We start from the raw sequence: 140,963 nt of genomic DNA on the forward strand, positions 1-140,963 counted from the left end.
GTGTGAAGTTCTTCAGATCTGATCTCTATCCAAGGAAGCAGTGATTGCTTTGACTGTGCTGTGTTTGAACAAAAATGGCCCAGGGATTTATGACTTTAAGTGCCCAAGCCACAGAATCCTTATCCCATTATAAACCAAAACTCTATCTTCATGGAAATTAAAGAAAAAACAAACCAAAACATCAGAGAAACAGGCTGTAGAATTCTGTTAGGACTAAAATGATGAAGCAACTTTCAATGACCCATTGAAAATCCATTGCAACAAGGGCTGAGTTGTTACAGGTAAAGAAATGGTGCTGAGAGAGGCAGTGTTACTGCTGCTGGGGTACTGCTGCTGCTGCTGCTGCCTGGAAACCTGCTTGCTGAAGGGACTGTGTGGTGAGCCAGTGTGCAAGGCACTGCACAGCTGAATGCTGCCCCACAGGGAAGCCAGGGGCTTGACTGGGACTGCACATGGCCACCTCTTATGGGAGCACATCTGGAGCCTGGCTGCTGGCTGCAGAGCCACCTCTTGGAGAGGAAGAGGAGGGGTACAGGGGCAGGGTCAGAGCTGATCAGAGAAGTCCAGCAGCTATTCAAGTTCAAGTTGGAAAAATATATCTATTCCTATCTCTGACACTGTTTGAACTTGACTGAACACTCAGCTGTATCAGACTATGCTGTCCTGCAGGTAGCTGGGAACATGCTCTTCCCTTCCTTCGCACTGTCATAACAAACAGCAAAAAGAGCTGGGTAAGCAGTGAAGCTGTGCCATTCTCTGAGTATGAAAAAGCAAAAGCTATAACTATTTCATTAATTATTTTGGCCAATGAGTTGGAAACAACAGCAGGGAATTCACAATCACTCGCCTGTCATTCTGTCTGTACACAATACTGTTTGCAAGGATCATGGTCACCATCTCATTTACTTTGTGCAATGCCGTAACACTGAGGCTGGCCATGTTTTGGTTTGGTCATTCCTTATTGCACTGCCTTGGCAAGCAGCAGGAGGAGTTTGAGGGGAAGGCACTGCAGCTCTAAACAGTCGTTTCTACAAAAGCCATGAGCTTCTGTGGACTTAATAGCTAAGTGGAGCAAGATGGAGAGTAAGATCTTCCTGACCAATCCCTCTGTGCAGCTCTACTTCATTATTATAAAGGACTCAGGTTGGAAAGTACTTACAGCATGCATAATTGTTTTAAACATTGTGATTCTCCTACATGTGTTCATTACAACACAATCTGCGGTCACAGATCTGTAGTGTTGCAGTCTCTTCCTGGCCATGCATGAAACCAACTTCAATAACAGTTGGGTGACTACTGAAAACAGCAGCCACTCCCCAAGGCCAAGGGTTTTGGACTAACCTTGAGCAGGCTGCCTTTCCTCAGCTCCTGCTTGCCCTGCACCCCATGGAAAGGCACATCAGGATTTAAGAAAAGCGTGAAGGAAAGTCACAAATTTCAGAACTGTTCATTGTCACACCTGGTGAACAGCCTCATCCTGAGGGTATGCACACATGAACACATGCAAGTCTGCTTAACAAGGTGCAAGCATGCTACGTACCTGGGCAGGAATCCCAGGGTCTAGGAGCAGCTGTGCCCAAGCCAGGAGCCTTGAGGGTGACCAAGACAAGAGGCTGGGTGTGGAGATGCTCCAGCACAGCTCCATGCTGCCAGGCAAGAGTCAGCTGCCAGGCAGAGCAAGCCACATCTGTCCCTGCTTGTCTGTGTAGGCACACACTGAATAACCGTGGCTGCTTCCCAGAGCAAGTTTCTAGGCTTCATTATATTTTTATTTGTCTTGCAAGGGACAGAGCAAGCACTCTGATAAATGAAGAGAAAGGGCTGCTTGCTTTACAGGAGATTTATGTGACAGTCTCTCTCTCTCTCAGCCCAAGAAATGCTGTGTGCTGTTCCTCACAGTTGTCATCCCTAGACAGCTGTAGACAAGGTGCACTGCACTTGGGGAGCCAGCAGATAAGCATGCTGTCACTGCCCTGCTCCAACCAGCAGCATTCACCAGCTGAGTCTGGGTGCTACTGAAAGACACACTGTGCTGGTTTTTTGCCAGTGTTGCTCCAGTGACCTGAGCTAGCCTTCATAACCCTTCAGGAGACCCTTGTATGTGTTCAGGAGACCCTTTGCATCACTGTCAATGCCTGTGAGCATGGATGCTGCACAATCCCTGTGTGTGTCAGACCCTCACCCATTGTGGATGCTGAAAAAGCTGCAAGTGTTGGTAGGTTCATGATGCTGGATGGGGACACCACTGCTAAGGGGGCAGGGGGCACAGATGGCCCCGGGCCAGGGGCTGTGCACATGAAGGCAGCAGCGGGTCCAGGACGTGCTGCCTAGCGTGCAGAGGCTGTGGTGGGCAACAAGCAGGGACCATATGGAAGGTGCTGCCAAACGAGGCCGTTGAAGCAAAGGCTGCAAATGAGTTTAGCAGACAGACATTTTGAGGAGGGGGAGGCAGAGGGAGTGAAGGAGAGCAGGAGAAAGGGAGAGCTCAACACCACAACCAAGAGGGGCCTGCCAGGGCCACACAGGCCTGGTGGACAGTGCTCCATTTTCCCTCACTGCACACCTTTTCCCAGTGCCTTAACTTTAAGATCCCTCAAAGGAAAGAGGGGACCAAGGTGTTGTGGCCCCTTCTTTGTTTTTAATTACTTCCCATTTTAATCTTGATTTGCATGCCGATCTCTCAGAACTGGGCCAGAGACTCTACAAAGCCCTCGTCAGCAACTCCCCCAATAATAAACAGGAAAAGGCTTAAGGGGCAAATCACTTGCATGTTAATGAGACTGTTTGCTGGAGTCAAGAGAGAAAACAGCAAACAAACAAATGGACTGAATTCCAGCGGCAGCTGTTTGCTCCTTAATCTCGGCTTGTCAGAGCTGCCCTTTGATGGGACACAATCTACACAAACGATTGTGCTAAATCTTCTAATCTACGTCCTCATTATTACATCCCTTCTTACGCATGTAAATCAGGGACAAACTCATTTTAATATTTAGATAGATTATGGAAGGGAAGGGGAGGGGATTGGAGGGGAAAGGAGCTGTTGGTGGTGTCTGCTCCTGCCGGTTAGGAGGGGTGTTAATAAGGAGCACAGGGAGGGGAACTGTCTGCACAGAGCCCAGGGCAGCAGCAGGAGGAGGAGCACCTGTTGTCAAGGCAAAATGGGGAGTATAAAGGGGCAAGGACACCGACACTGGGATTCTGCAGAAGACATGGGCATGGGGCAACATTGGCAAGGGTATGTGACAGGGCATTGAGGAGGACCCGACCCTGGCATTCCCCAAGCCCTCTACCCATGCACTCAGCCCCTGGCTTTGTCGAGGTGGGATGCTGGAGGAAGGTTTGGTGTTGTACGTGGGGGCTTAGTGGTGGCACAGTGAGAGGTGACAGGGCCCCAGGCTGTGGGGGCACACCAGGGCTGTGGCATTATCCCTGGGCACCTTGCAGTGCAGGGCCTCCCTACAGCACAGCACTGTTGTCTCCCACCCCTCCTCAACCTGCCCTCACTGTTAGTGAGCTGAGGATCAGATCAACCACTAGGCTGGAGAAGCAGACTAACACCTCACTGCAGAATTCAAGGATACAGCCTCACTGCCTCCACATAAATGTCATTAGAGCTGTGGTTATGATATTTAATAATGCTCAAAATAATTGCTGTGACCACAAGTACAACTGTGGGAAAAGGAGCTCTCCTGCATTTCCCTGCATCTGGTGTCTCCTAATCCAATTGTCAACCTACAACCTACCCCTTAACCTTGTTCTTCAACTGCAGCAAACTCATGATACACCAGCCTTATTTCTCTGAGCCCATATCCTCCTCTGCTCCAGGAGGGGCTGTCATATCATAAAATAGGGAAAAAAAATTAAAACAACCTGGTTAGTTTACAAATTTGCCATTGACCTCGCACCTGTGAAGGAAGGGTGCAGAAGATAAGCAATAACTTGGTGTACAAAAGGTGAGTACAGAAGAACAGCAGAGTCAAGCTGGAATATAATCAAAAAGGCCAAGCATAAAATAAGTTTGTAAGTAGCAGGATAATCAAAGGGAACAAGAAATCATTCTGTAAATTCATTAGTAGCAAGAGGAAGACTAAGCAAAATATTGGATCTCTGCTCAACAGGGAGTGAAAATTATTGACAGAGGATAATATTAGAGAAACTAATAACAGTGATAAAGAAGTAAAATCTTGGCATAGAATAAGAAAAGTGTATGGGAGAGGTAATGCTATTGAGTTAGGTGCATTCAGATTTATTTGGCATAACGAGCTTCATTGAAGGTGCTTAGAAATTTGGCTACAGCAGTTTCAGAGTCAGTAGTGGCTGTCTTCCAGAACCTGCTGAGATGTAGTGGAGTACAGGAAAATCAGAGGCATTGCTCTTACAGAAGTGAAGGAAAGGGTGATGGGTAATTATAGACCAATCAGCTTAATTCCCTTTCCCATTAAAATTCTGGAATAAATTACCTAGTTTTCTCTGAATATCAAAGGCTAAAATGAGACAATTGTTTTCAGTGTGAATTTGTCAAGGATCAATCCCTTTCAGTCAATCTAATTTCTTGCTGTAGCAAGGCAACAGGTCTTGTAGATAAAGAAGGAACAGAAGAGGTTGAGTATCTTTACTTCCATTAGCTGCTTAGGCTCCATTTCAAAAGCTATCCTTGTGAGTAAACTAGGGAAATATAAATTAGCAGAAACTAACATTAGATAGATGAAAAATTAGTTGAAAAACTAATTGTATGTGCTCAGTGAATAGTCCTCAGTGGTTTACTATCAAAAGAAAGGATGTATTGAGCACAGCTTCATGAAGATCTGTTCTGAGTCTGGTTCTGCTCACTGGATGAATTAACAACATGGATGACAAAAGGGGAGTGGGCACATCAGGAAGACACAGACCTGGAAGGCACTTTAAGTACACTGAAGGACAGACTTAGCATTCAAAATCATCTTGGCAGTTTTGGAAAGTAGTTGAAAAAACGTAGATGCAAATCAGTAAGAAACCATGCAAAGAATCTCAGTGATGCAGAAAGAATGAAATGCATAAACAGGGGTTGGAAAACAACTTGTTATGCAGCAATTCTTCCAAAAAAGCAGTAGGGGTTAGAAGGGATTACAAGCACTGTCAAAAATACTATGGTGTTGCAAATAAATCAAACCTCCTACCGTAAAGAATAGATAAGACTACAACTGTCAAGACCTCTGGAAATTACCTATCCTTGTACTCAGCATTGGTGAGACCTTAGTTGGTGTGTTGAGCCCAGTTTTGGAATCGCCCTTCTAAGTGGACTCATTGGAGAGTGCCTAATGGAGGGCAGTAAGAATGATCACAGATCTGACATGTGTCCTGCAAAGAAAAAACTGAAAGAAGTGGTGCTGTGTGACTTGAAGAGGGAAGACAGAGAAAGGGTAAAAGAAAATCCCCAGGCATGAAAGCTGTATAGGAGGAAGGGAAAAAGCTGCCCTCTGTGCCCATGGCACAGGAAATTGTAGCAGAAAAGGTCTGTATTAGACACTAGGAGCAAAATTAAGAAAAATGAGCTGGGGGAGCAAAGCAGACTGCAAGGGAAACACTGGAAGAGATTACTTAGATGCTTGTCCCTCTGTCAGGAAGGAGATGGGTATAACTGCTCATGGCACAGGGCAGAAGGGACAAAGAGACAGCTTCTCTGGGTTCCCACTAGTCCTAGCTTTCTAGCAATCCATCTCCTGATTTGACATCCACCATCTAACCTTCAGCAGTGTTTGAGATGCAAGTACACAGAGAGCAATGAGGCATAAGGAAGTGACACAGGTTCACTGAACACACCACTGCTCTCCTTACCCATGCCCCACTGTATTCCTACTAACCAGGAACGACAACAGGATGGAGACCTGAAAACTGATGGAAACCCCAGAGCTGACTGGACTCTGGAGATGGACTAAGTACTGGCCTTTACCATCTGGGGTGTGGCTAAAGGGAAGGGCAGGGGTGTGCCACCCAGATCACGGCCGTGTGAGCCCATTGCTGTGAGAGTTAAAAGAGTGGTGTGAGCATCTGCTCCCCTGTCACCACCAGGTAACCAACATGACTGCTGGTCCCACTCCTCCCTGCAAGGAAAACTAAATCAAGTGATGCCTTGAAGACTTAAAATAAACTGTCTACATACCTTAATAGAAATATCTATTTCTGCAACATTTCCTTTGGGAAATCTAGCAAGGTTGTAAATGTATGAGGTTGGCATGAGTATCCACCACAAGTAATGGAATTTCAAGTAAAGGTTGGAAAATTTTCCTTTACCCTTTCTCTCTATTCCCAGCTATTTTCACTCTGTATGACTGTCGTTCATCACCTACTTTCCTGGGACCCCTGGATTCTTAATAATAGAATAGAAATAAAGGACCATTTAGGTTGGAAAAGACCTTTAATATCATTGAGTTCAACCATTTACCCAGCACTGAACCATGCCCCTAAAACCCACATCTATGTGTCTTATAAATACTTCCAGGGATATACTCAACCACTTCCCTGGGCAGCCTGTTCCAGTGCTTGGCAACCCTTTTTTTCAAGAAATTTTTTCTAATATTCAATCTAAACCTCCCCTGGCACAACTTGGGACCATTTCCCCTTCTCCTATTCCTTGTTACTTGGTAGAAGAGACTGAACATCACCTGGCTACAACCTCCTTTCAGGTAGTTGTAGAGAAATAAGTTCTCTCCCAAACAACCCCAGTTCCTCACAGGACTTGTGCTCCAGACCCCTCACCAGCTCGGTTGCCCTTCTCTGGACACACTCCAGCACCTCAATGTCCTTCTTGTAGTGAGGAGCCCAGAACTGAATATAAGATCCAAGGTGTGACCTCGCCAGTCCCAAGAACAGGGGACAGTCACTGCCCTGGTCCTGCTGGACACACTGACACAAGCCAGGATGCTTGTACCACACACTTGTATCACACTTGATGCTCCACACACCCTTGTCTATCTGAGGAGCACAAACCTTTTCATTTGAGATGAGACACAGATCATGAGAGGATAATGGTCCCTTGGCCAGATGGGCCTTGGACTTATATCCACTATATCTGGGATTAAAGGTGGACACATTCTCAGGATCCATCTTTGAGTCAATACAAGCAGCTCACTGTTGTGTTCTAGACGTCGTGCTGATTCTCAGGTTGCATTGTCTGCCAAGCCAGGATATTAGCTCTGGTCTTCAAAGGTCTCCCAGAGTCAATTATGCCTCAGTCTGCATTTTCATCACAGCCCACATGCTCATTTGGGAAAACACAGTGGCCTAAGTCCATGATGAAGTGAGGGAAACTGGAGATGAAATGGAGATAAACGTCAATGAGGTTTGGCTACTGAATAATTTTGGCAAGGAAATACACTACCCCAGACTGGATATGTTTAGGACATAAAGCAGTGCTCCCTTTCTTATGAAGCTTTTTCACCATAACAGAAAAGAGGGGTTAATATTATAAAATATTATTAAAAGAAATAAGCAAATGCAATAGTCCCTTCTTAACAGACTATATAACCAATTACCAAACTAGTTTAATAGTCCTTAGGAAAACTGGTTTGAAACCCTAAGACGTGTAGCAGCCCCCAGTATGCTTAAGGGAAGGCAGCATCAGAAAAGACACAGAGCATGCAGAAGATTGCAGGAAAACATGTCAAAGAGGTTGGGATGGGACAATGGTACATTATGTAGGAGTTTCCTGCCTTCACTGGGATTTATATGTGCCAAGCAGGCAGGATGTAAGGAGTTGGCAGCATTGCACAGCTCCTGTGTCTTGCAGTGGTGGCTACTACCAGTAAGAGGGCAAATGTGTGAGAGTGAAGATATCTAATCTATTGAATGTTCCCCATGACAGGGCTCCCATAGTCCTGCCAGTTACTCTGGAGAAATGGCTACCGTTCAACATCCATTCCCCCTCAATGCTCACCTTTATCCTGTGCATAGGTGAACGGTGATCTGCCTTTCACTTAGTGACTAGTACTCCTTTTCCTGGTGCTAGCCCAAATCTTAGTCTTTCTCATCAGATTCTGTACCTTTCCAGTAGCTGAGGGATTCCTATTCCTCTCTTCAGTTATCACTTAAGTCAGACACATCTCTGCATGCCTCACAGACCAAAACCACAAGTTCCCAGGCATTATCTTTCCTCTTTTCTATGCTCTGTTCCATTTATTAGTATTTCCTTAAAAAACAAAATTTCAAAACTGCATAGAAAATTTGAGTTTTAATATTGGAGAAATATAACATTAATAGGCTGCTCCACAATGTCATGTTTCTGAATGTGGAGTTGTTTCAATCCTTTTTAGAGCTTCGTCATATTCCAAAGTACATTGCAATCATACCAAACTATTATGTCCAGCTGTTCTCATTGGCCTGCTGTCTGTCTCTGAGGCACATTTTTTGGCTCTGGGATTTTTCCCTTTAAGCAGGTTGCTGAATTGACTCCCACCTATGTTGTCCATGCTGCAGCACTCTGGTTTTCTTCTGCTCATGGGCATAAATTCTCCCAACTCAGTATCCTGCAAATGGCATTAATACACCCCTCGGTCACCTTTCTTTGTTGGTTATGAAGACTTGAAGAAGGGCTGATTTAAACCCTCCTTGCTGAAAACTTTTGTCCCAACTTTATGGCTGTAGTCAATCATATGGCTACATTCTTGTTATCACTGATAACTCCTATCTGAAAAACTCACAATAATTCTTCCACTGGCAATTTCACATTTTGCTAATTAGAGCCTCAAGAATCAACCTGAAAAGGGAATTTTTAGTCAACAAAAAAACCCCTGCAGAGCTGAACAAAGCCCAGTGCATTTCTGACACTGGGCAAGAAGGTCACTTGAACCACTTTAATTTCATTTGCATTGTATTCTTAGCAATTCAACCTGAATTTATTTTGACATACAAATCTTGTGAGTAGTCTTCCCACACACTGAATGCATCTTTGGTGTTCCCTTCCTCCAACAGTTCCATAATACTAAGACAATTCAGTATGCACAGCAAAATTCCTCCAGTTATGACAGAGTGATGGAAATTAGATTTTTGTTATAGCAATTGAGTTTAGCATTCTTTGCCCCTTCGGAAGAGAAATTTATCTATCATGCTTCTTTCTTCAGCACCTAGGTCTGTGGCATCCAAATGTTGAAGTGATATAACCACAGCCCAGAACAAGAACTTCATTTTGATCTTCCCTTGTTGAGGCAGAGGAATATGCAGTTGTGCTGTTCCACTACTGCAAAAGCAGAGTAATATCTCTCCTCCCTTATAGTGGGATCCATCTTGCTTAACTTTAGATGCCCACACCTGGGCCACTTCTCTAGTTAGTCTATCTCAATAAAGTCAGTGGAGATGCAACTCCCCTAATCCAGTTTATCTTACCTGTATCAAGGTAAGATAAACCATGTCCTAGGCTCTCCTGAGCCTAATGGTCAAAGTCCTCTGGCTACAATGGGAGTATGCCCAACGTAGACTCCCTACTCTGCAGGTATTCCTGCTGGATCTATCTCACTACGACATTGTGTTCTCTCTCTGGACAGTATTTGACTCCATTTCTGCATTTGCTCATTCTGACAGTGCCCATATAGATGACAATGAGCCAGAATCTTGGGGCTGTTCTTTCACATTGCTGCTGCCACAATGCTTTAGTCCAGTTCCTCTGTGGTACTTGGTTACTGCCTTTGATCGTGGAACCTCTCTTTGAACAGTCTATCTACAAAAGTTTTTCCTGATTCCAAAATTCAGAGTTTGGGACAAGCAATGAAAGATTAGACCATGTCTATCAAAGAGCAGGGAGGCATTTTCGAGGAGTAAGGAATAGGCTTCAGGGTTCCAGTCAGGCCTGTGTTCTGAGTTGGAGTAGCTCCTTCACTGCTGCCTCCAGTCAGTGCAGTGCAGCTCTGGGCTATCACACAGTAAATCATTAAGAGATCTGGGTTAGAAACAACCTCTCCCTGGAAGGCAAAGGGCACTTCCAGGTGCTGATTTGGCCACTCTTTTCAGCCCTCAGAGAAATGATGTTCAATACAGGTTGGTCCCTCAGGTAAAGTGAGACAGGTCAGGCTTGGTGGCCTCTTATATGTGTGTTAATATCCAACACACAATACCCAAATATTCCTAGCATCCCCTGTCACACCTGAGTCCTCCCAGGGAGCAAGGGCAGCTTTTGGAGAGTCCTCATTAGGTCACCGGCCTTGGGAGCCGAAATCTCCCCTCCCCCTCCTTGGTACACAACTGTTCCTCATTTACATAAATTATCTCTATTCAATTATCTGTCCAGATGTCCGAATTGTGCCACCAATGATCTGTGAATGAATTAAAAATGGAATATAATTTAATAATAACTGATTAGAAGGAGATTAGTTGTTATATAAAAAGCAAAAACCAAGAGATAGCTAGTTGCCCTTAATCCGAGCCAATCCACAGTAATTATAGAAATACAGTCTCGCTTGCTCTCCTTCCCATTTCTCTTCTTCTCCCCCCACATTTTCTCTCTTTCTGCTTTTCCCTTTTCCCTCTGTCCTTTCTTTCCTCTCTCTCTCCCCCCTATTTCTTTTTTGTTTCTTGGTCTCCATCCCTCCTGTGCCTTCTCTCCACTTTCTCCTCCTGATTATAACTACCTACGTCAACAGAGTCAAAGCCCCTCCGGCTGCTGAAACACCCGTGTGGCTGGGGATGTCCTAGCAGATCCAACCAGCAATAGCTTTCAGCTGCATTAACATGCTGTCTTTCTAGCCATGTTAATGATGGTGTCTATATACTCTCACTTTTCTGTTAAACATTTCTGGAATCACTGCTTTTTCCCTAGGTTCATAAGGCCGGCTCTTTAAAGATTTCCCTCTTCTTATCTTTTTGAGTCATGCAGAGCAATTTCTACACTGTCCTGGATATTTTAAAATCATAAGTAGCACAGAGGCTCTGCTCCTCCTCCTGCACCAGGAAGAACCAGCAGCAAGTCCCCGAGCCCCTGTGGTGTCTCTTCTGAAAAAAAGCACCCAGACTTTTGCAGAAAACTTGGCACAGGTTTTTTTTCAGTGATATTTTCTCCTGTCCCAATCATACGGCCAGAGCCAGGCTGAGATAGCACCACACTTAGTAATAGAGGCAGAAAAATATTGGAGAGAAAAATAGAGCACCTTGTTGTCTGAATGCTCCATGGGGATCCCCACCCTGTCTAACAGAGCTCCCTCCCTCCCAGCTGCCACCCACCTGTGTCACCTGGGACTTCTGGTGCAAACCTCCACCACTCACTGTGATTTGCAATGGCATGAAGCTGAATAACTAAAAACTATTATTAGTTTATTTTTATTCCTCTTGTAAATTAGAACAAGAAAAAAAATAATTTGCTGACCTTAGTGGACAATTTATTTCAGGCAATTCCATAACATGACTTGGAAACTATCAGCCAGTAATAGCCTAAGTCAAATTTCCCCACTAGTTCAACATGGGGTTTGTCAGACATGGGCAGTGATGATTAGGGATATTGCTTACAGACACACTCTTACAAGAAAAATGAAGCTGAAAACAGATATAGTCACTGTCACAGACTCACCTCCCTGTACTAAGATACCAGATATTTAAAATTTCCAATGTCTTGGCTTGCTATGTGAATGCAGTCTTTCTGAATTAAAAGCTCTGCTCTCCCTTCATACATCACCCTTAAGAGCAGTGCTCACAGCAGCACTTTTTGCCTCTTCTAAGCACTAAGCCATCTGCAGCTGGTTGTCTCTACCAAGGTGGAGCAGAAATCAGAGAGACTGAAGGTCTGAGGCCCAGAGAGCAAACCTACATGATGTAATACTACATGTAAAACCTACATGATGTAATACTACACAGATCATTTTGATGAGCTCACTAATGACACTGTGATGGTAGTTGGTAGTTATTTTACCCCTTAATGCACCTTCTATTTCTTTAAAAGAGAAGGATATTTGTAGACATAAAGGATGTAGTTAAAGCTACATGTAGTTAAAGCTTCACCTAGAAGCAGCAAATGTTTCCCAAAATAAATTTTGAGAATGTTAGCATCAAAAAACACCAACCATTTCAAAAGCAATAGAAATTAATTACTACAAAATGTGTGAAGTTTTGAATACCCAGTCATTCAACCCCTTTCATTAGCAAAAATCAAAATGTGAAGATTTACTTTATCATTCCATTAATATGCAGTGTGGGTAAATTGTCTTGTTTTTTCAAGAAACACCACCCTGACCTTCAAAAATATTTATGAAGGTTTATTCTGGTAAGCTAGTTTGTGTAAGTGCTGGAAGCACACAGTATTTTTTTCCCTGTTTAGTTGGTAACGCCAGAATGGATGTCCAGTTCCAAAGGAAGATGATTAAGGTAATATCTTATTTACAGGTCACTGCAACTAAAATTCTTCATTAACTGTAATTTCTGTTACAATGCTGCCTTACATATCACTATATTTGTGCTTTTCATGAAGACATCTAAGAATCAAGAGAATACAAGAAAATTTCAACTTTTATTAAAAAGCATTGCTGGTGCAAAAGGTTTGACAACACCAATTGGAGCCATTTTATTGCAGAAAAAACTAAAAGAAGTTTAATGCATTATTTAAAGCCTTCTACAATTTTGAACCTAATATATTTATTTTTTATGGACTTAATTCAAAAACATTGGACTCTTGGGCTTTTGCAGTAAGCATTTTTATATTTTGATAATTAAAATGTTATCGCTCTGTGGCTAGAAGATGTGTTCAGCAGACTTTGAAGGATATTATTTACATATGATTTGGCTTTGATAGTCTTATTTTTTTGAGTAACATTTTACTCACAAGTAGTTCAATTGGCTTCTATGAGTACTATTCAATATGATAATGTGAGGAGAGGTAGAAAATTTGTTCCCTAGGTTAATGCAAGACAAGCCATAGTTACTGAAGGTAGATTAATGATTTCCGGTTTGAAAAAGTGTTTTGTTCTATTTTATACATCCATCACTAAAGCCCACATGAAAACATTTTTGCATTTTGGTATTTCTGTTGCAGAAATTCAAAGTTAAAGGGATTACTGAAATGTTTCTTTATTGTTAATTTTCCCAGGTTTAGATTTATGTTAGAGCATGTGTTAACTGTAATCATGATCAAACCCTTAACACACTTTACTTTTTATTCTCCCTCTTTTTGCATTGTTTCTATCAGGGTTTTGGCATTGGTTTTCTAGGGTTCATAGTCCTCTAGAGCAGCCTTAGTTTGTTGTTTTTTTCTTGATGATTGTTATGGGGATCTTCAGGAAAAGCATGTGCATTTACAACAAATCTAAGAACAAATTGCAACGTTTTGTTTCATTTTTTAGTCCAGGTTTTGTTAGAAGTCTGAAAACAAGGGCAGTGCCATGGCATGAGCGGAGGGACCAGGAGCACTGCAGTCCAGTCCTCCCATAACTTCACCAGATGACAGTGGGTTTAGCACACCAAAGCCAAGTGACTCCTGCAGACCACCCCATGTGCAGGACCTTCTCCAGGTGATGCTCCTGCACGTCACCCATGCGGGGCAGTGGCACCACCCTGTGCCACCGGCTTTGCCCAGCCTCATCCCTGGGCAGCAAGCACTGCTTTCTTTCCAGGGCCTGTAAACACCTTAGTTCAGTTCTGAGTGCTTCCTTATCTCTTTAACCTCTTCCCATCTAACAAACATGCATGGCTCATCTCCCTGGGCTCCACCTCTGCCACACAAACCAAAGCCCTGACAGCTGGCTGAGAGCCAGCTCTGCCCGTACTGTGCCACACAAAAGCAGCAGCAATGGCAGAGGCTTCTCTCATCCCAGACTATCAAAATGCTCTCTAAAGTCATCCAAGTTAACTGTAAGATGTCTGTGGAGTGAGACTGTGACATTTCCAGGAATCCACGCTGATCTGAAGGTGGGCTGCTCAGCTCCATACAAGGATGAAGGCAGAGATGTGTTACTAAGCAGAGGCTATTTTGCAACAGAACAGGACAAGTCTTCCAACAAAATGGGATGCACATTGGAAGATATGCAAGGATGCAAGATTAGAAAGAGGCCCAGGAGTGTTCATAAACAATGGACCTATCCCAAGCAACCCAAAGTTGGGATACACATGAGGTATCCCAGCTGCTAACACAGTCTCCAAGGAAACAAAGGGCACCCTGGGCTCATTGTGCCTCCTCTGTCCTTTGGTTCACCAAGGGGGAAGCCAGTGGTTGAGATCAAAGCAGTGTAAGTGACACCTGCTGGCAGATGCCTGGGCAGCCAGAGCACAGCAGGGGTGGCATGGGCTCACTGCGGGTCACACTGAGCCTCCACACAGCCCCAGCTTCATTGAGTCAGAATACCCTGAGCTGGAAGGGACCCACAGGGATCACCACAGTCCAGCTCCTGGCTTGGGAATGTCCCCTGTTTAGATCCAACCAGGGTTGCCCAGATAGGGGAACCTTTTGACTACATCCCTTCACCCTGATTCCCCATTACTGCATTCAGCGGTGGCTCCATGGATTTGTTTTAGATATTGGATGGCTCTAAGTGCCCTGCAGGTTATTAATTCATTAGGGCACACTGGGAGGCACTAAAAACTGTTGTTGCTGAAGCCTTGGCACCTCCACTGTAGACATTTGGGGTGATTTGTTTGGCTTAGCTCTTCTCTGGAGCAAGGACCTATTAGCAGCTGGAAGGTGTTGGAAGTGGGGGCTCAAACCACATCTTCCAATGCTGTTTCATCTGCAAGGACACCAGGCTGAACCTCCTGCCACCCCTGTGCAACACAGAGCAGCAACTGAGGCAACCGGGGCCTTTGCATCCAGAGAGCAACCTGGATCCAAAAACCACCCTGAATGTGGACAGACTCATTAGCCACCAGGTCTGACCTGAGCCAAAACTGCAAGGTTTGTCTGTGCTGGAGCATGTATTTTAGAAGGTCTAAGTGGGAAAGGCCATTCCTCAGGTAAACAGTTTTAATGCTGGAATATTAGACATGGCTGTAAATCAGGTTCTCTCATACTGTGGGAAATTCTAGCATTTTAAAGTATTTCTCTCCATGGAGAATTAATGTAATTTTAAAATGCTGTTTTTGCAACTGATTCTTTTTTTAACTAGTCTTACAGGTCATCAGGAACAGCTGACAGCAAACAATATATACTGCAATATACAGACACTGTGATTGACAATGGAGCTAGTGATTCCTAGTTTATATTTTAAAATCATTAAGGTCATCTGCAATTTCATGGCACATGAAATATTTCACACTTTTGGCAGCATGAAGATTCTCTGCTGTGTTATAACAAAAGGATTTTCCATTAATTTAGCATTTACTCCGTACTATGTAGCAAATGTACTTAACAGTTTGAAAATTAAAATGAAAATAGATTTAAATGATTTTTCATGCTATAATGTGATAGTAGTAGAATAATAGAAAATGAAAATGCATAAATTAACATCAGAAAATACATTTCAGAAAAATTTTGTAAAACAAACGGTTTCAAAATATATTGCTCTAGGGATTTCTGTAAACAACTAGATATTTTTCTGTCAAAAGCCCAAACACTTCCATCCAAAGAAGTTTTTTTTTCAACAAGAAGCTGTTTTTAAAATATCTTGTCTACTCTACTAATTATCCTCACTGTGAAAAATTCAGGACTTATATTAATACTTATATTTAATTAAATTAATTATGAATTAGTTAGCTTGACCTTCTAGTGCTAAATCCTGTTATGCCTTTGTTAATAAATTAAAGAACCCTCCATCCTCTGAAAGTGTCTCTCCTAACTCATAGGTTGTTTATGAAGTTCTTTTCTGAATAATTTCCAGTTCTTTGGTGTTTTTTATTGAAAATGTAGACACCAGAAGTGGACACAGTATGAGTCTGTTATGGTCTTGAGATGCCAAGACCACCCCCATTTTGCTAGGTAACATTTTCTTGCTGATAGATCCCAAAATGACATAGCTCTGATAGAGCAGATTACACCAAAAATCCATGCTTAGTTTTTGTTATCTGTCACATCTCTTCCATCCTCCTCAGAGCCACTGCTTCCCATGACAGCAGCCTGTGACCTTCATTTTCTGTTCTGAGATATATAGTCTTGCATTTGGCTATATTAAAATCACATATTGTTCAAATGAGCAGAGCCTGCCAAGCGATCCAGATTGCTCAGTATAACTGACCTACTCCCATCATTATTTATCACTCCACCAATTTTTATGTCAAGTTGAAATCATTACCTGCATTGATTTCGTATTTTCTTCTGAGTCACCACAAAGATATTGCATGGTATGGACCAAGAACTGATCTCTAGACAACACATCTTTGAAATTTCTCTGGCAGTGGATGATTCCTCAGTGAATTTGTCAGAAGCACTAATTAGTCAGGCTTTTAATTCATTTAACACGTGTAATTCCGATTCCACCTCAAGCTAATTTTTTACCAAGAAAGTGACGGGGTGCCAAGTGAAGTGCTGGCCCGGCACCCAAACGCACGGTGACAGCGGCTGCCCCGCACCGCTCTATTTCTCCCTCCCCGCAAACCAAGCCGCACTCCAAATGACGCTCCCCACTGAGCGCCCATGCTCCGCGATTATCGGGGTGGTGGATTCGGGCACTCCGCGCCCCGCCGTGCCAAGCGGCCCGCGGCGCTGGAGCTGCGGCTGCGGGGCTGCCCCGGGGAGAGGCGGGAGCGGCGGGAGCCCGGCTGCGGGGCTGCCCCGGGAAAAGGCGGGAGCGGCGGGAGCGCGGCTGCGGGGCTGCCCCGGGGAGAGGCGGGAGCGGCGGGAGCGGCGGGAGCGGCGGGAGCCCGGCTGCGGGGGCTGCCCCGGGGAGAGGCGGGAGCGGCGGGAGCCCGGCTGCGGGGCTGCCCCGGGGAGAGGCGGGAGCGGCGGGAGCCCGGCTGCGGGGGCTGCCCCAGGGGTCCCCGCGCCCGGGAGCCTCCGTGGCGGCGGAGCTGCCGCCGGTAATTAGCGGCATTAGCGGAAGGAAAGTTGCCTGCTCTGATCTCCCGTCCCGAGGCCACAAGGTCCCCGGGAGTCTCCATCCCTCGCCAGCCCTTCCCTTTCCTTTCCTCACTGCTCTATTGCAGGCCAGGGCGGCCACCCCCTTCTCCCCTTCCCTCCCCGGCAGCCGGGGGAGGCTCCCGCTTGTATTTACCAGCAAATGATTAATTGTTGCTCGGCGCTGGCCGCTAATGCTGCTAATCCGGGCGGCTGCGTGTTCGGCCGCTCGCCCGGTGCCAGGCCCCGCGGGCCGGGCTGCGCCCCCGCCTGTAATTACTGCCCAGACAAATCTCTGCAAACAGAGGAGCGGGGAAATCTCTGCCCATATTGCAAGGGGCTCCGGCCCCCACCCGCGGAATAATTTTGAGACTCAAATCCCAGCAAAGACCTGCTACAAATTGCTGCAAATTAAGCTGATTTTGCCCCGAATGAGGGATTTTCTGCTGCAGATCAGCCCTTCCCGGAGCTGATGAGGTGGGGATTAGAGAAGGGACTGAAATCAAAGGGACAGGATGGTCCGGGAGGGGGGAGCCCGAGAGGGTAGCCCAGCAGTGAAAGTCCTGGAGCATTAACACTTATTGATTTCTACTTTGCTGACATTTTATTCTATTACCAAGTTCACGATTAGCCTAAACTAGGATCTGTGACAGCCAGGGCAGGGTGCAGAGCCCCGAGGGGTGAGGGGCGCTCATTTCTTGGCTTTGCACCCCAGCAGCCCCGCAAGCCTCTGCTCTGAGCAAATGCCACCTTCCGGGGGCTGCCCGGCTCCTGGCACTGGAGGGGTTGTGATGGGAACTGAGTTTGCGACCCTGGGCAGGCTGCACTCTCTTTTTGCTCACCAAGAGGATGCTGCTGATTTTGAGGAGAGGGAGCTTTCTCCAAATTCTATATCCTTATCAACCCCCAAATCTTTCCTATTATGTGTGATGGGAATAGTCAGCTCACCCCCTTTTCAACATCCGTCTGTCCATCTCTCCATCCCTTCTTCTCTCCCTCTCCCTTCCCTCTGGATCCTCATTTCCATCTGTTTAAACAGCAACAGCAATGTCTGTTGCAGGTATTTCAAATTGCACCATTAAAGATTTTATGTTGTGGATGTTAAAATTAAAAAGATATATGTGCAAATAGTCACTATGAATTTAATCAACTTGATTTAATACTAATAGGAAACAGCAAATGGAATTTATGACTCAAAAAGAAGTGATTTTTTTAAATAAATACAAGTACTTTGTGAAAAACAGAAAAAAAATCCCAATCTGAAGAGTTTATTAGAGTCTAATCCCCCAACAACAACCGAAACCGGGGCTGCCCACCCAATAATCCTGGCTGCCATTAAAATATTAAAGATAAATCTAATCGTCTCTTTATCCAAAATAAGCGACTTTTATGTGGAGAGAAAATGTCTAACCCTTTGGGAAGAGAATTACTCCTAATGCATCAAATGGAATTCAGGATGGCAAAACTAGGTTTAAAAGCAAATGAGATGGTAATAGAGATAAAGGCCAGTATAACAAATTAAAAATACTCATTTACACGAATTAAAATCACTCCTGAAAGGGTTCTGAGTAAGGAGGCCACTGGATGGTCTTGGCCCTTCTTGGCATGCATGGCTTTATGCAGCCTCTCAGGACACAAGGGAAGGCAGGATGTGGTGCTGAGTATCTGTGGGGAAGAAGAGCTGTTCCTGACCCCACCTCTCTGAGGCAGTTTTTACCCATATCCTACAGTGGCCCCAAGCCCATGCATAGTGGATGGGTTATCTGTCTGTGGGAACACTGTTGAGGATGAGAGTCCCCAGGAAGCTCACCCAGCTGGGGCAAAATCACCTCTGGGACCTGGAAAATGAGCTTGCTGCATGCCAGGAGGAGCTGCACCTGAGTGCTGTTTGAGCACAGCGCCCTGTGCAGAGGTCTGGGAGCTGTGAACTCCCTCTCCCTTCCTGCTACCTCATAAGCTTAAAAGGAGTGGGCCAAGGCAGAGAGGAAACCTGTGGGCACTGCTGCCTTCCCAAGCCCTGTGCCTGGACAGAGCCAGCACGCCAGCCACAGTGCCCCTTCCCTTCCCACAGCTTCACACCTGGCACATGGGAAACAGCTTCCAGGCACAACCTGCCTGTTCTGGACCTGCAGGAGGGTCAGAGCCCCATGGCAAGGGCATGGATGTGGGCAAGGGCAGCAGCACAGCTGCTGATGGGTGCTGGGGTGGGGGCTGATGCAGCATCCTGCCTCCACACACATGCCCATTAGCACTGATGTGATGAAGAACGTTGTAGCTGGTTCCAGTACCTTGTTAAATCACTTTGAGATTGTCTGTGTGCCGCACTTTTGGAAACCCAAACCAATGTGTGGGTGCACTGAAGGAAAAATCCCACTGGAATGCTTTTTCCAAAACACAGCCCAGGGCACGCTCACAGGCAAGGTGCCATTTGCAATGGGTTGTAGGCAAGCATGTTTTCAAAACTGGGAAGATGCTGAGTTCCCTCACAGCCAACTTCATGAAAGACATCTGGTAAATCAATAAAACACACCTTTACCTGCTCAGACTTCTCCTTCCATGCATGAAATGCAAACATGGTGCCAAAGAGAGAAAGTAAAACAAATGGAGATGTCCTCACTAGCAATCTGTGGCATGAGTAAGAGCAGTTCTTTACAGCATCAGAGCTTCAGGCTGCTTAGATTCCCTAGCTTCATTTTAGGTTCACTTTGCAGTTTTGAGATTATTGATGCAATTTTATAGGCAAAATATTTTTTCTTTAGTTAATGATTAGGATCTGGAAAGCAAGATTGCTTCCTTTAGGGGAAAAGCCACTTGTCTTCCAAAATACGCAAACCAGTCATGTGAGACGTGTGTAACCTGTCCTTAAACCTACCCTGTGAAGTTTCCCCAAGATAAGCATTCTATCCTAATGCCTGCCCTAAAGAGGATCAGCATCCTGTCCTGACACTTTCCTGACTGTTAAGGAGTTTCTCCTACTGCCTTGCCACAGACAAAGCCATCTGCTGTAATGCCTCTGGTCTATCTGCTATGCCCAGTAGATATAGTGGACAATTTTGGAAGACCACCACTGCTACATTTTTTAAAATGTATTTGAAGACTTGTTGGCATCTCACTTCAGTCATCTTCTCTGTAGACCAAAGAAATGTATGCTTTCTAGAGAGCTCATTATTTTTCTGCTGTCCCTCACCAATTAGCCCAGATACGTCCTGAAGCTCAGGATGCAGAACAGGCAGAGCAGAGTGCAACTGTGCCATGGAGTGGCTAGAAAGCTGTTTTAGGTACTTTATGTTGTATATGGTACCCAGGACAGGTACTCACCCATGGACAGAAGCTGAATCTAGTAATATTTTCCTATATATTTATTTTCCTTAAAGATTCCATACCTTGTAATAAAACTAGATCTCCCTGGGATTTCCCCCCTAACACAAACACATAATTTTCTTTAAACAAGGCAGTGGGTTTTTTTTTTATCTGATGATGGAAAGGACATGAAATTGATCCTCAAATTTCCACTTTCTCACAAACTAAGAAAAGGGAACACCTAATATAGTTAAACGGAAATACATCAGACAAACCCCTTTGATACAATGTATAATTTACTTGAAGTACTCATGTGCCAAAGAATTATTTAGAAGTGAGCAGGACATCCTCAGCCAAAAACGATATTATAATTAATTATTATAATTAAATGGTAATGAGGTGGCCAGCATTCATGGTGAATCAAGCAAATTTTTATATACATTTATGACAGCTTCATTTAGGATGTCCAGGTCAAACATCATTACTTTCCTACACCACACTTTAGCTGACTTTAAAATGATATCTGCTGAACAGACTTTAGTCCACATGGTAAAGCCTATGTCTTCCTGCTCTGTTCCTTTCTAATAAATCAACACCGGAACTCTTGAAACTGGTTGAACAAAAATATGTTCAGTTGCTCCAGAAGAATTAAAAGCATGTCTACATATGGGTCTAGCTTGCTATCAAAATCATTTATAGTAAGCTTCTTCAAAAAGGAGAAATAAACATTTATCCATTGAATAATATTCTCTTCTGTTTCAGGAGTTGGAAGAGTGGCAATAAACCTCTGGAGCTGCCCCATCCAGCACTGCTCAGAGAGAGGAAGTGAACCAGCTGTGATGGGGCACTGACATGCAGCACCCACTCCAGACTGGCCCAAAGGGTTACATTTTTCTCCTCTGATTTCCAGGCAACCGGAAGTTACTGATATATAATCAGCTAACAGCTTTGATATCCAGCCATTACCTGCTCAGCAGCCCCATGCAGAAAAGGTTTGTTTAACCTCTTGTCATAAGCAGAGCAGAGCCACCCAACATCTCAAGCTGTACCAGAGGAGAGGTGTCCTGAGTTACTCTGACCTTGCCACAGGAAACTGCAGGACAGAGGAACTGCCTGTGGTGCAGCATGGCTGAGTCCTAGCAGCTGGATGTTCCACGTGGCATGAGTGGAGGTGCTCAGCCAGAGAGAAAATATGAGAAATATGGATGCATCTGTGTCAGGAGAGAAAGAGAGGTATAATGGAAAAAAAGGGAAATGTCAGAAGTGCTAAGTAAAGTGAAATCCTAGCTCTGCTAAATGTCAGTGACCAAGGTCTTGCTTCTTCAGTAGGATGGAGATTTTACCCAGGGGTTAAGAGGTGCAGCTCAAAACTACCAGGATGATTCAGAGCAGGCAGAAACAGAGGTCTGCTCAGGGCTGCAGTAACTCAGCCAGCAGCTGCCAGCTGGGAGCATTTGGCCATGGGCATGACAGGTGCCATAATCTCCTGTCATCATGTACTTTGTATCTTTGATTATTTAGACATCGATAGACTGACATGTAAAGAAAAATGTATGTTCAATAGGACACTTGACATCAGAAGCTTCTTATATGGGAAGGCTTTTATATAGAGAGAACATCCCAATCAGACACTATGAGCTCCATGGAATTCGAGATTTTAGGGCCTGAAGGGAACATTACAACCTTCTAGCCTGAACTTTGAGATAAAATAGGCTACAAAACCAAATAATTTCTGCATCAGGCCAATATCTTCTGGATGAGTTATAGATCATCTCTTACAAACTTCCAGCCTTGGTCTGAAGACTTTATATGATAGACAGAATTTAAAACATCTGTAGGCAGATAGCTCTGGTCAGTCTTCATGTCTCAGCAGTTTTGATTAATACAGTAAGTGTCTCTTCTTGTAATATTAGCATTATCATGTCTTATATCCATCTACAGTGCAACATATGGTGGAAGGATAATGTAAAAATGTCCAGTGACTGTGACTTCAGTGTATCACCAGTGCTCCCCCAAGTTTAAGAACATAGCTAAAATAAAAACATACTAAGAGAGACTTTTATTCATAGTATTTTTATATATGTAAGTTTTGAAAGGAGACAGGCAGGAGCTGCATGCACTTGCACTGCAGAGGAGACCAAGATAACTGATGCAGTGCTGGAAGAACCCAAAAGCCATTGTAGAGGAGATGGAAGAGCCTAAGAAGCTCTGTTCTGACCTATCTGTTTGAATCATCAGAGAATCACAGAATGTTTTGGGTCGAAAAGGGCCTTAAAGGTCATGTAGTTCTAACCCCCCTGCCATAAGCACCCACTAGATCAGGTTGCTTCAAGCCCCTCCAGCCTGGCCTTGGACACTTCCAAGGATGGGGCATCCACAACTTTTCTGAGCAACCTGTTCAGTGCCTCATTACTCCCTGAGTAAAGAATTTCTTCCTAACATCTAATCTAAATGTCTCCTCATTCCATTTAAAACCATGCCCCCTTGTCCTCTCCCTGTGTACCCATGTAAAAAATTGCCCTCCATCTTTTTTAAGGCACTTTTATCCACTGAGGTCTGTCTAGACGAGGACAGCTTTGAACCCAGCGCTGACAGAGGCAGCAAAGAGCATGCTTCTGTAATAGAAATGGAGAAGTGACACTACTTTAGAGACTAAGGGGTTAACAACAAACAATGCTTCTACTGGGATTCAAGTTTTCCAGAACACAGGAGAAGGCTGAAGTAAAGCTAAGACTGAAGAAAGAACCAAGTCAGCCCAATACATGTACCTGGATGAAGGATAGATTTGCAAACAAATGGGAGAAGTGGAAAAGTTCAACCCCAAGGATAAGACAGATGAACTATGGAAAAGGAAAAAGGATGAGCTGGATCAGAAAAATGTGAGAGAATTCAAGGTTTCTAATGTTTCTCTCCCCAGGAAACCATCTGAGTCATGTAGCTGAGGAAAGCTTACGTAAAGCCAGATTTTTTTCTGGTGAAGACAGGGTAAAAGTACTGTCAGAAATTAGTTAGAGAGGTATTGAGTAATACAAGTAAGTACTGATATATAAGAAACTTCAGTATATATCAGCAAGGCCCCTATGTCTGTACTTTTATATCCTGACAGTGGTCAGAGCATTAACTTGGTATGAACTATTTTTAATCACCCATCAAGGAGGCTAAAAATGATAAAGGTGACACACGCTGTAGAATGGACTTCAGGCTGATAAACTCTGATGGGCTTGACAAATTGGCCTCTGTGTTTAGCTTGAGCTAGAACACCCAAATAACCCACACCCCTCTACCTGTCCTTGGGCAGGGATGCAGTGCTGGGTCTGAAGGAAAAAGAGAGAAATTGTGGTGCACAGAGAGCTGTCAGAACACGGGCTCAAGTTGAGAAGCAGACCCTGTGCATATCCACACCCTCTGTGAGCTCTGGGCAGTTCTTCAGGCAGAACAACACTGTGCACCTCCTCACACTGATGCTGGTACTACAAAAAGGTATTACAACATTTCAGAGTGCTTTATAACTGGAGAGTTTAGTTCTACAGCAGACTGCAGCTTGGAGCCACATAACCCACACAATGTCATTCTGCCTCAGAGATGTTTGGGGAGGAACTGTTTCTGGAGAAATTTGGATCAGCTTACAGAGAACTTGAGAATAAGAGAAATCATAATAAAGTTCTGAATAATTTATTGGCAAGATGATAGCTTGAATTTTACCCTAACAGACCCAGTCATGCTGAGGCACAGCTTGTGTAACACCACATGAATGCTAGGGAAGGAAATGGCATACCATACCTGGGGAGCCCCAATGGGGTGGGACAGAGGTCAAACCAAGAACTGGCTAATGCAGACAAGACACAACCAAAGTTTGAGGTGGTAGGATTGTCTCATATGTCCCTGACAAGGTGTACATTGCAACCTCCCCACCCCTCTAGGAGAGAAGCTGGCTGCTCCAGGTCAGCTCACTGATACAGGCAGCTGCTAGGAAAGCCCTGCTAGGGGCTGCTAGGAAAGCCCTGGAGGGACCCTCAGCAGGGGCTCCTCCCTCCTCTGCTTGGCAGCTGCTTTTAAACTGAAGGTCTCATTCCTGGCTCCTGCCTGAGCTACAGGCCTGGACCAGGCCATGTACCTACTGATCCAGACCCTCACTCAGGGACTGGACTTCATGGCCAGAACTTGGAGCTGCCTCATCCCCATCAACTTGTCTGGTGATCTGCACTGAAGGCTGAGTCTGGCTACAGCCCACAGCTGCTCTGCTTGCCTTGCTCAGGTACAGTGAAATGGGGCCAGGGCTGGGGGAAACCTGCTCCAATGACTCTTAACGCATTTGGCTCCCAGCTTCCTGTCCTTTAGAAAGCAGCTGGCCGCCCCAGTGCTCTGGCAGTCTTCATTCACTTCTTCTGAACCATTTCCATCTTTGTGGAGATATGAATTTCTTTAAAATAATGGCTGGGAATATGACTACCTTGCTGCTCTAACATGAGACAGTCTCAGCAATCCTGCCATCACAGTGGGGGTGCCCTTGGTTTGCTCAGGGAAGGCATGATTTTCAGCATCTGCAGCAGCCCCAATTCTTTGGCTGGCCAAGACTCTAAACCAGGATTTCCAAAGTATGCAGGACATGGCCTTTGGGCAGTCCAAAACACTTGTGGCCATCCTGGACAGATAACACAAATTTCAGGGAGAGTCCCTGCCCTTGTTTCAGATGCACCTGGCCCTGGACAGCCTTTTCCAGAGACCAGGAGGGCAGGTTTCCCCTGGGGACAGGTTCCCCTTCATGGGAAGGATGGAGCCATTTATCTTGATGAACTGCCCCAGAGGTCTGCAAAACGGAGAAGGGGAGCAATAGGGAGCTGCTTCTCCTCGAAGCTGAGGCAGAAGATGGATTTTCCATGCTGATCTGGAGCTACAGTCCCAGCCCCACTGTGGTATCCCGCTGATTACCTGGCCCCATGAGCCGGCTGCAGGAGCCCTACTGGCTGCTATCACAGGACATATGCTGGGGCAGCTCCCCTTGCCTGGGGACGAGCAGAACAGGGGAAGTCTTGTGGTTTCTCTTAGTTTAGTGTCTTTGGTTGGGGTAATGCTGGCAGACATGAGGTGTGTGGTGTCTTGCCCACAGATGAAAAAAGGCAAGTTAACAAGAAACTGTGTGGTTCAGAAACCCTGCTCATGGGCATGGGTGTCTAGAGAGTCCAAGCAACTGTTTCACTTCCTCTGATGGCATGATACCGAATACTTCTCCAACGTGCAAAGCTTCCAGCTCAGTCTGTCCAAGAACATTGCTTCAACTGAACATTGCTCAGTTTTAATTCTTAGCTCACCTGCGTGGGCCCTAATTTCTCTTCTGACCTCTTATTTATCTCAGAATATGGGATGAGCAAGAAAGCCAGAGGTTTCCCTACACGTAAGCCTTGCGCATCTCTCCTCCAGGGCCGGTGCCCCACGCCGTGCGTGTTTATGAAAGCAGGGATGCCTCCATCCCTCCCTCCCTCTCTTCCTAACCCCACCTCCCCAGCACGGCTGGAGGCGAAGCGGGGCCGGGGCCTGCGGGGCCGGGCCGGCCTCTCTGCGCAGGGGCGGGCGGCAGCCCCAGTCCGCTGCCGGGCACCGGCCCCAGCCCGCCGAGTAGCGGCCCCGCCGCCGCCGGTGCCGGCTTTTTGGCATCCCTAATCGCGGCTGGCCCCTGTGATTGGCTGCGCGGCTCTGACCCCGCTCGGGCTCCCGGCTGGGCGGATAAAAGGGGCCTGAGCCGGGGGCTCCCAGGCATTCCCGGAGCGGGCACCAGGGACCGCTGGCCGCAGCATGACGGGCAAAGCGGGCGCGGCGCTGGCCCCCAGCCTGCCCGGCAAGCCCAAGCCCGACGGCGCGGCCGCCGCCCCCGCCGCCCCGCCACTGCCTCCGCCGCCCCCCGCGGCTGGGGTCAAGTCCAACTCCGGGCCCACCCCTCCCCGCTGCACCGGCTTCGGCATCCAGGAGATCCTGGGCTTGAACAAGGAGCCGCCGTCGCACCCTCGGGCCGCCCTGGACTCTCTGCCCGCCGGGCACCTGCTGGCGGCCCGCTCCGTACTCAGTCCCGCCGGGGTGGGCGGTGTGGGCATGGGGCTGCTGGGCGCCAGCGGCATCCCCGGCTTTTACACCCAGCCCACCTTCCTAGAGGTGCTCTCCGACCCCCAGAGCGTCCACCTGCAGCCCCTGGCCCGGGCCCCCGGGCAGCTGGACAGCAGCCAGACGGCCAGCTCAGGTAGGCACGTCCCCGGCCCCCGGGGACCCGCTGCCCCCCGCCAGCACCGCCGCCCGCACCCAGCCGCCGCCCGCACCCCGTGTCCCGGCGGGAGGCCACTTGCTCGGCGGTGGAAGGGAGATTTCGTTTCGATCCCGAGAATGAGGAGAAGGGCGGGCGGGACCATATTTTCCCCCGTCCGGGGCTGCGGCCGCGGTCTGATGGCGCGGCCCCGGTCGCCCGGCCTAGGGATGCGCAGAGCCCCGTCGGAGCGGCCCCCGCGACCCCGTGTTGCCGGATAATTGGGGGTCTTTCGGCATCCTTTTCCTAGACGGCAGCAGCCTCCCACAACTCTGCCTACAGGCCCCGTTCCGCGGCCGCTTCGGGTCCCCCCAGAGCGGCAGGCAGCAGCGCCGGACCCTGGCTCCGGGGGCAATTCCCGGCCTCCCTCCGGCAGCGGCGCCCGTCCCGAGCCGTGCCCGTCGCCCCCGCTCGCAGCACGGCCCGCCGAGCAGCACGGCGCCGGGCCCGGGCAGGTGGAGCGGCGCCGCAGGGCAGGAGTGGGACCGGAGCGCGCATCGAAATACGGGTCCCCGATCGGTCCCCCGGTTGCTCCTTCGGGGCAAAGGCGGCGGCGCCCTGCCCTCAACACCCCCGGGCCGTGGCATCCCTGGGGAGCCGGGGGTGGCGGATAGGCAGCAGCTCTTCCCGGGGCTTGTTTTTGCTGGTTGGTAGCTCCATAAACCTCAGTTTCTCCCTCCCCGCTCCGGTGTTTCCGGGGCGCAGTCCGGGATCCCCGAGCTGGAGCAGGCGGTCGCGGTTGCCCGGCCGCGGAGCGGGGGCTGCAGCTTTCCCGTTCTCCTACGGTTTGGTTGAGCTCGCCGGGCTCTGCGTGTCAGCAGCGAGGCAACAGCAGCCTCAGCAAACGACTCTGGTGGAAAGAGGCGAGAGCTAGAGCCCGGTCCCGGCCCGGAGCCTTCCCTGGCTGGGGCGTACCGCCCCGAGCTGCTCGCACCGGATCGGGAGCGGCGCCGGTGCCGCGCTGGAGGGAGCAGCCGGCGTCGGGCCCCGTCCGCGGCGCGATCGCAACGAAATCTTCGGCCAGAGCCGGCGGAGGGAGCGGAGCCGGCGGGCCTGGCCCGGAGGACTCTGGCGGGGAGCGAACCCCAGCCCACAGCCGCTGCCTGTCTTTCCGCAGATTCCGAGGATGTCTCCTCCAGCGACCGAAAAATGTCCAAATCCTCCCTAAATCAGAGCAAGAAACGAAAGAAGAGGCGGCACAGGTAAGACAGCGGCGGCCCGCTCCCGTCGCCTCGGTCCCCAGGGAACCGGCCAGCGGCGAGCCCTGCCGCCCCGGCCCGCTCCGGCCTGGAGCAAAACATTCTTCCCGGCCGCCGGAGCGCCCCGGCACTCCTGCGGCTTCTTCAGTGGGTCCTTCCCTTTATTCTTTCTCCCCGTCCAAAATAAATCGGATGCGGGGATGTGCCTACAGGGGGATTCGACCACAGGTGTAATTTTATTTAATTTTTTCTGGCTGCGGATCCAGATATCCCGGGTCGCAATCCTGTTCAGCCCATGAGCTGCGGTGGAATGCGGATCATCAGTGTTTGGAAGGGAAAATCATCAACCTGTCAGAAATAATAAAAGCCGTTTTCAGCTCCACATGCAGCAATCTTAATACTGGCTGTCAGCAAGATAGAATTCCTATCAATAATTTAAATATTTTATTACGCAAAAATAAATATTTTGCCAATAGATTAAATAGTAGGGAATCAGAGACAGCCTGCAAAGAAGCTGAAGAAGGCTGGAAAACTGTTTAAGGAAACGAAGATCCACTTTGGGATTTGGTTTCCTATAAGCACGGTCAGGGTAATAGACTTTGCCTGACTTCTCCCACAGTTAAAATGGAGTTGGTTTGTTTGCGCTTTATAAATAGAAACGAAAAATCCCGTGCTGGGTTCTGGCATTGCTGTGGCCAGAGAGCCAGGACAAAGGAAGGCCAAACACCATCCACTGAGGGTGATTTAGGAATAATTAAATCAATCCTGCCACGATGCAGGAAAGGTGGATTAAAAGACGCTCCAGTGAAAGCTTAGCAGGATGCGGGGTGGAAGGAGACCGACTGTCCCAGGAGACACCCTGCTATGTGTGCAACAGGAGGCTCGGTCTGGAGGGCTGCTTTCCAAAGCCGGACCCCTCCCCAAGCAAATGTTCCCAGTTTGGGTGCTCTGGAGTAAGTACGAGTTCATTTTCTTTGCACCCCAGACGGGGCTGGGCGATAACACAGCTGGGATTGGTATACAGGTCCTGGTCTGCATGAGAGATAGGAAACGAAATTCAGATTTGTTTTGTTTTCAGTTCTAGACAGAAACAGACCTGCAACATTTGTCTGTAGTTGAATATTTCGTTGTAAACAATTAAGACCTCTAATTGTACCGAGGAAGAGCTGGAAGATGACTGGCCAATAGCCTGCAAATAGCTGCAGGATAGAAACCCCAAAAGGGCCAGTGGGCTGTGAATTGCAAAAGGGACGGGGACTACCCGGGCATGAGCTAAAAAGGGAAAACTTCAGCTGAATGTCAGCAAAACCCTCCCGCCGGTGAGGCTGGACAGGCTTCGGCGCTCTTGTGTGAGGAAGACGGAGGGGAATGCTTGAAATTTAAATTGGATCAAAATTGGAATAATTTTTCCTGAGGTCGCAGAGAGAGAAAATACATGATTCAGTGTGCTTCTGCTGTCCCTAGAGTTCACAGATTTGTCAGAGTTGAAGAAAAACTGTTTGAAAAGAGAATGGATTTAAAAGTGAATTTAAAGAAGGGTCTGATCGCAGGCAGGTCCCTTGCATTTGCATCCTGCTTTTGTTAGCATTATTATCGATCTGGTGGAATCCTTTTCATTTTGTATAGGGGAGGATATTTCTGATATTTTCTGTTTATGCTCTCTGGAACTGAAAGGCTTTTCTGAAATTTGGATGTATTTTAGAAAATTACTCTATTTCCTCTTTCTTTCTGGGAGATACATGTTTTTTAGATTGAAGGTAAATTTACACATTTACTTTGCACAAGGGCTGCAATTCGTTGTTGGGTTTAGGATTGTTTTATTTTGGTTTGGTTTTTTCGTTGAGGTTTTTTTGTTTGACTTGGTTTTTTGGTTGAGTTTTTTGTTTTGTTTTTGTTTTGTTTTTTGGTTGGTTGGGGTTTTTTTGTTTGTTTGTTGTTTGGGGTTTTTTTTTTGTTTTTTTTTTTTTTTTTGCCATTGCAGTATTTTTAGCTTTTATCTAAAATTGTGCTTTCTCTACTGGAGGAGTTGAAGGGTGGGAGTTTTAACCCTCAGGGAGTGGAAGTGGTCCGAGACTTCTCATCCATCTGCTAGGGAGGGGCTTTCATCTGTCTCGGCTTTCCAGCTGCTGATTTTTCAATTTGGTTGTCCCAAAGTGAGAACTGGCTGTGTGGAGGCAGGTTGGGCTGCTGCCTGCCCAGGGCAGTCCAGGAGGATTTCTAAAGGATAATGGGGTAATGCAAACTAGCAGGGAGCAGCTAAGGAAGCTAAGGAGATTTTGGAGTGGAAGCAGCCAGGGGAGAGGCAGAGGAAGGGACCTGGTCCTGGCTCTCATGGGGAAGAACTGGTGAAAAGTGGTGGGTTAGGGTGGAGAAAACATTTGGAGAATTCGTCCAAAGACTGAGACTCAAGGTGAAGGATTATTTGCTCTTGGAGATTGAAGAGGCTAAGGACCAGCAGCTGGGAAAGGGCTCAGCACCTCTCCAGACGGGGTGCTGAGGAGGGGATGTGATGATCCTCACGAGAGGCGGCAGAGTCTCCGATCAGCTGCCATCTCTGCGGGCGCTGGCTGCTGGGGAGGCACTGTCTCCAGAGGCAAGTCCCTGAAAGGGAAGGTGATTTGTAACTGTTAAAAATGCTGTCTTCTGGCATTTTCTGGTTCTCCTTTCACCCTGGCACTTGACCTTTTGTGCACAGAAACACAGGAGGTGGGGAAAAGCTATGTATTAGCCGGTCACCCAGGTTTCACTCTTTTCAGTGTCCATTTCTCTGACTCTTCATCATCTTTGCTGCTTCTCGTGTTTTGATCAAAGAGTTTTACTCCCCTCAGGACAATCTTCACATCCTATCAACTGGAGGAGCTGGAAAAGGCCTTCAATGAGGCCCACTATCCTGACGTGTATGCTAGAGAGATGTTGGCCATGAAAACAGAGTTGCCAGAAGACAGGATACAGGTAATCATATCTCTTGGACCCCCTTATTGTGCTGCTCTCAGCCATGCTCATCCCTCCATGAAGAAGAGGTAGTGGCATGGGCAGGCTGACATTTTTCTGAATAAACTTCCCCAGGCTGTTCAGTCTCCTGCTTTTGATGGCAGGCAGATCAGATATTCTTGGCAGATTTGTATTTGGTGTTTGTATGTCAACATGTGCTGTGCCTGGTGTGTGGTGCTAGTGATCTGGGGGTGTAACAGAGGGGATCTTAAATCAGAGAAGGACAACAGGCATGCAAAAAAAGATGACAGTATTTCAAGGTCTTGCTAAAAGCAAGAGAGAGCCTCCCAGAGACCATGTCTCCATGTCTGGGTAGGCATTGCTGAAGGGAAAGAGCTCATCTCTGCTCCTCTGGCCACAGAAGGATGCACAGGGATGGCGTGGGCAGCTAGTACAGCTGTGGGTAGGATGCAGTGTGGGAATGATGGGTGAGTCCCAGCGAGATGTTTGCACCACATCTGCACTTTGACTGGATTTGCCTCCTCAAGTGATGTTTCCCTGAAAGTTTCTGGGGATAATTCTTTGTTATTTTTGTATTAATCTGTTAAATTTTATTAAGGTAACAGCTTTTAACATTGAGGTTTTAGCTGCATGTCAGTCCTGTCATGGTACTGTGAGGAGGTAGAACAAGGGGGTGTGGAATATCACTGCTGTGTGGGGAGCAGGAAGGAGCAGCCTGAGGTGCAGGGCTGGGCCAGGACCAGCCTTTGGCATGCATTACAGCCAGAAAGCTGGAGAAGACTTAACAGCTGCTGTTTCCAGTGTGGGAGGCACACTGGACAGAGTTAACTGATGTTCACAAGGGTGGGCAGCAGCCCCTTTTGCCTCACTTTACCCCATGGCTTGCTCCCACCAGGTTTCTACACAAGGCACAGGATTGTAATGGTCAAGCCTTGAGCAGGTGGAGTTCTGGTCTGGCTGGAAGTTAACCTGCCCTGGTTCTCCACACAGTGGCAGTGGCTGGCTGCTGTGACTGGTGCACTGTAGTTTCTACAAGAGACTTTGTCCTACGTGCCATGTCGTGTTGGGAGGGTCCTGGTTTCCCTGGTTCCTCCTTCTGTTCCTCCCTCATGCATGCCCAGCACCCACCAAGCTGTGTCTTGAGCTTCTGCTCTTCCTTTGCTGAAGAGATGGCCCAGGAGGCTGCTCCCTTGTGGGTTTGGAATGTAGCTCAGAGGGCACTTAGCAGGATAGCACTGATGCTGGGAGCTGCTGAGGTATGACCCTGTGCAGGGACAGGAAGATCTCCAAAACAAAAGTGTAGCCTTTCTCCCCTCTGTTCTGAGCCCCCCTCACTACCCTTATTCTTGTGCTCAATCAAAAATGACATTTTAATAAAAGCAGCTCATGCTTCTTATCCCATTGACCTGGCAGGACTCCTGCTGATCTAACAGCTTGTAGATAACTTGTGTGCTAACAGGATTTCCACCAGTCTTCAGAAATAATGCCCCACCATCTCAAATCCTACCTGATGCATTAGGATTTTGCTCTGAGAAACAAGCCCTGATGCTTTGCCTTTAGAAAGAGTGAAATGGATGGATGGTCACTTCTCCACTTGTGATCCTGTAGGACATCAGGCCAAGAGAGGAGAGATTGTTGGGAATTTATTGTTGCCCACAGCCACAGTTTGGTGCTGGGCTGGAAAGAAGATCCTTTGATTTCCCATAAAAGACCTTTCCAAGGAAGAGGTTCCTCTAGTGGCACAGTGTATGTTGAATTCCAGAGGCCCCATTTCTCTGGCCAGAGCTGAGAGCATTCACTCTGTGTGAGGTGGAGTGAGATCTTGTGGCAGACAGTGTAGAGCTGACACAGCTTGTACAGCTTCAGCACCTGGAACGCCCTGAGTATCTTAACTGATCTGGAAATTAAATAGCAGGAAAAGTATCTTAGCTGTCCCTGACTGGTCTGCCCTGTCATTCTGCAGCTGGCTAATGAGCAACTGCTTAGTCTTCCTGTATTGCAGCTTTTTAACCTAGGAGGGCTCCTTACTGTGACCCCTCTGCTCTTGAGATCAGGTTAGACTTGGGCAGCAGAAGCACCCCAATGTATGGCTGTTCTGAACATCAGGTGTAACTAATGGCATGTGTATTCCAGAAAAAAGTGATTGTGAATAACAGTGATTGTAAATAACAGTTTTTCTGGCCATGAAAGAGGAAATAATGAGAAACAACAGAATTTCTGTGGCATCTGTTGAGCACCTTGCCAGGGTGAGCATCAGTCTCACAGAGGAGTCCTGAGCACCACTGTTCTTCCCAATAGGTCAGCAATCCACTGTCCCTTACCACACATTCTATGAAATCTTCTTGTCAAGATTTTTTTTCTGTGACAAGCCATGGCAAGGTGATTCCCAACTTTGATCATACTTCTTGATACTTTACCTCATATTTCTTTTCAACTTTGGGCCTTTTTGTTACAAGCCTAATTATTTCCCCTTGGTTATAAAGTTCATGCTCTTTAAATAAATGTAAGATATTTCTTCTCCTGGTCACTTTTGGTTTTCATCATTGCTGAAGTAAGTTGCAAAGATCTTTCCTTAAATCATCCTTCATAAATCACATGCTCATCTCTTAATCATGTGGTTGTTCTTACGTGAAGCCATCCTGTCTGTCAGCCTTCCTGGAGATAAGAGACCCCATGCCTACAACTGCACGCTGGGTGTGTTCACAGCAGTTCAGCTGGACTTGTGGTCCTTTGCAGTCTTGGATTAGCACTGATCTGCTTGCTTCCCTATTTATTTCTACTATCTAATGCAGTTGCTTCAAACTTCTTTTAAACAGATTTTATTTTATGCTCAGGATTTTTCCTTCAGTGTTCTGGGTTTCATTTTTTGTTAACTTTGGCTGACAAGCATAAAAACATCCCTACCAGCTCTGACAGTGGTGAGAGGTGGGTGCCACACAGGGCAGCTATCTGGTGATACTGAGCACTTTGTCAGTCTCCTGGGATTTTGAATGCATGTAAATTTCTTAATATCCCATGGCAAGAAGTTCTGCAGCAGAACTGCCTGAGTGCAGTAGATCTTGCTTTGAATCTCTTAGCATCATTTAATGCTCCTTGGAAGAGACAGCTTACCATGAATCTTTACTCCCATCTTCATAATATTTATAATTTCACATCATCACATTTTTTTCCTTGCATGAGTTTCCAGCTGCCTGAGGGAGCTGTATAGTTTTGCATTTTCATTGCAGCTTGTGGTTCCTCTCATCTTTCAGCAATCTCCTTCCTGTAGGTCATTAATGAAAGTGTTTTCTAATATTGTTGTGAGCATCATATGTTGTGGACTTGTACAGCATTTCATGTGGTTTCCCACTGGATCCTCACCTAAGACTGATGTCTACCCCTTATTTTCATTCATGGAATTATTTCTCAGGAGGTATTAGTCAAAGAGAAAGTAAATCAATCACCTATGAAATTTGATGTGAAAGTGAAATTCAAAGAGGGCAATTGAAAGAATGATATATAGGAACTGTTTGCAGATAAAGCCTTCAGCAGAACACTACAAATAGCCATCAGAGGCCAAGAAAGTGACTGGTTTAAGAGAACATTGAATACAGGAAAAAAATATTCAAACCCTCCATTTAAAGAGGATACGAAAGTGTATTTTTTTTCCAAGGCAGACACCCACTGTATGTGTCCTACTCCCACACTGAGCTGGCTGCTCCTGGAAGGAAAATTAGCATCCTCCCATTGGGCAGCATGGGAAAATAATTTTTTATAATAGTGAGACACTATGCACAAGTCACATCAGATGTCACTGTGGCCATTTTGCAAGATACTTGAAAAAGACCACATTCATCGATGTATTTGAAAGAATATTCATAGGAGTTGAAGTGCCAGTATTGGAATAAACCCTGTTTATTCCAGGCTGTTCTGTAAAATCCAAGAGAGGTAAGTAGATTCCTGTGAGGAAGTATATCCTTATTAAACATGATTAAGTATTAAAAATGTCCTGAGGCTGACAAATACTTAAATTGCCGTTTCTCATAACAAATCTCTTAAATGTAACATGTAGATTTTACATAAGTTAACCCTATTGAATTTAATTATACATAACAGTTCCAAACTTTAAACTGAGTAGTTACAATATGAAAGTTCAGTAACAGTTTGATTTGGGGATTATTGAAATGATTGTGTATGTTTGTCCTTACAGTATGTCTCCTGCTGATCAAACAAATTGATTAATCAGTATTTAAAAAAAATAAGATCCTGACTGCTATTGTAGGGACATTAGAGTCACCTTTTAAGGGAAGTAATCAATTAAAAAAGGTAATAAAACTGCTAAAAATTGTCAGTTCTTGTTGTTAAAAGGTGCATGGTAATTATTGGATGACAATTTTTGGGACAAATGAAATTGCTCACGCAAGCAAAAGGAATCCCAAGAAGAGGCTGGTGCTGTGTGAGGAGTGGGGATTGTCTGTGCATCCAGCAAGCTTTGTCAGGAGGCTAAGAGGCCAATTTTGGCTAAAAACAAAACAAGGTCAATTAAATCTCTAATTGAAAAAGTATTGGTTTAGCTACCAGATTAACACATTTCAGTATCACTGTGAAGCCCTTTAGGAGCTGAACAGGGATGGAGGAATCGGGAGGAGTAATCATTTAGAGGGAAGCAAGTACCAAGAGTGTTTTGCAAGGACAGAGGCTTATCTTCCTTCAGTTTTGCAAATAGGTTCCCTGTTTAGAGATAATTTGACAAGGCCTGAGGAGCCTGTACTGCACTGAGTGTGAGCTCAGGAGTGAAGCCACGGAGCCCCCTCAAGGAACATGACAGCATGAAGGAAAAATTAGTTTTATGCAGCTTTAGCAGCCCTGGCTTCTCCCTCTCCTGCCAGATTTTCTTGCTTGTTGCAGAGTGCTGAGGTGTAGCCTGAATCCCAGGGTGTAAGTATGGAATGCTGTGATTGCTCCATGCAGCAGGTGACCTTTCCTGAATGTGTGCCTGGAATGGCTGCCAAAGCATTACTGAGTGCTGCAGAAAGTGGTGATTGTGGCTTTTCTAAGCTTATCACTATCACTCTAAGAAGTGAGGACCTGTCTACTTTTGTTAAAATTTTGGGTGACTGTCACACATGGAACAGAGCAAGGCCAGCATGAGGCACTGCCAGTGGGCTCCAACTGGTACCTCTATACAGCATTTTCATGGGGACCGTGTAGCTGGAAGGAAATTGCTACACTGGGTAGGGTTTTTGGAGGTAGATTACCAAGGTGAAGGACAAGCCAAAATTGTTGCCATTGTGTGAGCCAACTATTTCAAAAATATACATTTTAAGAGCTCTGCAAGCAGTTAATAATGAAATAGAGTTGAGCAGCTAGTGCTGGTTACCTTTGCCAATAATTCGTGAGCACTGGGGCAAGCCATGGCTCTGTGATACCAGATAAGTGTCATAAACTTCCCCTATGCTTCTAGAAATGTAGAAAGTGCACAAGTGAGAGTAATAAAACTAATCAAACTTAGTGGCTTACTGAGGATATTATTATGAGTTTTCATCATGGCATATGGTGCATCTTTGCCTCCATGTCTTTAATTGGTATGTTAGGAGTTCATCCACTTTTCTGCCTCTTCAATAACATGCTTGTTTAGTTGATCTAAATTCATATTCATTTCCATTTTTCAATTAAGAGTTGTTTAATTTGGCCCTTTCTCTAATGGATTGTTTTCATTACCCTTTATCTATGGCCTGTTTTCAGCCCATGTGCTAGAACTTCGTTTACAAGTTAATTACCAGAGCTGCAAACAGAGGGGCTGGGTGATGGGCAAGAGCAGGGGCCCAGGCAAGTTTTCCAAAGGGATTCTTGTCTGAAAAGTCTTACACCACATGCTTTTGGACAGAGAAAGAAAATGTGGTAAGAGAAAAGAAGGAAAATCGAGGGCTGGGAGTGACACTTTAGCTTAATGAAGTGGGGGCTCTCCTGCTTGTTGCTAGACCATGCAGATTGCCTGCTTATCTTGTGGGATTTTACCCTGCTACAGCTGGGGCTGCTAGGTGCAGTTTTAAAAGGTCTTTTTGGTGGAGAGATGAAGGTATAAAGTGATGAATATTTTCTTTACCCAGGTACTGCTTTATCCCTCTGTGTCAGTCCCTGAGTTGCTTTAGTCACTGATCAATTTTCTAAATGAAAGAAAAAAACAAATAAAACCAAACTTGCCTCTTCTTGCCTTCTGCTCTGTTCTTACAAGATGTTTATGGCTGTCCCAGGAGAAGGGACTGGGAATTTGATGCGCTTTTGCACAGAACTGGGAGGAAAACAGGGGCCTTTACTCTGCTTGTTCTCTCCCTAGTTTGGAGACACTATCAGCAAGGATCTGACCCCTGCAAGCATTGGGTCAAACGAGTTCCCTGTGAGAGGAAAGATGGGCAGGAAAAATGGGCATCCTGAAGCCCATTTCTCTGGAGTACCTTGGTAAAGGCTTTCCCCATCATGTCCAAGAGAATCAGGAATGGCTCTGCAGGCACGATGCCAGGCTGGGGCAACTCTTCCTTGCATTCATCTCCCCATTTTCTTGGTCTAAACAACAGTAGTTTAAGGCTAACACTTCTCTGAGTTAGCTTAGGTTTGCAGTTCCTCGATCACTTTAGCTCTTCTGGAAGTACCATCCCAAATCCCTGTGCTGGGAACACTTGTATTCACTTCTTCACTTAATTATGAACTTTCTCTTATCTCTTCTGATACCACTGCAGTTTTTCACATCTGATTTTTAAAATAATTGGTCATCCCAGCAATTTCAGTAGTTAATTCCTCTCTGGCCTTATGACACACACCTGGCAGAGGTAACAGCTGATGGTTGTGTTCATGTTTTCCTTTAATGACCCTTTATTACAAAGTTTTCCTCCTTTCCTGGCTTTGAATAGAGATTTTTCTAACAGTTCAATAACACAGGCACTTTAGACACTCAGTTAATTTACTCTTCCCTTTATTTCTTAATGGATCTATTTCTCTCTGTAGTGTTTTTGTTTTACCCTGATAGATCTCAACAAGTTCTTCTGATTCTTCTCTGGAAGCACAAACCTGCTCTCCTTTTCATTGCCCTTCTCTGTGGGTGTTCTGTGAGCCAGGTTTTGCCCAGGCACTGTAGAGCAGTCCAGTCCTCAGCAGACATACCAAGAACCTCAATCTCCACGTGCATGAGGCTGCAGGTCCTTCTGTGGAGCAGAAAAGAGGAACTGAGCGCTGAAACAAACTGTTTCTACAGTATCTTACAACAAAGATGCCTTCCAGAGGGTGCTTTATTGGAGGCTGTGAAAAAGCATTAGGTGCTCCTCTGTCTACCCTGAGTGTTACTATCCTGGGAGCAGCAGTGAGAGGTGTTCAGTTTAGGACCTGCCCAGTGTGAGAAGCACACTTGCTCCCTGCTTTCTCTCTCAACAGGTAGCTGGTAGGGTCCCAAATGTCTGAGCAAAGGCAGAGCTGAAGCTATGGCTCCCACACAATTATTAGAGCTTTCAGCTGCAGCTTTCTCCTCAAAATTGTAGCAGGGGAATGCAAGCCAAGCACTGGTTGCCTTTCTGTGAGTTATATAAATGCTCATGCCATGCATGTTGCACACTCATGAGCATAGGGGTTATGTTCCTTCCCTGGGCTAGAAGTAACCTGGTGACTGACTCGTGCCTGGCTGCTGTAGCTGACCTGCTACAGCGTAGATGAGCAGCAGCACCTTGCCAGGCCAGGGTAGCTCCTACCTGTGCTGCTCAGGCAGCCCAGCACAGACAGGCTGCCCACCCAGCCTGGTCACCTGCAGCTTTGGGATCCACGTGGCAGCACACTTTCTCACTGTGCTACCCTTTCCTTTCTGAAGACACTGCTTGGCTCATCCAGAGGGAGAGCTGAACTGTGAGTGTTGTTGAGAAAAAAATTCTTGGAAGGATCTAGCCATCCCATCCATGTGAACATGCATGATGAATACCTGTCATAGCCAGATGTGCCAGTGATGTCCATTCCAAGACAACTTGCTTTATGTCCATCACATCTTTCTGATATCTCTGGGTCCCTTCACTCCCAGCCTTCCAACTCAGAGTGCCCCATCACTGTCACTACAACAACTGGCATTTGTTCTTTCACTGGATCAACTTCTTCAGCTTATATGATGACCATGACTGAGATCAAGGCTCAGTGTCTAAGTGACAGCTAAGGGAGATACCTGGGACTGTGCTGTCCTGGTGTGAGCAGCATTCCTGGCCAGCCTGCATGTCCCAGCTCTGCAGGTCACACCATCAGCGGTACTGTTCCCAAGCTGGTGGTGTCGACTACAGGTGTCAGCGGCACAGCAGCAGCCGATGCCTGGAGCATCTGTTCTCTGCAGCTGGAAGATGTCATGTGAAAACCCCTGGAGTTGTGAATTACCCAAAGAAGGTTAAGGATACACAGAGCTGAGGAACCAGTAGAGCCAGGAGCAGACACATCGTAGGAGTAGAGTGCTGAAGGCCCACCCAAGCTGGTGCATGGAAACTGATTACATCTTAGAGCATTTTATAAAATGTCATGTTTGTATAGATATCTTCCAGCTAATGCTTCAAGGGTGCTTGGGGACTTTGCAGACTGTCCCCATGCATGTAAGGCTTGAGCCCTGTCTCAGGGAGCAGTGGGCACCAGCAGTACTGCAGACACCGTCTCTTGCTGGTGCACAGCCTCTGGTGCTGATGTGTTTTTCTGGAGAAGGTCAGAGAGCACCTTTGCCCTTTGCTCAGTGTCTGGGCAGGGCACCAGGGAGCTGATGCTGGCATGCGGGGGGCAGTCCCAGAGCACAGGCAGTGCTCCACAGCCTCAGGGGAATGCTGGCATCCCATGGTCTGATTTGAGGGCCCATTGAAAGGCATTGTGAAGGGGATGTGACATTTCTCCTCTGGCTGTCCTAACTCACCTTCTCTAGCATGAAAGTGATAATGTGGTGTGTCCCTGCATGATTACAGAGTCCATTACTTACGGGTGTTTATGAAGATCTATGCTAAGGTTTCCTCTGTGCTAGGGGACCTGAAGAGCAGTGTTAGTGGAGGAAAAGAAGGCAAAATGAAATAATTCAGGCAGGATAGCTGCTTGGTTAATGGAGTCAGGTACTGGGATCACTTAAAGGATGGATGTGCACTATCACTGTTTGTGACAATGACAGATGTCTCCCTGGGTTTCTGTGAATTAGGATGATGACTGCACTCTTGTCAGCTTTCTTGTGACTATCATGCTTCTATGACCCTGATGTTCTTCTTGTTTTTCACTCAGCATGTTAGGAAAAGAGGACTTTGGGTGTTGATCTGCCAGGTCCCAGCACATGGGAGTCTATTCTGTAGTGCCAGCTAATCTACTGGTCAGTTGGAATCACAGTGTGGCCATGGTGAAGTCAGTGTCTCAGAGATGCATTTGCTGTGCAGATGTTGTGCACACACAGACTGAGTGTGTGCTGAACCACTGATCTCACTGTGCTGACCCTGCACGTCGTGTGCACACTCGTTTTCCTTTGGAGAAGATGGGATCCCTGCAGCAAATGAAGCTCTTTGCTTTTGAAAGGTTACAGGAAGTGAAAAAATGTTGCCCATGAGGCCAGGTGAAAACCCCAGATTTACCAAAGGAACACAGTTTAAGACATGTTTCCTAGTGAAGAGGGATTTTATAGCTTTGGTTGCATAAGTCAGATAAATTGCAACAACAGTTAGTCTTGGCCCATGTAGTGCTTTTAAGAGCAGGATTCAGAGACAGGACTAGCCTGCAGGGCCGGTGGCATGGTAATGCCATGCACATTTTTGCTGGGTGCCCATTAAGCCCGTACTCAATGAGTGCCCTGTTACTCTTTTAGCTTAGAGGGGACCCAAGCATGGTGCACCATCATGTCTTCACTCAAGAGGGATGAGCACTGTCTCACAGCTCATCTTGTATCTCTGGTTGGACCTGTTAGCCATGTGGGTTGGACACAACTCCAGCTTTTATCAGAAGGGCTCTTGCTATGCTATGTATAGGAATGGCCCTTTCTAAAGTGAGTTCAGCAAGCTCTTTCCCAGTGTTTAGCAAGAGGAGGGATGATGAGTCCTTTGATCAGCCATGCAGCCCATGTGCAACCTTTACTGCTCTCATTTAACTTCATAACCACTTTACACCTGCCATAGAAAGTGATGTCACCATAAACAGTACCAATAACTTTGATGTTACATTTGAAAAGACAGCAATAAACTGTTTCCAGGCTTGCACAGGTGCTGCAGTCTCCACCAGCAGTCAGGAGGCTTTTCTGCAGTGATTGCTAAAACAGAGGGATTTGAGGAAGCCCCAGGGCACAGTCAGACCTCATGCTCTCCTGGCAGTCTGTTATACAGCCCCAGTATGGGTGGGGACGTGCTCCAAGCAAGATATTAGGCCATTCTTTGCAGTGTTCACATCTTCAGCTTGAACCCAGCCAGGGCTACAGGTCCTGTCTGATATGAGGATGAGAACATCACTGTTTTATCAGAGGAGGTTTTCATTTTGACCACTGTCATTGTTAAGTCTTGGGTTGGACAGGGAGGAGGTAGAAAGGGAGCGGTGTGTTTGTCAGGAGACACTGGGTACTGAGACAGCAGCAGCCCGGGCGTGGCGGGCAGCCGGAGGTGCTGGCTCGGCCCCCCGGAGCGCTTCGGGCGGGAAGTGCCGGACAGAGAGCCCACAGCGGCCTCCCGAGTGCTGGGGAGCCGCGCTCAGCGTCACTCGCGGGCCTTGGCGCTCTGCCCCTTGCTTCGGGGGCTCTTTTGCCCGCAGCTGGGCGCAGCTGCTCCTGCAGCCCCGCAGAGGCAGGCGAGGCAGTGTCTGTGTGTCCGTGTCGGTGTGTCCGCAGGTGCGGACGGGCACCTGCCCCTGGCCATCTAGCGGACACTCAGCTCGTGCCGCTCTGGGCTTGTGCTCCACAAACCTCGCTCCTTGATACCCCCTGTAGGAATGCTACGTCAGAGGCAGGACGAGAGATTGGTTGAAGCAAAATTTCACAATTCTCAAGCCTGGAATTTTCCTTTAATAGATGAGGAATGCTTGGGCAGGAATGCTTTCTATATTAAAAAATATATATTTTTTTATATTATTAACAAAAAAAAAAACCAATATAAATTCTCCTGGCTTTTTACTCTAGCTTGGAAAATAGCTGCCAAGAAAATGAATGTTACCAGTGGAAAATTTTAGGTTGAAAAAACCAGAAACAATACACAGGAATACCACAGATGTTTTAAAATATCCCTTCACTAATTCAGATTTCTGAATTATGGCTAACCTCAGGGAGATTTCTCTCTTCAGCAGACAATGTTTCAGACACTGATTTGGTAAACAAACTAATATGATGAATGTGGATAACAAGGATGTGTCAAGTCTTATGTCCCCTTGCAAAATGAGAGATTTCTCTTCCTACAATTTGCTCTTCTGCATCATCAATAATCTGGAGAAGTATCAGTTGTCATTTGTGATTCAGAGGAGGAAACTGTTGAGATTATCCTTGCCAGTCTTGACTCCAAAATTCCCACTCCAAAACCCTTGCAACACTATAGTCAAGTACAGAGTGCCTGAACTTCTATTGCTTTGGGCAGTGGGCACTGGAGGTGAGTGTTAGGTGATGATTAAAGTTAGAAACATTCCCACTTTTCACAATACTGCAAGACAAACCTGTGCACTTTTCTCCATTGTTAATTTTTGGAGAACGGGCTTCCTGGAGCAGTTTACCAGATTTCACAAAGGGTGTTTGTGTGAAAATAGAGGTGTTGAAACTTTTTGGGGTGTAACACATTGGTCCAAAAGACACCTCTGCACATCATACTGTGACAGCTTTGCACAAACATACTTCAATCTAAAATTAATCAGAAGGTTTCAGCACTGCCCATGAGGTGTGGAAGCAGGAGCACAGTCCTTTCACCATACCCTGGGCTGTGCAGCAGAGACCCAGATGAAAACAAGTGAGAAGGAAAGTGCAGGGTACAGAGCAATGCCAGTAAAGCATTTTGCAAAGCTGAGCCAATGCTCAGGGTGGAAGGGGAAAGAGGAAATGTGGACAAACCTAGACATTGTTTGAAGCAGACCAAATCTTACAGAGTCAGAGGAAGCTGTAGAGTAGATATCTCCGAGCAAGGACAATAAGCAGCCAAAGAATACCAAAACCACAAGAGATGTGTAAGGTGAATAAAGTGTAAGGGGGAAACCCTCTCCTGGAAAAGTGAGGTGCCAGTACTAAATAACTGCATATTTGGATGTTGTGCCCGATGTGCCAACACAGCTGAAAATAGCTCTGAGTTACTAAATCACTATGTAATTCAGCTCAGAATCAAGGCATGTGAAAATTTTGGTAACACATCGATAAATTTGAAGAAATCACTGAGATCTTCTGTAAATGAAAGCCCCACTGATGGAGCCATCTGAATGAGGACAAAATCATGGAAACAGGACACAGGGGACAATCCTGCTGATTTGAAATGGCATGAGGGCTGCCAGTGCCATGCTGGAGCTCATCACTCAATGTTCCTCAGAATGAGCTTGTGACAGAGATGATTGACTGGGATCTGATCCCAGCAATACACAGTATTGAGTACCATTGGTTTCACTTCATTTCATGATGAAGCCTCAGATGAAGATATGGTTCCTAGTATTAAAGCTAGATGGTCAGTCTTCCTGATTTCTGTTCTGCTAAACATTCTGGGATTTCAAACTTTCATTTTTCCTAATCAAAACCAAGAAGAAATTCCCATCAAATGACCAAAAATTGATTTTGGAAATCTCAGAATGATCTTACTGAGATGTTGATGCAATTTTGATTTTCTCATTTGGCTTTAAAGCATAGATTTTGCATGTCTTAGGCAGCTGAGATTAAAATATGGCATTCAGAAGAAAGCTATAGATAATTTTGATTACACTTCCACTGGCTGGACACAGTTTTTCCTGTGTGATTGAATCAGCATTTTTTGATTGAAGATTTTCTACCAGCTCTAGTCAAAATTGGGCTGCCAGCTGGCAAAGCTTCTGCTGCCTCCAGCATTTGCGTAACACTGCCATGGAAAAGGGGATGCTCCAAGGTAGCAGGTTTAACACTGCCATGGAAAAGGGGATGCTCCAGGGTAGCAGGTTTTGTGGCAGTGGGCAGTGCTGGGCCAGGCTGAGACCCAGCCAGGGAAAAGGAAGAGGAGCATGTGGCAGGCAGGAATATGATAGGGGCATCAGGGTAGGAGGGAAGAGAAAGGGCAAGTGGTAAAAGCATCAGTAAAGAGGCCCCTGCAGCTCTGCACCCTGTGCTCTGGGAATGGGAGGATTGCATGATCTGGAGTGAGACCCTCTGCCGGCATCCTGCTGACTGCACAGCCAAGCAAACCCATGTTTCACACAGGCATGGAGGAGAGGGTGAAGAGAGGAAGCTCTGCATTCCTGAGGGTCTTTGCTTAGGCCCTGGAGGATTTGCAACCCTCCCCAGTCCAGGGGTTACAGACTGGCAGTATGAAAGTGTAAATCACACCGTTTATCATGCAGAGGAGATGACGTGGTGAAGCAGCCTCCTTCCTCAGCCTGGTAAAATCCTCTCTGACATGCACAGAGTGTCTTCTGCTGGGAGAAGCTGGGATCACAGCCACTGGGACCACCACCCCACCCATTCCACAGAGCTGTCTGGGGGAGCAGGCTGGCTGGGCTCCTGGGAATGGCCAAGGGTGGCTGTCATCAGTGCTAGCAAGCCACCCATCTGCCCACCCTGCAGTTCTGTCCCTACCATAAGGTTTCAGTGCTGGGCAGTTCTCCTCTGCACAGGTAGGAGAGATGATATTGCCTTGCCACCTGAGACCAGGACATCACTCAGTGGCATCAGTCTTATGGTCCCCATGTCAGAGCTGGGGGACTGGCACAGACCCCCAGTGCTCCCCACTGCAGCTTGAGCTCCCCCACAGCTACGAGTAGTGGCGACAAGAGAGGGTTAAGCTGTCAGCTCTGTAATGTTAAACAGGTGTCAAAGGCACCTCCATATATCTGCAGATTGAAATCAAATTCTTTGCAGTATAAAAAGATAAATTACCCAGGCGATTCCCGCCTCATCCCACTCATCAGGCCAGCGCCAGACGGCAAGCAATTTTTTTTTTTAATGTGCTAACGACCTAATCAAGCAATCAAGTCGGAGAAGATTGCGGAGTGACCCCGAGCATCCATCTGCCAGCGAGACCCCGACATTCATTTCCATTCTGCCGTGTGCTTTCCGGGAAAGGGAGGGAAAAAAATAGAAAAGAAAAAAAATCCTAAACAAATTAACACCCAATTTTCTGTGAGTCTAATTAGTTAAATGAGGAGGTGTTTGGGGTGTCCACCGGGAGGGAGGGACTGCCTCTCGGAGAGGGACCTGGTAACTCCGTGGCATTAATTAGCGCAGGTCAATGGCGTGGTTCCCTGGGGACCAGCTGCTTTAATTTCCCGTGATATTTCAGTGCCTGAGGCCCATCGATTCAAACTGAAATTAACTTATTTTTCAATCAGGCCTGGGCTGCCCCTGGGGCTGACTCTTCCTTTGCCTCCTTCTGAATAGACCTCAAGCAATTTTTCATCTAAAGCTGATGCCTCTGCTCGGGGGGAGAAGGGAGGGGAGCCGGGGAGGGAGGAGGGTGAGGGAGACAAGAGGAATGGAAATCGGAGAGAGAGCACTAATAGATTTCTGCGAGTATCACCCCCTCCCTGCCATTGCTGCGTGCCTCTCTGCTCACTGCCCCCCAGGTCACAGCTCAGAGATTATTCTGCCAATTTTCTGAGAAGATGAGGGGTTTTTCAAACTGGGATTTCAGGGCAAAGCGCACAGAGCAGCTTCCCCCTTCTTTCGAGCATCCGCCCCCATCCCAGCCCTCCCTGCAGGCACCGCTGCCTGTGGCCCTGTACCGCTGCTCAGACACACAGCAAATAATAAAAGAAAATCCCAGGCACGAGAGCCAAAAGCCACTAGAAAAAAGACGTTGCAATGGCAAATTAATTACATCCTGTGGAGAGGGATGGGACCTGCTTTCACGCTTGGCCCTCTCCACTCCTTCAAGGGAGGGAGGGAGAGATACCCAATGTCTGTTGCATGGGGGAAGAGGTTGTATTGCCTTTGGGATAAACATCCACCCATCTGCTTTCATCATGCTGCAGAAATACATGCATGTTCCCATGTGAGAAGGGGCCTGGCATGCCTTCTCCATGCACAAAACCCGTGTCCCTCCTTGCTTGCTCCAGGTTTGGTTCCAGAACCGCCGGGCCAAATGGCGGAAGAGGGAGAAGTGCTGGGGCAGGAGCAGTGTGATGGCTGAGTACGGGCTCTACGGTGCCATGGTGCGTCACTCCATCCCGCTGCCTGAGTCCATCCTCAAGTCTGCCAAGGATGGCATCATGGAGTCCTGTGCCCCTTGGCTCCTGGGTAAGAGAGCAACCAACTTCATGGGGGATGGCAAATGGGTAGAGACAGGGGGATGCAGGGATGAAATCAGAGTCATGTTGAAAATAGGTGAGGGGCAGCAGGGCAAGGTTCCCCCATCCTGCCACCCTCAATGCCTCTGTCTGCCAACGACCCTTGTCAATAGGGTTCCATCAAATTCCTGCTGGATCTTGGATCATGACCTGCAGAATCTGCCTGGACACAAATTTGCCCACATGCTCAGGCTGGTGCTAACCTTCCTGTCCCATGGCTCAAGCATATTTCATGCCCAGCTCTGAGCAGGGGCTCTAATCCTTGCCCAAGGCAGGAGGTCATCCCAGTCTCACTCCTCCAGCCCTGTGATGTTGGATAGGGTGTTAGGACTCCCAAATGCTCTGTCTTTGCCCAAGTTTCACTTGGTTTTCTGTGCAGGCGTGGAGATAGCAGCTACCCTGTCACACTCCTGCTCTTTGCTTCCCTCTTTCTGACCTTCCAGGCTGGTTCTGCCCCAAAACTAGTATCTGGCATCTTGACAATGGGCTGTCCTGTCCTTATGTCTGTGTGAAACAGAGAGAGGCAGAAGGGTGTTTGTGGTTTGACACAGAAATAAAAATATCCCTCCTAATGAGGGATCTCCTTCACCAGCCTCGGTGAAGCTCAGGCAGCTATGCTGCTGTCTGAGACCCTCATCTCCATGCAGGAACAAGTTAGCTTCAGGTTCACAGAGAGAAATGAAGGGGAGAGTAATTATAGACCTTTGGGACCAGCCACAGTCCACAGGTGCTGGGCTGCCCTTGTGCGGGGGCCAGAGCGAGTGGCTCGCCATGACTGCTGTGTGAAGCAAGGGTTTCTGCTTTTCCTTAATTCTGGCCTCTCTTTATCTTTGCTGTTTTCAGTTCAAGATGGCTTTCCCATGCCCAGGCGCTTTTCTAAACCCGAATACCAACAATTCTTTTTAGGGATGCACAAAAAGTCTCTGGAGGCAGCGGCTGAGGCGGGGAGGAAGACAGAGGTGGAGCGCCAGGCCCTGCCCAAGCTTGACAAAGGTGACAAGGAAGAAAGGGGTCCTGATCCCAAAACCACCATTTCCCAGGAGGAACTGAGAGAAAACAGCATTGCTGCCCTCAGGGCCAAAGCTCAGGAGCACAGCACCAAAGTCCTGGGGACCATTGCCGGGGACAGCCCAGCCCCAGGCAGGAAGCCGGAGACAGGGGAGGAGGCGGCCATGGCAGAGGATGAGAGACAGACGGAGAAACTGAACTCATCGCAGAAGGAGGAGAAGCTGATCTAGGGGGAACAGAGGTGGCAGAAGCCAGCCCCGACAGACACTATGTCCTCTGGGGGCCATGTTCCTCTTTGGACTGCCAGGTGTCCCTGGCCACCCCTGCCAGGGAGAGGGGTCCTGGTCTCTGTGTTTGGGGCTGCCTGGCAGGGGTGCCCACTGCCTGCTCCCCTTGAGCATACCTCTGCCCCTCGCTCCTCCACCCCACCAGGCCTTCCTCACCCCCCACCCCTTCCTTCTGGGGAACTGGGAAGTGTCACATCATTGCTGCCACCAATGACACTAAGGCTCTGGTCCCTTCAGCCTCACACCTGGCTCTGGGGCTTTCTCCTTCTGCTGCAGCCCCAAACCCCATTGGCCGTCCTGAAGCAAGCCTATTCCCTGCTGCCATGCCTCTCCTTGGTGCACATCTCTGCCCAGTGCTGCCCAGGCCCCTTCCCCTTGTGCCCTGTCCCACGTGCCCCAGGCAGACACGTCACCTTCTGCTGGCCATTGCCTCTGCCTGTGGCCCAGGCTGCAGCAGAACAAGCCCATGGCAGAGCTTGCATGAAACGATGACCATCCATCTAGGGCGGTTTGCATCTTCCACCCATCTCTCCCTGCTCAGCACTAAGGTCTGCGGGGAAGGGACTGCAGCTTAAGAGCAGTTATGTTTTGCCTCTCTTTGGCAGGGAGAGGCAGGTTTAGCCCACAGGCACGACACCCTGGTCCTACCTGGCACCCTGAGCTGACCCCAGCCCATTTCACTGGCTCCTGCAGGGCTGGGTCTGACTCTGCACCAAACACCAAAACCCTACACCCCTGCAGAGGGGATGAATGGTGAATTTATTTATTGAATACATTATTCTAGGTGAGACAACAACATCCACCTAATGTATTTATTGAATTAAATTTGTCCAGTACACCCTCTGAGCGTTAAAGGGAATGACAGCCATGCACATCCACCGATACACCCTGTAACGTGTACACGCGTTCCATAGGAGCACATGCAGACCCACACATCCAAACTCACTCCATGGTACCATCACCTTCCCACCCCAGTAAAGCACTGTTCCCCCTCCGAAAGCCCTAGGACAGTGACTTCCAGGTGACCGTTTTTGTCCTGCTTTCAGCTGTGAGCACCCTTTCCCCAGAGCTACTGTTTCTCTTCCATCAGAGGTTAAGCCCAGACATCCAACCTGTTTGTCTTTGTCCCCCGATTGTTTGACGTGTTAGATGATAGCCCATGGAGTGTAAATAATGTATATACAGTGAGAAAATAATTCAGTATTGAGGTGTTTGAGATATGGAGCTGTAACAACTTCTAGTCATCCAGCATCTGTGATTTATGTGCCATTTTCTGTAAAGATATGAAGAAGAATAAAGCTAAACAGGAATACTGTGTATGAGTCCAGTCACCAATGTTCAAGGAGGGCAAGTTCAGCCAAAGCTCAGAGGGAGTTGGATGTCATGCTGTAGCCAGACAGAGGTAAGAGATCCAAAGCAGTCCAGAGGTCTGCACTTTCCTCCCCACTGGGGCATGGAAGAAATGGGGCTTGGGTCTCTCTCTGCAGTGAAATACAAAACTGAAAAGGGTGTGCTTGTACTTGGAGCAGAAGTCACAGCATACAACTGGTAAAAGAACAAGTCCCTTCAGTGTCCAGAGCAGCCGTGGTGCTTGGGGTCACCCCATATCACATTGCCCTGGTGTTCAGAGAGTCAGACAGACCTCCAGACAGGCTCAGCCTCTGCCAAAAACAGGCTGCAGGGCCCCGCTGGCCTGAGGACCTGGGGCAGCAGCCAGACACCACAAGTGCAGGGGAGCTGGTTGAGAGGGAAGGGCACCCACGGGATTTACAGCTAGGTGAGCTCCAATTCAAGAGCAATGGAAGCCTATTCTGGGTTACCAGGCACAGTGGGTTTAGTGGTGGCCAAACACCAATGCATCCTCTAGAATTATTAACTCATTTCCTGCTGTGAGAGGGATTAGGAGGAGGACAAAACAGGCTCAAAACTTTAAAGGGCATAAATAAAACTTTATTAATAGAATTAAAAGAAAAATATAAAAAGAAAATCAGAATAAACCTTCAGAACACTTTTCCTCCCCCCACACCCTCTTTTCTTTCCCACTGAAAATGTAAAGAGACAAAACCTGGGACTTTCAGTCAGTTTGTCACCTCTAAAACAATCTTTCTTCAGTTCTCTTAGGGAGAGGAGTCTCTCTTGCCACACTATGGAGACTTCTCCACAAGAAACGGTTCTCTCATGGTTTTTAATTTCCACATATAGCAGCCACCTGGAAATGTGAAGTCCCTCCCATCTCTTGCAGCCTTCCCACAGCCTGTGTTCATGGGCCATGTCAACTTATAGGGTACTATTTTAAGGATGAGCAAAAGTTCTTTTCATCCATCTCTGGGAACAGAGGTTTTCTTCTTTCTGTTCCTGGGCAAGGTTTCTCCTCTCTCTCATGTCTCTCTGTTCAAGCTTCTCATTGGATCACAGCCACTGCAACATCTGCTTATTTCAACACAGATTCCCTCCAATGCATTCCATGAATTACAGGGAAAAAACAAAGTCTGATATATCAAATGTATCTTCACCATAGCCTTACAAAAGAATTTCAGCCCAAAACTAAGGCATCTCTTCAATCCCCTCCCATCTAGAATTTGACTCCTTCCTCACTGACTTCAGCGTCCCATGTTGTTTTTCTCTACGTGTCTTCACCTTTCCTTTTCCTGATTCGGGAGAGAACTGGTATTTGTAGGCTTGTTTGTTCTCAAGCTTAATCAATGAAATAGTTCTAATAGAGCTCGGCAGTGCTGAAAGGTTGATCTCATCCAGGCTCTGCATCAGAGAGATCGCTCACTGCGCCTCTCGCTGCTGGTCATACGCTCTCCGCCAACACTGTGCGAGTCGTGCCGGCCGCTGGCTCTACTCAGTGCTTTTCTTCACATGGAGCACTGAAAACAGGAAAAGCTGCTGCTGCCATTTTTGTCCTTCTGTCCACAGCATGGCTGGCTAGAAGGGGCTAAACAAAGTTCATTGTGAGCCATGCTGAGGAGCCACAGCCGTGCGCTTCTGTCCTGGTCGTGCCGTCCCGACTATGTGGCCGCTCCCGGCCCGAGATGACAGTGGCCACTCCTGGCCCTGGCTGCTCCTGGCCTTGGGGCTACACATGGGGCCAGCTGTGGGGTCACTCTCAGCGCTGGTCCTGGTCTCGTGGTTGCACTCAGCGTTGGAATGGGCCTCGTCAGCATGGCCTGGTGAAGCCGCTGGCAAAAAAGGACCAGCAGGCTCTGCTGGGGAGGGGCCCCAGCTGCCTCACTGGCACAGGGCCTGGCAGGCTTCGCGGGAAGGGGCCAGTGCCACAGCAGAGCCCGGCGCAGCCCAGCCCAGGCAGGCACCTGCTCACAGGCCGAAAGTCGAGAAAGCTTCTCCAGGCCTTCGGTCGTTCGTATTTAAACCCGCTTTTCCGCAGAGGCGTGTGCAAGTCTTCTTGAGTGGTTTAACCGCCTATCAATCTCCAAACTAGCCAGCTGATTGGCTCTGCCAGGCCCCCAGGGACCCGCCCCTGCGACCAGTGGGCTCCTCCCCAACGGAACGCAGCCTGTGTTAGAGCAGGACGCCAGGTAAGGAGCCACCAGCCTCTCTCTCCCTGAGAGAATTCGGGAGTGGTCTGCTGCAAACACCTAATGTCTTCCAGGGACAGGAAAAATGCTGAGGTGCATAGGAAATAAGAGACTTGTGGAACAATGAGGGTGCTTGGCTTGACTTTGTGGAGAGGCTGTAGGCCCAAAGGTCTGTGTTTCCTCAGGGGACAGGGCCCTTGTAGGTCCCGCCAAGCTCGGGGTGGCTTTGATACAAAACAGGTGTGTGGTCTGGGATGTGTGCACCTGATGGGAAATGGTGGCTGTCTCCCACACTGGTGTCCAGCCTGTCCACCAAACATACCAGCTCCATAGATGGTGAGTGGTGTTGCACTTTCAAGAGCAAAGAGGAGATCTACTAACCCTGTAATCTCTGCTGTTGATTCCTTAGGTGTGCGTGGCTGAGAGCAACCCTACTTGCAGGGAGAGCCTTTCTCTGCTCTTCTCTAGTGCCCTCTAGGAAGAGAAGGGAATTTGGTCAATGACATTAAGGAATCCTGCAAATTCTACCTTAAAAAACCTACCTATATTGGGCCTGAAAGAAAGGAAGGTAGGGAAAAAACCCTCTTTGGAGGCAGGGAGGCAGCTGAGCTGGAGGTGGGAGGTCAGCGTGAGGAGATGGGCTGCAATGCTTCATGCCAAACCACCCCAGCTGCTCCACCATGGCCTCATTGAATGCTTCCAGCCCAGCTGGTGGGTGGTACAGCCATTCTGTAGTGCTTGGGAGGAGGCAGAGAGCCCAGCCCAACCTGCCAGAGGGACAGCTCTGACAGCCACCCAGCAAAGTGGGTGGGATGGGATACAATATTCCTCTCCTGCAGCTGACAGCTACGTGAGAAAAACTTTCCCTGGACCACCACAGCCTAGTGCTGTGCCAGAAATGGGCATTAATTCTGGCTGTCACTCATGACTAGCATGGGGGTGGCCCTAAGATTTATAGGGACCTGCCCCAAGGTGCCTTTGTGGCCAGCAGAGGACGGAGGGATGCAGAGGCAAGGCAGGGGATGGTGATGAATAGATGGAGGTGTGAGGGAGGCAAGTGGGGATGAAACAGATGGCTCTGGGGATGCAGTGCAGCCCTAGGAGAGAAGGAGCAGGCTCTTGGAGTGTGGCCCAGGCACCTCGGCCCCTGAGGAGAGCCCAGGCAGATGTTTAAAGACGTTTAAAGGCACACGTTTAACCTGGCTCCTGTTCAAGAACTCCTGTCAGGACTCAGATTAGCATGAAGGTTATTTTCAGTCAAATATTTCTACAGTCCACCCCTTTCCCCTCTCTTTCAGTGATTGAATTTCTTTTTTCCCATAGTGCTGTGGAAGAGAGGACGAGAGGAACAAGGCAGGGCAGAAGGGGTGCTGTGTGAGAGAGCTGCTTTGTGTCCAGTCATCCCTACCACGTAGCCCCACCTTCCACAGAGGCCTGAGTCTTGCCTGGGCCAGGTGTGCTGAGCAGCTGTGAGGGCTGCAGGTATCCATCTCCTCAGTGAGAGGCAGATACCTGCAGTGATGGCCAGGCTGCTGGCCAGGACCTGCTGCTTCAAAGCTCTTTCTCAGGCTCCCAGATGCCCTTCTGGGCTGGTGGCTGCCAGACCCTGGAGCCACGGGCCTCTCACTGCCTACATGCCTGAAGCCATCGCCTTCCCCAGACCCAAGGACCACCAAGATTTGTACAAGCTGTCAGTGGAGCAGAGTGACATCTTCTGGGGAGCACTAGGAAGGAGCCGGCTCACCTGGATCACCCCCTTCCACTCTGTCCAGGACTGCAACTTGTACCAGGGCAGAGTCTCCTGGTTCCTGGGGGGGCAGCTGAATGTGACAGGTAAGGAAGGAGATGGACGTGGGATCGTACCAAGCATTTGCAGGCGCTTCTATGTGCGTGACTTCAGCCCTGGGAATGTATCAGAAGAGCACAGAGTTAAAGGTCTGGAGAGAGGGGGATCCCCAAAAGCTCCAGTTGGTCCTGCAGTGGCTGTAGTGTAAGGTTGTGGCTGACCCTGAGGAAGCAGCTGGGTTTCATTGGAGAGGTCACAGCTGGATTGGTGTGTGCTGGGAGCTGGGTTGCTCTCCCCCAGACCCCATAGATCCCACTGCAGTGCAGTAACTCTGTCCTGCAGGACCATAAGCACTAACACCAAAACCCTGTGCATTCAGCAGGCAGGGTTGCTCTAGGTCATTCCTGCTCAGAGGAGGCAAGATAAATCTGTAAAAAGCAAAATACAGGAGAAATGTGCCATACTGTCACCACTGTAGTGGGAGCCTCTTCTGTGGCCTGGGTCTGTTGGCTTAGGGTGTCCATCAGAGGAAGACACAGGATGGTGACACTGTGTCCTGCTCACAGTGCTGTTGGTCCCTGTGTTCAAAATACAAGACAGACCTCTGAGAAAATCAGATCTTATGTAATCTATTGGGAAAAAAAGCAGGAGTTATTTTCCTTTGGGATTTCACATCTTACTTTTTCTCCTTTTATATGCATTTCTTTCTCTCCTGGAAAACTGCAAATGGTCAGAAGAAAAAAGTTGGTATGCAAACTGGGGCTGCTGCATCATCCCACGACTTTAGCAGGTTTAAGGAAAACAGAGAGTGGAACAAGGCTTCTGAGGAAACTGCAGCTGCCAGCAATGTGGGAAATTACATGGAAGAACTGCAGCCAAAGCCTCAGCTTACAATGTCCCTGGAAAGCCAGGAGCTGTGCACTCTGTATTTACCCTGGCTCTTTTCCATCTTGAATGAATGCACTCTGCAGCCTTCCAGTGCAGAGCTTCCCTTTGTCCTACATTTGTTATTTAGGAGCACCGCCACTAAAAACTGCCCTGGTTCACCCCAGAGGCAGCTGCAAGGCAGTGCTGGGTGGAGTGACAGCTTAGTTAATGTTTGTCAGCACTCTGAGGGCACTGGGGATGTGACCTCCAAAGGGACTTCAGGCGTTTTCTGCTCTGAACTGCATGAGGTCACAGTTAAGGAGGAAGCTGATAGTGGGGATTGGCAGGTATTGGACTGGTGAGGAGCAAAACAGGCTTGGGTTGGTGCTTGTGATCTCCTGGCTGCTATCCACAAAGGTTGCCCAAGGCTAATGCTGAGAAGACTCACACACAGCCCTGACTTTGACCTGAAAATGGGACAGGCAGTACTGGCTTTATGAGAGATAAGAGGTACTGAGGGTTGCTCTGTCAGTTATACTGGGTTTTCCTTTCCAGTGAATTGTCTGGACCGTCATGTCCATGTAGCCCCAGACAAAGTGGCCTTAATCTGGGAGAAGGATGAACCTGGAGAGGAGGTACGGGTGACCTACAGGTCAGTAATTACCTCTCAGCATATGAGAGGCACATGGTAGCATGCATGAACACTGCACAGGGCTGATCTGCTGATGTGTGTCATGTGAGGGAATGCAGCATCCCTTCACACGGATCCAGAGTGTGGTAGCTGTTGGCTTGCTTGTGCTGATCTGAAACTTCAGCCCTGATTAAATCTCCTGGGCCCTGAGGAGTCCCTGCCCAGCTGGGGAGGCAGATATAAGCCCCTTGGGGCAGCCCTGCAATGCTTGTAGGTAAGGCACACGTGTGCCTTCCCGCCGAGGTTCCTGTTATCTAAACTTCTGGGTAAGTGGTCTGCAAGGAAAGCAAATTCATAGCTGCAAATGCATTGAGAAATCCCACACTCATCCTCATGTCAGCAGTGCTGCTGGATTTGGCTCTCTGGGGCAGCTGCCTGTCCAGCCCTGCTAGGTTGGTCTGGGGCCTCCCACCTTCCAGCTTAAATTGCAGGCTCTCTGAGTCACTGCCACAGAATTCACTTAAATCTCTCTGCACACCAAACAAGTCCCTCTGTCCTCTCTGACTTCAGGCCTCACACAACAAATATGACCAGCCACTCCTGCCAATTCCCATGCATGGAGAGCCCTTCCATAAAATGACTCACTGACAGCCAAGCTGTGGTTTCTGGGAGGGACACTTCTTGAGAGAGCCATCTTTCTGCTCACTGCTTTCCTACAGCTGCTGTTCTTGCTTCACCTCAGCTTTAGTTAAGCATGGGACCCTGTTTTAGGGAAAGATATCTTAAGTTCTCACATGTAACCTCCAGATGTGCAGGGTAGTGTGTCACACTGGTTGTACAGGTTGGTAAGAAATGTGGAGGCTGTCATTGAGAAAGTCAGCTGAAGTGTTGTGGGTTTGCTGAACCAGAGGAATTGCCAGTGGCTGTTGTTGTACAGAAATCATTCTAATTTATGTCTTTTCCATAAATAGTAGTCTGTGTTAGAGACTCTCTTCTTTCCTTCCCACTCATTTTTACAGCTCTCCCATGGTCTTCCAGAGTGAGGAGGGTTAGGGTATGTAGGGATATAAGCTGTGTCCTTGTGACTCTGAGGCCCCCATCTTTATGCATGCGGGTAAGATCTGCAGGAAAGCCTCTAACAGTGTTATTGCTTCTTTGGGCAGGGAACTGCTGGAGCTGACATGCCGCCTGGGAAATACCCTGAAACGGCAAGGGGTGAAGCGGGGTGACAGGGTGACAATCTACATGCCCCCGTGCCCACTAGCAGTGGCCAGCATGCTGGCTTGTGCCCGCATCGGGGCCGTGCACGCTGTGGTGTTTGCTGGCTTCAGTGCAGAGTCTCTGGCTGACAGGATCAGGGATGGTAAGAGGCAGTAGGTAACAGTGACATATTTCTCTTGGGGGACGGTGCTGAGCTTCTTGGTTCAGCTGCTCAGGGGGCTCAGGGTTGTGGGGATGGCAAAGGTTTTCTGAGTGAGACTCCCTGGGCTCTCTGAGAGTACCCTGGCATAATGTATAGTCATGGAGCAGGTACTAGCAACCCAATAAATGGCATGAGCTCCTAAATACATTCCAGCCCATGGGATGAACAGGTTTTCTCTTTCATCCATGGGACTGAAGGACTGGGATTCAATGTCTCCTGTAAGGGGATGCAACACAGGCAGAAATGAATGGAAAACCAAGATGCAAAGCTGCTGTATTTGTTAAGTGAAGGACATGAGTACTAAGGGCTGGGAGACAGAGAGAGAGGTGAAAGGTCATGGCAGAGCCAGACTGCTCTGTGACTGGTGACAGGGGCAGAGTTGCTTATGTGGCTCTTCTGTCTTCTGCAGCCCAGTCAGAGACAGTGATTACAGTGAACCAGGGGCTAAGAGGTGGTAAGATTATTGAGCTAAAGAAGACAGTGGACCAGGCTGTGAAGCAGTGCCCTGGAGTGAAACGGGTTCTGGTTTCCATGAGGACCACCAGCAAGGTTCCCATGACAGCTCTAGATGTGCCCCTGGAGGAGGTGAGAGGCTGCCCAGCAATTCTGCCACTTCTCCTGGGCAAAGTGCTTGCTCGGGATGCAGGGACACTCAGTGGAGAGGATCTCACCTGGCCATGGCAGTTTTGCTGGCATTAACAGAATTTGGGGACATTGTCCCACAGCAGCAGTGGCAGTCAGAGCTGCACACAAGTTCAGGACAGTCCCAGTAGCCATTGGTGTGTCTTCCTACACTACCAGCCCTGTGCTGTCAGGGGCAGGCAGTGCAAGCCAGAGCACATAGCAGGGTGGACAGGGGCCTAGAAACACATGAGACATGGGCTGCTACTTTGTGAATCCAGCCTTGGACTGCTACTACACTGTCACACAGGGGCTTGCTGGCAGACCTGGCATGTGCCAATTATCCATAGCACACAGGGTGCTAGGCTGCCAGCACAGAGCACAGCTTCTGAACAGGTGAGCCCTTGCCATCCATTTCTTCTGAAAGGTGTTTGTAGGGAGCAGGGTGCTCCCTACAAGCGCTCAGAGGGGAGGGAGACTTGGGAGAAAGGTGCACAAGCAGGTGTGGGGATGACACAAAGGAGGCAGTGAGACCCTGAGAGAACTGCTGTGCTTTTTCCTGCAGGAGATGATGAAGGAGGATGCATACTGTGAGCCTGCTGTCATGGACAGTGAAGACATGTTGTTTCTTCTCTACACATCAGGCAGCACTGGCAAACCCAAGGGCTTGGTTCATTCCCAGGCTGGTTACTTGCTGTTTGCTGCTCTCACACACAAGGTAATGGATCCCAGCCACAAAGTGCTCATGAGCCAGCAGTTCACAGGCAGTGCAGGGAAGACGCATGCTCTTTGTTGCATTATGGGCTCAACTTTTTCCAGTGCAAAGCCTCTGGGAAACCCTCCAAGCCCCAGCAGACCACATCTGGCTACAGGTAGTGCTCCATAGCAGGGTCTCCCAAATACATACTGCTCTGAGCTACCTTCTTGGCTTTGTTCTTTCATTGTCCTACACTAAACAGAACCATTGGATAGGATGCTCAGCCTTGCAAGAGTAATTTTATATTACTGAGTTAGGAGGAAAAAGCCAATTGGTTCCTAGAAACTGTGACTTTTCCTAAGTGTAACTAGCCCAGCTCAGGTGGGAGATCAAAGGCAGTGCTTCTGGGAGGAGCAATGTGCAATACCTGTAAAAGCTGGTGAGTGCCCTTCAGATATAGACCCCAGTGGGCCTGTATCTGAAGAGTGTGGGTCATGTTTGGGAAGAGGGAAACCTTTAACCACAACACATGCCCAAAACAAACTTAGAACTGTATAAAAGGGCACTGAGTCCAGCACAGAGATGCCTTTGGCTGTAGGAATGATTGGAAGGAGCATTCCTATGACATAATATGAGGTTCCATGTAAGAGGGAGTTCTTAGCTGAACAGTCCCTTAGCTTTGGATCTGGCTCTTCCTAAGTGTGACTGCAGTTCCAGTAGAGCCTCAGAGCACACTCCCTGTGACAAAGCAAGCTCAGGGCTGGTTGGTCTTCTCTGTTAGCCGTGAATGCTGAAGGCCATACCTCCTGGGAGTGTGCCAGAGGTGTGGGAGCCCTTGTCTTTCCTGTGCACTAAGCTGTGCCCGTGTGATGGGTGACCCTCTCAAGACCCTCAGAGGTTTGCAAGAGCCAGGGCTGTCATTCCAGAATTGCAATGCAGGGGGTGAGCAGCATGTGGCCATGTTAGCTCCCAGGAGCACTGAAAACCTGGACACAGGGCTGACACACTCAGATCCCTCAGCTAGATGGAGCAGACTGCTGCTACCATAACTCACTGCTCCGCTAAAAAGAGACAGAAGAACTAAAAGAAGCTTCCATTATGGCACCTCTGAACACTTGAGGCCCCGGAGTCCCCAGATGAAAGTCAGCAGGGAGCTACAGGAAGAAAAGAGTGGGGTCTGAAACCACAGAAATCAGAGGAGACAGCAAGAAGTGATAGGGTAGGGGGAGAGTGGCCCCTAGGAAGCTTTTCAGGCACTGAGTAAATGAAATGAAGAGTGCTTTAGGAAGATGGTTGTGTTGCTGCCAATATGACAGCACTCAGCTCTGCCCTGCACAGGGTAGTCATAATTCCTTCATATTCCAGCCTTGCAGCCAAGGGTCTCATGAGGAATAAATGGGGCAGTGGGAAGAAGAGCTTGTTTTGCTTTCTGCCTTCAGGCACAGCACTGCACTCACCCAGCTGAGATGGAAAGATTCCAACTCTTGTGGGCAGGCTGGGGTTGCTCTGGGCCAAGGCATCACATGGTCCCTCTGCTTGCTGCCTCACTGCTCCTGTGCTGGGCTCCTTGCTGAGCTCAGGGGGTTTGGAGTGTTTACTGTCCATCTGGAGTCCAGCAGCACCTGCAGGAGGCTCATGGAGTCCTCTGCCACTTTGCTCTTGTCTACAACTCCTCTCCTTCCACATGGTCACATAAGTACAGAGGCATCTTTCTTACCCAGAAGGTTCTGGGTATTACAAGATACTTGGATCAGCCTTGTCTAAATACCAGCAAAAGGAAAGAAAAGCAATATCTCTTATTGGAAAAGAGCAAATTTGTATGTGAGGTTTTTTTAAGTGTCTGTCTCCTGCATCTTCACATCTTGGTTTTTATTTAACTTCAATTTTATTTAACGAATTTTATGTTTTCTGACTTTTTTTAAAAGAAACTCTTTGCAGGAAGAAGGTGTCCCTGCAGGGGTGGTAGGAAGACAGAAGAACACAGTAATTTTAGGGCTGACAGAGAGTGCACTGCTCCCTGTTGTGCCCCCTGCAGGAATGCAGGCCCAGGTGAAACCCTCACTGCCTCTCTTTTCTTGCTCAGTACGTGTTCGACTACCAGGACAGGGACATCTTTGGCTGTGTGGCAGATATCGGCTGGATCACGGGACACACCTACGTGGTCTATGGCCCCCTCTGCAATGGTGGTACCACGGTCCTTTTTGAGAGCACTCCTGTCTACCCTAACCCCGGTGAGTGAGGTGACTCAGGGGAGCTGGGACATTTCACAGCAGGCAAGGAGCTGGCAGCTTGATGCCAGGACATGAGCAGCAAAGGCTCTGTTGCCTCAGCAGCAGCCCATGGGCTGCAAGGGGAAGTCTCTTCCTCTGCTTAGAAGTCACTGCTGCTTCTCGAGGGGTGGAGCTGTTAATCCCTCTCCCTCCCTGCAGAAGGAACAGTAGCAGAGCTAGGTGATCTGAAGAAAAAGGGGCTGCTGCTCCTGAACTGCTTCCATCCTTCCCACCATACAATTAACTTGGCTGAGGGTCCTGGCACTGCTGGAGAGCCTTTGCTCTCACCTCTTCTTTCTCTGCCTTGGTGTTGGGCTGGGAGGACCTGTGTTGGTGCTTACTGGCCCTGTTTCCATTCCAGGCCGCTACTGGGAAATGGTAGAGAGGTTAAGAATTAACCAGTTTTATGGGGCACCCACCGCCATCCGCCTGCTCCTGAGGTACGGCAATGAATGGGTGAAGAAGTATGACCGCTCTTCTCTCAAAATGCTTGGCTCAGGTAAGTGCAGCAAAACGGGCTGGGGCAGCAAATCCCTGGACATCACATTGTGCCTCTTCACACAAATGCCAAGAGTAACAGCACATGAGACCCCAGAGTCAAGAGACTGCACTATTTCTGCTCTGCCCTATTGTTTTCCCCTTGCAGTGGGGGAACCCATCAACAAGGAGGCGTGGGAATGGTACTTCCGTGTGGTCGGCGAGACATGATGCCCAGTAGTGGACACTTGGTGGCAAACTGGTGAGATGCATTGATTCCTTGTTCTAGCTTCTGCTCTCCCAGGCTTTAGGAGTGACCTGCTGCTTTTCTGGCCAAGTGATAGTGGTTGTTGCTGACAGTCTTGTATGGGCAAGGCTGTAAGGGCCCTTGAGCACCCAAATATACAAGAGAAAAATGGCCTTTAAAGTTAACCTAGATAAACATAGGGATTTGAGGGTACATCTCAGCAGATCCCTGCTGAACTAAATGAACATCATCATCCTTCTGCAAAGTTCCTTCCCCAGCTCTCTGGCAAAGCCAGCCCCAGCCCATGCAGTGTGTAGTGAAGGACAAGGCAAAGGCCAAGCAGCACTACTTGGCATTCCTCTTGTCTCTGACTTTGATGAGCCTTACAGTTTCTGTTCCTTCAGAAACAGGAGGCATCTGTATCTCACCCCGTCCTTCTAATCCTGGAGCTGAAATCCTTCCAGGCATGGCTATGAGACCCTTTTTTGGGATCAGCCCCTCCCTCTTGGATGACAAGGTATGTTTATAACCTGCAGTCCAGGTGCTGGCTCAGCCCCCTTTCCCCCAGGTGCTTGCTGTGTGTACTTGCCAATGGGAGTGGAAATCTGTAAGCATCTCTTTCCTGCTCATCTCTGCTAGACCACAACCTTCCTTACTGGAAAGGCACAAACAGGGAAGCTGTTCTTCCAGCTAGTGCAGAAATTGAGTTGTTGTCCAGCTTGCACTGTCCTGATAAGAGAAGCTGTGTTTGGGCTCCCTGGCACATCCTTCCATGAAGGACAGGGCTGGGCAGGGACAGCCAGTCTCCCTGGAGAGGCCTTGCATCCCACCATGGGAGGCATTTTGTTGCAGGCATATGCTGGGAGAGACTAAGCCTGTCCTGTTGAAGTGAGGCACACAGGACCCTCCTCACTGCCCTCCCTTACATTTCCATCACAGCGCTGTTAAACAGGCAGTATCTACACATCCCAAGTATCTTCAGCCATGGTTACTAAAAGGTAACTGTTTTACAGGGAAATGTCCTTCTGGGAAATGATGTCTCAGGAGCTCTTTGCATCTCACAAGCCTGGCCTGGTATGGCACGAACCATTTACAATGACCACAAGAGATTTCTGAAAACTTACCTGACTTCTTATCCAGGTAAGGAAAACATGTGGCAAGATACTTGCACACATTTGATTGGGCATGGTTGGGTCCACTTGCTGGCTTTCTGTATGGGGCAGGATTCAGGAGAGCTGGTATTGCTCCTTTGTTCTTCCAGAGACCCTCCACAGTCCTGGAGCCTTTCATCTCCCTAGGTCTGATATCACAGCACTGCCCCTCACCAACCTTCCCAACTGGACCACACATTGTTTTAAGGCAGTGGATTTGTCCTTCTACCCCCAGTCCCCTTGAGCACAGACCTCTTGCTGCATCTCTTGCAAACCCTGTCAGCCTCTGTGACTCACCCAGAGCGCTGAGCCAGCCCAAGAGTGTGTGTCTGTCTTGATGTAATGCAAGGAGAAGCAGCAAGACCACAGGCACCTACACTGGAGCAAAGTGCCCCCCAGCACATGATGATGAGACAGGCACAGCATTAGCCAGTACAGTGCAGAATGAGGGCAGGAGCCTGATGATAGAGCAGGTACCAACTTAGGCAGAAGACTAGCAAGGAAGGTGGACACATTTACCCTGAGCAGTTGAGGAAGAAGCAGAGTACATGGGTCCTGAAGCCAGCAGAGAGGAGGAAGGGAAATATAGCTGAGTATGGCTGCTGAGCAGCTCACATGCTCCCTCCAGCAAGTGACTATGGCATGGTTCTGGCTACTGCAGGATTTTTCTTCACTGGGGATGGTGTGTATCGTACCAGTGAGGGCTACTACCAGCTAACAGGACGGCTAGATGACATCATTAGCATCAGTGGACACCGGCTGGGCACTGCAGAGGTGGAGAATGTTGTGGTAAGAGAGGTGGGGGGGAGGTAAAGCCATCCAAACTAAAGCAGTCAGGGGCAGGAGGAAAAGATCAGTGCTTGCAGACCTACTGAGGCAGGAAGGAAAAAGGGCAGAGGCCATCTGAGGTCCTTCCTTATCCCCCTGCATTATTGTGGGCTGCAGCAGCCAAATCAGGTCAGGGCAGCTCCAGGGGGCAGCCAGCCTGCCAAAAGCACTGAGTCAAAGCCCTGCCCTGTTCTCTTCCAGAATCACCATGTGGCAGTGGCAGAGTCTGCTGTCACTGGCTACCCACATGAGATCAAGGGAGAAGGTAAGATGTTTTCTTTCCTGCCCTGAAACATCTCCTGGGGCTATGGCACTGTGGTGGGAAGTGGGACTGGTAGCAGTGCTGTGTCCGCACCATACAGCATGTTAGTGGGGATCTCAGCACATCCATCACAACCTGCACCTGCCCACTAACGAGCTAGGCTTTGCCTAAGGTGGCAGCAGCATAGGGTGGCAGCAGCAGTGCTTCTGTGTAGCCAAAAGCACGCAGTTTTGGCTACAGAGCATCCCCTGAGGCTACCAGTAGAGAGGGGCTCTCCTGGCACTAGGACGAGGCAGGTCTCAGGGGCATGGTATGCACCATGCTCAGTGACCTGGTGGTCCTTCTGCCAGGAGCCTATGTGTTTGTTGTGCTGAAGAAGAAGGCCAGTGGCTACACACAGGAGACTCTTGCTGCTGAGCTACAGGAGCTCATCTCAAAGAAGATTGCTAAGTATGCAGCTCCAGATTATGTTCAGGTAACACAAGCAAACTGGTCCAACACCCACACTGGCAGATTGGCCGAGCCCTTTCTCTGAGCCTTGACTCTGCTCCTCCCTATCACAGGTCACACACCGGCTGCCCAAGACACGCTCAGGGAAGATTATGCGTCGGGTGCTGCGGAAAATTGTGGAGGACAAGGCCAGTGAGCCTTGGGGACCTAACCACACTGGATGACCATGAGGCTGTGCAGCAGATCATAGAGGGACACAAGCACCTTGTGGAGCGGCAGAAGGGCCACTAGCTTGGCTCTGCCAGCAGCCACCTCCTCCTCCTCCACTGCAAAACCAGGGAAACACCCAGAAAAGCCACTAGGCAAGTGGTGGCCAGTAAGTTCTCAGATCACACCTCCACTGCAGTCTTGAAGTGACCCCTCCACAACACAAGAGACCCTCAAAACCTGTCTCCGTACACCCATGTAGACAGAGGAGAGAACATGTCTCATCATAGGCAAAAGAGTAAGGGGAGATAAGCTGTTTCATTCCATGAAAGCAGAGGGCAGAACCTCCTTGAGGTTCCTTGTGCCTTGCAGTAGCTGCAGAGGTAGCAGCAGGCAGGATGTCCAGCCCTGGAATAGGGATACTACTCCTACCTCTGCTTTGCTCTTTTGCAATAGTCTTGTCCAGGACCACTGCCAATATACAAGCATCTCCTCCAAAGCAAACCCCAGAAAGAAAACATGCAACATTCCAGTTAACAAATATTGACTCTTCTCCATAAAAAGAGTGTGAAAACAGGCCCCAGATTTTAATACAAAAATGTTCCTTTCACCTGTAGCCATGTATTACAAAGAGAGCAGAGACATGCCCTGTGCTAGCATTCTCATCCCCTTGTCTCCTGCTGGCAAACACAATTCTCAACAGAGCCACAAGGTACATAAATCTGTTCTGCAGAGCTGTGTATCCAAGACAGAGCTCCTCAGAAGGCACAGAGGGCAGAAGAGGAGGCTGCATTCTAGCCTCACACCAATGTATCCCAAAGTGGAGGTTTCTCTGGCTGTTGTTTCTACAAGACCCACGAGGCAGCATCTTCTCTCAGGGGCGGCCTAGGAGCTCAGCTCCTTTCTCTTGTGCGAGCCAGGGAGGAAGGAGGCTGGGAGAAGGGTGTCATGGTTGTGTCTACTCTTGGCAGAACTCCACACCATGAGTTCAGACATACTCTGTCCATCAGCAAAATCCAAAACTGGTCTTGCACTGTTTGACACAGTTGCTGGTTTGGCAGCTCCATGTCTGCTACTGAGAGCTCTTCCACACATGTGCAGGTTCTGTGGCTGGCCAGACAAGGGGCATGTTCTTCAGTATCCTTCCTCAGAGGGGAGCCGCTTCAACTTCTCACATCGAGTGAGCTCCCATCTTCCCTCCCCATGAAGTTTCAAAATCCAGCTGTGGAACTGCAATTCAACGGCACATTGAGGGATGTCTCTTCAAGGGCATGGTCCACCCACAGTGAGGTCCTCTGGCCTTAGTCACTCCCCTCTGCTTGCCAGAGACCCTCTCTACCTCACCACCACGAGGGAGGCATGGAGCACTGCCTCCCTGTCTCACCTTTTCCAGGCTGGGTCTGTGTCCCACACTGATCAGTGTCATGCCCAGCTGAAGGCACATACGGTACAGTTCATGCTCCACCTCTTCTGTCAAGGCGCTGGTGGCTTCATCTAACACTGAAAGAAAAGCCATGAGCCCCCCAAATCCTCTCCCAACCAGACATCTCCTGTAGGCAAGAATAGCAACTCCCAAGAACGTTTCACATATTAACTGGAGCTCATGAAGAGCATCTGCAGAAGGCAAGTGAGGAGAAACCTAAGGACTCTGGTATTCCTCTGGCACAGCTGGTGTCAGGCAACTAGGAAAGCTGTCTTTCCCCCAAGTACTTGAATCCATCCAAACCACACTGTTCACCTCTTTGCTCTCCCTCAACAGCTGCCCACCACTGCCTCATCCCCATCATGGCAAAAGCCAAGACATGACTTTCTCCAGGCAGACCACGTGCCAGAGTGCCAGGCTGAACAGCAGTCAGTGTACTCTTCCAGCACAGACCCTACATGGAGCAGGTAGGATGGCCTGTGGCACCTTCCCGACTATTAAGGGTAAATACTACAGACCTGGACCAAATCAATTCAAATAATTTCTACAGCTTTTAGTTTGCCATCCACAAGTTCCTTCTGCCCAGATGTCACTTAGCTGTGCCACGGGCTTCAGGGGAAAGACAGGTACTTACATGTAGCTAGCTACCTGCTACTGAATCTGGCTCTGTTCACCCACATCCAACCTGGCCCTCATGGCAACTTCTCCAACAGCTCAAGCCCCAGCACAGCCTAAGGAATTGGCCCCATTAGCTAACCACAGATGCTTCTGTGGTCTCTCAGGACTGTTTCTCCCACTGCTCCTTGTCTTCTTTTGCCACATCAGGGCTAAATCTTCCATATTGCCCCACAACTGTACAGATGCTTGAGAGCTTCAGATATGACAGCTGGTGCCACACTCCCCAACACATGCACTTCTGTGCATAGCAACTGGTGAGCATGCTGACCAAGTTCTTCTGGTGCCATTGGACATGGACCATGAACATTAATCACCAGCTCCCCAAGAAGAAAATGTCTTATGTACAGCCTCTTGATTTACCACCATGCACACAAATAATGAAATGTTTTCACATTTCACAAATGAATCCTCTGTGTGCCATGCTGCTAAAATAATGGCCAAGACAAAGCATGTTCCTAGCACAAAACGGATTTCATGAGCTGTCTCTGTACCACTTCTCTATACACCAAAGGCCTTGTGTTTTTTTCTCCCCTCTTTTGTAGTCAGTCACTCACCTGCATATTTTGGCTGGAGGTAGAAGAGCCGTGCAAATGAGAGCCTCTGCATCTCCCCTGGGGACAGGATGTCATACCTGCAGCAGGGTCGAGATTCAACACCTTCCTCAAGAAACAGCCTGTTTGCTGAAAATCTTATGGCTTCTGATACTGGAGAACAGCAAACAACTGTCCCTATGTGTACCTTGTGCCCCCCTCCATACTGGGACTGGCTCTGCAGCCCTGTACACAGTCAGCTGCCTGCACAACACCACAGCTGGTGATTGCTGGCATAGATGCTTGGGCCATGAAGGCTTTGCTCCTGTATAGTGTCCACGTCTCACAGAACACAGACAGACACAGATAAATCCAGCAGCAATGTGCATCTGCTTAGAAGTGTTCCCCACTCAGAAATCACCCAAATACACACAGATAGTGGGCTCCCTTACCAGTTCCAGTCCACCTGTTCATCCAGTCCTCCAGCCCTTGCCAGCAAATCAGTCTACAGAGAGCACAGCAGACTTGTGAACACAGTCCCCAACCCTGTCAGCCTATGGCCCTAAGCATAACCACCTGCTTTTTGCCAGTCTCCCTTTCCCCACCTGAGCTGAAGTTGTACCATATTTCTCCTCCTCTTTCTGTCCCATAGACAGTTGTACCCAGGGCACAATGTCCCCACATAAGTTCAGCACACAATCATGCTGTGCTGCCACAAAAAAATCATTCCTTCTTCCCTCACTGGTGGCACCAGGAAAGAAGGCAGCAGTGCTATCAGTGACTCACCAGCCCAGCCAGCTCCAGGAATCGCACAATCCTCTCATCATCTGCAGACCCTAGGGAGAGAACCATACAGCATAAGGAGAGGCAGTGTGTGTGCTGGGGCCACTGCTGAATGAAGGAGTTGGTGAGGCAGGAGGGAAGAACTCAAGTATCTCCTGAAGCTCAATGTAGTTGACCTGACCACTTAGTTATACCAGATCTGAGCTTTGGCAGAGATAGTCCCAAAGACTGACCCTCCTTGAAAGTATTAACCGTGCCTGTGAGCAGCATACCAGGAGGTAGCTGGACTCCACAGATACACCTGAGATTTGCCCCAGTTCATGGCCACAGCCAGAACACAAGGATCCAGGGTTCAACTGCCAAGGCCCTGCCCAGTTTCTCTCTTAGAGCTGAGACTGCACACTACAAGTAGTGGAGTCACGGGAACAGGGCTCAGGTAAGAGCCAGCAAAAGGACCCTTTGTGGAAGAGAAATACCTCAGGGTGAGTCAGCTGTGGAGCAGAACATACACTTGAGCTGGTACAGTTAGCATCTATGGAAGTTGAGAGGAAGGGCTGTGCATCTGCCATGGACCTCTCTGAAGCTGCTGGAGAGCCACAACAGTAGCTGAGGGCTGTAGTTACTCTCAGCAAGATTGTGACTCCCAAGCTACAGCAGACCACATGTGGTCTGGCTTCAGAAGAGGGTAGGGGAGAGAAAAGATCTATATATTCTGACCACGACAGTGTGCAAAGCTCTGGGACTTCATTTTGAAAAAGTGGAAAAGTAAAAGATGGAGGTGGATGGAAAATAAGATTAAGGCAAATATGGCTTGCTGAAAGTCAGACTGTACCAAACAAATCAGCCGTATCCTGACAGCAACATGTAACATGTCCAGCACAGCAGGAAGAGCAAGGCCAGCTTGTCCTCATTATACTAAGAGAGCAAGTTCTTATCAAGTGAGTATGCTCCCTCACAAAAGGAGGGGGACACAGAATTGACCTTAACACACACAAATCTTCTAGGGAACACCAGAGCAACAAAAGCAAAATGGATGAATGTTCCTGATGGGTTACAGCAGGGAAGAAGCTGCACTGGGTACAGGACAGTGAGGCACTACCACAGCATTGGTTAATTGCTCTAATGGATTTTCACAAACCTGAAAGTGGATAGATCTCCTTCAGGGGATAGATCACCTGTTTAACAGAGCAAAAGAAACCATGTCAGAGGGAGCTGGACACTTCATCAGAGATGCAATAATACGAACTCAGGCACAAGGGAAGGAGCACCCACAGGTATCCTCCCTCTTGCAGGGTTTGCAGGGCATGACCACAGCTGGGAGCACAGCTGAGGCCAGAGCAAAGACAGACCCTGGGCTCACCTGCTCACGCAGGCTTCCGTCAGTGAAGAAGGGCCTCTGTGGTAGGAACACCACTCCTCGGGGGCCAAAGCAGGTCAGCATCCTGATGCTCCCTGCACAGAGACACTCATCACATCTGCAGTATCAGGCAGGAACTTCCCAGTGCCCCATGTAGTGCTGTCCCATGAAGTAGCCAACTAGACCCCACAAAAGTGTGTTTGCAACACAGAGCAAAGCAATGAGAGCCAAAGATTGTGACAAGAGATGGGTGGCTCAAATCAGTGTATCAGTAACACATTCACCATCACATGGTGGCACTGGCCTCACAAACTACCACACTGCCACCTTGCAAACTCAGGGTAGCCTTGGTTGAGAAGAAGGCTGAGGCAAGTAGCAGTCCTCACCCTGTGTGCTCTCCCAGAGCCCTCCAAGGACCCTCAGGAGAGATGTCTTCCCTGTACCAGTGTTTCCCACAATCATCACACTGTTTCCTTGTGAGATCCTGAGGTTCAAGTCCTTGATGAGCAGCTTGCCAGAGGATGGTACTGAGAGTGTCACTCGCTCCAGAAGGAAAGCTGTGTCCCTTGGCACTGGGTCCTCCCCAGAATGGCTGCTGGGCCACCACCAAGACAAAGAACAAGAGATCCGGGGGTAAGTGACCATGCTGAGATTGGCAAAAATCAGGGACCTTAGACCTCCTGTGCCTCTGTGACAGTAGCCCTGTCCCACACACGCTGGGGATGACAACTGACAGTGAGCACTGCCTGCTCCAACCAAAAGCATGCAACAGACTGTGACACCAAGAGCCACCTCCCTCCCATGGCAACCTCACACTCTGGCCCATAAGCTGCAAGCCAGCCAGTTGCTGAGAGGCGACTCACCCGTCCAAATCCCAACTGGTTTTGGCTTCTGAGTAGTTACCATTTTCTTTTCTGCCAAGGCTCAGCAAGGTCTCCTGCAGTTCACCAATCCTAGACACACAAGAGGTTGCATGAAAGCCAGGGACAGCTCCAGCAGCCTCCTCACAATATCCAAACTTGCCCATGCTTGCACACAAACAACAGGTTTTTTGGTTTTTTTTATCACAGACCTGGGCAGAGTCTTGTTCTGCACTGCCCTTTCCTCCAGAGATGTGCCCACAGATAAGCTCACCTGTGTGTGTAGCCAGCTACATCAGTAACAGTGCTGGAGAGATCTATGAGCTGGCTGAAGCAGCCAATGAGGTAGATGGAAACAAAGGCATTCTGGGGAGAAATCACACGGCAGAGTAAGGGTCAGTGCTGAGCTGGGGCCATGACTTATTCCATGACTGCAAGGAGGCAGCCAATGAGTCCACGCGTTTGGCCACATCAGCTGTCTCAGCAAGATGAATGAGGAGTGGTGAAGTCATGCAGGATGGTGGGAGTGAAGATTACCACATTTGAAAGAAGCAGGGCTTCCCTACTCAGTGCAGCAGTTTTTGCCAGCTGGACACACGTCCTGTCACCCAGGGATGGTGTTTGCAGAGTGCCTGATGGCCTGCCTCTGGCCCAGCATGCTTGCCCAAGTCACACAGATCCATACCACCAGCCCTGCCTCAGCACTGTATATGGCTCAGAGCAGGGTGTCTCAGCCTGCAGTGCCCACTTAGCTATTTTTAGCTCTGCATTCTCTGTCACAAGCCAGCTTTGAGTATTCGTAGAGTCAGGTCAGGAAGGTGAATGCAAGCCAGCTCAGCCTCACTGGGGGCAAGGCTCACCACAGGCAGTAGCCCAGGGCATAACCCAGACCCACAGCACTGCACAGGCCCCATCTCCACCTGCACTGCTGAAAACCAGAGGCTTTCTGACCTCCTGGGTTTTTAAGACACAGAGGTCTGAGCCAGGAAAGACTTATGTAAATGTGTCCTTGACAGTTCTCATGCCCAAGTTAATCAGATACCAGCTGCCTACAAGCTCCTGTTTCCATAACACTGTGAGCTGGGACAGTCTAACCTGAAGATCAAGTGCTGCAGGTTATCTAGTCCCAGGGCCACCAGCACCACATGAAACCTCCATCCTCAGAGCCTGCTCACCCTCCACAATGGGGTCACAGAGATTACCCTTAGCTCACCTTGCTGACAAGGGCAGTGAGCTCTATTGGACTCAGGTCACCGTAGACACCAGAAAAGATGGGAATGGCAATGACCACGTAGCTCAGGATGCTGCCCAGGTAATCAAAGGTGTTGATCCCAACTGGGCACAAGCACATTGAAAAAAGACAGTGAGTTAAAGTAGAAACCTCTGTCCCAGCCAGGCCCAAGTGCTGACCCTGAGCCCAGTCGGAGGAAGAGCCGTGTTGTTGCCTTGGCCCTTTATGATGAACCAGAGTAGAAAAACCCATTCTGCAGGATAGCACAAGCACCAGGGTGAAAATGCATTTGCCAAGCAAAGAGCACTTTGGGGCAGGCCTCTGAGCAGAGAATCATCACCCAGACACACAGCTCAGTGTGTGGGGCAAAAGCCACTTTGCCTGCTTGTTGCTATGCTTCATGGGCCTGACTGATTCACAGTAAACAGGAGGGAGGGGCAAAAAGGAAACTTTGGGGTGAGATAGTTTGCCATGAAGTGTGTCTTGGGAGCACACAGGTAGAAAGACTTAAGATTCCAAATTCCCACAGACACTTCTGTTCACGGTTCTCCCTTCATTACACCGCTCAGAAGCTTGCTGTGCTGCTGAGGTCAGGAAGAGCTGTCTTTATAGGGGTCATTGAAAGAAAAAAACTCAGTAAAAAAGGGAGAAGGAATAGTTTCAGGGAACAGCTATTCTTAAGGGACAGGTTCTATAGGAAAGAAGTTTCCACAGTTCCCAACAACATATGCAATGCCCAAAACTCAAGCCCTTCCCTCTTTTCTTGGTGTGTGAACACCTGCCCCACAAAAAGCCAGATTCTGGGTCATCCACAACTTTGCCTCTTTATGAGGCTTTTACACAATGGAAATCCTATTTAGCACTGCAGGAGGCACCCTCTGTTCACCCTCTGGGCTTCACAGAGCAGCAAGAGGCAGAAGAAGAAAACACAGCACCCACCCAACTGCTCTATCAATAGAGTTTCCCAGTGAGTGGGCCACCAGAATGGAGTTACCACACGTCCCACTTCCCCCCCCACTCTGCCCACTCACTGTATAGCCACAGCTCCTTGCCTATCAGCTCTCTCTGGGTCTTCAGCAGGCTCTGCAGCCTCCGGTTTGTGCGCATGTGCTCCACTCGCCCAGCCCTGTAAAAGTAACATTGCAACATGCCAGACATCCTAGGACCTTGGGCTTTAAAACTGAAGCTTTGAACGGGCCTGGCACCTTTGCTTCTGACTAACAAGCTCTTTATTGACCAGGAACTGAACAGCCAGGACTGCCTTCCTGAAGGGTATCGTCAAGGAACTCTGGCTGAAGCAAGCAGTCCTACAAATCTCTCCCAGAGCCCATAGCTGCTGCTGTTGCAGCAGGAGCAGGTAAAGCCAGGCCAAACACTGTCAGAAGCTCCAGCCTGAAACAATGTACACCTAAGGTCAAACACAGTTCCCAAATACAGCCTGGCTGGAAAAGAGGGATGGCACTGCTACACAGCTGGATCCAGAAAGTAAAGGGCAGAGGAGAGTCCAGGGGGTGATAATCAGCCCACATGGCCTGCATGGCCAGCAGCCTTAGCCCACCTCTTCCCATTTCCCACTCCACAGGAATGGGACAAAGGCAAGTCCTGAGCAGTGCAGCCCCCAGTATGGGTACCCCAGCTCCACAACTTCCCCCTTCCCAGGGCTATCTCCATCAGGTCACCCACCTCACAAGTTAGTGGTGATGCTCCAGTGGCCAGGCTGAGCCAGGAGCAAGGAGACATCTCCTAAACCACCATCTTCAAGCAAGTGTGACAGCTCCTTCTGCTGCTCTGCAAGGCCTGGGCTGCCCTCAGGTGGTAAAATGCAGAGAGCGCTCCACGTCTCATTCCAGTCACCCACCTGCCATAGCACCTATTGCCCCTGACATCCAGCAGAGGCTTGTGCCCACTACACATGATCTATGCAACAGAAAAGTCACTAGGACCCAAGAAGATATGGCCAGAAGCAGCACAAAAACATCAAAAATAATATTTTTGAGGTCTCATTTCTAAAGATTTTCAGTTCATAGAAAAATACATTTTCTTTCTCAAAAATGCACCTGGTTAGAATTCAGTTTGGCTTTACTGCCTTACAACACATCTCAGGTAACTACTGAGCTGCAGTCTTTACTTTCCATGTGTTAGGAAAGGAGAAAGGCTTGGATACAAGGAATTAAAGGTGAGAAAGGGAACTGGGGACCTTTGTTCTAGAGCTATTATTCTATTGCAGATGAGGAGAGATTGCTGTATTAGTTTCTTCTTTTCCTCCCATTCACTTCACTTTTAAAGCAAGTTTGCAAAAGGCTTAGTAACAAAAGAAGTAAAAAGATGGCAGTGCTCTGCTTCTGTTTCTTCCTTTACCAAAGGAATGTTTAGGCAGTCTTAAGAGGACAAGATCACAAGCTAGAGAAGTTGAGCTATCAAAACCAACCATTTACCATATACTTCTCCTCTTGCAGGATTCTAGGAATGCAACCTTTAAAAAAATTCCTTATTTAATTATGATGCATACCATGAAAATGCCGGGTTGTGTGCAACTCAGCTAAGTTCTAGTTTCACACAAAATTAAGCTTTTCTACTAAAACTTTGTACTGAACCAAAACATTCTGTTTTCTGGTATAATAATCCACTTTCCATTTTCTACTTAGTAATAGAATAAAACAAATCAAAATTGTGAGGGAAAGTACTGGATCTTAAATAAGGGCATGTAATTACAGTATATTTTCCATTATAAAAATTATCATCAACCAGTAAGAAGCCGAGTACAAAAAATAACTCAGACTTGCCAGTGCAAACCAAGATTGATTTTGATTATTTAAAGTAGTTTCATGCCTGTCAATGTAAGTTGTTATGAAATCAGGCAAGCAGCAGCAGGATGGGGCCAGAAGCAACATGCAACAAGTCCTCAGCAGAATCAGATGCAATAAGACTTTGAGCAATCTTCCAGGTAAGGACCTAGCAAAACATCAGTAATGATCTCTAAGCCAGCATCAAATCTCTGTCTGCCTCTGAGGATGTTAGAAGGGAGGCAAAGGAAAGATAGTTGTCTCCAGTTGCTGTGGATTACTTCTGCAGATGATGCACAGAATGCAAAGAAGCGAGTGTCAGGGCTGTATGATGCTGCAGTGGAAGGGATAGAAAGCTGCAGCAACAGAACTTGGGCTCCTCTGGGAAATGTGAACACAACAAGGATGCTCTGTACTGGGACAATCCTTTGGAGGATACAAAGAAATTAATGCTACTAACCTGTAAAAAGCAGCTGGTTCTGCATTGACACGAATCTGCATGTGCTTGAACCTGTACAACCAAAAAAACATAATTGTGCACAAATGCTCAGTGAATTATGTAGCCAAAACCATTCCTAGAGGAAACTTATCTTGCATGTTAGAGTGGTGATCTGAGGCATCTCTTGACAGAAATATTCAACAGGCTCAGAAAGACACCAGAGACCAAGGCTTAACATGAGGTGCCATCATTCAGGGCCAGCTCAGTGGTACATTTGTTTGATATCCTGCTCTCTGTGCACATCATCTTAGCCTTGGGCTTACTCTTTGCTGCTAGTCCAGCATCTCCACCATAAAAAATCACCACAGCCGACTGCCCTGGGCTGGGTTCCCTGTGCCACAACAACTTCTGTTGCTGTCCCTGGATGCCCTGAACCCCAGGGAAAGCGACAAAGCCCCTGCTACACACACAGCCAACCCTGCAAGCAAGGGGGAGGACGTGAGTTGCAGAGCATATGGAAAGACTGGGCTGTGAGACTGAACCAAGGGCATTGCCTGCCACGACACAAGGCTGTGAATGGTTGGCAGGGACTCAGTACACTGACTCTGAGGCACCATTGCACAGGTAGCCTTCTCTGAGTGTGGGGAAAGTCCTAGACAAGACAATTAGCTACATACACAGCCCTGAATGGAGACAAAAAATCAGCTTTCACAGGAGCTGCCAAGGGGAAGTGAAAACACAGCTCTGCTGGGACTCACCTGAAATCTCCCTCCAGTTTTTCCTGTTGCACAAGTTTAGACACAATTGGGCTCATCAACACTTTGTTAATCATCGTCCCAATGATGAAATACCCAAAGATGCTCACTGGGCCTAGCCAGCCAGTGCTACAGAGGAGAAAGAGAAGTCAGCCAATAATCCAAGCAAAAGGACACTCCTGCACCATTAGGTTCAAGCAATCAGAGCCCTCAGCTGTCACCTCTCTTGGCTTTCATAGAAGTTTGGGGCCAACATTGCACATCCCAGCATCCCCAAGGCAGAGTTCTCCTGGGAGTACAGAGACCACTCACCCATGTGTACAAATATCCATCTGGGGAGTTGTAATGTGGGTGGCAGGCTCCAAAAGAAGAACACAGAAAAGAGGTGTGCAAGCAGGGCCAGGATACATCCTTACCTGTGAAAGCACTGGTATGTGTAGTAGGCCAGTGTGAAGGGTGAGATAACGAGCTTGCTGGCCATGGAGCTGAGCTGCCTGCAGAACCTCTCCACATCCTGGCTGATGCGCTGGTCCCTGCTCAACACAAAGAGCCATTGACACCACTACAGCCCAGAAGCAAGAGGCAGTACTAAACCCTAACAGGGCACAAACCAGGCTGTTTCAGTGCATGAACACAGGACAGGCAGCAGGTGAACAACCTTAGCTGGGAAGGATCTGCAGATTCCCCACAGGAGACCATTTTCATGGCCCAGCAGAACCCACCCAAGAGCCTTCATGGCACCCAGGAAAAACAACTCTTGCCATAGCTTTCAACCTGTTCCTTGTATTTATCCCTTGTTCCACTTTCAACATTATTCAACACTTGTGCTGAAGGTCTCTGCGTCACTGTCCTTTACTCCTCTCCTGGAACAACCTCCATATTATGAAAAACTACTGACTGTCCCCCTAACCTTCAGTACTGGACTGAGATGCCATCAGACCCACCAGGACAGGCTAGAGCACAAGCCAGGCCTTTGCCAGCTATTGGATATTTGCAAACACTTCCATCAAAGCTACCCTTTCACAAGATCCAATCCCTTGGCTCTGTGTGGAGTGCCTCTGGTTCCTTTGTTGCAAAGAAGGAAGTGCTTCTACCCACCCCAGCCCACAAGAGCAGGAAGCAGCACACCAAGCCTTCTCACCTCACTAGCAGCAGGCACATGGGTGACAAACCCTCAAGTCCCATCTATCCCACTACTGAGCAGGAGTTGCACTTGGGATAGCCAGGAAGAATTTCAGTATATTTACTCCTCAGCACCTCATCTGTCCAGAGCACATGGATGCAGGCTTCAGCCTACTGTTGCTAAGCTCCAGTGGAAAGGCCATAACTTAATGCTGGAGTTCAGAATGAAGAGCAAGGATGGACTCCTGGGTAGTCTCAGTGCAGATACTACCACAAAGGCACTCATCTTTTAACACTTTTGCAGTTCTGGAACAGCAATAGATTTAATTCTGGGGCAGCTCTCACCCTGACTGACCTCGCAGCATCGTTTTTCCTTCTCCTCAGACTGTAATATTCCCACAAAATTGTAACTTAAATTGTGCTAGAGTCTCATAGGAGGATATTGCTTTTTACAAGCTATTAAGTAACATGCAATGAAAATACATGAAACACAGGAAAGCATCAACTCAAATGCTCTACTACGTGCTGCAAGTGCTTGTATGCCACTCAGAACCCACTCTTCATTCCTTCAAAGTGGGTGACTCCTTGCATTTAACACTCAGTTTGGTTTGCACTGCATAATGGGAGGTCTCTCTTGCTCTAGGTTTGTTCTCTAAGTACCTGTTGCAGGGAAAAAGCTCTCAGCAAGGAATTGCAAGATGAAGAGAATTTTTGCAGTGGCACCAAAACCACACTAAACAGTAAGATTGAAAGTTGGAGCAGAAGCAAGGTGTAATGAGACATACTCCACAGTAATCCCACACATTTGGTCTGCAAAGGCCATGAGAGCTGTCTCTTGCTGCAGGGCAGACTGACCCAGTTGTCTCCTACATTTCACTGCACAATGTGAACATGTTCCCTAGTTAAAAATAAACCTAAGCAAAATAATCATGTGGTATGGGGCCTCTGTCCTTCTCTTCCACTTGTGTCCCCAAAGAAAAAGACAGGCATGCAGGAGCTTCTGGCTTCACTGTGCTGCACTGCCTGGGAAGAGCTGCATGCCCTGGTGACAAACATGTTTTTTTAACCTCTCCTTGTAACTCCATGCCACTGAAAACACTATCAGAAATGAACATTTAATGATATTGGGAGTAAACACAACAGCAACCCGGAAGTGTTTGATAATGACGCCCCACTGCCCAACATGTGGAGCAGTTTGACCCAAGCTGAACCTCTCTCCTTGCTTGCTGCTCCCCCTTAGATACCCAGCATGTTTTCTTGCAGCAGCCACACAAACCACCCTGCTCTGCAATGAAGGAGCAAGGACAGGCAGCCAGTAGCAACAGGCAGCAGAACCGCAGGAGCTGCTTCAGTTTCTTGAAGTTTCCACTATTAGCAAGAGTTAGGGGTCCCTGCAAGACAGCAATTTTTTTCCCAGGACCCTGGGAAGTTTGTTGTCTTGTCCTCTTGCCATCAACATGGGATATGGCACCAATGCAGTGACTAGATCAGAGGTGCCCATTCCAGCAGAGGAGAGCTTGGAGTCTCAAAACAATGGTATAACAACACATTATTTAGAAAATATTCCCCTTTGATTTCTAGTTTTTCAGCTAGTATTTAATAATAACAACTTTAAATTCTGGAGGGGGAAGAATCAGGGAGATTCTACACTGAGATTAGCTCAGTTGGTTAAAGCATGGTGCTAATAATGCCACGGGTTCAATCCTGTGTGGGCAACTAAAGAGTTGGGCTCAATGATCCATGTGGGTCCACTACAACTAAGAGTATTTTGTGATTCTCTGACCTCTCACATGATGTCTAACATAGGATTTTTAGCTTTTCACAGTGTGCAACTATGACAGCAATGCCCTGTGTGTGAGGACAGGCTGGAAGGCCAAGGTCCACACACAGCTGTGAGGAAGGGCATTCGACCTTTGCAGCGCAGCCCAGATAGATCAACAGCTCTGCAGTAAGCAGGCACAGTGCACAAAGTAAACTGGAGAGGGACCTCTTGGGGGTGGGTCTGGGATCCACAAGGAGACTGAATGCTCCTCCTCTGATATTTCAAGTCATCACTGACACTTCCTTCCTAGGAACAGGAAAGGGAAATGCAGCCCTCATACAGTGCAAAACAAAGCCCTTCCTGGATTTGGTTCCCATGGGTTATCAAACCACTAAAATACAACTGAACTGTGCTCAGCTGCAGATCCTGGCATTTGACGTTCAAACAGAACAGGGACTGTCCTAATGCACCAGCAGTGTGAAGGAAAGGAGAGGCACTGCTGACTCCAGCCAGGCCCTTTGCAACATCACACAGTGTCAAGGGTTGAGTTTGCAGACAGCATGTTTTATAGCAGAACTAGATAGAGCCCTGTTCCAATGGGCATCCACTTTCCTTGCAGCTGAAACATCCTGCCCCTAAAACCATCACGACCGGCAGTCACAGGAGTTCCCAGCAATAGGTATCACCTCCCACCAGGGTAGAAGAGGGTCCCTAGATTTGTGCCTAGATGGTAAAAGCTTCTAGGGCTCAAGCCCCTACCCAGAGACAAAGAGAAGTCAGGAAAAGGTGCACAGCAGCCCAGGAGAAGCCAAGCAAGATACTGAAAGAAGCTGCCAGCAGCCTACGGGTTATCGATGTCCTCACGCAGCACGAGCAGGTTGTAGTAGACCTGGCCTTGGAAGTAGCAGCTGTGGAGGTATTCAGTGAGGGATTTCCTCCAGTTCACATACATCATGTTGCAGATAAACTGGTCGAAACTTTTTAGCTGGAACAAGGACAAAGAGATGGATGGGGAGAGATAAGTGAGAACAAACATTTTTTCAAAACGAAATAGAAACCAACAGTTTGTACTAGTGACCCAGGGTATGGGCAGACTTGAATCCTTTATGACCAAGATCATGCCAGGAGCCATGAGCAGCTTTCTCTTCCTCTCTCAAGACATATGAGCCTCTGGTCTTACCGTGGAGTTCACAATGATCAGAGTCACAGCAACGGCAGTCAATGTTTTGAATCCGGAGAAGTCCTTGTTCCCTAGGACCTCATAGTACTGGCTGGGGATGACGCCGACCTGGTAAATAACCAGCTGCTCTGGAGGAGAAAGGCAAGCAGGGGAAGGAATTGATGGACTGCGGTGATAAGGCAAAGTGGGGACCACAGGGAGCAGACGTGGGGTGTAGCCCCCCATCCCCACCACCCTGGGCTCACCCAGCAAGGCGACACCGAGCAGCGTCAGGAACATGAGGGCGCTCGGGGAGGGCCACCCGGGAAAGAGCACGGCCAGGAGCCGCAGAAACCGCCGCAGGAACAGCCCGTCCAGCCGGGAACTAGACCTGCAACGGAGGGAGACGCGGGGGATGGCAGTGAGCTCGGGGGTCCCACCCCAGCTCCCCTCCGCCACGCCCCGGCCCGGCCCGGCCCGTTCCGTCCTCACCGCCCGCGGGCCCCGGCGCCCCCCGCGCTGCTGCTGCTGCCCCCCGCCATCGGCGCCCTCCGGACCTGACCGGCCCGGCACGGCCCGGCCCGGCCAGACCCGCCCCTGCGGGCGCTTCACATGAATATTCATCACCTCTCCTCGCCCTGCATCCGCCCCGCCCGGGGCCACCGCCGCTGCCGCCGCTTCCGCGTGCGGCGTCACCACAGAGCTCCCGCCCAGCGCCGCCTCTCCCCCGCGGCCGGGCGGGCACAGCGCCCCCTGGCGGCGCCGGGCGGGTGTGCTGCTCAGCGCCCGCGCCGTCCCCACACCGCGGCGCCGGGCGGGCCATCCCGGCGGGCCATCCCGGCGGGCCATCCCGGCGGGCCATCCCGGCGGGCCATCCCGGCGGGCCATCCCGGCGGGCCATCCCGGCGGGCCATCCCGGCGGGCCATCCCGGCGCGGTGGGTGTGCTCGCGTCCCTCACCTCCTGCCCCCCGCCTGCTCACAGAGCCGGACCGTGGTGCCGGGCAGGGTGCAGGGCCGAGCCGCAGCCGCAGGGCCGCAGAACCGGGCACTAACGCCTCTCTTGAGGAAGGAGCAGGACAGGCACGAACTGATCCCTCTGCGGATCCCAGGGGCTGAGGGACAGTCGCCGTGGGCAACAGGTATTGCCCGCCTGTTAGAGGGGAGACAAGGAAGAAGCACCAGTACTAATTCTGCGTATTCGTCTTATTTTGGGGTGGGCAGTCAAGTTTCAGGTTGCTTCCTAAGGACTCACAACTGGCAGTGGCCACTGCAGGGGATTTCTCAAGCCGGGACACTGGGATTAGGCAGCGATCCCCAGCGCAATGGTGAATGGCAGTGCGTGCTCCCCAGCCTGCTGCAGGAACGCGAACGAAGCACTGCGAAACCCCCGGCGGAGGGAGGGACTTCAAGAAAGCAGCAATGAGCTGCCAGTGAATGGACCCTCTGGCTTCTCAGTGACCCCAGTTTTAATACAGAAACCAACTATTTTTTTTTTTCAGGTTTGGTTTGGAATCTGGTTTCATAACCCAAAAAGTTATGAAATATTTCAGAACAAGTACATTTCTAGACAAACCTGGTGATTAGAGAGATCCTATGAGCTACCGTGCCTTCCTTACTTATGTGTCTCTCACCTACCATCCAGTTGATGCCATTTCTTCTGCAGAGCCTTTGGGCTTTTGCGTGTATCCTGTGGGCGCCTCTTCCCATATGTCTTGTGGCTTTGTTCTTCTGCCATTTCCCTGCCACCCAGCCCTTCTTCTCTTCCTTCATCCTCATCTCCATCTTTTACTCTGCTGCTACCTGCTCAGCGGTCCAGATAATTCATACTTCACACTTCACAAAATGAGTGTATATGTTCTCAGGGGTGAAAGAAGACACATCAGTGTGTTTCCTCAGCAAATGGCCTTGTCTCTAAGCAGTGCCCTTTCTCCTTGCCCTCATCTCCCTTCTCTCATCTCTTTTGGAATCAATCTCTTGAATGCTATCAGTCATACCTAAAGGTTAAGCTCCAGAGGGCAGAGATCAGCCCTATGAAAACCTGACCTCAGTGATGACTAACTTTTATGTTAAAAGAATCATGGGGGTTTTTTTCTCAGCTGTTGCATCAGACCTGGGTGACGTTTGCTCCTAGGCAGTCACATCCTATCATGGGGCAGTACTGCAGCTGTGGCAATTGTGTGGGTCACCTTGTCAGTGGTTACCAGGATTGAACTGACTCCTTTGCTCTGTTGTCCACTTTATGATGAGGGAGTATTCCTTCCCTTCCCTCCTCGACTGATGAAATGGCTTTCCAGCACCAGGGGAGTCAGAGGATCTAACACAGAGATGAGATGGCCACAACTGTCTGTCCCAAGCCCGCCCTCCTACTTCTTCCTTCTCCCAGCCCTTTGTTCTGTCACTGGCACCCCACGACCTCCACCTGATAAAGCACACGCTGTGAGCTCCCTTCGGCGTATCAGCTTCACGATTTTTCCTGGGAACTCTCCTAAGGCAGCCAAGATCAAGAACAAAAGAGAAGTGCTTTCTCAGTGCCTCTCCATCCCCCCTCCGAGGCTGTGCCCTAGACACTCAGCTGCTGTCAGCACAGAAACATTTACATCTTTTACAGCACTCCAGCTCTACTTCTCACGTTTCTCCCCCAGCAAACACCATGGCCATTTCAGTGTGTGCCTGGGGGCAGGGCTTGGGAAAGGACTGGGGAATCACAACTTGAGCAGAGTTTTATGGGTCTGTTTGCACTGAAGGGCCATATCTCAGCTCCCTGACTAGCTACAGACCCAAGAGAAACCCCCTCTGCATTGCTAACCTGTCACCGAAGTGTATGCCATGAATCCAGCGAAGGGAGAGCTGGGCCTGGCTTGGTGGGTCCTGGGCTCCTTGAGGCAGTGCAAGTTAATTCCTTGTGGTGTTTAACCGCAGCCCCATCGGCTCCTGCTTGCTAGGTGTGAAACGTCCCATCCCCCATCCTCCCCTGCCTGTTCCATGCATTTTTGCCCTGCTCTGGACCAGTGAAGGAAGCCAGATCCTCCTGCATCCCTGGCCTCCTAGCCCCTGGCTCACATTGTTCCCCACTGCCCCTCCATGTTTCCATTTCCCTGTGGTCCCCCTCTGCCTGCTGGCCTGAAGCTGGGATGCAGGGAGAAGCCTGACAGACCCATCTTTCGCTGCCTTTGTGTGGTAAGTGGTCCTGGGTGTCCTCTGAAGCAAGCAGCAGCTCCTGTCATCACAGGAAGAAACACAAAACTGCAGCCTTGAATCTGTAGTTTGCTTTCCCTCTTTCCCAGGTCTTCCTTAATGCTGCTGGCTTTGTGATGTTGCGTAATGAAGCACTGCCAGAAGATTATCCCCCTCCTGGGCTTTCCAAAACTGAATCCACCATTTCCTGCCCATGTTTCCAATTTCGATTCTCCTCATAGGTACCTGTCCTCACCGGAGCTTGCAGCTTCTGCAGTGTGGGATCACCTACAAGCTTTAGCCCTCTGTCAGATCATTAGTAAGGAAGGGGTAATGAAAACTCCCATCCTGAGTTTCAGCTCTGTCTATATTAGGGTGTGAACTAAACCAGATAATTTTCAGCTGGATCAGCAAGCTGAACTGACTGAGAGTCCCTCACACTCCTGTGCCACCCCAAAGCAGAGGGTGGGAATGGGAAACCAAGGGGGAGCAAACAGCATAGGCCAGGCTCAGTACGGCTTAAACCTCCATGGAGCCGCACCACGGGCTCCTGCTGTGATATCTTAATGATTCTGCCTTTTCCTTCTCCACACTCTCTGTCTTAATTAGCCTTTCCCCCTCCTGTGGGCCAAACTGCTCTGCTTTCTTTTCAATCCTCCTTCCTTGTGCTTTGCCTCTAACAGGGTCTTTCTACTGTACACTTCAAAGGCTTTGCTTGCTTCGTCTCCCCCATGCTGGCATTGGCTGGTAACACCCCCAAAGCAGGCCAGGTCTGCCATGAACTCAGTCATTGAAACAGCTTTGGGCCCTTTGGAACTGGGTAAGAAGCGGGCACAGGGGAGGAGAGGTCGAGGATTTTCAGCATTTCACCTATAAGAAGAATTATTAGTAACACAGGAAAAAAAAAAGGCGGGGGGGGGGGAAGGGACCCCTCCTCCACCCACCCTCCCCAGAGGAGAGCCTGCTGAGGGCAGAGTGCTTTTATGTGCAAGTGGGAGGGAAGGAGAGTGTTAGGGCTTCAGAGGGAAATGCTTTGATCTTGACTTTGAATCTCCTTCAGTTCCCAGCTCTCCCCCACTCTCCCACCTATGGCCAGTACCACAGGATGTGGCCAGGACTCCTAGTCCTTGCTCAGTGCTATGGTACTTCACTTGCTGTTTCACATTTAATGTCCTCCTGTGCACCTGGGAGCCTCACAGAGGCCTCGTGGAGCAAGAGCACAGTGCCAACACCAAGTTCAAACTTTCCCCCTATCTCACAGAATGGGAAGAGAAAGGGAGCCCAGTTGGACAGAAGCAGAAGGGAAAAGAGCCCTGAGATGAGCAGAGGTAAATTAGAGATGGGACCTATTCTCAAGGCTCTGGTACTCCAGGGTGGGGATCAGGCAGATCTGGCTCTCCCATGTGTCCTACTGCTTTAGACTGGTCAGTGCTGAACATGACCCAGAAGATGAACTAGGAAGCAGTAACCATTAGGAGAGGGACAGGGAGTGGCTCTCAGAAGACAGCACTGATGTCCCCATGTCCCACAAAGAGTTATTTTAAGTTGGAGAGAGGAGAACAGCAACGAGAGCCCCTGGTGTTCTCTGCAGGATGGGAAGGAGGTGGCACTGATGAGTGCTGGGTGATGGGGAACGGCCCTGAGTTCTGATTCACTTCAAAGGAAGAGGACTATAGGGTGTGAGAGAGACTTAAGGGCCTCCAGTCTCTTGTCCAAGGTGGGATCTAATGTGTAGGCAAGTTCCCCATTTCCCCTGGGAGATGAAACTCCTGACTGGACCTTGCCTTAAGCTGTCTTCAAGTTCAGGCCAAATACTTCTGTGTCTGTCTTGCTCCTTTTTTTCTCAGCTGAAGTCACTCCTGTTAACTGCTGTCCCCTGCTGAGGCTGATACACTTGAATATCCCTGCCTGCCAGTTCTCACTTCAGCACCACTAAATAGACTTTTTCCCCACATCATCTCCTATTTATAATTTAATCACTCCAGCTCTGCTACTCCTGGCTGAAAACTTCCTATAGTTTGTTTCTTTCCTTTTCAGTATGATTGAAGCAGACCTGTCTGCCAGTCCAGCACTGTCCCAGGCATGCACAGACCAGAGGGTGCCTCACAGGACTTCTCTGCAGAGCCCAACCATTGCTCTCTCTGAGCATCACTTTAAGGGCTTCAGCACAGACATGAGGCAGTGGGTTCAAAGGTGGTTTCAGGCCTGGGAATGAGAAGTACCAGACAATGTGAATGCCAAAACAGGACTTCTGTCATTCACAGTAAACAAGTTACTACAAAAATTGAGGTGGACTTCATGTTTTCCAGGTCCCTCTTGGGCAATATTGCACCAGAACCCTTGGAACTTCCTTCTCCCTAAGATTTCTCTTGCCAGTTCAGGATGCAAGCTCTGCTCATTGCTCTTTCCTTGTGGAGCAATGTAAGGCACAGGAGAGAAAGCAGCCAAGACAGTAGACACTTTGGACCCTCCTAGAAGCTCCCATGCTCTCATTTCCATCAGCCCCTCTACAGTCCCACCTCCCCTGACATTCTGGAGAGATTCAAATTCTGCAGTGCTCTGGAGCGAGAAAGGTGGGAAAAAACAGAAGCCAGGGTACCAGCAATGACTTTAAGAGGATGGATGCGCCAATTTAGCCCATGTATAAGAATATAAATGGGTCATAAAGTAGTATGGGTCAACCTTTTCCAGCTCCAGAAGTGGTTTTGGCAACTGATCCACAGTCTGACCTGCCCCAAATGGCATTTGGCGGCCCAGGTGTTTCAGTTATATCCCATCCTCTCTGAATAGTCTCATCTGGTCCACCCATGGACAGCCCTGCAGTAGGTAGGGTGCTCTGACTCCCTCCACTCCTGGAGGTCCCCTAGGTTGGACCGGGGAACTTTCCTAATGGGGTAGATAGCTGAGTGTTTAAATGTTGTCCCCATGTGTGACACTGTCAAGATTGTCACGTTCCAGTGACAGAACCAGAGCAAGACCTGTCTTATTATACAAGAACTCAGCACTAAGTCCTTGAGACATCCTCATGAGGTTCAAGCCAACAAGAATTCTACCTGCTAAACAAAGAGGTTGCTCATGACCTGGGAGCAAACTCTATGCTCAAACCTGGAGCAGTAAAACCTGCCTTACAGCACGTGTGCCTGGAGACCCCCACAGCTGGACATCTCTGCACCTTTTCTCTGAGCCTGGTCTGGGAGAGAACGGGCTGCAAGCAGGCAGGTTAAAACCCAACAGACAGAAAAGCTTCTGGTAGCCATAGCTAAACTGCAAAGGTCTCCATGGTTGTAATGATGAGGCATCCTGCACCAAAGCAGGAAGCACTCTGGTCCCCCACTGAACTCCTCCAAGGAACAGAAAAATGCTAACTACTTGTTTATAAGCTGGAAGCGGGTGTGTGCGGTCATCTGCATAACAGAACTGCCCAAGCTGTCTCTTTGTGTGTTTTCCAGCTCCTATGTTAATCACTGACCCTGCTGACTCCGGCATTTACCAGTGTCTCACTGCCCTGTGAGCACTGCTTTGCATTTGCAACCGAAGAAGTTAAAAGGATGAAGGATGAGAAGGGAAGCTCAGCAGCTGTGGATATGAACACCAGCCTGCCAGAGGGGAAAAGAGCCAGGACTGGACAGGTTGATAGAGAGAGTGAAGCTGGCTTTGAAAGATTATCTGAAGGGGATAAAGCTCACCAGAGAATGGTTTCGGTCTCTCTTCCTTGCACTGTAGCTTCTCTAGGTCCAGTGAGAGTGACCTCTTTGAGTCCTGAAGGCCAGGGTTCAGTGTCACCTGGGATGATGACTCCTAACTGAGGCTGGGAGGACTCTCAATCAGCCAGTCCACAGCTTCCAGGGAGCCCTTTCCTCCTGTCAAACCCTCCCGGCATTCCTGGGATCAAATGTGAGACAAGAGAAGTGGGAAAAAATGCTCAGGGATATGTGCTTCTGGGCAGTGAAGGTATGCCTTGATTTGTGCAGCAATGCTTGCCCCTGGACCGCGGTGTAAGCAAAGGCAGCAGGAGAGGGAGCTGGGCACATTTACCCTTTGAAATATCTGTTTAGTTGCTTCCTGAATTGCACAGGAATCCTATACATGGTGTCTCTGTGAGCCCTCCTGCCCTCTCATTGCCAAATGCTGCAGCAGAAATGATGCCACAGTGAGGTTCCCCAAGGGCAGAGGCATGTGGGGCAGGAAGCCCTTGCAGTCTCTGGCATCAGGAGTTACTTTGTGCCCCTCACTGGATTTGGAGCAATTGTGGCAGGTTTCAGGCTGGTCCCCAGGGATAGGCTGGAGAGAGGAGACTAGATACTGTCTGCAACCAGAGCTACACACACACAGGGGACATGAAGCACTGACATAGTTAGCGAAGATGCCAGCTCTTCCCTCTTGACCAAACTATGACCCCTGTCATTAAAATGCACCCAGCCTCACACCCAAGACCAGATGGGCTCCTTGGGTTCCTGTTTTGGGGTGGTGTAGGTTGGGATGAGGCAGGTTCTGGATGAAGCTCTAGAGCTCTGGGCACGTGCAGACGCCATAGGGTGGAGGTGGTGTTGACAACGTAGCAATGCTGGATCGATGCTGGAACGAGGTGCTTGATGTGCTGGCTGTTTGCATAGCCTCACGTGATGCCCAAGAGACAGGATGAAGCCATTGTGAGAGCAGGAGTTAAGGAGGGGGACCTCGGCCCTGAGATTAGGCTGACGAGGCAGCAGGGCAGAGATAATGGGGAGAAAGACAGCTCCACTGAGGGCCCAGGCATCAGCAGGCAGATATAAGACTGTCCAGAGCTGAGGACAAGCAAAAGGTTTCTGTAATTTGGGTGCCTCCCACAGACAAATTAGAAGGTTTTGACGGGCAGCTTTGCCTGCCTTAGGAGCCCGAGGGTTCCACCAGCCTGGCCTTGCTGGTGAAAGGGCCGCACTTGGGAAGGAGACAAAAGGGCATGTCCTAGCTAGCCGGACAGAAGGACCATGGCCTGACACTCACCCGGGACATGCCTGCTCCCCGTGGGACACGATGGCGCAGGCAGGCGCCCAACTCCCACCCCGTGGCCCCATGGGCTCCGCCACTCGCCATGCGGCTGAAGCCATGCGGGCGGGATGAGGGGCAGGAGGATGCTTTGGGGCGCGGGGTGCCCGGGCGCTCCGGGGCGCAGCGGGGCAGGGCGGCCGGAGGCGGCGGGCCCTTTAAGTGCGGCGGCGGCGGCACAATGGCCATTATCACTTTAGCTTTGGAAGTGACCCCCGGCCCGCTCCGCTTTCATCTGGGCCGGGGCCGCGGGGATGGCCCGCTTCCTGGCGGGGGAGGGGAGGGCGGGGGCCGGCGGGGAGGGGATGGGAGGGGCGGCCCGGCCCGGCTCGGCCCGGCCCGGCGCCGCACGCGGCCGCCCGCTCCCGAGGGTCACTGCGGGGCTGGCACCGGGGCGGCCGCGGCTCCGCACCGCTTCCTGCCGCCGCCCTTAAAGGTGCGGGGCGGCACAGGGTGCGGGTTGGGCGTGACTTGACCCGCGGAGTCAGGTGAGTGCCGAGCCGTGCTGGGCGCCGTCGGGGCCGCGGCTTCTCGGCTCCTCGCCATCCCTTCCAAAGCCGCGGGCTGTCCCGCTGTGGCGGCACCATCCCCGGGCGGGCGGGCGTCCGTCCAGTCCCCTTCTGCCCTCGGTCTCCGCTCGGCAGCTGCCCGGGCACCGGCGGCCTCTCCCCCGGCCTGGGGCTGTGTGTCCCTTTGTCTCCTGGCGAGGGGAGCGGCCGCCTGTGCTCCCCCCTGGGGTGCGGGGCCGGCCCCGTCGCGGGGCAGCCGCACGGAGCCGCCCCCGCCGCCTTCGGGAGAGGCGCGAGCAGCCGCGGGTGCCGGGGCTGGGGGTGTCCCTCAGGCGCCGCCCGCACCGAGCGCTCAGTGCCCCCGCCCGAGGGGCGGACGAAGCCGGACTTGGCTGCAGCGCTTCGGCCTAGGTTAAGGTGGGTCTGAGGCTTTTCCCTCTCCCGGTGAGCGGTGCCCCATTTGTGAACTTCGGTGGATATGTGGATGTTGGTAGATGGAGCAGGCATCCTGCTGCCTTTGCTGCTTGCCCCTGGAGTCCCTCCGGTGATATTTCTAGCCTAGACAGCTGCTGGAGGCTACCACTTCTCTGCTCATGCCCTACGGTCCCGCTGGTTCAAATAATCCTCTCAAATGAGAGCCTGTACCACTGGGGTGGTGTGAAGCCGCAGCTGGGGCTGGGCAGTGAGCCACTTTACCCGGGTAGGCTGGGGTGCATGAACACCCCTGCTTCTCTGGGGTACATGGGGTCTTGGGCAGTTGGGGCTGAAGTCTCCTGGATTCCTGCTGGTGGGAGCATTTTTGGGACTGGCTGGGGGAACTTGCACGACTGGATGCCACCAGCCCATCAGTTTAGGTGAGGGAACATGACCTGCAGCTGTTTCTTATCTGTTACAATGCAAAAGTGGCCAGGTTAGGTAAAACCTTTATCAGCAGCAAAAAGTTCCCTTGGTTACTTCTTGGTGCTGAGGTGGTTTAGTGAACACTTGTCTGTCGTGTTCAGCATGCTTCCCTGGGGCTGTGCAGGGAGAGGTGTTCCCTTTGCATCAGGTCCTCTGTGCTGAGAGCTGCTGGGTTTGATCTGGCCATGAACCAAGCCCCCCAGCTTTTCTGACTTCTGCTTCTCATTTACCCAAGCCTCTCTCCACCTGCTCCAGGAGTTCCCTGCTGCTGATTCAGCTGTGGGTTTTGCCTTAGAATTGCTCTGGGAAGCAGGAGCTGACAGTGACATTGAGGCTGTGGATTTATTGCTGAAGAAAAGGATTAATGGCCATTAAGCTGTGCCTCCAGCTCTTCCTCAGTGTATAAGGGGCTGGGAAATGCCTACTAGGACAGAAATACCAGGGTTGTTGCTGATGCTTTCTAGTCTATATCAACTATGTCCTCACCATCTTCTGGGTGAAAAACAAAACGTCTGTCTTGTCTTTCTTGGCTCTTCTGGTGGGACAGTGCTCAGCAGACCTTGGCTGTTGCAAGGGGAGGTGGCTGGCTCCTAAAGCATTTGACAGACCACAGAGAGGGAGGACTTGGACTCTCTCAGCCCTATAGTTGTCCTGAGTTGTGCCTTTGTTTCAGCTCCTCAAGCTCATGTCACTCAACATAGTCTTAGTCAAAATTTCTACAGACTTCTAGGAAAATAACAATGCAGATCTGACCTGAAGTGACAATTCCATACCTTCTCAGAACAGGATTTTAGGACAGGTTTATCTTCCCTGCTTCATAGCTGTGTGCATTCTCCTGTGTTTGTCTCTAGTAACTGATGCCCTACAGCTGTGGGAGCAGCTGTAAGAACGTTCTGGCCTCTGACATGCAGGAGATTGTGGAGAAGTTTGGAGCAGGGGAAGGGATGCAATTGGTGACTACCTGTGATCTGATTAAAGGCAAGGGGCAGCAACAGCAGCACGGAGGCTCCTTATGATGAAGAACTTGTATGTACCCGTGTAATTCTGTGGCACCTCATGTGGTTTGTTCATGGCCAGGGGCCATAGATGTCACAGCACTAATAACCATATCTACAGCAGGGCTGACATTTGGGAGAGCTCTGGCTGGACATCTGCTTTACTGTAGAGCTGCTGCTTCTCCTGCTTCTGCTGTTCCTCATGTACCCACAGAGCTGTGAGTGCTTAGTGATACCTGTGAAGTGTTGAGAGAAGGTGAGCTCTGGCTGGGCTGTGAACTGAGCAGGCTGCAAAGTGATGCTGTACATAGTAGGTGTTATATAAGAATGAAGATTAGGAGAATGTGGAGATTTGGCTTCTTGAGTGAGGTGTTGTGGTCCCTGGGAGAAAACTGGCCCAAAAGGGGGAGAGTAGGCTGGCTGGGGAGAGGCCTGAGCTGTCTGACTGTGAAAGGATGCTGAAGAGGGCTGCACTGATGAAGCTGGAGCTAAGAGCTGTGCAGCTATCATGAAAGCCCCTCGAGTGGGGGGGGCACTACTGGATTCCACAAGCTGAACAAAGCTTTTGGATTCCTATGTGGAATCCAGTAGAAATACAAAGCTTTGACCCTTGGTATTCCATGAGTTCCATGTATTCCATTCTATTCCTCCCTCTGGCATGCAGAGGGAGGTAGGACAGAACTGGGATCGGCTCAGGCAGGGAGGAGTGCTCCATAAAGACTCTGTAGTACCCACTCAGTGCTTGCACTCTGTCTGTACTTTTGGGTTGCCTCCTGCCTGGTAGCTCATCCAAGAGAAGCCCTCCTTTCGTGCCTTCTCCTTAGCTGGTGGTGCGTGTCGGCTGAGCAGCAAGTGACATCTAGTGTCGGCTCAGGTAGTGTAGCCATGGCTTTGGCTCTGTCACTTCCATCCGAGGTTCTGTGGCAGTTTTTGGTGCATGCAATGGGTGCAGCTGCAGTGCCCTGCTCTCAGGGAGAAGGCAAGCTCCTTGCCCCATCTTCTGTTGAGCTTGAGCCAGGTGCACCCATGGCCCCATGCAGGGTGGTTCTGTCACAGGTCCTTTCCTGCAGCGATGGCAAATGTTTTCCCTTTGAGGGAAACCTCTCTCTGGGTGCTCGTAGGGGAGTAGTAAACTGGAAATGATGGAACCACTAGAGGGAGAGGTGGGTGTAGGGGTGATGCCAGGCCAAAACCAGGTATGCAGTGGTAGGAGGTGACCTGGCTTCCCACCTCATGGGTGTAGTCAATCCTTAGTTTTGCTTAGGCAAGTGGAGGCTGTGTGCCATATGTGCTGCCCACAGGAGGTCACTGGTGAGCAAGCTGAGCTGTTCCACTCCTGGGTCTGCCTGGTGAGGACTGGGGCTTCCTCCTTTGTCCTTGGAATGTGCACGGTGGCCTTTCCTCTACCTTTTTTCCCCATCCTGTCCTTTGGGCAGGAGCTGGGAAAGGAGGAGGGGTCACTGCCAGTCTGGAGTGTGCAATGTTTTCATCTCCAGTGACTTCTTTATTTTTGCCATCCTTCAGGATGATCCAGAGGCACCAGCTGGTGCAGTCTGTGCTGCAGGAGCTACAGGAAGCCACTGAATGCTTTGGTCTGGAGGGCCTCACCAGTGCTGCACTGGAGGCAGAGAGGACCTTGTCATCCTTCTCCCTGCCTGGTTATTGTGGAAGTCAGTTCCAAGAGGAGCTGGAGGTTGACCGGGTAGCCAGGAGCCTCTATCCTGAGGATGCCCCAAGTAACATGCTGCCTCTCGTTTGCAAGGGTGAGGGAAACCGCCTCTTTGAGGCTGCTAGTGTGCTGCTCTGGGGCAATCCCAGCCTCAGCCTGGAGCTGCAGGTGCGAACTGTGGTGGAGATGCTGCTGCACAAACAATACTACTTGAATGGCATGATTGATTCCAAAGTCATGCTGCAGGCTGCCCGCTACTCCCTCTGCACTGAGGAGACCCCGGAGATGACCAGCCTCCCCATGGCTATCCTGGAAGCCATCTTTGATGCTGATATCAAAGCTACCTGTTTTCCTGGCACCTTTGCCAATATGTGGCATGTCTATGCTCTTGCCTCAGTACTGCAGTGTAACATCTACTCCATCTATCCCATGAGCAACTTGAAGATCCGACCCTATTTTAACCGGCTGATCCGGCCCAGGAAGTGTGGCCCACGAACCTCCACGCTACACATCATGTGGTCGGGGCAGCAGCTCTCCCGGCAGGTCTTCAAAGCGCAGTATTTTGTGGCTGTGGTTGGCCTGGAGGAGCTGGAACCCACAATACCTTCACCAGAGCCTCCTGTCCAGCCCATGAAGACCCTTGAGCTGCTGAACAGTGACCCCCAGCTGACCTACTCCAACCTGCGTGACCGCTACAGCATTACCAAGAGCACCTTCTACCGCTGGAAGCGCCAGTCTCGGGAGCACCGGCAGAAAGCGGCTGCCAGGTTTGCCGCTAAACACTTCCTCCAGTCCTGCTTTCAGGAGGGCAATGTAATCCCTCTCCAGCACTTCCGACAAATGTTTCCAGAAATCTCCCGATCCACGTACTATGCGTGGAAGCATGAGATGCAGAGCATGGTCAATGGTGATACCTCTGCTCTGTCTGAGGCCCACAGGTTGCAGGAACTTCACAGCGTTGTCCCAAAAAAGGCTGATGTGAATGAGCCAAGAAATCCACAGGGGAGCTTAAAATCCTCAAGTACTTCCCCAGATCCCATTCAAGCAGGAATCTTTATGCAAGGAGCCAAATCCTACCTGGAGAAATGCATTTCCATGAACACTCTGGTGCCTTACAGATGCTTCAAACGCAGCTTCCCAGGCATCTCCAGGTCCACTTACTATAACTGGCGAAGAAAAGCAATCAAGGAAAACCCCAACTTCAAACACCCCCAGGCACCCTTGGATAACCAGAAAACTCTAGCTATAGGAAAGCCATTCCTGCAGTTGAAGCCGAACAGTGTGCCTGTTAGGAAGAGACGGAATGGAGACCGGCCAACATCAAGGAGTCTGCTGCAGCTCCATCCTTCTCTGTGCTGGAGAAAGCAGCTGCGAGACGTGGCCAGGAGGCAGGTCCAGCAATGGCAGCTGCCATTCTGCAAGTACCGCCTGCGCTATCCATCTCTCTCCTCCACAGCCTATTGGTTTTGGAAGGGCAATGGCCAAACCATTTGGCAGCGTCGCCTGCCCTGGAGCAGCTCCAGCCTGCCATTGAACCGTGTGTCTTCCCTGGCACCTCCAAGAGCAGAGCCAGGCCTCAAACCTCAGTGCCATGTGGAAGTAGCCACCAAGCACATAGATAAGCCAGTGCCTGCCGTGCCGTGCAACACCAGCATTTCGGGCTATGCCGTGTCGGAGAGAGCCAGCAGCCGGATGTTTGTGATGGATGTCATTGCCACTGCCCAGTTCAAGGCACAGGCCAAGCTGTTCCTGCAGCAGCGCTTTGAATCGAAGACCTTCCCAACCTACAAGGAGTTCAGTGCCCGCTTCCCACTCACAGCCCGCTCCACCTATTACATGTGGAAGCGCGCCCTGCACGATGGGCTGACATTGGTGGATGCCTGAGCTGGCCACAGCTCCTCTGCTTGTGTGCCCTTTGGCTCTCTGGTGCAGTGCCCAGGTTGGGGCCTCGCTAATTTTTGTTCTGGTTTGGTTTTGTTTTGTTCCTAGTCTCTGGCTTTCTTTTTTGTTTGGTTCAATCAGGTATGGGAGCATCCTTATAGTGCCTATTACCAGAGGCTGGAGGAGTGGAAGGAAAAGGCATTGAGTATCCCAAGGGAGAGGGGCCAGGTAATTTTCCTTTCTTGGTGCTCAGAGGATGAGCAAGGGAGGTAATACTGTGCCAGTGTCATGGGATGCTGCTGGGCCTCATGAGATGGAGGATGTGAAAGTCTCTCTGCCCCAGGTGGTTGCTTGAATGAGTAATGTGGATGTTCAGGATGAGCATGGAGGTGCCTAGCATCTCATCAGTGAGCAGAGTAGTACTGGCTCAGCTGTAGGTGAGGAGAGGTTTGGGGAGTGCTCAGCTTTATGTAAGAAGCATCTTTGCGCTTTTCCCAGCTAAGGAGAATAAAAGCTTCACTTGGGATGAGTGAAGCTCTTGTTTTTAATACCTGCCTCTGGCTGCCCTGATCTTTCCTAGATGGAGCAGAGACTGGTAGATGAGGGGACTTGTTTGTGTCCTCACTGTAATCTGTATGCTGGGAATGCTAAGCTAGGAGTCAGTGTCTTCTGCAGGCTCTGCAGAAGCTGTCCCTGACCTTTCAGGTCTTGTAGCAATAACATTTCACACAAACCTTTATTCTCTCAGCTGGCAGCTACCCTACTTTTCTAGGGTCTCTCTTCCCTGAAGTCTAGGAGAATGTGGAGAGACTGCAACTTGTGTGCCCAGTGTCCCTGCATCCCCTGTGCTGTGCTGCAAGCAACATGGATGCGTATTTCTCACTTGTAGGAAACCAAAGCAATAAAGACTCTTCCGCTCCTAGTCCTGTGTGGTTTCTCACTCTCACTGCATGATTTCTGGGCAAGGCTTTTTTTCCCCCTCCCTCTGCTTTCTAGAATTGTTGAATGGGCAGGGAGAGACTGTGCACACCTCAATCCCTGCTCCTCAGAAGGTCCTTTTCTGGTTCCTGGTGGGGAGTGTCTGCTGCTTGATGTCGCCTCTCTGGAGGCCTGGCTGGAGCTGTGCTTTCCCTGGCAAGAGCCTAAGGCTTGCTTTCCAGATCAGATGCAAGGCTGGAGATAAACCAATGTGCCCAGCCCTGTGTGACAGCAGGGATGCATGGACAATGTCTGAGATGTTGGTGGTCCTGCTCTGAAGTGGTGGTGGTGTACTGGGAGGCTGAAACCACCTGCTTGTACCTCTGCCCTGTGAGCATCAGTAGGGCTGAGGAGGTCTCTGCTTGACTCCAAAAACCCTCATCCCCTTAGTGTGTGAGTTCTCCTGTGCTGTCTGTCAGCATGGCTGTGCAGGACTAAGCTGTAGGATGTCTAGGGCTGGCTGGTACCATTGGCTGTAACCACTGCTGTGGTGACAACTGCAGTACCTGGTCTTGCTTCCCAGGAAGCTGTCAGAACTCAGAGCAACCTACAGATCTGTGGGAAGAGCTTCCCAAGCTCTGCATTTACAAGGTCAGCTCCTGAGGCTGGGTCAGCAGGACTGACTCTTGTCTTACTCTCAGGCCTTTGACAGGGCATTCGGAGCTTTGGTGACCATGTTAAGGGGAGATGCCATAACACACGTGGTGTGTCTCCCAGATCCATCCCCCTGCTCTGCCCTACCTCCTCCCAAAACTGCTCACAAATAACTTGTTTTTCCTTAAGGTGTCTGAAACCTGTCACTGGCTGCAGCCTGTTCCTGTTCCTGATGTAGTCTGGCTTCACTCCTTGTGAGCCTTCCAGGCAGAGGGGCCCTGTGCTAGAAAGTTCTGCTGAGCTTTCTTCTGCAGCAGCCTGGCAGGAGAAAGGGGTGCTCAGGCTTGTCCTGTGGTGGGGCAGCTGTGTTGAACCAGGACCTGGGGCATGTCTAAGAAACCTTTTAGCTCCTTGTCCTTGGTGATGGTGGGATCTCACCACTGCCCATCCAGTCCAGCATGTCCTCTATGGTCCCAGAGGAGGGGTTCTGTGGTACTTGCTGTTTTGGGAAGCGAGGCACATAAGGAGCAGGGAGCTGCCAAGCAGTGCTGTGTGCTGCTGCAGAGAGCCCTGGGCTCTGTGTCAGGAAGTAATTGAAGTAATTAGCTGCCAGGGAGGACTCATCCATGAACTCCTCTAAGGGAGTGAGCTGGTAATTACTGCAGAAAGATTACCTATGTCTCCAAACTGCTGGAGGTTGGAGATAGCTGCTTTCAGCAGCAGTGGTGGTTGTGGCAGCAGCTGTGAAAATGGATGGAAGCCCCCCCCCAGAGTGTTCTCTGCCATGCCTGAGCCAAGGGAAGCAGCAGGAAGGGTGGGTTTTCTGATAGTGGCTGGTGCTAACATGGGCCCTATTTGGATGGCCATGAGCCTGGGGCAGCCTGTGCCTGACAGCAGGGCTGGGGCATCCATCAGCATGGCACAGCACAAGGGGTGGTGGTCAGGTGCTGCTGGGGGCAGGTGGGCATCAGGAGAGTCTGGGGGAGCCTTTGTGGTGTGCTCTACAGAGTGAAGGAATGGCTTCTGCTTCACATCATCCAACTCTCCCTGAACTGGGAATGCTGCATGCTTCACACCCGGCCAGTTGCAGGATGAACCTCTTCTGGGTACTGGTGTCCACAACCCTTTGCGAGACAATTTTTAGAAGCCCTGATGAAGAGATCTAGGTGTAATATTTTCCTTGCCCTTAGCTGGATGCCTGGGTGGGGCATAGTGGGGAGAATAATACTCATTTCCCTCCCTGTGCCTTGATGGCAGCAGGCCATGTTGGATCACTGCCAGCTGGCAGCACCTAAATGGTGAGTGCTTGTTCATTATTGATGTCATTTGTGGCTGAGCACAGTTTAAATGGGGGGAAACTGTAGCACTTGATTGGTAAATGTCGTGCTGCTATCACACTGGGCTGGTGCTGGGAGGTGAGTTTGAGGCAGGCTCTGCTGCTCCACATCACAGTGCCAGGCACTGGGTGGTGAATGCCCCTTTGCACCTGGACAGTGAGCTTTAGCTCAGGTGTCACCTGAACTCTTTCACAGACAGGTGCTTATAAATACTGACCCCAGAAAAGATGAAAATTAAAAGGTGTCTGAAAAGCAGAAGCTGGGGGGCTGCAAAGCACATAGGGACCAGCCTTTAGCTTACCTGTAATTTAGGGCTCCCCTCTGCCCTGCCACTAAGGCATCTCATTTGCGTCCCTGGGAGGGCTGTTGAAGGTGGGCAGTGCAGTGCAGCAGAGCCTGCCCAGGTGCTGAGTAGTTGATTATGCCCAAGCAAAACTTTGGGACATTTAGCTGATATATGTTAGCTCAAGCTGGCTTTGCCTCCAGATTTTGCACAGGCAGCTTGTTTGTTGGTGTGAAGAGCAATAGGGTTGGTCTTAAAAGCACATCAAGGTGGCAAAAGGGCTGCATTTCACAGGATAGCTCCTGTGCTTCCCTGGGATCATCAGAGTAGAGAAGTAGCAGCAGCAGGAAGACAGAGAAGCCAGAGCAACCATTCAAAACTGCTCACATGCTGACAAGCATAGCAGCAATTCATTATCAAGAATATCTGTATTGGGGGGGGAAAAAAGATGAGAAGAAAAAAAGGGATCATTTTTATCAGTCCCCTGCATAATTCCCTCCATAGGTCCTGACTCCAGGCAACTAGTGCTGCCAAGCCAATTCAGTTGTTCAAACAGAATCTTTTTCCTCCTGTGCCCCAGGGGTATTGGTGGGAACCATTTGCCTCTGTCCCAGCAGGTTATGCCAGCCACTGTCACTGTTCCCTGTTCCTCTACCACCTGCTCTGCCTCCTTGCCATTAAAATTCATCTCATGTGCTGTGGCTGAAAATGTCTTCTGGAGTCCAGCTGTGGCCCATCACTGCCCTGCCATTATGCTTCATGAATATTTTTTTACTGAACCAATTACCCAAACATAAGATCTGCCTTTTTCATGTTAGAGCAATGGCTCAGGCCTTTCCCTGGTTGCTGCCAGCTGAGGACCTCCCTGCCTGCTGCAGCAATTCCTGCTGCAACACCTCATTGTGTTTCCTGCATTTCATCCCATATCTACCACTCCTGCCTTCAAGGTAGCCCAGTTTCTCTACTCTTCTTCTGCATTTCAAAACCCTCCTAATTTGTCTTCTTAGCAAATGACACTAAGGTATGTAGCAAATGACACTTTTTCCTATGCCAGCTTGCTATTGAAAATATGGAAGATCAGTCCTCATATAGATCCTCAAGGATCTTGCCCTCCAGCCCAACCGATCTTCTAAAATATCAACAGCCCATTAATACCTGTCTTAGCTTTCTTGGACCAGCCCCCACCTGACAACTCTTGATGTGGTTCCATCCCAGCAGTTTGGCCAAGTTCCAGATGCAGTGTTCCAGCCTTTCCTCTTCTAGAAAACAAGCTGATGTGTAAGGTTATTTTAGCACAGTCAATATCTGGAAAATACTGCAGTTTTGGAGAAAGTACTCAGGTATGAAAGCACTTTAGGAAGCAAACTTTCCTTTTTCTAGCCTAATAGTGTCAAGAGTTTGATGCCTATGCCTAGACTTTCCTATGCTATTTTGAGGATGGCATTTCAGCAGATACTGCACTTATATTTTAATTTCATTTCTACTCCCCTGGCATCTTCCTTTACTGATCTCCCCATCCCTTTTCCATCACTTCAGTAACTGTAGTGCTGGGAAAGGTAGGAGAGCTGTGGCAGGATGGACACACACTCCTGCCAAACTCAGGTGCTTGAGAATAAAGTTATATCTTCAAGGCACTTCCATAACTGGGTGAGTCTGGGCAGGGAGCCTGCCTGGGTGGCTGGAAGGGCCCCTTGCCCACTGGGCTGTCCCTCAGCTCCCTGTGCCAGGAGCAGGCAGCACTCTGTCTGCACTCTGACCTCTGTGAGAAACTGGGATTGATCCTGCCTGACATTTTAGATTTATTTAAAAATTAAGTCAGCAAATGCTGCAAGGATTAAAAACTGGTTAAGCATTGTGTCTCCAAAAGTAGATGGAGCAATTGCAGAGCAGGGGCATTTCTGCTGGGAAGCCTTCAGAGGATGGGACCAAGTTGAGCACAGCCCTGCAGCCAGAAAAGCTCCTGGGCAGAAATGGGCAGGAGTGGGGCAGGGTGGGGGGAGAAGAGAGGCTCTTCCACCACTGCCCCCATCCCATCCTCATCCCCATCCCACTCTCTGTCATAGCTGGAGGGGCAGCACTAGCTTTTCTGCTCAGGGGAGATCCTGCTGATTTTGGGTAGGGAGACACAGGCTCTATCTAGCCCAGGAACTCCTAAGCTGGGTGCTTCTGACACCTGTTAGTCTTGAGTCTTCAAATCTTCTGAAGTACCATCAATGAGAATATTTAAATTGCATCTTCAACATACACTTGCTAAAGGGCATTTGTGGTCCATCTGCAAAGACCTTCCTTGCTTCTGAGATCCAGCCCAGACATCAACTAGAGCAAAACCAGGGTCAGCTCAGACAAGCAGCCCACCTGCAGACCTGGTCCCCAAATGTCCCTGTGCCTGGACACCACCAGGACATGGAGTGGAGCAGTGGAGAGGGGGCTGTATTGGGTACAGTCCCTTGGCACCACAAGGGATAGCTGAGCAGTGGAGGGTGGTGCCAACACCCTCCTGTGTCACCCTCCCTGACCAAGCCCCTCTAGAGACATCACAGCAAGCCCTGTCACTCACCAGTGACCATGGACACCATGCCTTGGCCTCAGCAAGGGGTCCCCACCTAGTGCTCTGTCTCCTCTTGACAGCACTTGTCCTCTTGCCCCATGGGGACAGCTTGACCCCAGCAGTGTGTTCTGGCATGTGTGGCTGCCAGAGTCAGTGCAAGAGTGAGCTGGTGCCTGCGTGTGTGGTGAGAACAGAGGTAATGAAGCTCCTGATTTCCCAGCAGCTGATGCCTGCCTGAGCAATAGCTCTTAATTGGCTTCTCTCTGCAAAAACCCTCTCTCACCAGCCCCAGGAGAGATGGCATTGCCACAGGCTGTGCCTCCCCATGTTCTCTCCACTGCAGGCTGTTTTTGGGGAGCAAGGAGGAGAAGATAAACTAGTGAAGAGATGCACTGCTACATGATTTTTAAAGGTTTTTTTTTTGACAGAAATAAAAATTTGCACTGTCTCAGATAATTAGCTATTTCCTTACTGGATTACTGTGAAGGGAAAACACTCACTATGATATTAAGTGAGCCAAAGGACTCACTCTGCTTTTATTTCCCCATGTCTCTTTTCTCACCATCCTCCAGATGAAAGATGGGGGTGAAATAAGGGCATTTCTGCTCCACCATGTTTCCCTTCAGGCTGTTTCCAGCTAATTTCACCAGCATGGTTGCAATCCCACCCCCCTGATGGGTGCTGTTGAAAGAGCAGATGGTGGCTTTGCCTCTGCAAGGGGCTTTGTCCTCCCAGGGAGTGAGGGTGCTGGGAGTGCAGCAGGAAGGACACCCCATATCCTGCTCTGGTAGTTTCCACATCACCCACTTTGGGGCTGACCCCAAGCAGGGGCAGGTTGGCTGGGAGTGTGTGGGAGGACCATTGTCCTAGTGGATCCCATTGGCTGGGGACAGTGTCCCACAGGGGTTCTGAGTCCCCTACAAACCACACCACGTTTTTTCCCCTTTGCCATCCTCTCACCTGTGGGAGGAGGAGTGAGATCCAGCATGGCCCCATCCCAGCATCCCCCATCAGTGCTCCCCAGCTCCTGTTTGTAGCCAGTGAGACTGATTTGGCACACCACAGCACTTGCCAGGGGTGAGCAGTGGCAGCAGAGCAGGTGACAGCTCAGATGTATTGATCACTCAGATCTGTGCTGAGGAGCTGGGTCTTCTTTCCTCAGCAAATTTCTTCCTGGCTGCACCCCAGAAGGAGGTAGGATTCAAAGGCCACCCCCACCCTTCATCCACCCTGTCCTTAGCTGCTTCTGAAGAGAAAAGCCCACAGGAAGTACTCATCTTGATGCTGTGGAGGTTACAGAAGGAGCTCAAGCTGGAAGACAATGTGTTTTCCACTGCTGTGAAAAGAAACCAAGTCCCAATACACCTGAGACAGTGCTGCTCTGAGCTCCTGGCTGAGCAAGGACCATCTCCAAGCAGGGGAGGGATGGAGGGGATGTTCAACCACTCCAGGGAGTGGGGCTGGCTTGGTCCCCAAGTTCTTGTTGTAACAGCAAGGAGGACATCTGGGACACCTGGTCATGGCACTTCTGTCAACCCAAAGGCCACAGAGTGTGTGAAATGAGAGAGGGGTGTTTGTGCACAGATTTGGGGAAGGGGGCAGGGAAGGGGCTTTCTGGTGACCATGTCTGTCACTCAGTGTCACTGGCTTAGGATGAAGGCTGGTAGTACTGGTGGGGAAACTGAGCCAGGACATGGGCATTTGGGGAGCAGTGGGGAGGAGGGTGATGGTACAGGGTTGCTGAGGCCAGGGGGCTGAAAGACCTGTGCTGAGGGTGCCAGTCAGTACCTGTGTTCACAGGGACAGGCACCTGCAGTCATCTGGTGGGGAACTTGGTTACAAACAGATGTCCCAATCATGAATGGAGAAGAGAGAGTTGTTCTGCTGTGTCATGGAACTCTTCAGTACCACTCGTGATTATTTTTTAGAAAGCTCTGGGATGCAGAGAAGGACAGCAGGTTGTGGTTATAGGAAGTCACTGTTTTACCAACTCTCTTCCATCCCCATCTCAGAGACCCCAAAGTCTCCCTCATCGGTCACCAGAGATCTCACTTTGCCACCACCCCTCTACACAAAGATCATCTTTGCACTTTCTGCCCTTTGCATCACCTCCCACAGCAGTGACCTGCCAGGCTCCTTCCATTCCTTCTTTCTGAGCTAGACATGTTGCCAGGCCAGAACTTGAGGCTATTCCTCCTTCTCCCCAAATTTCTGAGTATCCCCTGTGGGATCTGGACCACTACAGAGCTCTGCTGCTGAGCTGAGGGTCCTGGTTGGGAGAGGGATCCCTTCTCTGGGAGGACAGGAGGAAGGGGGTGAAGAGTCACTTCTTCCACACCCACTGGTAGTTTAATTTAACCTTTTTTTTCTTTTTTTAAGCTCAATCAAATTTCTGGAGCTTGAACCTTCCCTGACTGCTGTGTCTTGTTGCCTTTTTGCTTCCTTCCCTTCTGCTTAGGCAGCTACAGCAGATGCTGTGAGTCTATAATAAGTTATTCAGCAGTGATCATGCTCTTCCTTGGATTTAAATTTCCACATGTTTCCCTTCAGGCTGTTTCCAACTAATTTCTGCATTTGCATAATGCCCCCCTTAGGGATGCTCTGGCACAGCCCCTTCTCCCCCGCTTTGACAAGTTCATCAGGGATTCAGGCTATTAGTGGAAAAGACTCTAATTCTGTTGGCCCTTTAGCCTGCTCCTTCCCCATGCAGCTCCAATTAAAAAAAGACAAAGAAGCAGTTTGGGGTTCAGAGGCATGGGCTGCCCATGGGAAGTGGGCTGAAGACTGCTGGACCCCCCACCCTTAGAAGCCCCTGGAGGGAACCAGCTGGAAGAATTACAAATTCAGAAGCAAATGCTGTATTTTATTGTAGATTCTGGTCTGGCAGCCCAAATAATTTTGTCTCAACCAGAATCAGCAGGGACCCCCCCACCCCTGCTGATTCTGGGGTACTTGAAGGGGAGAGATGAGGAGGGCTTTAGCTGGGACAACACTGAGCTGGGGTGGTAGGGCTGATCATCCCTGCTGCAGATGCACCCACAGACATCCCCTCTCCTGAAATAATGCTCTTGCTTGGTTATTTGGAGGGATGGACATCCAGGAAGGCTGAACACATGCAGTAGAGGGGAATGAAAACCATCACATGGGTGCCAGGTGAGTCTCCCCCTTATTACTCTTCTCCAACACCACCTCATCTCTTTTGGACATGCCAGCCCTTCCCTGCAAATTCTGCCTCTCTGTCTGCCATCAGAAGCAAGATCTGCTTATTTCCTCCTGATGTTTGTATTTTTCTGTCCCTCTTCAAGCAGATTTTATGCTTCTAATACACACAGATGCTCCTGTCCCTAATTCTTGTCCAACTACACAGAGGGGGAAAAAAGCCTACACCACCATCCTGTTCTTTGCCCACTGTGATCTACACTGAAATACACCTCCCTCCAAGATACCCAGACACCAGATAGATTATAACTTCCTTCAGGAACAGCATAAACACCTCCAGGTTTAAGTGAGTGTGGGACTCTCGTGAAGCTCGCCTCTTTGATAGCCAGCTCCACATTATTACAAACAGAGTCTTTTCTCCTGCTTTTTTATTAGTTCTTCCATGTTAAAAAACATAATGGGAACTTTCAGACCAGCTTCTGTACAGGTCTCTGATGCACTTCTCTCTTTTATGGCTCAAGTACAATGGCAATCTCAGACATTAACATGCTTCTTTAGGATGAAATGTACATTTGAATGGCACCCAGCTGGAGGAACATGCTGCATCTCTTGCAAAGCTGGCTGCAGCCTGCCCAGAAACTCTGGGAAGGGAGTGAGGGATGCCCAGAGTCTGCCTGCAGTCTCCTGCACATGGGGAAAAGAGGCAACAGGAGAGCCAGAGAGAGGAGGGTGGTCAAAGGTGGATGCTGGAGAGTGGGGGGTGAGGCATGGCTTCTTAACTCCAGCCCTTTGGGGCAACCACTGCCTTCATACCCACTTCTGAAGCATTTAATGTGTTGCTGACAATATACAAATAGGCAAAAGTAAGATGTATGGCAGGGGGTGCTTGGTATTTCCTTGTTACCAGAGGCTTTTGGATGGATGGAGATACCTCTCTCCAAGGCATGGGAAGGAGTGTGTTGAGGTCACCCTGTGTCTCAGGCTCCTTCCACGTCTCCTCCTTCTCTGGATCTTGTCCCCTCACAAACAGCACTCCCACCCCAGATTCTGCAGGTTTTGTCAGCCTTTTCTTCCCATCCCTCTTTGTGTGCAGGGCCCTGACCTAGCACAAGGAGTGGAATTCTTCAAGGCCAGCACACCTCCCAGGACACTTCTTAGGTAGAGATTTCCATTACAAAACTTTTGAGGGCCCAGCACTCTGGGATGGCAACCTTATGAGGGCTCTGACTTGGGATCATCATGGCAGTCACTGTTAACACAGAGGAAACCTTGCTGTCTCTACCAGCTTGTGCCAACAATAGGAGAGATGGTGTGCAACCACCAGCCTGCCTTCCTCCTTGGGATGTTCTCCTGTGGATCAGGGGCCTGTCTGCAGAGGGATGCAGAGAGCATGCCTGTCGGTCTTGTCCATGCTCTGTCCTCCTACTTCACTGCAGCTGAGGCGTCAGGCCACCCCATGGCACTGAAGTGGGAATATTGTCCCCATCACAGATGTCTGGAGACCCCACCAGGACTCTGGCCTCCCAGAAGAAGCAGCAGTCATTCCCTGGCACCATAACCCCTCTTCTCCCTGTGCGTACCCTTCATGGGCCAAGCCTGGGCAAGGGATGGATCTCCCAGCTGCGGGGCTGAGAAGGGAAGCTGTAGCCCCCGACTGGGGTGGTTGCACCAGCCCAGCAGCAGCGTGTGGTTTCTCTCCTGCACATCTTCCACCAGGCAAATGTGCTCCTCCTTGTCCCAGCAGCCGGGCTGGTGCTCAATTCCCTGTTGTTAGACGGTCACATGCCACAGCCTCAGGGAGAACAGGAGTCCACTGTTTGTCTGCAAGAGGAAGAAACCTGCACAGGACATCATGCTGGGGCCCTGCTGTGCAAGCAGCCCTCGCAGGCCCCGGTGCTCTGTGCTCCGCAGGAAAGCTCAATCCCAGCAGGGTCAGTGGCCAGGGATGGCAGTGACATGCAGGTGGCAGCTACACGTGGCCCCCTTTGGAGAGATAAGCAATCAGTGCTACCACCACCCCGATGTACACTCCTGTGCCAATGGTGATGGAGAGCGCCGCAAGGAACAGGGCTCGGCGGGAAGCTGAGCTGGCCAGGTGAAAATCTCCTTTGGAGACAGCCTTGCTGGTCTGGAAGGAGAAGAAATGCTTGTTGCTCACAGCTGTACCAACCTGGCCTTTAACCAGCATGCAGTTGTTTCATTTCTGAGTCAGTGCTTTGGGCCACTGCACCCCATGGAGGCTGGGAACAGACAGCAAAGTGTCTGTCAGTCTGGGAGGGCTCAGAACAGCAGTGCCACCTGCACACATTTCCCTGTGGATTTTGCCTCCAAGGGAAGCATGGGCTTCAGCTACTTGTCTGAGAGCACCCCTCTGGGCACACAGCCAGAGCTGTGAGAGGGTGGCTGGACTCTTGTGAGACCTCAGCGCATGGCGTGATGGCTGTGTGGTACTGACCAGATACCAGTGCACCCTATACAGAGCTCTAATGAGAACTGCCTAGGCTCAGGGAGCTGACTCTTGATGGCATGGTCTGTTGGTCCAGCTCTGTTGCCATCTGATTTTTCCTGCATGGGGTTTTCAGCTGAAGCCTATTTGCTGCTGAAGGGCTGATGAAACTAGCAGTGGAGACAGATCCTTATCTCTCTGGAAGAGTATGGCAACTTCCAGCTTCTCTGAGTGCTCAGGGCATATCCCAATATGCTCTTGTTACCTACTACTTGAGTTCAAGTTTCCAGGTGGGCATCAATGCACTCAATGTACAAAGACAGCAAACAACGATACGGTCCTTGCCTCAGTGAGTGAGCAAAGGGGGTAGTTATAGAAAATGGAATTAAACTGCCCCACCTACATCACCACATGGAGAGTGCACTGTGCTATCTTGCACTATGCGGAAAATGTGAAATCAACTGCTCCTTGGGGTCCTAATTAATTAATGCTTCCCCTGCCTCTCACCAACTCTGTGCCAGGAACTCATGTAATATATTTTTCCACCTCTGTTCCTATCCTCTTGATTTAACTTCTTAATGCCTCCTCCCATCTATTCTTGGTACAGCAGCATCTATGCAAATGTGGAGTAAATCCTCTGGCTCTGCATGAATTATTCTGGGTCAACAGCAGTGTAAGTGAGCCCAGGCTCCAAGCTGAGTCCTCAGGGACACAGTAGTTTCTGTGAGCTGCTGCAGCCTGAGGGCCATTGCCTCTCCAGCCTCTGCCAGCCTGGCAGTGGTCAGCCAATGTGCATCAGAAACAAGTGCAAGAGAGGAGCTGTAGTGTGATACAGACACCAAGCTCCCCTTTGCCTCCAGCCTCCAGAGCAGCCTGGCTCCTCTGGCATGAGCTGCCTCAGTCTGGGTCATGGTGTAGAACCTTCACATTACTGGAGAATGGGAGGACAGGTGGGAAAATGCCATTTTCCTGAACCTAGCTGGAGGGTGAAAAGCTGGGCAAGGGGCCAAGAGGAGCCCCAGTTCCCTAAATAACAGCCAGAAAACCCAAAGGAAAAGCCTGGCCTCCAGTAACCCACACCAGAAGTGGAGGGGTTCCAACCCCACAACAATTGTGGAGACATCCAGGAGCACCCTTTGTGTCAACCCTCAGAGTGATGGCCGTGGCACAGAGATGAGCCCCAGATTCAGAAAGGTGCTGGTCACCTCCATGGGCTGCAGAGGCTTTCAGGGCCCCTGCTGTAACACTTGGCACATGCAGGCAAGCAAAGGGATTCCTTACCCCTTGGGAGAAGTAGAAGGCAGCAATCCCCAGGGGCCAGAAGCAACACAGCATGGAGAAAAGGGCTAAGCCCAAGTGGTCCCGGGGGGGCAGCATCAGGAAGTGATCCTCGCTTTCGCTGTCACTGGAGGAGTCGCTCTGCAAAACCAGATGGATTCAGCACATGCCCACCTGCCCATGCCACTCTGCAGGCTGCATCTCAGCACCTCGCCTCCCAGCTCCCCCTCTCTCCTGATCCCATCACATGTTCTCATACAATTCCCACTGGCACATTCAAGGAGTAAATTTCAGAAATATTTTAGACTCTTCAGCATGGTTTGATGAGGAACAACGTAGCTCAGCAAATTGGATTCTCGGCTCCCTGCCAGAGCAAATGCTGGGGGTCTGGGATTTCCTTGCATTAGAGAGAGTCTTAAACTGAAATATCTTCAGCTTTGGCAGAACTGACTGTTTGTCAGCTTAAACAAACTTAAACAAAGTGACTTATCCCCATTAGAGTCTAGGAGATCAATATCTTGCTAAACTAATTTAGGAAGTGAGGGAAAGCATTTGAAGTGGAGCCTCCATTGCAGGGCAGCATGCCCTGTTCCCTTAGTGAGTCACTGCTCAGTGGCTGTGGGGAGCCCTCTTGCCTTTGGACACTGCTGGGCCAGCCTCAGACCACCCTGCAGATGATGTGTCTTGGTGGGGAAGGGACACAGAGGTGGGGACATCCCTGCTGCTGTCTGAACAGGCTGTGTCACCCACACCAAAAGAAGCAGAGCTGTGCTGGGTCATCAGGCAGCAGCTCCAGTGGGCTCTGGGACCCTCTCCCACCTCTCAAGATCCTGGATGATGTTTCCCAGCCTTGGCACCACTGTTCAAGCTCAGCACAGCAAGGAGGCTGCTTTGTCAGCTCTCATTCTTCCTGTGCAGGATTCATCTTGTCTTTATATCTATATATATAAAGCTTTCTCTCAGCTGCTGCCATCACACATGTGAATTTTGCTGTTATGCAAGAATTGCTGTTTCTCTTTAGCTCGAGTGCCCCAGCAGCAGCAGGCTGCCCTTCTCAAAGCATTCCCATTTCCCAAGGGTCCTGCAGAGACCCACATCCCTTTTGCTCCCAGCAGCAGGCAGCCAGGCTTCTCTTAAGGAAGCTGACTTCCTTCTGAGGTCAGCAGTGAGGAAAAAGGAGCAGAAATTATAAGGAGGAAAAAGAAATACTGGGGGCACAGGGAGGCTGGTGAGGCAGGAGATGGTAGGATTGTGGGGGGAGTTCAGGGTAAAGAAGGGAGAATAAATTCTCAAGAATTTGAACCAATGTCCAGAAAGAATGACCACAGGAGTTTAGTGCCATCCTACCTGTCCAAGCTCACCTCATACTCCTGGAGCTCCTCTTCCTCCACCTCATAGGAAACAGTTTGGATACGGATGTCACTCTCTACCAGGCAGGACCCTGGTGCCTCTTGCCCTTCAGGAGCTTCAGATGAAGACTCTTTGCTCTCTGTAAAAGTGGTCTCGCAGCTTTCCATCTTGCTGTCCTTGGCCTTGAGAGCAGTCTCATCCTTCACAAGGATGAAACTGGGGCCGTACAAAGCCTCAACAGCCAGCTGCAGGGAACTGGCATCCAGCAGCTGGTGAGTCCTGGCACCACCAGTGTTTTGGAATATGTAGGAATACAGTTTCCCTTGGCAGCGATGGCTGGGGTAGTCCTGGCTGTGGTGCTGGTGGTAAGAATAGCTGCTGCCCAGGTGGCCATTGGGCTTGGCCAGGAGTGGGTTTTGGAGCTCACGCACGCTCTCCATGCTGCCGGCGGTGCTGGGGGGGAGATCCTGCAGGAGCAGAGGGGTGGGAGAGAGTAGGCTGTTATTTCAGCAAGGCAGGGGAGCACAAAAGCACAGCCAATGTCAAGAGGCTAGTGGGAACAGAAAAAATCGGCAATACTGGAGAAAACAAGACCCCTCCCCACCTCTGCACAGCTTGAATGCTGTGCTATCTCCTCAGGTGGCAGCAAGATAAGGATGCAACCCTGCAGTAAGGTTATCTGATTCAGGCTGGATTAGCATGAGGACTTGCTGTATCTATAATGCATCTTAAGTTGGCCATGTGCAGCCTGACAGGAAAGGACCTACTGCATCTTTTCTGCTGGTTCATAATGTGTGCTGTGACTGACAGCACAGAAGTAGATAAGAGACTGACAATCATTCAAGGAGCCTCCCTGACTTCCCAAAGTAGAGGGCTGCATGGCGAATTATATCCCACTGGACATTACACATAGACCTAACTGGCTTTCAGGTGCATGGGAAGTTCTGTAGGACTCATCCAAGCCTGAACTGGGGCTGAAGCGAGTGCAGTGAGCCACCAAGGGAAGCCAGGGGGCTGCTGTGAGGATATGGAGGTGGTGTTTAGGCTGCGGTGGGAGTGCTGGATGCTCAGCCAGCTGCGAGGAGGAACAGAAAGATGTGGACATTAAAGGGGAGACTCCAGGCAGTTTGGTCATCCCTTTGAAATGATGAAATTTTGAGTAAATGATCCATCACATCAAAGTGATGTTTAAACCAGCTCCACTCCTGGGTACAGAGGCAGCCAGACATCCTTGGCTCTGGGCCAGCAGCTTCAGAAAATGCTGAGTCCAGAGGAGATCCTCAGCTACAAATGTCAACATGGATTTCTTCCTCAGGGAAATTCACCTCCCTCTCCCTTCCTCCATTTCAGAGTACTGAAGGCTTGTACTGTTCTCTTTTTTTTTTCCCATGAAAATTTTTCAGATGAAATATTTCCACCCCTTTCCTTCAGAGGAGCATTTACTATTTTGGTTTCCCAACCCACCTTGGAACAAAGAAAAAGTACAGTAAAATATCAGCATTCTCAGGAGAGAGAAACAATTACTTTGCCCTCTTCACTCCCTGAGCCCCAGGTTCTACAGTCTCTTTAGCATTTTCCCAGCTCCCAGACCATGCCACCTTATTGCCTTGCAACCTCAAATGTTCTTGTTCCCTTAGAGACCTGGGTCACTGACTCCTCTGCAGGATGCTGTGCAGCAGGGTCACACTTCCTCCTGCTGTAAGAGTCCCTGAGGTGCACTAGGTTTTCTGACAGACAGCACATCATCTTGGGTTTAAATCTCAAGAGGGAAATATAAATAGAGCAACTGAAGACTTTAAAAACTGAAAAGCCCAAGTGGTCCTGTTTCCTTGGCCAAACTCTACCACACCATGCAGATGGAGAGCCATGCATGGTTTTAAATAGACCTGTCCATTGGCTTTGTTTGGGCAGTGGTCATCACATTTTGGAAATCTGCTCAGGAAAATGGAACTGTTCAAAAGCCCTCTCGTGCTGCTAAAACACTGTGCATTTTGGTGAATGCCCTTCACTTCTCCCTTCCTAAAACCATTCCCTGCCTTCCACAGTCTCCCACCTTACTTATAAAGCTGGTAGTGGCTCGTGCAGCAGATGGCCATTAAGTATTTTCAAAATATTTAAGGGAGATGCATATTTATAGCAAAGATGGTTTTATTTTCTGCACTGACACGGAGAAGCTCAAAGCTACATCCCAGTTTTCAGACAAGGAAACCACAATCCTCTTCTTTGCTTACCTTAACATGCAAATTAGATTTCTAATCAAATAACCTATTTGTTAACAAAACTGTAAGGAGAGTCACCAAGTGTCATTTGAGAGCAGCAGCCAAAGCAGGAGCCCAGAGCTAGGGAGAGAAAATTGACAGTTTTAGTACAGTGTCCATGCCTTATTTCAAGAAATGATTCTGGCAGCAAGCTAGGGTAGGAAGGAATGGGATCTTGCTGAGAACTGCTGAAGGGAGTCAGTTCCAAATGTGCTGAGGAACACCAGCAGAGGGACCTGGGGCAGGCTGCTGGCCCTGGGCAGCAGGTGCTGCCTGTGTGGAACCTGCTGTGCTTCTCATGTGGGTCCTCAGCAACAGGCTGGAGAAGGAGCAGAGCCGCACAGAAAAGCCACACGTTCACAGCAGCAAGCACTGGGAAACAGAGAGTGGGAGGGGGAAAGAAGGGAAAGGAGCTGGAAGGAATTGGAAGCCTAAAAGGCAGTTTGGGAAGTGCCAGGGAAGCAGTGTGGGAGGAGTGCATCTGTGCAGCTGGACTGCTGCTGGACGTGGACTCTGTTGAGTCCCAAAGGATACTAGAAGGGCTAGTGGGAGATGTCTCACTGACCTGGGCTCTGGGGAAGAGGCAGCAACGGCTTGCAGGCAGCAAATGTCCTAGGCTGAACATACCTTGGAAAAGTAACAGTGTGGGTAGCAAAAGAAATCACAGGAAAAAACTCCTCAAGTATGAGGAAGTCTGTGAATGTGGGCTGGGCAGGGCTGAGGCTTCATCCCAGGGAAGTGGGGTGAGCTCCAACCTTTCTGGTCCCTCAGATTGTCCTGGAGCTGTCCTTAGAGCAGAGCCAGGATCTTAAGCTGCTGCACAAAGCATGGACAGGGCAGGGATACAGCTAGAAGGATTTCGCCTGTGCAAGTCCTGTACCCTCTGGAATTAAAAAAGATTTACCTGTACTAAAGTCGCTTTTCCTTGCTGCCTTCCACTCCTGGGAGTTGGGGCTCATGCTCTCACTGGGAGACTGCAGGGTCAAGGGAAAAGGGCAGAAGGAAATCTCACAGTGCTTCTGATCAATAAGCAAGGGAACCACCAATTGCAGCCTTCGTGCCCAGTCCTGGCATTTGTCAGCAGTGGGGAGGGGACAATGAGGGCCAGTGTCACAACATGCTAACAGCAGTGTGCTCAGCCCTGCTGGAGAGCAGCCAGGCTGAAACCTTCCTCTCCAACAGTGGTGAAGGTGTGAAAGGATGCCAGTCCCAGAGGGGTTAGAGATGCTTCCCCCTCCTCAGTCACCGAGATCAGCACATCACACAGAGGCTGTGTACAGAATGGTCTGGGTTTGCAGGTCCTGACAAGGGCCATCAAGCCTCTAGAGATGACATTAGAGAGGGAATGGCAGAGAGGGTGAGGCCCAGCCCTGCATGCACATGTGCAGGGAAGGAGAGAGTCAGACCAGCCCTGCAGTTGTCCCCAAACCCCACTTGGGTTATCTGAATCCTACAGGGAATTTAGCTACATAGGGACTTAAAAAAGGAAGCCTAGTAATAAAATAAGCCTGGTGAGAAAGAAAGCCTGTTAATAACCAAGCTTGGGGAAAGAGGAGTGAAGTCAGAAGATGAAAGCAAGAACACAGTAAAAGACAAAATTGTCAAAGAGTGGCCATTGATTGCCAGCAAGACTGGATAGCATCCATCAGCCCCGTGGGGCTAGTCTGGGCTGTACTGGCAGCAGGAAATGGAGGTGAGATGCTGCAGGGTGTACGGGGGGGATGCACACACACACAGATGTACTGCAGGGTGCACAGGGGGGATGCACACACACAGATGTGCTGCAGGGTGTACAGGGGAGGATGCACACACACAGATGTGCTGCAGGGTGCACAGGGAGGAGGCACACACACAGATGTGCTGCTGGGTGCACAGGGAGGATGCACACACACAGATGTGCTGCAGGGTGCACAGGGGGGATGCACACACACACACAGATGTGCTGCAGGGTGCACGGGGGGATGCACACACACACAGATGTGCTGCAGGGTGCACAGGGGGGATGCACACACACACAGATGTGCTGCAGGGTGCACAGGGGGGATGCACACACACAGATGTGCTGCAGGGTGCACAGGGGGGATGCACACACACAGATGTGCTGCTGGGTGCACAGGGGGGATGCACACACACACAGATGTGCTGCTGGGTGCACAGGGAGGATGCACACACACAGATGTGCTGCTGGGTGCACAGGGGGGAGGCACACACACAGATGTGCTGCAGGGTGCACAGGGGGGATGCACACACACAGATGTGCTGCAGGGTGCACAGGGGGGATGCACACACACACACAGATGTGCTGCTGGGTGCACAGGGAGGATGCACACACACAGATGTGCTGCTGGGTGCACAGGGGGGATGCACACACACAGATGTGCTGCTGGGTGCACAGGGAGGATGCACACACACACACAGATGTGCTGCTGGGTGCACAGGGAGGATGCACACACACACAGATGTGCTGCAGGGTGCACGGGGGGATGCACACACACACAGATGTGCTGCTGGGTGCACAGGGGGGATGCACACACACAGATGTGCTGCTGGGTGCACAGGGAGGATGCACACACAAGCATACACACACACCTTGGGCACACCTGGGAGGAGGCAGACTGCGGTGCCCTCGTTGAGCTGAACCATTGCTGCAGCTCTGCTGCTGCCTGACAGCTGCTGGCTCCCCACCGAACTGCCTCCCCCTGTGCACGGCTGCTCCTGTAACCAGCTGGCTGAGCGGGCCCCCACGCTCCCCAGCCTGGCTGCAGCAGCCCCCAACAGAGTGGGAAATGCACAGCTGTGTTGTGTACTCTCAGATTCTTAAGGCAAATGCTGGGTAAAATGAGCCAAAATAAGGCACGAAAATAAAGAGGTAGCAAATTTAGCTTTGTATTTCACAGATCTCACCTCCACACCACATCCCCTGAGGCAGTTCTCAGAGGGACCCTTGGCACAGATGCTGGCTATGATAAGCCAGCTAATGATGAATTAAGTAGCTGTTCCAGGAATCAATCATCATTTAATTGCCCTGTCAAGCAAACACTCTGCCTTGCTTTCCGGGCTCATTAGCAGGTTGTGGCTGTGGTGCATGTCCCCAGACTCCAGAGACAGAAGGTTAGCCCACCCTGGCTGAAGGCTTTCCCCTTCGGGACAGCACCAGGGGAGGTCAGGGCCCTCAGGCATTGGTGTCCTGCTGCACTGCCATGCCCTGGCTGGTCTGAGGGCAGGGGACAGCGTGAATGCCTGTTCCTGATCCAGCTGATGTTAAGCAGCACCATGGCCAGGTACAGCTGCCATAGCCCCAGGACAGATGTGGACCCACACCTGATGGAAGAGGAAAGTATAGGAGATTTTTTGAGCACCTGTCCCTGGGCCCAGACCTTCCTAGAAGCTCTCAGGAGGTGCTTTGGATCTCTAAGCAGAGGCCCAGGTCCAGTCAGGACACAGTACCTCTGCCTCAGGGCATCCGAGCTTGTGATTCTGCTGAAGAGAAAACCATCTCACAAGAGCTGCTGAGAGGCAAAGGCACAGCATTGCCTGGGCAGCTGTCATTTTGGAAAGTGGGGCAGACGGAATGGCTGTGAGAGCTCATGGACAATGTGTCTGGCAGGAGTGGACCAAGCCCCCTCTCAGCCATAGGAGCCCGTGCAGTAGCGTGGATCCCTGGCATGTCCCAGCCCTGAGCCCTGCAGGGTGAACCACAGCTCAAGGGGAGAAGGAAGTGCTTTCATCAGCCCCACAGACATGATTGCAGAAAGCAGTTTGGCTCCAGTCAACACTGAAGCACTCCCATGGGTGCTTGTCTGACACCACTGCTTCTGGCCTGGGCACAGGACAAGCATGTAGATTGAGGGGCTGCTCATCCCCAGGGTGTAACAAAGCCTCCACCAGTCGTGGGAAAGGTTGCTGTGGCATCAGGTGAGGTGGCCTGGGGGCTGGAAAGGTCAGAGGGGTGATGTGGAGGAGGCAGATCTCAGTGTGGGGCAGGAGGGAAGGGTGGTGAGACATGATGGCCCCAATGGGGGTGGCAGAGATGGTACCTGGAGAAACAAAAGAGCACAGTAGGGAGAGCAGTGGGAAGGGAAATGGTGGGTGAGAAGCGTGGGGCAGGGGAAGCGAAGTGACATCTGAGCCAGGCAGAGAACAACCCTGGCCACCAACATGGAGAAGAAAAGGGCTATGAAGCTGATGGAGGGGAAAGAGCTGGTGAGGACCAGGAGGGAAGGAAGAAGGTGACACAAAGCCTGGACTTGGATTAGAGAGAGGATAGCTGAGGCATTTGTGATGTAGAGAATCTGATTCACACCTTTGATGCAGCTGGTTTGATAGAGCTGGAAAGGAGTGAATAAAACGCTTGTTCTGATCTCCTGACAGGTGGAAAGCCAGTACCAAAGGGCTGCTGGCTCCAACAGAGACTAAATTGCTCTGAGAATTGGGATGCCATGGGCTGCTTTTCAAGGATCACAAGTCAAATTGGGCAATTTCCTGGTGGAAACTGGGTCTTTATTGTCTCTGATAAAAACGTTTCTCTGCAGCAGTGTTCTGACCCAGCTATGCTCAGAACTAAGGTCCTGCTCCTGATGGTAGGGAGCAGCAAATCCATCCCTGGGGCTGGCAGGGAAGAACTGGACTGGTTTTGGAGAAGCCGTTCCAGGGGCTCTCCAGATCTGGGGCTCCCACCCCTCTCTGTCCCCAGCTCCGGTGCCAGCAATCCGGACACACTGCCCGTGCGCATCACATCAACAGGGGAGCAGCGGAAACTCCATCGCCTCCAGGCAGCATTCCCACAACACCCGGCTTCACCCCGGGCGTGCCTGCACACACGCAGGCTGTGCGGCGCCCCAGCGTGGTCGTGGCTGCCGTGTCCCCCGCCCCGGCCGCGTCCGGCGCTCGCCAGGCGGCCACGGCCACCAGGTGTCCCCGGCGCGCCGCGCAGGGCCCACGGCGCCAACAGCACCGCCCCGCACCAACAGCCCCGCACCAACAGCACCGCACCAGCAGCACCGCACCAGCAGCACAGCACCAACAGCACAGCCACAGCCCCGCACCAACTGCACAGCACCAACAGCACAGCACAGCCCCGCACCAACAGCACAGCCCCACACCAACAGCCCCGCACCAACAGCACAGCACCAACAGCACCGCACCAGCAGCACAGCCCCGCACCAACTGCACAGCACCAACAGCACAGCCCCGCACCAACAGCACAGCACAGCACCGCACCAACAGCACCGCCCCGCACCAACTGCACAGCACCAACAGCACAGCCCCGCACCAACTGCACAGCACCAACAGCACCGCACCAGCAGCACCGCACCAACAGCACCGCCCCGCACCAACAGCACCGCACCAACAGCACCGCACCAGCAGCACAGCACCAACAGCACCGCACCAGCAGCACAGCACAGCCCCACACCAGCAGCCCCGCACCAACAGCACAGCCCCGCACCGCCCGCACAGCCCGCGCACTCCGCACCGTGCCGCACCAACAGCCCCGCACCGCCCCAACAGTCCCACACCCCCCTAGGAGTCCCGCACATCTCGCACCGCCCCGGCCGCTCCCGACTCTCAGCGCAGCGCGGCCGGGCCGGCGGCTGTGGGCACAGCCTGGGTCCGGTGCCGGTGTGCCCAAATCTCTGGGGAAGGCTACGGCGCCCCAGCACCCCACGGCTGGCGCTGGCTCGTCTAGCGAGGGCACGGCGCCGGCCCGGGGCCGGAGCTCACCCAGCCGGCCGGGATGCGCCCCGCCGTGCCCCTCGGGCAACAGAGGTACGGGAAGGGCTCATCGGGCCGGCGACGCGGGAAGAAGGAAGCATGGATGATGATGGAAATAAAGCACATGGTGGTGTGGGTGGCTAGGTGTAAAATTAGCAGGTTTGGACTCTCTCGGCATGGCCTTTTTTAAGCAGGAGACGCAAACAAGTAAATAAGGTGGCTGTCGGAAGTTCTGCAGGCTGTTCTGTGTACCTGGGACCAGGGAGGAGAGCAGGCAGGGTAGGGGGCCGCTCCTGCGGCTGGTCCGGAGCTGGAGGGCAGCAGAGTCGCCATGGGGTGCCCAGATGAGGCACAGCAGAGTGGGTGACCTGACTGGTATCACTGGGCCAGGGAAGTGGACCAGGACAGGATCAGGGATGGGCAAGTTCTGAAGGTTCCAACATCCACAGTGGGACAGTCCTCAGCCTCAGAGCATTCCCGATGGGTTTGCACTCAAACAAACAGCAGCCCTGCAGCACCCTCAACAAGAAGCCTCTGCGAAGGGCTTTAAAGGGGCACATGACACCAAACAAAGCTGATGCATTGCTCTCACCAGAGGCTTCTTCACTTTCCTGTATGGGGACCCAGCAGGGTTGCTGGGAGGCAGTGGAAGTCAGGGCAATGACTCCCAGGTGTTGTCGCTGCTGGGACTGTCAGCATCCCCAGCCCTTTGAGGCATTAGCCAGTGAAGACAGTTTTGGAGGCTGTTGGGCTTTCACTTCTCATCTGAGCCAAAAAATACCAGTTGAGGGTCAGAGGAGACTAATTCCCCTGCCTGCTACAGCATCTAAATCACTGTCCTGGAGAAACATGAGCTCAGACTGGGTCTGGGATTCAACCTTCTCTTCCTCAGCTCAGGACCACCCTAAGGAATTACACTAAGACTGCTCTCTGGAGAGAGGGGCATTGGCATTCTGCCCTCAGTGTAGAAAACCTACTTAGAAAGATCCATGTATGCAGAGGCACTGAGAACCAAACTCACTGACACCTGGGCTCCAATGCTTCCAGCACAGAGGCAGCCCAGCCCCTTGCCCCAGATCAGGCTCCTTGCTCAGAGTGCCCAAAGGAACAAGTATCCCACTGGACTGCTCACAGAGGTCCTTCAAGATGTGTTTACTATCAAGACATTCTCTCTGCTGCAGGAAGATGCACAGAACCTCTTGCTGGCAGATTGTAATTTTGCTCATGGCTGATTTTCCTCTGCTAATGACTACAGTCCTCGATTTCACATTAAGTTTTCTCCATCACTATTTATACCCAGTATTGAACTGAACACAATGGTTATCCTAAATGGCTCCATGCTCTTCTCCAAGTAGGCACTTTTACCCAGACCCTTTTCTCCAGTCCCATCATCTCTGCTTCAAGGCTCTCCTGCTCATGAGGTCCCACAGGCCATTCATGGCTGGTGTTATTATGGGACCCTGCACCCCATTGTCGCCAGAGACCACTCTGAGAGCATCAATGCCCTGTGCTGGAGCAGACCTGTGCCTCATCTCCCCTCCAGCTGTGCCTCCTCCCCTTGCCCTGCAGCCCAGCCTGGGACCACATGCAGGTCTGCATCCCAGGGATGATCTCCCTTCAACATCCTGGCACCCAGCACAGCAGTGGTCAGGCAGATGGGACCTGCCTTTCTTCCCGGTGAGAGACTTGCACCATCCAAGACCAAAATGGGGACAGGGACGTAGCACTCAAGGTGGCAGCAGTTGTTGGGGACACAGAAAGATGTCCTCCCCTTCACAGCTGTGTCTTGCTGATAGAGCAGCTTAGCCACAGCACCTAACTCCATGCTCACATCTCCCTGAAAATCCCCGTTATCAATTGAAGCTGGCAATGTAAAGCGTCTGTTAAGGACTGCTCATTTGTCTCTGTTCAGAACATATCTGTACTCAAATGATTCATTAGCACCCTGAAGGCTGGTGCATGCAGCACCCTCCTCTCCCCACTTCCCTGTTTATTTTATCCATGTCTCCCTGCCTTCAGCTCAGGGCTATTTCCACCTTGCTTACTGTGTCCTGATTCTCCTGGGGATTCACAAGGCTCCTCTGTGGTTCAGATGTTTAATTCATCTGCCAATGATCTGCTCTCTCTTTAAAAATGAACTTAACTTGTGGAGATGACACTTTTCTAGCTTACTTTTCCAAGCCCTAAGTTTCCAATTATCAGCAATAAGATGATTTCCTGGTCCAGCAAATAAATGGATTGCTGTCTTCCCATCTGGCAAACATCTGCAGGCCCAGACAAACTTCAAGGTGTTAAAATTATTACTAGGGTCAAAAAGTGCAATCCAAACCAGATGCTGAGAGTCTCTTCCATATTCCAAAATTCCATATTGCCAAAGAATACTCAAATGGAGATGTGCCCTCTGAATCTGAGGAGGGGCAGTTCACACTGGTTTATTCTATTGTCAGGAATATAATGAGAGGAAAGGCAGAAGCTGCCCCCAGCCATCCCACAACTGTTGTCCATCCCACAGTATCAGACTCCAGGATGATGCAGAGGATCAAGGCTCTCCTGCTCATGAGGATAGTGCTCATGAGGATAGCAGAGGATAGTGCTAAATTTTCTTCCATATAATATGGAAATAAAGCTGTTACAAAACAATATCACATTTTCTTTTCCATGACCTGGTCAAGTTGCCTTGCTGATGCGCCTCTGGACTGCTCCATCATTTGCTGTATGGATGTTTTCCATTTCCTCCTGGGCGATCTCTCTTCCCAGCCCATGACACCACCCCCCCCTGGGAGAGGACTCAGCTTGCTTCTTGCACCCATCCAGAGGCACAGTGTGTTGAAAGAGGCAGCTGTGCACGGGGTGAGCTGCACTGTTGGTCCTTCGTGGGTTGAGGGAGGACATTCTGCTCGTGGTGCTTCCCTCCCAGTATGTTGCTGCTGGGTGGGGACCCTCTTGTCCTTCCCTGCCTCCATGGAAGCCATGGAGAGCAGGAAGGATTTGCAGAGAAACCTCTGCCCAGCTCAGGAGCAGCATCAGTGTGGCTGTCACACAAGGCATTGAATCTCTGATGTGCCTTGGGCTAATTTTTCACACCAGCTGTTGAGCTTCCAGACACATAGCTTGGGGACAAATCCTGCAACCAGCTCTGGTTTTCAAAACATACCTGGAGTCTTTTACTTCAAAAGGAAGCTGGTTTAGATAATGCACCCAATAAACACTGGGGATCATTGTAGCCTTCCCTTCCAGGCTGAACAAAAGTGTTTGGCTTGCTGTCTTTTTCACTTGACACAGAAACAGCCATAGAAGGACAATTTGGAGGAAACCTGCAACACATTATTTTTCCTCTCTAATGCTGTGCCTTGGCCCTTCACTCCGAAAAGCCAATCATTCACTCCGAAAAGCCATCTCCAGCTCTACAAATAGAGAAATTCTGTCTAAAGATGTTGCCTGAAATTACCACCCTGAAAGCAGCAATGGAGTTGCAGCTCCTGCGAGTGGTACCTGCCAGTCACAGGCTCAGGTCCAGAACTTTGGAAAATAGGCAGGAAAAGGGGGGCAGAAAGGGCAGAGCTTTGGACTACCTAGTGAAGTCAAAGATGGTCCTGGGAAGATGTGAGTACATCCCAACACAAGCACAGGGGCTGTGAGGGGCACAGACAAACCAAAGTGGCCTGAAGTGCCCATGCCCATGCCAGGGCCCCACAGACTGCTCTGCCATAAGCTCCTGGACTGGGCAGGGATTGGCCCTTTTGGGGCTTGCTCCAGGGAGCTTGTAGGTGGTAGAGGGAGATTTTAAGGACCAATTTTTTTCTGAGTACTTGGTCACTTCTCTGCAAGTGATGATGACGTCTGCAGGCTGGGCTGAGGGCAGGAAGGAGTTGTGTACCATGCAAAAGCAGGGATCTGCTGTACAAATTCACTGTGCTAGAGCTGCAGCAAATTACTCACTCTTTAATAATGGTGTTTATTACCTGCCTCTGACGGTGGCTCAGGGAGACAAAGTGAAGTGGATTCAGCTCCCCAAAGCTTCAGGTCTGCCAGCTGTTTTTATGACACAAGAAACTTTTGCCAGAGAAATGCAGTCATTGCATTTTGGCTTGGGTAATTTCTTCTCATGACAATCCACAAAGTAACCAGCGACTATCCCTCAGAGACCAAAGCTATTTTTTTCCTTGCGGGTGGCAGGCAGGCTCAGACCCCACTTCTCTGGTTTCCCCTGGTATTTATATAGTGCTACCTTTCCTCCTGGGAAAAAGGTTTTTACTGGTGGCAGATCCAAGCTAAATGAAAGGGGAATTTATCTTTTTCAGAAGCAAAGGAAGCAGCCCAGTAAAATGGGTTTGGGAGAGCAGCATGGCTTTTGCGAAACCCACAGCAGCTTCGGAGAAGGAATTATAAACAGGCACTGGGTAGAGAAGGAAAGTATTTCTCATTGAAACTCCTGAACGAGTGGCTTTTTCTCCCATACACAAAATGGGAGGTCATCCTCAGGGCTACAGGGAGATAGTGCTGCTCAAAGAAGGGGGGTGCAGCTCAGGGAAGTCGTGTCGTTGGCACAAGTCACGGCACCCTCAGCAGCTGTATGTGCCCAGGTGCCCAGGACTGCTCCCCTGCCCAGCTGCATCCCGCCCATGGCCGGCAGTGGCGTGGCTCCCGCCGGCTGCTGAGGCTTCTCAGAAGAACAAAACCACCCCCAAACTTCAGCCAGCGGCGAGCTGCCACCCGGGGAGGGAGTCCTGAAGGCAGCCTGGGTCCAAGGTGTCATTGCAATTGCTCCGACATATCTGGCCTCCAAAACTTTGGTTGAAATCCTTACATTTTGGCCACCCCAGAGCCTCTGACGAGGTAATTTGTCCCGATTTCTCCAGGTTGTAGCCTTTCATTTTTACATCCCCCAAGGTATTTTCTGACCCCCTGGCGCCAACTCGAGCTCGGCGCGAGGCTGCCTTTCCCTGGGGACGCGCTGCCATCCCACCGGAGCAGCCTGGGGACGCTGGGGACGAGCTCCCGGAGCCCCCGGGAACGCCGACCGGCCCGGGTGCCAGCGGGGGTGCCCCCACCCGAGAGCCGTGCGCGGGTCCTTACCTGCGTGCCGAGGGAGGGCTCACCCGCCAACTTGGAGCACCGGCGGCGGGAGTGGAGAGGCGGCGGCTGGCATGACGGCGGCCGGCAGCGCTCGGCGGCCCCGCCGCGGCCTGTGGCCGGGTGGGCTCTCGGCGGCCCTGCGGCGGGCCGGGCCGCGGCCGGGGGGAGCGGCGGGAGCGCGGAGCCCCGGGCGGTGCGGGGGGCGGCGGCGCGGAGCGCGGCGCGGGGCCGGCGGGAGCGGCTGCGGCCGGACCCGCTTCACCTCCGCAGAGCCGCGCTCGATCGGCGCTGCTGCGATCAGCGGCTCGAGGGCTGGCCGAGGGGAGCCGCGCCGCTGCTCCCGACGTGACTGCTTCTCCTGCTGCTTCCGAGAGCACGGCACAAACTCTCTCCTTTCTCTCCGGATCGCTGCATTTCCCAGGGCACAGCCCTTCCCACTCCCCCAGCGAGGGAAAGACCCTGGTGGTGCCAGCCAGCAGAGTTTAAAGGAAAAGGATAAAAGCGATTTCTCGCTGCCCGAGCCGGTGCTGCGGGGACCGGCAGCCCGGCCTGGGGGCTGCACCCCAGGGACAGCCAGCTCGTTTGCTGGCTCAGTCAGGTATTCTTCTGCCCTGCTCCGTAAGAATCAGGGTGGCAGGCTGATTCGCTCCACACACATCTGGGCATCGCTCCGATTAGTGGAGGTAACCCGGGTTTGCACCAGCACGGCAAGAGTCAAGACCACAGCCTCACCAGCCCATTCTTCCCGAGCCCCTTTCCCCCCGCTCCCCCAAATGTCCCGGGGAGCTCGTGATGCTCCCTCACGTTTCGGCAGCTCCCTGAGCCCTGTACCGATGCCCTGCTGTTCCTTAACTCCCTAGATGTCCCCCTAATGGTTTTCCGCACCTCAGGACCACCCAGCCCCGAGACGGCTGTTGCAGATATACACACGCGGCCGGAGCCTGGTCTAGCCACAGCGACCTGCTCGAGCGGCAGAGAGGCGCCCGCCTTCAGCATCCTCAGCGCTGCTGTGCCACGAGCAGCCCGTGACAGGGACACCCAGGTGCGACCCTCAGCCGCCCGTGGCCACCAGCAATACTGCCCAGCTGTCACCCTCTGCAGCCCACGGTCAGGCTCCCGTGGGGCTACGCTGTGTCTTCTCAGCACAACGTGACTTTCTGAAGGTCCGGGCTTGTCTCTAACACCTCCCAGCTTCTTCCAGGAGCTGAACTGACAGCTGATGGGCTATGTACCATGGCAGCTGGGTCTCATGGTCCCATTACCCGAGGGGCTGGGCACTGGCTAGGGAAGATGGGCAGGGCAGCCTCCCCTCTGCTCCAGCTCTCTCAGATAGCTGCACATCTTTCCAGTAGCAGCAGAGACACCCTTCTGAAAAGCTAAAAGGACTGAATTACATGGGCTAACAACAGGACTGAAATACATGTGTTCCCCAAGGAAGCAGTGACAGGTGGCCAGCTTTCCCTCCCTGGGGGTAATACCCGTGTCCCAGTGTTGGCAAGCCAGCAGGTCTGGGGAGGATTTGAGCCCAGAATGCAAGCCCCAGGCTGGGGGCCTCAGCAGGGAAGCTGTCTTTGAGGATGTCAGCCAGAGCACAAAGGCTGCTGCTATGAGCAGAGTGATCTTCAGGGAAAACAGGTCCCTGTGGCCAGACACAGCCAGCATAGTTTGAGGGGAATCTAAGAAGGAAATGGTTGTCCCCATGTCTCTAGGGAGTGGGACAGACAGGAAAGGGCTAGGGGAGAAGTAAGGAAGTCATGCATCTCTGCCAACCTAGGTCTGTCAATCCAGATTAGAAGAATGCTTTGGAAATGGCGTCAGGATGTGACTTGGGACACAGGAACAGAGCAGATGACTTGTAGGGGTTCCTTCAGCCCTGCTGACTCCAACTGCAGCAAAGTCCCAGCAGATGTGAGGTAAAGGTCTGGCTGTGCACACCTCAAGATACAGTGTGGGGCTGGGGTGAGCTGCAGCCCTGTGAGGAAGCAGGGGAGTCAGTGGGACTTGCTGTGGCACGGGTGGGAACAGAGAGGGTTGGTGACAGTCACCTTACCTGAGACAAAGTCTCCATAAGGGCCCTGCTCATGTCCTTGGGAGCTTGTGGGGATGAAGTCACCACTGACTGCCTCCTTCCCAGTCCTGCTGTTTCCCTCAGTTATGAGATCCCATGCAGCCCTGTCTAGCCAGCATGGGGTAGAGTAAAGGCAAAGAGGCCCCATTCCTCAAGGACAGCCTCTTGGCAGGGATGGAGAGGCTGTGGAGTTATAGGGAAGCAAGACATGCTCAAAACCCCATCTCTCCCTGTCCTGTGGGAGCATGAAAGAAAAACTCAATTGCTGGATGAAGCATCTTCATGCCTTGCTAAAGCCCAGAGAGCTTTGTTGGCTTTTCCACATGCAGAAGGCTGGGAGCATGGAGGATAGCTCTCCCAGGGGCATCTCTGCCACAATGGTGTGCATGGTCACCTCCACCACAGCTGTCCCTGCACAGTTCTGGCCAGCTCCTTCCATCAGCTGGGGATGGCTGCTCCATCCTTCACCAGAGCCACGCATATCCCTGGAGTAATGTGCAGGTGCAGCAGTTGCCTGGCCAGGCAGAAGATTAACCCTCACCAACTTTTACAGATATACCGCTTAGCAGCAGAGCTGCAGCACTGGTTCTCCTGCTTGAACAATGAGAAGGTGACATTATCATCCCAAATCAAAGCCCCTCTGACCTCGGGTGGCTCAGAGAGAAATGTATGCATACACAGATATGTACATGTTTGTGGAGGCATGGGAAAATCAGCCTACATGGTGTGGTTTGGGGCTTTGCTTTTATAACCACAGCCATTCAGTCCAGATCTGAGATGGGCAGTGTCCCTGGGAGGTGACATGAGGCAAGAGGCTGTGTGACCTAGAAGAGTCAGCCAGAGATAAAACACTTCTGGGGCACTGAGGACAAGCTGCCAGTTGGAAACTTTCCTGCCCAGAAAAAGAAAAGGGACAGACTCTGAAGGGAATGTAGCAAAATGCACAGAGCCTCCCACTCCACTGAAACTCCTTGTTGTATTTATGCATCCACTGGGATGCATGAAATGAAAATGGATATCAAAATGGCCCTTTGCTCTCAGCTGCAAGGGAGACTCTGTTGAGAACCCATCCAACAGAAGAAAATGAGATCTCATTACATTAAATATTAGCTGATGCACTATCCCGTTGGACTTGTTATACAATCCAAATGATGCACCTCTTAAAAAAATAATTAGAAAAAATGTTGCTGGAGATATAAAGTAGAAAAGGAAAAGGCTATACTTGTGTTTCAGGCCTGCCTGGCATGGAAAGGTGGGGTTTTGTTTTTGATTATGTTCTCTCAAACATTAAAATCTGCCTGCCAATACGTTCTGAGCTTCACATGCTTCATTTAACTACAGACATAGCAACAGATAAGTATGCCATGACAAATTTGGTAACATTACTTTATTGACAGCCAAAAAATCCCCCAGATCACTCAAGACTAAAAGCCTGAACTCCTGCCAAACAATCACAAACGGAGTGCTGAGATGAAAGATTTCGCGCCAGAAATGGACAGACGCTACTAAAACGCCCAATAACTGGAAGGTCTCCACAAAGGTGAGGGCTCAGCTGCAGAGCATCCTCAAAGAAACAGAAACAGAGAGTGAAAACACAATGAAAGGGACATAAACCACACTTGAGATGACTGAGCATTGCTGCTCAGGTGACTGCATCAGCAGAAGAGAACATCAGGCAGGACTCACTTGTGAGAGGCACTCAGTGCAGGTGAGGCATGTGGGGGGATTTGAAGTACCTGTTTGTGATGGCTGAGGGGAGCACCGAGCAGATTAAAGTTATATTTGCAGCTATTAAAAATGATCAGATTAGTGAAATCTAGAGACAAGAGAGACGCTTCAGAGGGATGAGCCAAAGCTAATTAATTGGGCAGCATGATGGGAGAAGAAATTAAGCGTGGACAGGGGGAAGGTAAAACATATTGGAAGGACCAAGTTCAGTGCTTCATAATCACTAGTGATTTCTAAATTAACTGGAAGCATGAAGGCAAAAAAATTATGTGGGCGTATCTGTGGACAATAGAGCGAAAACCATCTGGTTAATGTACAGTGGTGAGGAAAAAAACCCTGAACATGCTGTCAGATTGCTTTCATAAAGGGATACAGAAAATAATAAAAAAATTACAGTACTGTGTTGGTCATGACTCAGCTGTTATGGATAAATTGGGATTTTTCAATTAGAAGAGAGATTCAGATCATTTATTGTGAAAAATACAATTAAAAAACCCCAAGTTTTCTGTAAAAGTGAAGCATTAAGCCCTGGAGGGCAGAATGAAGTTTTTAAAGTGTTCATGAGGAAGTCTGGCCATTTAGGAGGCAACAGTAAAAAACACATAAGATGCAGTTCCCTTATGAAACATGGCACCCAGCATCAGATCCTGTCAGGACTCTGATATGATGTGAATAGCATCTGATAACACAGATAATTCCAACCTCACATGGAGTTAAAGCTCCTGAGCAGCCTGTGTTTGCAATATATATGAATAGCATCCTTCTGGAATTAGTGTAATTTTCCTCCTTCTTAGCAAACCTTGTCTTCTGACGAGGCTGGAGACTAAAATGCTCCAGTGCAGTAAAATCCACAGGGAATCCCTTCCTATCCCTCCCTTGCTCCCCGTCACCCACGGCCCTGAGTGTCTCATGTAGCCATGTCCAAGGGGGCCTTCTTAGCCCTTGTGAGTGGTGCTGAAGCAGCATTCAGGTGTCAGGCACTGTTCTTTGGCACGAGCTGGATGGGGGAAGGAGATACTTTAGGAAAGCACCTGAATTCTGCAGTAATTTAGCTCCCAGCTGACATGCTGTGAATAGACATTCAGTGTGACCTTTTCCTTGCTCCAACTATGAAATCTTCCTGGATGCCTAAAGTATGTGGCAGAATCTCCAGCTCCTCACAGCATTAGAAACTCCCATTCTCCTGGGCAGTAGCCTTAGGAGAACAGGACATGGAGGTCATTATGGAAAAGGGCAAGAGACCTCCATGAATTCCAAACATCCCCACCAGAGCTGATGCTCCTGGAGCAGAGCCAGCTGTGGTGTAGGCTGGGAGAGCTGGGGAGCAGTGTGGGATTTTCAAGGATACGAAGGGGGCAAGGAGGGAGAAGGGGGTGGTGTGTATGGGTGCAGTCACGTCACGTAGGGGATATGTGCAGGGAAACAGCAGACATCTGGAGGACGAGTGGGATACGGAAGGGAACCCTGTGTGCTGTCTAGCTGCTTTGCATTGCTCTGGAAAAGCAAAGCAGCTCTAAACCCAGAATAGCTGCTCCATATGCTTTGGCTGTTTTCGCCCGCAGCCAGCAGAGCTTTGTGGTAAATCTGGCCACGAAAGATAACAGTCTCCTAAAAATGCTGAGCTGGTGGGACTACTTCTCCACCATGGATGGCCTCAGAACAGTCCTTCCAGCCTGATTCACTGTGATTCTGCAGCTGCTGAAGGTAAAACTCTGAGTTATGAAGAAAATCAAGGGGCTGAAATTCAAGGGGGAAAACCACACAACCTCAAATCTCTACTCCCATATAGCTTGAAAAAAAAAAAACTCAGTGAGCTTCAGCTGTAAAAATGTAGATGTGCTTGGGACAGGGCAGAGTGTTTGAGGCCTCTCTGTGCACTTCTGCACCATATTATGTTGAATTTAAGTCATAAACTGAAGAATTCACTTCGACATAACTCTTCCGAAGAATAGAAGTCTGTGACGTGGTTGCTTGGCAAATCTTGCCCATCTCTGATTGTGAGAGAAGTGCGGTCAATGGCTGACAGATGTGATCCAGCCTTGCTGTTACCAGGGCTGGTTCTGCCGCTCATACAGACTGCAGCCACTAGTCCCTAGGGCCTTGGAGGGCACAGAGCAAATAGCAGGATTCAGCCATGTTTTCAGAGGAGATGACAAAGAGAAAACTCCTCATGTCCCACAGCTGGCTTTGAGACAACAGAGTTCAATCCCATTCTCTCCCAAGGGCCTGGACTGTGGTGTGTGCTTCACTTCAATAAAGATTCTTCTACTTACTGTTTTTTCCTGTTCCCTCTCACTTTTCTAAGTTGTCCCTCTCTGCCCAAAAAACCCCATGTTGAGTGAGGATGTGTCCCAGCCTATGAATGGGGGACATGGACAGCCACAGCAGCTGGGGGCTCTCAGACTGTCCACATGCTGTGATGTAGCAGCACAGGGTTTAAGTCCAACCCCAGGAAATACAGCTGCTACTTTAGGTAGCCATCACTTGCATGATAGCAGGTCTCCCACTGACTAATTGCTGAATAAACCCTCTTTAGAGCTGGCAGAGTGATCCCTGGGGACCTCCTTATGCAGCTATTAGCAGGAGGCAATGCCTCTGGAAATGAAGCTTTACCAGGCTGCTGAAGCCCCAGCAGAAAGGCAGGCAGCAGAGTTAGGCGGAAAATATCAGTGAGCAGCTGTGTGAGCACCACTGGGACCTTCCCCATTTGTGCTCAGTGCCTTGCTGGATCAGAGGAGCAGTGGTGAGCTGCATCCCTGTCTTTGGGATCCTGTGGTCTCCTGCAGACCCTTTAGCATCCCTCTGCCCTCCCCTGGGGGCTTGTGCTCGATTTGTGAGCAGTTGAGGGCACCCTCCACTTCATGGCTGTAGTGGGGAGTGGACCTTGCACCAGGGCAGCCTCCTGGTGCAACCCCATGCACACAGACCTGCAAATTTCTTGATTTCTCCTTGTTTCCTCATTTCTGGTATCCAATCTCTGAGAAACTGACTATGAACATATTAAGGAAATTCAACTTGTCAAACAGGAACAGAAGCACTTTGCCCCCAAAACCCTTAAAAAGTATTAAAATTCACTCGAATAAGCAAAAAAAAAAGACTGAGCTGTCACACATGAGGCACATGAATCATCTTCAGGGAGGAAAGCAGTTCTGGTGATGTCTGGGCTTGAAGTAACTGTAGTTAACATTATAATGACTCATACCACATATGCGTCATATCGCTTTTCATTAAGAGCAGCATTCTGATGTCCTGTGACTAACTGGAAGCTGGAATTGTGCTCCCAAAGCCTTGGGATGGGAACTTGTCTTGCTCATAAGTTCTGTCTTACTGTCAAAGGCATTATCAGCTTCCAAATATTAAAATAATAGTAACAACAACAACAACAACAATAATTCTCAGATCAAACACTTCATTCAAGTGACAAATTGAGATGGGCTTTGCAGCTGTCATCCTCAAGAGTGCCATGATTTTAGTGGGGAGAAAATGGATAAATTGAGGGCAGGCACCTCCAGAGCGGCCATTCTTCTGCTCTCAGCTCATTAATGTCAAACCAGGCTCTTCAGCCCATTTCTGATCTTCAGACAAGGTCAAAATTTCCATTTTTGTCTCTCCACAGAAAGACCTTGGATTCTTTTTCTATAACCTTATGACCTCCTCAGCATCCTCCCAACAAATTTTTTGATGTGCAAATCTGTGCTAGTCAGGCATGGACATCAGCTCTGGCAGCCCAAGCCGCTCAGCCCACACCCCCCAGAGCAGCCTGTGTGTCACCAAGCCTCTGTTTGTCTGCCCTTGCCAGGACCAGAGCTGGCACCTGACCCTCACCCTGCAAAACTGGGCTCTGGACGCTGCTGGGGTTTGGGGGTCAGAGGTGGAGGGGTAATGTTGCACAAGAGATGTGATACAAAGATGGATGAGTGGGGGGCCACAAATGCAGGGGATTAAGGGAATGAACCAGTGGCAACTCATTGAGGACAACCTCAATTTTTTGAGAGCAGAAGCTACGGTTTTTGTGGGCTCAGTCCATTACACTCAGCCAGGGGAAGTGTCATGGCTCTGGGATGATGTTAGCTCATAGATCAGACCAGTCCTCTCCACCATTTCAGTCTTGCTGTTGCCCCATGAGGTCAACCAGGCTGTTTTGGGGGCTGCTTGCACTCTGTTGGGGTGGGTCTGGAGGACAGTAAGCACACCCAAGGCAATGCTAATGAACCATTGCCTCTGTCCCACAAATTATATCAAAATTTGAGGAGTGGTGGGAGAAAATTACCAGGCAATGGGAGGTAAAGGTGAGGAGATCCCCAGGAACAGCCTGTAACAGGGAAAAATGGGAGAGAGGTAGCTCTGGGATATGAGCCAAGGATGCACTGAGCTGCCAGGGGAGCAGTTTTGGGTGCCTACACCACAGCCATGTTTTGATAGAAGCATAACTCCACTTCCCAGAGGGCTGCCATGGGCTTTGAAGCACAACTGATGTCACTTGTTGGCCATGGTTGCCTTGTTTTTGTGCTGGTGGAGCTGCAGCACCCACTCAGGGATGGAGTCCTCTGTGGGGGATTACAATGAGCAGTCCTAAAGTGACTGCTGGAGCCTGCAGCAGGTCACAGGCTGGATACCATAGGAGGCTGTTCAGAAACCTCTGTGTAGCTGAGACCTTCCTGCTGAGACCTGCCTGGGCTAAGGCTTTGAAGAGATGGGTGAGAAGCCCTGGTGCAGAGCAGCGGCAGATGTGCTAGATGGAGTTGCTATGGCTGTCTTTGGGGTCAGCCTCATGTTCTCAGGGCAATGGCTCTTCCAGGCTCTGGATCCTACTAAATACTGTGCTGTCAGCTTAAAACCTCTTCTCATAACCTCCAGCATAATGACAACATCGAATCTGGGTGTGAGCAGAGAAGCTGAGGCCTATGCTGGAGTTACTGTATCAAACTGCAGGAAGAGAAAAAACACAATCTAGAAGATACCTGCGGTGCTAAACACACGTTACCCTGCTATCTGAAGAAACAGATCAGCCAAAAAAATTATTATCGAACTGTACAAAATATACCACCTATGGGCTGAAGGAAGCAAGAGAAAGTGCATCTCAAAGGGACATATTTATAGAAAAAGTTTTGAACTGCAAGAATCAGTTGCTTACATTTGCAGCTCCCTCTCAATCGTTGCAGCAGGACAAGGACAGTACTCTCCCTGCTGAAGAGCAAATGCTGTCATGGGTGGCACTGATGCACCATCTGAAATCCATAGCAGGCCAATAATCATTTACATCAGCTGCTGAAATACCTTTGAGAGGCTAGATTGGCAGGAGGAAGACTCTTACAAACCTTGGGAGGTGAGATTGCCTGGAGATAGAGACAAAAATACAATAGCAGTGGGGTCAAGAGGGAAACAGCAGTCATACAAATTGCCCATTCAGCTTTGCCTCCCTAACCCCAGGACATCCATCCCCCAAGCTGGACCTGTGAGAAGGCTGCAGCATCTGCAGACCAGTTCCAAAGTACATTCACATGCAGACAGGCTATGCTGGGGAGCTTGACTCTAAGAAGTGGCCAATATATTTGTTTTCTTGTGGATGCTTGGTTGTAAAAGCAAACTGTGCATGAAGTCCATACAGCTATTTGTTTTTTTATTTGGGTCCCTTCTCAGGGTTATAGATTTAGCTATATCATTAATTGCCTCAACCTCAGACTAGAGATCATTTATAAACAGGAAAATATTTCAAGTGTTGAAGTGCCAGGCTATGACATAAATGGGTATAGTTTGGAGGGACTGTGCTATAATCAATTGTCTCAGGATACTGTTATCTGTGAGACACAGATACAATCTCATAAAAACAGTTCTAAAAGCTGAGAATACAAATAAAAATATTTTACAACCTCTCTCTCATTGATGCATTTTTAATACAGCAATTCTAATACAGCATGTCAAACCCATCAGCACAAATGGCATCTTTGCTGCCCTTTTCCTTCACCTCCCTCCACCAGCTGGTGAGACCCACATGTGCAGCCCTGTGGGCTTGGGTCACAGCTCTGGGCCTGAGCATGTACAGCCTGAGCACCAAAATGACTGTGTAGCTTCTGGATTCAGGTGTCCCAGCCAGGGTCAGCTCACAGCAGCATAAGATGACCCTATTGCAGCATCTCTCTGGGGTCATTCCCTATTGCAGCATCTCTCAGTGGTCCAAAGGTCCCATGTTTTTAAAAATAAGCTTCTGCTCTAGACTGATGGGCCAGCTTTGCAAAGTTGCTCTGATTCAGCTCTTCACAACTGAGTATCATTGCCCTGCACTTCACCCCATACCAGTGTACTTTCAAAGCATCAAGGTCCTGCCTCTGGAAACAGGGAAGGTGGGGGACCAAAGTGCGTTCTTTGTTTTGAGCCAGTAGTGCAATTTGCACTGGCTGTACTCTGATTTACTGCACCCCCTGATGACCATGCAAGGGCAGTAAACACCCCTACATGGCCATTTGGCTCAATTATTGTAATTCCCTCTCCACAGGGCTTCTCCTTTGTGCCTTGCAGGTTGTTCTGGAAGCAGCAGCACACTGGCTTACTGGCTGGAGCTTCATTATCATATCATCTTCACTTCTGCCACCTGTAAAGCAGAGGATTGATTGACTTGGTCTCACTAGTCCCTAAAGCCTTCATCAATGTTTATTGTGGATGTCTTAAAATCCCATTCTCCATCCACACAGGAACTGCCTGTCAAGTCTTGTCAAACCCCTGTCCTCACCTTATCCCCCTCTGCTCTTTCAGCAGTGCTGCTATGGAGCAGGAGGGGCGGGGCCCTGAAGACACTGCACGATTGGTATTATTCTTGTTTCTCACCCAGCTGCAGTGTAATTTGTAATGGTAATTGCTGAAGTAATTACCATTTTCTAACACCCAGAGATGTCAGTGACAGGCAGTAAGCTGGCAGCAGGTATTGCATGGACATGAAAAAGGGAAATGTAGAGGGCATAACTGGGATGCTGCACATAATAGCACACAGCCAGAAGTGCACTCAGAATAGCACTCAGCAGAAGTGCCTTTGAGAGAGCTCAGAACTAGAGTGGTCAGTGGACCAGGAAGAATGATCAGAAGCTAAACAGAAAAGAGAGGAAGGATAGAGTTAGGGAGTTGAGGATGAAGAGTTCAAACCTGATTCAAGAAGAAGCCATCAGAGAGAAAGCAATTGATATCACATCCTGGAGACAGAAGCAGGTGCTATAGGGCATGGGCTGAAGAAGGCAGAGATAAAGAGCATGGTTGGGAGCTGCAAAGCAGAGGCTTTCAAAGCATGATTTTGACCAGCACCTGATTAGAGCTGTCCACAAACTGGGGCAAGCCAGACTCTAGAAAGGCCAGGCACAAAAGCCAGGCACAAGAGATTGGCACAACCTGGACGTGGGCTGGGTGTACAAGGAGAGGGATGGAGGATGGATGAAATGCTCACTCCATCTTCAAGCTCCCGTCACAGTGTGGGGAGCATCACCAGGAGAATGTCCCCCCGCTGGTATGGTAGCTTTTTAGCACTCTCCTTGCCACCCTCTTTTTCCCTCCTGTTCTGCACCAATTTCCTTTAATTTGCTCATTAAAGGGAGCTGGCTTATTACAAAAAAATTGTGGCATTTTCTCTTTAAACCTGTGGAATAGTCAGAGCCCTGAAATTGCCCTGAACTCTAATGGGTACAATCCTGGCTCTAATAAATTATTGGCAAGCTTCTCATTGGCTCTTGCAGAGCCAAGATTTCACCTCAGATGGACCCTATCTTTCAATTAAAGATATTACTCTTAATATTCATTAAAATTCTGTCTAATCCTAGCTTTGCAAGGGGCAAACCCTGAAATTCCTTAAGATTTGTATAAAAAGCAGAAAGGACCAGTCAGGAAAAGGGCCTTATTTGAGAAGATAGGGAATGCCACCTTAAATTGACCTCAAATTGGCCAGGTGTGAAAAGTGGGACAACTTGATGCTGGAGCCCACTGGGAACATGACATCCCTGGGTGTGAGTGGCTATGGAGCTGGTGGGAACTCCTCCAGCTCCCCATGGTTTTGTTCTTGTAGCTCCTTCCCTTTTCCAAGGGTGCCAGTGCTGAGGCAGAAGAAGGCAGGTGAAGGAGGCAGCATGGAGCTAAAGATGTAGGAAATGCCCAGCTCATGCCTTTGCTTCACCTTCTCTTCAGGGTACCCATCCACACAGACACGATCTTGCTCATGGGTGCTTCCCCCAGCTGCCATGCCCAGCAGCTCAGCCCACAGCCATACTGTGGGCACAGGGCAGTCTGGTCTGTGATCCTGCAGGCCCCACCTTTGTTATCCTGTGTTGTGTCAATCTGCCATCCTTCAAATCCTGTCACAGAAAAACCTTGAAGAGTGCAGCCATCAGTGGGGAGCAGCTGCTGCCTGCTCTGCACTGGGGAAGAAGCAAACAGTACTGCTTATGCAGGGGTCTAGTGGTGATCATCCACCCTTCACCACTCTTTGAGGCCAGGGATGCAAGAGACACTCTGTGCTCATGAGGGAGACAGCCCAGAGCCCAGCTCCCAACCAGATGGAGGGGTTGTCACAGCTGACCCTTCCAAGGGCCTCAGCTGCATTCCTGACTCTGGGATATCACAGCATCTACCCAGGGAGCTGTGCTGGTTGTCAGCTTCCCAAGACTTCTCCAGGCTGGAAGCATGCCAGACACTGGCTCCAGCTCACAGACTGCCAGCAGACTTCAATGCCTGTGTGAAAGAAGGATAAGGGTGACAAGCAAACATGGGAACCATCTTGGCTGGCTGCTGCCCACCCTCCTCCAGCGCACTGCCTGCCGCTGGCTAAGCAGCCATGTGCAACTCCTTCCTCTTCATGGCACTTTGGCCTCTGCTTGTGGATCAGGAGGTCACCCAAGAAGCGCCAAGAAATCCAGGGGCCACCATATTCCTGAAGAAAACCAGCCCTGGTTTTGCACTTCACTCAATGAGACCCTTCATCCCCACCGCAGCCTGCACTTCATTGCACACCTGGGCAAAGCTTGTGGCTTACTGCTGGCACCTGATGCTGCTCTGGCCTTCAAACCCAGCACTCACCAAGCCGTTGAGAGAACACCCTAATAAGCTGCCCAAGGAGTTGGTGTTACCTGCCTGGAGAGGCAGCCCCTTCTGGCAGGGAGAGCCAGTGCATGCAGCCCTGACGTTTGCTCTGGGATAAAACACCTACAGAAAGGAAAAAATATCTTGGAGGCTAGAAGAGGAAGAAATGAAATGGAAGAAGCTGACCAGGTGAACTCTGCAAGGGTCTTTTTTCAGACCAAGGCTGGGATCAAGTCCCAGGATTAGAGACATTTGGCCAAAAAGCTAATGAGTCACCTCAGTCAGGAGCTGAATCCCAGATAACTCAGTATTTTCTGGCCCTCAGATGTGAACCAAGATGCCTTGGGTCTGTCCTTTGGTCACTTTATTTCAGTGTAGGCATCCTAGATGCCATCTCTACATCCTAGACCCATCTCTGCTTCTGTTTGCATATGCTGTAATTTTGTATACATTCTCATGAGGCTCATATAAATAAAAAATATTTCTTCATCAAATAAGTATCAGTACATTATTTACAGGCTGCAGCTGTAGGTGTTTGCTTGACCTCTGTGAGAAGCCCTGGTTTGCTACATGTTAGACAAACAATTTTTCACTGTCTCTTGTGTTTCTCTGCACCTCTTAATTCCTTTATTTTTATTTCTAAAGCTGTCCCATCAGGCTTAATGACTCCCAAATCCCTGTTCACACACTCTCTCTCTCTCTCTCTCTTCATTCTGAAATCCAGGTTTAACCCTAGGAGTGCTAATGTTGTCTGAAGCCAGAAGGAAGGCTGCCCACAGTCCCTGCTCCCTCTTCTCCCAAACTTCACCTGCTTTTCCCAGCTATGAAATATGCTGGATGAAACACATTAGGTTCCCTTGGTTGATAATCCATCAGCGCTCCTTAACACCAGGGAAGCAGCCATCTTCTGCTTCTTCCAGCTAATTCCCTGAGAACTGTTCTCCTGTCTCCCCTGTTGCCCTGCCAGATTCTGTTTCTCTCTATCACTCCCTTGTCCCTGTCTTGCTTCCCAAGTCTGACACTGTTCCTCCTTCTGCTCCTTTCCTTAAACTGTGTCCATAATTCTCTTATTTCTTACTCTCTAGCTCTTCTTGCTTTCCTCTTCTAGCCTCTCCACTCTGCTTTCTCCTTACTTCTATCTCTTAATAAATTGTATACTGTCATTTACAACTATAATGATGATGAAAGACCAGAGATGTGGAAACATCAGGCATCAGTTTCTTACCTGTCCCTTCCCTCCTCCCCTCACACCCCAGGCATATTTCATTTTTCCAGGTCTCCTACAGCCAGAGCAGCAGAGATCCAGCCTGGCTGGGGAGCATCCACGTCGTGCCAGCAGATGCAAAATTGACAAAGGATGTCAGAAAGGGCCATCTTCCCTGGCTAAGCCCCTTTGGGAAGCTGTGATATTAGAGCTGGAGCAAGGTGAGGGCTGGCTTCAGAGTGCTTTCCACCCAGCCATCACCAAGTGCTCTGCAGTGATAGGCAAATTGCTTTATCTCTGTGACACAGATGGAGAAGTTGAAACAAATCATTGGGTTCTGTAATGAACGAGAGGGACACAGGCAGAGTGCTTTCCTTTTATGCTCTGATGAAAAATATCACTCAAGGGCCCTGGCCCCAGGGACCAACCATAGCTGAGCTTGACTCTCCCAGTGGGAGCAGTAGCAAACTTTTTACTGCAAATCTGGAATCTGCAATGTGAAATTCAGCCTAAACTTTGACACCCTTCTGCCTCCAGCTTGCTGCTGAGGTGGCAGAGGGCTGACTCGCTGGGAGTCCATGCCAAGGCTGGACCTTGGCTGCAGCACACTGCCTGCTGGAGAAAGCTGAGGGCAGCAGCCCTTCAGCAGGGATCTGAGAGAGCAAATGAACACAGCAATGGATATGACCCTGGCATAGCAAATGCCATGAGAGGCAGACATAGCTCACATAGCCTCACAGAAACTCTCACCTTCTCATTACCCAGACCCCAGGGAAGAGACAGATTTTTTGGAAGTTGATCCAAGCAGTCCCTGGACAAACCCAGCCCATCATCTCACCTTGGCCGTAGCTACAGGCCAGGCCCACAGAGCCACCAGCTCTGCTCCTGTTCATCCTGTTTTCCTTCAAAGGAGGGGATTTTAGTCACCTCTCTTCTTCAAGTGCTTTTTGGCTGTCCCTCCTCTTGAAATACCTGCTCCTGTCCTTATATTGTGTGTGTCATTCTTGATGATCTCAGTAAATCAAGCAGGTAACCAACTGTTGGCTGAACATTAGCCGTGCTGGAGATGCCTTTCCAGTGGTATAAGCTGTTTCGATAAGATAATGAGAAATTAGTCAAGCATTCATGAACAGATGCTCTTCCTTCTGAAGAACACAGGGCTCACTTCATTGTTTGAACAAATCTTTCTGCTAAGCCACTGCTTGCTGCTAAGGTGCTGATTTGATGTGACGTGTACCATTTGTCTTCATAACAGTTTCCAAGTTGAGTGCTACAAACTGAAGCCTGTGGACACCCATGGGCTGTTTTGGCTGAGTCAGACACACTTTGCAAGTGCCTTCAGTAGATGGAAAGAAAACTTCTTGACCTGGTCCAGGAGGCCACCACATTGAAAGTGGTGGCCTCCTTATTTCAGTGTCTCCCCACCACTCCTCTTGTAGCACCACTGGGCACTTGGCACTACGTGTGAGATCCACAAGGCCAGTGGTTGTTCTTGTGTGGGTCCTGAGGAGCACAGAGACCAGTCCCCTGTTTTCTTTCCTTTGTGGAAAGCGTGCCCAGCTCTCCACAAGGGCACAGTGTGACATAAGGATGGAGGGTTATCTTCACAGTGGGTCATCCTCATGGCAGTGGCCCAAGGGTGTGGATACCCAGTCAGGGACAGACACCTAGATCCAACATTTCTGCCCATTTGCAATAATGAGTGAGAAATGTAATGTCTTCTCAAGAGGGCCAATTCAAAAAAGCAGGTCAGTGCTGGCTCAACCATGTGATACAAAGCCATGCTAGCTTCACCTGATATTTGTAGGGAGAAATTAAAAAAAAAAAACCACAGATTTTTTTTGTGTATCAGGAATCCCTGTGAAAAAAAAAAAAGAATGTGTCCAAACAACTTGCATTTCTGGAATAAAAGCAAACACTGGAGTTTGGAGGCTCAGTGGCTTCATTCACATAGATCAAATTCTCTATAAAAAGTTGATAAATTGATACTTCTGCTCATGAATCCAAAAGCTACAGCTCTTCACACAGGGATTGGATGAAGCTAGACTCTCAGGACCCTTATTTAGTATCTGTCAGGCTCTAGCCATTTATTCTTGTCCAGCCTCTCAAAGCTTTAAACATCAAGCACAGACCCATGCTGCTCACTCCATGGGGTCTTGTTTCTAGGCTTAGCACAGCTTTGTGCTGCTGAAATCCTTGCACCAATACATAAAAAAGAGGTAATTCTCCTGAATGTATGGGTCTTTCCATTGTTCTTACAGCTCTGAGGCTATCTTGCAGTTCTTTTATTTGGTACAACCTATATTTATTTGGTATGAAGCCATAACCCAGCCCATTCTTTTTCTTCAAGGTTGCACACCCAAAGCTCTAGTTTTTTTGCCCCACTTCTCTCCCTGGGATGCTACATTTATTCCTTGTTGTCTGATGTGAACTCAGTCATGGACATCATGGGGCACAGGAAAAAATTATAAGGAGCAGAAATAGCCCCTACACAGTGGGAGCAGCTCTCTAATTCTGAGCCCTTATTATAGATCAGAGCCCATAAAATTCAAAGTCCGTATAGACCATAAGAGACTGTGTGGTTTCTGGATTTCCTCTGAAGCATGCTATGGCAAGTAGAAAAAGACCCATCTGTCATGTAAAAAATAAAAAAATTAAAAAAAAAAAAAATTAACCCTTGCCAGCCTGGGGTGGACCAGTGTAGTAGAAAGATGGTTGTCTGAAGCTGGGGATAGGTTAACGTGGGACACATTAGCCCAGATAGTTTTACATCTGGATTCTGCAGCAGCAACAGATGACTTGATTAGGTTTGGTGCTGAATCTCCAGGGCTGGTTGGACTAATTGTCTCTCTTGCCCTGAAAACGCACTCTCATCTCTCAGAAAACACTTTCTGTGTCCATGGGCATCTTCTCACTCACTGATATACCTTGTACTCTGGTGGAACTCTTAACAGGCAAAGGGGTCCAGCTGGTAGGACACAACTTACTCTGAGAGATGTTTCTAACCAAAGTCACTGCCTCTCCAAAGCAGGATTACCCTGAATCCTTGGAAAGTCCCCAGTTTTGTGAAGATGTACATGACCAGGTTGTATTTGATGGCACTGCTTCCCCTGTGGCTCTGTGCTGCAGGTGGCAGAGCAGGGATTTCTTCACCTGCTTTCCTGTTTCTATCTCTATCCCCAGTGCTGGACCCATCCTTTCCTGACACCACTTGCTTGGGGTGTGCAGAACATCACCTGGATCTGCTTTACCAAGCAGTCTGCACCACACTCGGTGCTTCCTGATCATCCATCATGGCCCCTGGAGACACAGCCTCTGCTCAGTGCTCCCAGCAGAGGACACTGATATTTCTTGTTTCCCCTCTGCTTTCTGCTGTCAGAGATTCACACACCTCACTGCCCCAGCCCAGCAGCTCGTCAGTGCCAGGGATGTTTGTGAGGCCCATCAGAGCTGGGGATTAGGGCCTTCACAAGACACCAGCTCTCAGCTGAATGTGCCCCCAACTCCACTGACAAATCTGCAGCAGCAATGACCCAATTTCATCTCTCTCCACCACTCAACCTGAGACAGGAACATGGGATTTATTATGCTGGGATTTGTGTTCCTAAGCGTGAGGATGTTGCTATTATCAGCAGTCGACAGGCCATCAAGAAAACATTGCTGTCAAAGTGACAAGTCAGTGGTTAGCATTTCCCAAAACCCCCATTTGTTGGCAAACAGGATTAGGAGTACAGCTCCTGCCTGTGGACACAGGTTCCTGGAGACCTGGGGGGATCATCCCCCTGACCAGGAGGGGATGTGGGTCTCAGCTCTCCTGCATCACTGCTGGAGAATGAACCATTTCTGATCTGACTGCTGTGCCCTGCTGCTGGCAGGAGGAAGCCCTGGCTGCCTTGCCAAATACTTTTTTGGTTGGTGAGAGATAATGACAGTCAGTGTGCTGGGGCTCTCCACCATGTCAGCATCCTATTTTTTGGAAGAATGTGTGTTAGGCTTGAATAGCCTCTAAGCACAGCAGGAGAGGTCTCAGCATGGAGCATTAGGCCCACAGGCTTCCTCATCTGAGAATTATCTAGGAGTGGCTACTAGCCACATTCTTTTCATTCTTTTTCCTTTTTTTTTTTTTATTTTAAAAAAATCTGTCTTGTTAAGCCTCCTTTTCAAAATTTAGAACCACAGTTCTCAGCACGCCATTTTCCCTGGTGATGAAGACACTCTTATGCTGTGTCCTCAATTCTTTCGGAGGAGGATGCCCTGCCAGAAGCATCAAGAGGCCATCACACACACAGCACTGCCAGGCTGGCAAAGAGGAGGTCACCTGCACATGCATTATTTAAAGCAGAGCCCAGACTGACTTCTCCCTAGAGTGCTCTTGAGCTGGGCTGCTCTAAAATGCAATTGTTTGAAATGTCATGTCAGAAGGACCTTTACCAGCAACTGCTGAAAAAGAGACACTTTGGAACGATGCATGTGTTTTAGATCTTTTTAGGGGTTGGTGTCACAGGGGAATGGGCTGTTTCCATCACTTTGTGTCTGTTTTCTCTGGGTCAAGGCAGTTCATAGCTGTTTGATTACTTTTCATAACGAATATGGGGTTTCTGTCTGAAACAAAGCCAGTGCACAGGATGTAAAGTGCTCTTCCACAAGGGAAACTAGCCTAAGGTTTCAAGGTATTGAATTGCTCCCTTGTGTACATGGGTGTTTTTGCTTTAAAAATGTGTCACAAAGTAATGGGGACAAAAAAAAAAAGAAAGAGAGGAAAAAAGTGATGAAGTCCATTTGTGATTCAAACTGCCACGTCCAAATATTAAAGACAGATTTTAGCACTTATATCCTCCTTTTAGAAAATCCTCCATCCGGTGAGGTGCTTTAGTGAAGTGCCCAGAGGTATTAAAAGATTGGGGATGATGCATGACCCTGGCTCTGAATGAGCACCCTTGGCTGAAGTTTCATCACAGAGAATCAGGAGCCACCTATTCCCTAAAATTAGATTTTCTGCAGCCTGTTTTTTCATCCAGGCAGTGTCAGCAGCATTAGGTGGGACACGGAGTAAAAGCTCAGCTCTGCTGTTGGTGGGCAGGGGGTGAGCTGGAGCTGTCCTCTTTAATGGGAAAGGGAACCAAATTAATCCTGTTCAGACTCAAAGCCTACCATGAGAGGAAGGCTGAGAGGTCAGTGGAGAACTGCTCTACATAGCCACATTTTTGTTGTATTAATTCCCCTGCTGCTCAGTCAGAGGATTCAAGAGCAAATCCACTTTGCGACTAACATGTAAATAGAGAAAACATTTTAGAAAATGGTGGGGACCAGTACCACCATGGCAAAAGTCTGCATCACCCAGCTTTGCTTTTCTCAGGAACAAGGCTACCTTTTCAGGGTGATCTCCTGGTGCTTGCTCTAATGGTCCTTGAAAGCAACAGATACTAAACAGGGGTTTCACTGATGGGGCTGACTCAAACACTGGAGATACTCATCTGGGGCAGATACTTGTCTGAGTTCCCACCCTCTTTCTTATTTCAGAGAGCAAAGATGGCAGGTTTTTCTCCCAAAACCTTTCCCACAATCTCAGTTGGAAAGGAAAGACTGCTTGTTTGACTCAAAGTCAGAAATTCAGAAGATTTGGGAAAAAAATGGTCAACTGCTATTTTTATCAGTTAGATAGAGATCAACTTTCTCTGCCTTGAATGAGCTTCTCTTTCTTCTCCTGCTAATGCAGAAGCTTGCAGAACAGTTTCCCAATTAAGTAGGGATGGTATGCATGTTAACTGCTGAACTGCATGAAATTCTTATGACTCTATATTGTCATTATTGGAAAGTTGGGGTAAAATTTAGCTGTCATCTCATGAAGCTCAGGCTTGATTTCTACTTCCCCAGTGTTTTGGCTGCTCATCTTTGCAGGCAACTGCATGGACCTGGTGAAGCAGCACAGTCTGATGGCTTGGGAAGGGCAGCATGACTATAAGGGACTGTTTCCCTTATTCCATTTGAACATCCTCTTTCTGCTGCTGATGTGGAGGTCTGTCTGTGAAGGTGCTTGCCATAGGAACTACAGTTGCAGGGGATTTCCAGCATTTCCAGCCCCCTGAAGCCTCCATCATCACTCTGTTAGGAAATACAGAGCTCACCAGCAAAAGCTGAGGCTGGTCCCTGCTCCCCCCTCCCAAAGGAGGGACTTTGGTTACTGTTTGAATTATTTGGGTCCAGCAAGGTTCTGTGAGGGATCCATAAGACTGCAGAGAGGATTAGCACCCTGATCCCATAAGGGCTAGAGGGGCTAGGGACAGAGCCCAGGACTGGCTTTGGCGCAGCTGCTGGGATAGGGGAGCACTGGTTGGGAGCACTGGGATGGGGGAGCACTGGAAGTGGGTCCAGCAATGTAGAGGACTTGGGGGAATAGGGAGGTGCCAGACAAATGTAACAGTGAGGTGCAAGATGAAGGGAAGCACAACCTAACCAGAGCTGCTCTGAGCACCTGAGGACCATCAAGGAGCACCCAAGTCCAGGCAGTGACTGACAGTGCTGTTCCTGACCCTGTCTTTAGCCTCACTGCTGCAGAGCCCAAGTTCTGGGTACCCCTCCTGTGGAGCTTGCTCAGCCTGCAGAGGAGTGCCAAAGAAGGGAGGCCTTACTCCCACCCAGCTAGTGCCTTGAGATGCAGGGACAGCTACAAGGAAATGGCAGGAGGCTGCAGTCATTGCCACATTGAGTAAAGTAATGTTAGACCTGCTTCTCAGCGTGACTGCAAGCAGGACGATGCAGGGAGGACTCTTCTGTGATAATTCCATTTGTCTCATTTTTATCTCTCTTTTGCTACCTTGCCTGGTTTTCTCCTACAAGACCTCTTTCTATGACTCATCTCCCTTTTCTTCTTACTGCAGGACTTCTGCATCCCTTCTCCCGCCTTCTTGTTGGTCCCATTTTTTTCCTCCTTTTCTCTGTGCCCACATCCCTGTCTGGAGTTTCCAGATGCCCACACATCAGTGCTACATATGACAAGGTCAGCTTTTCTGATCCTCCTTCACACCTAACCCCACTATTGCTGACTTCCAAGAGGCAAGAAAGAAAAGGTAGATTGTTGTTCTCTTGGGGATGGAGAAATGCTTGAGCTGGGTGACCCAGGCATTGGATGCTGTTGGAAAGGGCTCAGCTCTGATCCAGGATGGGAAAGTTGCTTCACTGCCATTGACTTTTGCTGTCTCTGTTGGTCTGGCCTCTGTGCTCTCAGCTGAGTGCTCACTAGAGGTGATCCTCAGGCTCTGGGGCTGAGCACAGGCATCCTCTTGGAGATGGATGGGTCTCCTCTGGGCAGGTCTTCAATGACAGTTTTGCTGGCCTTGAAGACAGACTGATGTTTGACAGAGAGCCTGTTACCTCTGCTTTACAAGTGCCAAGCAGAGTGCCCACAGCCTGCAGTGCCCACTCTCCAGGCCAAAGGGAGAGACACCATGCTGTGGCCACGTGGTGGGGGGATTCCTGGAAATCACCTTGGTGGGCAACAAGATTCAAAGCACCTGCCCGCCAGCCTGCCCCCACAACACCCCACCCCAGGCCCCTCCCTGGGTCACAGGACCCAGGAGAACATGTGTTTTGGGATGTTTTTAGCTGATCCTGTGTGGGCTGCTCTGGTTGAAGTGCCTGCCAAGGCAGGGCCCCTTCACTGCCAGTACACTGCTGACAGTACAAGTTCCCACAGCTGGCCCTGTCAGCCCCCTCACTCACACTTATTGGAAAAAATAATTGGATGGATTGAAGTGCAGCACCGTTTTACTTAACAGATAAGAAATTTCATATCTGTCCTGATTAAGGGCTAGGAGATATGAGCTTGCTCCAGAGCCAGCAGCAGAGGCAATTTCATTTCACTTCTGCTGACAGAGAAAGAAGTTTGAGGGGCTAAGCACTGCTGCAGTTTGCTGCATTAATGTCACCACAGGAGGGACCTGCCAGCTCCCAGTGGGCATGGGGACACTGAGGAGTGCAGGGATACTGAGGAGCTTGGCCAGGAAGGCATCATGC

General features: G+C 49.8%; 5 protein-coding genes across 14 annotated transcripts; 3 read left to right on the forward strand and 2 right to left on the reverse strand.

The window, feature by feature from the left end:
* Positions 1-26,017: 26,017 nt before the first annotated feature.
* VSX2 (visual system homeobox 2) lies at positions 26,018-47,328 on the forward strand. Its single transcript, XM_036384751.2, has 5 exons — positions 26,018-26,456; positions 27,634-27,718; positions 30,544-30,667; positions 45,860-46,040; positions 46,997-47,328. Exons 1-5 carry the CDS (start codon positions 26,018-26,020, stop codon positions 47,326-47,328), a joined length of 1,161 nt encoding a protein of 386 aa, XP_036240644.1.
* A 5,058-nt stretch (positions 47,329-52,386) lies between these two features.
* Positions 52,387-62,928, forward strand: LOC118687906 (acetyl-coenzyme A synthetase 2-like, mitochondrial). Its single transcript, XM_036385112.2, is given in 15 exon segments — positions 52,387-52,760; positions 54,136-54,232; positions 55,375-55,574; positions 56,044-56,219; positions 56,821-56,973; positions 59,036-59,183; positions 59,584-59,721; positions 59,869-59,961; positions 60,351-60,463; positions 60,960-61,086; positions 61,759-61,886; positions 62,127-62,190; positions 62,538-62,662; positions 62,751-62,834; positions 62,836-62,928. Coding segments are annotated over 15 exon segments (2,052 nt in total). The 5' UTR covers positions 52,387-52,447.
* A 443-nt stretch (positions 62,929-63,371) lies between these two features.
* On the reverse strand, positions 63,372-78,412 carry ABCD4 (ATP binding cassette subfamily D member 4). Of its 5 annotated transcripts, none has more exons than XM_036383938.1 (19): positions 78,354-78,412; positions 77,993-78,117; positions 77,748-77,875; positions 77,413-77,552; positions 74,100-74,216; positions 73,687-73,812; positions 72,950-73,000; positions 70,738-70,832; positions 69,689-69,810; positions 68,750-68,841; positions 68,479-68,568; positions 68,002-68,207; positions 67,619-67,710; positions 67,397-67,433; positions 66,262-66,311; positions 65,928-65,980; positions 65,500-65,576; positions 64,229-64,344; positions 63,372-64,074 (listed from the first exon to the last, which is right to left on the reverse strand). In XM_036383938.1, exons 1-19 carry the CDS (start codon positions 78,368-78,370, stop codon positions 63,979-63,981), a joined length of 1,830 nt encoding a protein of 609 aa, XP_036239831.1. In that variant the 5' UTR covers positions 78,371-78,412; the 3' UTR covers positions 63,372-63,978. The 5 variants fall into 5 exon arrangements, 4 of the variants coding, with proteins under 4 accessions (XP_036239831.1, XP_036239830.1, XP_036239832.1 ...); XM_036383937.1 differs by having other exon boundaries at positions 68,002-68,210; XM_036383939.2 differs by lacking the exon at positions 78,354-78,412 and having other exon boundaries at positions 68,002-68,210; positions 77,748-77,870; positions 77,993-78,062.
* Positions 78,413-89,855: 11,443 nt separating this feature from the next.
* On the forward strand, positions 89,856-91,883 carry VRTN (vertebrae development associated). The gene has a single exon (XM_036384898.1). It carries the CDS (start codon positions 89,856-89,858, stop codon positions 91,881-91,883), a length of 2,028 nt encoding a protein of 675 aa, XP_036240791.1.
* A 9,307-nt stretch (positions 91,884-101,190) lies between these two features.
* SYNDIG1L (synapse differentiation inducing 1 like) lies at positions 101,191-119,855 on the reverse strand. Of its 6 annotated transcripts, none has more exons than XM_036384048.2 (5): positions 118,900-119,855; positions 108,085-108,192; positions 105,865-106,320; positions 104,507-104,644; positions 101,191-102,907 (listed from the first exon to the last, which is right to left on the reverse strand). In XM_036384048.2, the coding sequence occupies exons 3-5, from the start codon at positions 106,291-106,293 to the stop codon at positions 102,749-102,751; spliced, it is 726 nt and encodes a 241-aa protein (XP_036239941.1). In that variant the 5' UTR covers positions 106,294-106,320; positions 108,085-108,192; positions 118,900-119,855; the 3' UTR covers positions 101,191-102,748. The 6 variants fall into 6 exon arrangements, 5 of the variants coding, with proteins under 5 accessions (XP_036239941.1, XP_054371127.1, XP_054371126.1 ...); XM_054515152.1 differs by lacking the exon at positions 118,900-119,855 and adding an exon at positions 113,656-116,782; XM_054515151.1 differs by lacking the exon at positions 118,900-119,855 and adding an exon at positions 113,647-116,782.
* Positions 119,856-140,963: the final 21,108 nt, after the last annotated feature.

The sequence above is a fragment of the Molothrus ater genome, chromosome 6, assembly GCF_012460135.2.
Source record: "Molothrus ater isolate BHLD 08-10-18 breed brown headed cowbird chromosome 6, BPBGC_Mater_1.1, whole genome shotgun sequence".
NCBI lineage: Eukaryota > Metazoa > Chordata > Aves > Passeriformes > Icteridae > Molothrus > Molothrus ater.

Coding starts and splice junctions, on each gene's coding strand:
- SYNDIG1L (XM_036384049.2), bottom strand. CDS start 106,293: ATGGAGAGCGTGCGTGAGCTCCAAAACCCACTCCTGGCCAAGCCCAAT. Junction 104,645..105,864: donor AGGAGCTCCAGGAGTATGAG/GTGAGCTTGGAC, acceptor CTGGTTTTGCAG/AGCGACTCCTCCAGTGACAG. Junction 102,908..104,506: donor CCTTCTACTTCTCCCAAGGG/GTAAGGAATCCC, acceptor TTCTCCTTCCAG/ACCAGCAAGGCTGTCTCCAA.
- VSX2 (XM_036384751.2), top strand. CDS start 26,018: ATGACGGGCAAAGCGGGCGCGGCGCTGGCCCCCAGCCTGCCCGGCAAG. Junction 26,457..27,633: donor CAGCCAGACGGCCAGCTCAG/GTAGGCACGTCC, acceptor GTCTTTCCGCAG/ATTCCGAGGATGTCTCCTCC. Junction 30,668..45,859: donor TGCCAGAAGACAGGATACAG/GTAATCATATCT, acceptor TGCTTGCTCCAG/GTTTGGTTCCAGAACCGCCG.
- ABCD4 (XM_036383937.1), bottom strand. Junction 73,813..74,099: donor ACATACCAGTGCTTTCACAG/GTAAGGATGTAT, acceptor TCTCCTCTGTAG/CACTGGCTGGCTAGGCCCAG. Junction 66,312..67,396: donor GGAGATCTATCCACTTTCAG/GTTTGTGAAAAT, acceptor TTCTCTCCCTAG/GGTCTGCAGATGATGAGAGG.
- VRTN (XM_036384898.1), top strand. CDS start 89,856: ATGATCCAGAGGCACCAGCTGGTGCAGTCTGTGCTGCAGGAGCTACAG.